This window comes from Tachypleus tridentatus, chromosome 6 (assembly GCF_004210375.1).
Source record: "Tachypleus tridentatus isolate NWPU-2018 chromosome 6, ASM421037v1, whole genome shotgun sequence".
NCBI classification, from domain to species: Eukaryota; Metazoa; Arthropoda; class Merostomata; order Xiphosura; family Limulidae; genus Tachypleus; species Tachypleus tridentatus.
The window spans coordinates 107,967,327-108,091,990 of NC_134830.1; the positions used below are offsets into that span (position 1 = coordinate 107,967,327).

At 32.6% G+C, this 124,664-nt stretch overlaps 3 protein-coding genes and 1 long non-coding RNA gene across 12 annotated transcripts in view; all 4 read right to left on the reverse strand.

Annotated features, from left to right (window-relative positions):
- Positions 1 to 8,029: 8,029 nt before the first annotated feature.
- LOC143253267 (uncharacterized) lies at positions 8,030 to 9,377 on the reverse strand. The gene has a single exon (XM_076506839.1). The coding sequence runs from the start codon at positions 9,056 to 9,058 to the stop codon at positions 8,228 to 8,230; it is 831 nt and encodes a 276-aa protein (XP_076362954.1). The 5' UTR covers positions 9,059 to 9,377; the 3' UTR covers positions 8,030 to 8,227.
- Positions 9,378 to 17,809: 8,432 nt separating this feature from the next.
- LOC143253268 (profilin-like) lies at positions 17,810 to 40,218 on the reverse strand. 2 transcript variants are annotated; one of them, XM_076506840.1, is made up of 5 exons: positions 39,979 to 40,204; positions 37,079 to 37,172; positions 27,366 to 27,540; positions 22,363 to 22,460; positions 17,810 to 18,624 (listed from the first exon to the last, which is right to left on the reverse strand). In XM_076506840.1, exons 1-4 carry the CDS (start codon positions 40,011 to 40,013, stop codon positions 22,363 to 22,365), a joined length of 402 nt encoding a protein of 133 aa, XP_076362955.1. In that variant the 5' UTR covers positions 40,014 to 40,204; the 3' UTR covers positions 17,810 to 18,624. The 2 variants fall into 2 exon arrangements, with proteins under 2 accessions (XP_076362955.1, XP_076362956.1); XM_076506841.1 differs by lacking the exon at positions 37,079 to 37,172 and having other exon boundaries at positions 39,979 to 40,218.
- A 5,489-nt stretch (positions 40,219 to 45,707) lies between these two features.
- Positions 45,708 to 80,287, reverse strand: TfIIFbeta (transcription factor TFIIFbeta). 7 transcript variants are annotated; one of them, XM_076506843.1, is made up of 10 exons: positions 80,170 to 80,206; positions 67,644 to 67,741; positions 67,335 to 67,405; positions 60,548 to 60,621; positions 60,038 to 60,192; positions 58,294 to 58,338; positions 54,323 to 54,404; positions 49,139 to 49,235; positions 48,684 to 48,827; positions 45,708 to 48,230 (listed from the first exon to the last, which is right to left on the reverse strand). In XM_076506843.1, exons 2-10 carry the CDS (start codon positions 67,678 to 67,680, stop codon positions 48,111 to 48,113), a joined length of 825 nt encoding a protein of 274 aa, XP_076362958.1. In that variant the 5' UTR covers positions 67,681 to 67,741; positions 80,170 to 80,206; the 3' UTR covers positions 45,708 to 48,110. The 7 variants fall into 7 exon arrangements, with proteins under 7 accessions (XP_076362958.1, XP_076362962.1, XP_076362959.1 ...); XM_076506847.1 differs by lacking the exons at positions 67,644 to 67,741; positions 80,170 to 80,206 and adding an exon at positions 80,269 to 80,287; XM_076506844.1 differs by lacking the exon at positions 67,644 to 67,741 and having other exon boundaries at positions 80,170 to 80,286.
- Positions 80,288 to 120,444: 40,157 nt separating this feature from the next.
- LOC143253270 (uncharacterized) overlaps positions 120,445 to 124,664 on the reverse strand; it is a 5,769-nt gene continuing 1,549 nt past the window's right edge. The window contains exons 2-4 of one of the 2 annotated variants that reach the window (XR_013029473.1): positions 123,813 to 124,234; positions 122,747 to 122,860; positions 120,445 to 120,728 (exon numbers count right to left, since the gene is read on the reverse strand). This is a non-coding gene — a long non-coding RNA (uncharacterized LOC143253270). The remainder of the gene's footprint in view (positions 120,729 to 122,746; positions 122,861 to 123,812; positions 124,235 to 124,664) is intronic. The other variant, XR_013029472.1, reaches the window with a different exon arrangement.

The window sequence follows — 124,664 nt, forward strand, 5'->3', positions numbered from 1 at the left end:
GCCTAAAAATCTTGCTTTACAACATAGTATAGACTCCTGCTTGAGTGGAAAGTAGTGTTGTCAAGTAAAAGCAAAAAGTGTAAATTTTTATGTTCAATGAGTACACTTTACGTTTAATTCAACATTTTGATTCTTAACAAAATAGCCAGATCCGTTGATAAAAACATAATCTTTATTTTATATAGATACTTAAAAAAAAATCCCGCGGCAGGTGTTTAGTTTTACAGGAAGATGAACTTCCCATCTAGGGTATTCAGGGATATTGTTATTCCCTTTCATCCCGCTTGCGTTAGAATTGTGATGTAAACATTGAGAACTTGGATTACGTTTTCAGTCTGGCTTGTTTTTGTTTAACTCTATATATACTGAAGTTTGAAGTGAGTGAAGTAGTTTCGGAGAAGAGCGAAAGTAGGAGTTCAGTCGATTAAAGGTGGCAGAGAGAAAGCGATCAAGGCCAATGACTGAAGTACGGAAAGAAGCAAGATACTCAAGCCCATGGGACTACTGAAGTCAACACTCCAATGTAGCAAATTTCTGAAGCCGGAATAGAATTTACATTGACTGACAAGGTAAACGTGAGTTTCATCAACAAAGCTTTAGCTAATACCAAAGTTGAGGTTCGTAATCAACAAGTCAATATCTGTTCAATCCTTTGGGATGTTTATTTTATTCTTCAAAATTATTTTGGGTTTGCTTTAATCCAGCTTAAGACGACTGGAATCTAGATTAAAGGAAATGCTAGTATGTGATTTTTTGGAAGACATATAAGCACCTCAAGCAAGAAACGGTTTCCCTGTATCTTACCACACTAAAATTAGATAAAACTATTCCCAAGCAACTGAATTTCAATTATTCTTGATGAGGAGAAACCCACTTGAAGTAGAAATGTATCTCAAGACGGCTGGTATGGGTATTAAAACTATCATTAAAATAACGTGAAGAACAACATTTCGACCTTTTTAAGTCATCTTCAGGTTAACAAAAAATTTCAATAACTTGGCAGTTTTCAAGTGGTTGGTAGTTAGTTTACATCCTCATCAGGAAGGTGATTGGTGTGAAGTTTGTTTTATTTAAAATAAGCGACACTGAAAAATGATGGTCTACCTCTTTATGAGGAGAGAGTGAGCAGAAAATAGGCTGGCTGAGTTACTCACAACTGAAAGGTTATTTGGACATGACCAAAAAATGAATATCTTACTCGATATGGCTTGTTACTGTTCCATCCATTTTGTGCTCAGGGAGTAATAAATATCACTAGGGTTCTTGCAGACCCACTGGAAAATGTGTAACTGGATGTGTATTGAGTAATCAAGCATGTCAAGTACAATTAGCAAGTCCAAGGAACCATCAAAAAACCATTAACATTATGTTTCATTCAATATCTATCTTTGTGTGAATATGGAGTTATTTTCCTAGTAGAAGATCAAAAGAACAGAATCATCAATCCAGAGAAAGATTAAAACTTTCATCCATCTTGCATTTTCGAAGTGCTTTTAGAGGCTCATATTTTGAAAATAACACCAAACAAGCTGTGGAAATACTAAATACACCAGCAAAAACATAAACATTAATTACTCAACTCATGTATAGTCTGGTTAAGGAAAAAAGTTATCAAGTGAGTAAAGAAAACTAAAGTCTGGAACTTCCTCGTTGAAAAGAAAATAGATAAAACAGGCAGTACTGGTATGTAGATATGTGTCAGAAATGAAAACAAGTAAAAAATTGGAGAAAATGTGGTTGTTTTTTATCATGCTTTTTAGAGAGCAGGTGAGATATCAGATTTGTTGAACCACAATGGAAGAAGTTGATGAAGACAATCAATATAGCGATAAGGAGAAGGAAGAAGGAGTACTGGAAAGGAAAACGTTAAACCACACACTCTCGTCACAAGTAAATAAAGCAGTGCTAAACGTGAACACATGTGTAAACCAAGAATTTGACAAAGCCTCTAGTCTTTTACATTCACTTTCTAAAGCATTATCTGAAGTAAAATCCATTCTGATTATTTACATTACGTTACTCTCATAACAAAATAAACTGGTTCACAAACAATAACCACACCAATCATTGGAAACGCCTAAAAACCATGACTGATGTCATTAACCATAATAATTCAAGTTTATAATAAGTGAGAGTACTAAAAGATGCTAATCGAAGAAGGAGATTACTTTGCATGCAATACATTTTATTAAAAGGCATACATTCGTTTCATACTTTTGGGAGACCTTACCAATAATATTAAAGCAGTTAAGCTAGTAAACATTGAAACAACAGGGGTGTAAAAGAAATCAGACACTCAGCAGTAGGCTATAAAATGGGCAAATGGGTAAACTATGTTTACCTGTCTTTCATAAAATATTCCATTGTGGAGATGCAACTTTTACTCGAGCTCTGTAAAAACATATAGAGACTTTTATCGTATCCTTAATTTGAGCAACAACATAAAGACAATTTTCAAGGAATGTGAAAAGAAGGCAAAATTTATTTTAAGAGGTTGTTCGAATAAACACTCGATGTTGCCACAACTGTAAGAATTGACTTCTGCAAGCCCTGTTTTATCACTAAATCCCAATATAGGCGAACAACTGCTATGTATGAAAATATAAAACCTATTTTAGAGTAAACATGGATGTAACAGAAGTGTGTGTAAACCTCTTGAATTTCCACGAGCACTTTGACAAATATTTCAAAGCCAGCGCTATCTTTATCCGTGTTATTTCATCTGTAGTGACTTTAAAATGCTGGAAAGAGATCAAGCTAGCCTTTGAGAAGTTCGACTAGATATTTGGAGGCAACGAAGTTAAAGATGAAATGAAATTCTTCACACGGAAGCAATATTAGAAGGGTCAAAAGAAGTAAACCAGACTAAACTCAGCACCATAATTGGTGCAGTGAACAAATGTAACCGTCCTTGTTTAGCATGATTTTTATCCTTGCAATTCACACGTAAGCCAGAAAGGATATTTTTAAAAGTTGAAAAAAACGCTAAATGACATATGAAGTACCATTATGGAAAAAAGACTGAAATCATTGATATTTCTTCAATTCCATAAGGAATAACCACCAAGTAACAACCAAGATAAAGAAAAATATACATCCAGGAATTGTAGAATAGATGCTATTCTGTGATTCTTTTTTGTCATGAAAATGTTGGAATATAGGTCATTGTTTATTTCCTTGTTTCAGTTAAACGTTAGATTAACTTTTTAAAAACCCAACAAATAAGCTTATTTCTACTTACACTACACATAGACTCAAATGGATGATGCAATCGATTTTTTGTTTGTTCATCCACTTTTGGTATCCACCCAAAATAGGACACTAGATCTGTCACTGATAGACAATTCATTTTAAAGGGGTCTAGTTACTAACACTAATAGCAGATGTTGTAGTCCTCCCTCCAAGAGTAACATTTTTATAGAGGTATAATCAACACTATCTCACAAATACTATGAGGGGTTTAGGCTTGGTCACTGACTTATATCTAAAGTAACTTTATTGCAGTTTTTAGTTTTGTTGGTTACTCGTTTACCCTAAGTCAGGCTTCATATTAGTACTTCAGTTTTTTTTCTCTCTTGCAACTTATTTATCATTTCGAATATTTTCACCACAGAACAGCTTCCAATGTGATAATAAGCATCTCTGTTATTCTCTGAGTCAGAGCAATGGAGCAGTTCAGACACAATGGAATTTTAGTCCTGAAGTTGAACGTCACTCAAAATGGTCAACAAAATTAAAAGATGAACCGTCCAAATTCAATATCAATAATTACCTCACTTGTTCCTGCATTTAGCCAGTCTAAACTATAAATTGTTTGAAAACTCCTTGAAATAGTCCATATCTTCATCAGGTTCACCCTTGGATGTCTAGGGGGATCTGTTTAATCTCACTCGCCTGACTCAAGCTAAGATGTCCTAAACATAAAGTGTAGTGATATACTCTTGACCTTTTCACTTAGAACTCTGTTAGGTACCTGCCCCTGGGAAACAGATTTACCAGTAGATCATCTACAGGCTCTGCACAATCTAAGTTTCTGAATAATATTTCTCCTTGGTAATGTACCTCCTGCCAAGAAAAGGATCATTACTACCACATCGATTATTTTCTTTACCAGTCAATGTCCTTTGTCTTATCTGCTGATGAAACAACTTAGGCTGAAGGATACTGTCTAGCAGCATTATTTCCAGTTTTTTGTCTAGTGTCTGGTGGAATTTATCAGAATAGTGGTTCAATTACTCTTGTTGTCATTTGTCCGAAAGTTTTGTATAGACTATTCTATTTGATCTCAAACTTGTCAGGTTACAAATTACTGTAATTTGTTGTATCCAGAAATTGATCTTTGAGGGAATAACTCAATAGATAATTCTGGTTACACGAGATTCAAGTACTTTTCTTCCTAAGTCTTTGTCTGCAACGAGAATGAAATTCCAGCACCCAGGACGGTCCTTCTATGAAATCAAATAATTATCGCTGACAACTATATACCCTTGGTAATTAACTGTTCTCCTACTAATAAGTCCAAATAAAAATATCTTCAACTTAATAATACAATATTTATTATATGTTTATTTATTTATTGTTAAGCAAAAAGCTAAACAATAGATTACTTGTACTGTGCACAACACGAATATAGAAACTCAGTTTTCAGTAATAAAATAAAAAATGATAGAAACAAATTACGAGCAAAGAGTTACTATTCCCCTGACTATGTGGTATTCTCAGCTTCATTGAATTTGCTTTAAGTGATTGAATAAAATCCACAACATAATAATCGGTTGCAATCTCAAAACATTGCATGGTTAAACTAATTTCTTTTTATTGTGACTTGGTCGTGAGATAGAAAGAGATTGGACACAACGTAACACACGGTTAAAATATAGAAATTTCAGTTCATAAAACAAAAAACATTATTAGTGTAAGACACAGAACAGCGCATTTATTGCAGATCGCAAATATGCGAAAATTTGTGTCAATCTGTCCCAGACTGAGAAAACATAGCATTATTTACATAGTTCTACAGCGATATTCTTCTTATAACGTGTATTCTACTTACACAACTGTTGGTCTTTCCAATACAGAAATAAAATAAGATTTATCCTCACGGTGTCACATGATCCACCAGTGGTAACAATATAGTGTATTTTACTTTACAGTAGTCTTTTCATGAAAAAGCGCAAACTGTTACAGTAACGACAGAAAGTGTTCGTACACCTGCGTCGTGAGTAGATTTATCCTGATAACTTAAAACGTATCACGATTAGAATAATGAAAGTATAGTATATTATAAATATTGTGCTAACACACATCTACCTAATTGTTATGTAAATTGAACGACAAATAAACTGTTTATAAACAAATAACCAAACATAGGAGGGGCAGAAAATGCTCGTGCGTCCACCTTAATGGTCAGTTGTGTAGCCTTTCAAGTGAATTACTTGGCGCAATCTCTCCTCATAGCCCTCCATGATCGTTTGACAGTACACGACTGGTATTTTCTTCCATTCTTCTTTACAGAAGGCCTCCAACTCTTGAACTTTTTCTGATGACGCTGATGAACCCTGGTCTTCAACTCGTGCCAAACGTTTTCAATAGGGTTGAGATCTGGTGACTGCGATGGTCACTCCAGAACGCTTATATGGTTCCTCTGCAACCAGGATTGCACGTATTTTGATGTGTGCTTAGGGTTATTGTCGTGCTGGAAGATTCAACGACGTCCAAGCCGCAAGTTCCAAACATCATTCTTGATATAAGTGCCTAAGTATCAACGTAGTCTTCTTTTTTCATGATTCCGTTGACGCGGTGAAGGCTGCCTACACCGGTAGAGTTGAAGGAACCCCATAGCATGATTGAGCTACCTCCGTGTTTAACTGTAGGGACAGTGTTCTTTGGAAGATTTCGTTCCCCCTTCTTACGGAAAATATAGCGAACATCAATGTGGCCGAAAAGCTCGATTTTAGTCTCGTATGACTAAAGTATACTCTTTCAATAGGTAAAGAGTTAATCTACATGCTCTCTTGCATACCTCAATTGTGCTTCTAAATGAACAGGCTTTAAATATGGAGTTCTACGAGGACGGCATGCTTTGAACCCAGAAGAGCATAACATGTTCGTAACTGTAGAGGTACTTACTTCAACCTCAATTCCCCTTACCAGTTTCTGTATGTCATTACGTGTTAAACGAGGGTTCCTACTAACTTCTCTGAGAATCTTCCTCTTGGTTCTCTCTAGAATTTTGATGTGGCGTCCGGAACGAGGGAGGTTAGCAGTTCATCCTGTAAGCTTAAATTTGGCAATTATGCTTTAAACAGACGATTTCGGCACATTAAGTTGTGTAGCAATACTAGAAAGAGACACACGAGACATTTTACAATAATTTGTTTTTTAAATCACTGGACAGTTGTTTCCTGTTCGCCATGATGACCAAGGAGATAATGACGGAGACAGCGCTAAATTGCCAGAAGTACATGTTTTGTTGGCTGAATTCCAATAATTATGAACCCAGTGTCTAGTTTTGGAATGGCATAATGTGGTTTATTCACCAAACTAAACAAAATTTTTACGGGAATATCAGTTTTTTCACACGTTCTGAAGTGTACGAACACTTTCTGCTCCTCCTATTTTTGGTTATTTGTTTATAAACAGTTTATTTGTTGTTTAATTTATATAAAAATTTATGTAGATGTGTGTTAGTATAGTTTTTATAATATACTATACTTCTAGTAACCTACTCGTGATGCTTTTTTAAGTTATGAGCAAAAGACCACTCGGGGCATAGGTGTACAAACACTTTCTGTCGTCACTGTACCATATGGGAATGATCTAAAACAAATGGTAACTTGGGCTAAAGAAACTTAGCCACTTTTATTCCCAGTGTTATACTTTTCAACCTACTCAAGAAGTTGATTTTACTAAATTAATGATATAAAAACACCATTCAAGAGAAAAAGTTAATTATTGAATATATTTTAAATACTAGAAATTTGTATCACTATTGTCATAAACGTTATTTTATGAAGCATTCATGTGTCTCAGTTTTAAGCTTAAATATTTATAATGTAAAGAATTCGGATTTTATGTGTTTGTTTATTTTTCTTTAGAATCAAACTACATTGGACTAACTGATGCATTAACATGGAAAATCCAATCCCGGATTTAAGCGTTCTAAGTCCGTAAACTTACCACTGTTTCACCGTAAGACTTTCAAGAGAGAGTTTAATCATGAATAGTAATCAAATAATTATTTTAGAAAAAATCTGTAACATCGAAAGAAGTTTTTCCCTTAATAATTTGCTGGTTGATTTATGTCTATATACATTCAAAAATTGATTACCAAAATCAATAGCTGTAAAAACGAAAGTTTCACGGTTTCAATATCAATAACCCTCACTGAACATATTTGCCTTTTCAGCCATAGTGGCATTATTATGTAATAGTCTATCCAATTATTTATTGATAAAAGAGTTGGTGGTGGGTGAAGTTAACTAACTGTCTTCCCTCTAGTCTGTCACTGTTAAATTAGGTTAGCGCAAATAGACCTCGAATAATTTCTCGAAAAATTCAGAACAAACCAAATTTTTAGTGCTGTTTTTGAATTATTATTTCTTTATGTATTTTTAGATCAAATTATTTAACGATAAACCATACTTTATTTACGATTAAATCAAACAAAAAACTGTCAAATAATATTAGTATGGAAAACAAAAGTACAATGGATTCTAACTTTCTGAAGATTTTCAGATTATACATCATATATTAATAGCTGTTAGAAATTAATAAATTAACTCTTTCTATAAAGCTTGTAATAATGAACTGAATTAAAAATATAATAAAGCAAAATTTTTATTTCTTGGAATTGATATCACATTTGTATGTGTTAAATGGTGGCAATGTTAGTAATGAGGTTTAGAATTAATAGCTTACTATATTCAAAGACTTATTACATTTACTAATGAAATTACACTGTGGACAATCTTGAAAATAACTCAATAATGGTATTGAAGTAGCAACAACACAAACCTTTGTCTTTACACTGGCAAGTCAGTTTATTGTTTACATGAAACGTAATGAATACGACTTTTGATACAAATTCCTTTTCTTGAGATATAGGATCTGCGAGTTGAAATAGTGTTATATTCTGTACCAAATCGTGATGTCTGACCGAAAATATTTATTTAAATCATAACGAAAGGAAAATGTTTAAATAAGAACACTTAGTATTGAAATCATATCAGCAATGAAAAGCGCATATTACAAACATCAATGAAAGAAAAAAGAAAAATAAAAAATATAAACCTTGTCTCGGAACACACTTTGATGTTATAACGTTATTCGCCCATTTCCCAAAAGAAGTGGGTGGAATTTCGACAACAATTTGGTCATTAGAGCCTAACTTTAAAGGCAAATTACAAGAAGTAACGTTCGAACAATTTTGTAAACTAGTTTCATAGTCGTAAACTGTTCGTTTTAATAAAAATTCGGCATACATCTCGTTAGGTAAGATGTCGAGAACAGAGTTGCTTAGAAAGAGAACGTAATAGTAATCTGACGACGTCACGTTAAAAGTAATAATATTTCTTGGATCGAAATCTTGGTGTAATTTGGCTGTGCGAGCACATCGATAACTGTACCTCAGCGGAACGTGTAATAAAGCATAATGACAAACGAAAGGGTCTGAAGTTTCGTTAGAGGCGACATCTTGGCTGCTCGATAGAGATGATGTCATATCGTCCGATTCTTCGTCTGACTCTTCACTCTCGGTATTATGACCTCGGGTTGAAGGGTGGAGATATTCATGAAGACAAAGGCGGAGACTGTGATGACCTCTCAGTATGGATAGCACCCCACCAGACAAGCGGGCACACACGGACACAGTGATAGAAGATCCCTTTAGTATATAAAACCTCCTGTATTTCCGGTCTCCAATCATCAGCTTCATATGATTAGACATGAACACATATCTTAAAATCCGCGGATTCACTGAAGGCTTTTTAGTGAATAAAAAAGCGTTGAACAAGGAGCTCGAACTTAAATATTGTTCCTTACACCAAACTGAAGACATTTTTCAGTTACTAACATGGCGTCTGATGATGTTGCATGCACGTGATGATCAGTGAACACGCAACGACGTAGTACTAAGGGAATAATGAAGAGAACTAAGGCCGAAAGGAAAGTTATGAGCACAATAATTATCTGTCTACGGGAGGTAAACATCGCGTGTACTTATAAATCTGTTCATCTATGTTAAGAAACAGCGTCAGTATATATTCCACAAGCACAGTTAACATATAAATTATTATAACGAAAAAGCTAAAATAACTAACGAATGTTTGATTAAGAGAAGAAAATCACGTGAGAAATGGTGATAGCTGAACCACTGATGTGTCACCAGGGTTATCAGTGATATATGATCCTAAAACAGTGGCTTAACTTTATAACTACAGCATTTGTCAACAAATGTATTACGCAATCTTTTTTTAAGATTTGTATAATTATCGAGCTAAAGTCGTGTGGGTTAGTAGCATGAAATACTTAACTTTATTGTTGTTTTTTATTTCGCGCAAAACGACTCGAGGGCTATCTGCGTTAACCGTCCCTAATTTAGCAGCGTAAGACTAGAGGGCCACCGCCAAGTCTTGGGCTACTCTTTTACCAACGAATAGTGGGGATTGACCGCACATTATAACGCCCCCACAACTGAAAGAGCAAGCAAGTTTGGTGTGACTGAAATTCGAACCTGCGACCCTCAAATTACGAGTCGAACGCCTTAATCCATCTGGCCATACCCAGCTTAAATATTATGATGACGAGAATCCCACTTGAAGTAAAAATGTATTCTAAAGACAGATGGTATGGCTATTAAAAACTTAAAAAATTTTAAACTTTATTGTAATTAAAGTTTTAAGACCCATATCAACCGTCTTTAGAATACGTGTGTTTTAAATAATTTGATTCCTCTATTCAACACATGTGGCCAAATTATTCAAACTTAAAACGTAATAAAAAAAGAAAAAGAAATGAATCCACAGTGGCACTGTGGTATGTCTGCAGAATTATACTGCTAGAAACCGGAGGTTGATACCTGTGGTAAGCAAATTACAGATAGCCCTTTGTGTAGCTTTGTGCTTGATAATAAAACAACGACAAAAAAGTAATGGCAACAAATTACAGTAAGTACAGTTACATCTTCAAATTAGTTTAGGTACCATGAAAGAATATAATAATTCTGTTTACTCTCTCAGCTGTCAAATATATTAACTTACATACAGCTTTACCTTTGACTCTCAAAATCAACACCATGGTAGCACTAGAGCTAATCTAGAGGTTTATAAGTAAGAGCACATGTAAATACAGATCATCAAATAGTATCGTTTTAAATTTTAGTAGTTGCGACAAAAATAGGCAAGAGTTTCAATTAAATCTATAAATCGAATTATAACCGTCGACAACATTCTATGTAGTTTAAATTATAGACATGTTATTAAAATAAGAAAATAGTTTTAAAAAAATTACAGAATGTCTTTTCTTTTTCAAGTAGCCCGGCATGGCCAGGTAGGTTAAGGCGTGCGATTCGTAATCTGAGGGTTGCAGGTTCGCATCCTCGTTGTACCAAACATGCTCGCCTATTCAGTTGTGGGGGCGTTATAATGTGACGGTCAATCCCACTATTCGTTGGTAAAAGAGTAGCCCAAGAGTTGGCGTTGGATGGTGATGACTAGCTGCCTTTCCTCTAGTCTTACATTGCTAAATTAGGGACGGCTAGCGCAGTTAGCCCTCGAGTAGCTTTGCACGAAATTCAAACCTATCTCCCTATAACATATCTGTAAATTATACATAGACATTAATAACTTGTACACACTTCTGAAAAATAGTTAGGGAAATAAATATTCGTTATTGGTGCAAAGCAAGTATTAGCATTGTTAAACACTATCTATTAGACACAAATAATTAATTACATTGATAACTCTGTTATCAAAACATAACAACTGTCTTTAGTAAATTTAATGAATATGGTAATGGTTAGATTAATGGCGATTGTATTCATTATCTGCTATTAATATGCTGCTGTTCCAAGAACTGCGTTTGTGAACTTCATCAGATGAATATTGAGAAGCTATCTGTATCTGACCCTGCAACCAATAGAACCCTTCTAAACAAGCCAAAGCTTGGTTCTATAACAAGGAAATCAATAACCACAAGCTCGGCATGGCCAGGTGGTTAAGGCACTCGACTCGTAATCAGAGGGTCGCGAGTTCGAATCTCCGTCACACCAAACACGCTCACCCTTTCGGTGGTTGGGGCGTTAAAATGTGAGGGTCAATTCCACTATTCTTTGGTAAAAAAGTAGCCCAAGAGTTGGCAGTGGATGGTGATGACTAGCTGCCTTTCCTCTAGCAGCTTACATTGCTAAACTGCGTGAAATTCAAACCAAACCAATAATCTGGATTCGTCTTTGGTCCAACCACTGCATGTTGAGGATGGTAAAGGTTATTTTATATTTCTTGTATAGCTCCAGGAGTAATATTCGTAATTTATCCTGTTGATAAGCTGGTAGACAATATTCTTTGTTGCAAAAAGTTTACTACTATCCAAATTCCTTTTACTGTATAAATTATACCTCAGTCTGTTGAAAACTGATGCACATTTTACCTAAAGAAGCAAAATGGATGTCAGTCAGACATCTATTTTGCTAAGACTGATATCAGGTATATCTTTTTCCAGTTGTTCAGGATGTTACAGCAATCTCACATACTTTGAAGTTACAGAAAGTCTTCTTTATTTGAATACCATACAGGCTACTACTTAAGTCATATCCAATTAAACTATGCAGTGCTGATAACAGTTAACTTACAACCTCTCCAGTGCCTTCGGTCCTTTGGTATTGTTAAAACAAAAACTTCTGTTTTCCAGTGCATGTATGAAACCAGATACCTGATACATCAGATATAATATAATCTATTGTCATATCAAGATGGGAATCTCAAACTGATTCTGCAAATTTGAACTTGTCTATTAACACAGCTACCAAAACCAAAGAACCAGGAATTTTCCAAAATGAGAATTTCTCACCATTTGTCATCACCTGATTTCCGTTAAAAGATCGTTAATGTATGCTTGGGAGTAACTATTGCTTTTAAAATGTTTTCCATTTCTAATTCCATTAAAAACTTACTTTAATTAGAATCTTCTTTAAAATCTATGTTACCACTACTTGATACAACAATTTGGCTGCAAATTTATTGGTCACTGTTGATTATTTTCAAAATATGCTTGTCTTTTGTCAAACTCATGCCAAAACTTGCAAAGACCTTAATGTGTATTTTACCGAGAGAGTCATTTACCAGCTTTGCTGAGACAAATTCATCCGTTGCAAACTTGCCTCTATTTCTAGCTAAAAGCAAAGAGTTTGTTTTGGAATTTCGCACAAAGCTACTCGAGGGCTATCTGTGCTAGCCGTCCCTAATTTAGCAGTGTAAGACTAGAGGGAAGGCAGCTAGTCATCACCACCCACCGCCAACTCTTTTACCAACGAATAGTGGGATTGACCGTCACATTATATGCCCCCACGGGTGGGAGGGCGAGCATGTTTAGCGCGACCCTCGGATTACGAGTCGCACGCCTTATGCACTTGGCCATGCCAGGCCTGAAAGCAGAGAGACAGAAATTTATTTGTGAAACTACTGTCCCAGTAATAGTATTTACTTGAGGTATGGTATTAAATTCCAATAGGTTAGCCATTTTCTTTGGGTGTAATCAGTAAATTCACCAACTTTTGTTGCATCTCGTTCAAAAGATCTTTATAAAATTCCATAACTTGAATTACTACATTCATGACGTTGAAAGTTGTTACTGTGGCAACCACTGTATAAGCAGTCGCTATCCACGTCTCTGATTTCTTTCATTTCAGAAACAAAATTCCCATTATTATCCCCTTTGTCTTGAAATGTTTATCGTCAGCATTATAAATGTAAAAACGGCTGGTATAGGTAGAGAAAGAACTATGTAGAGGAGCGAACAACGTTTCAACCTTCTTCAGTCATCGTCAGCTTCACAAAAAAAGAAAGGTAACTGGCCGATAGCTGACCACATGTTTGAAGGCGATTATGTAATTGAGTGTAGAGAACGTGCTTAGATGTTAGATATATTTATTAACCTAGGTATAAAGGTGGTCAGTTACCTTTCTTTCTTTGTGAAGCTGACGATGACCGAAGAAGGTCGAAACGTTGTTCACTTCTTTACAGTGCTTTCTCTACCCACAGCAGCCGTTTCTACATGTATATTTTTCTCTACAATTGGATTTTCTCGTCATCACGGATTATTGTCAGCATGTTCTGGTATCACACAGAACAAAACAATATGAAATAACTGGATGCTTGTGAAAAATGTAAACCACTTTCTACAACTTATTTATATACTGCAGATGCTGGAGATGGTGCAGCATATGTATTTACAGTGATTCTAAATTTCCATCCTCATCAATATTCCATTGATCTAAGCGCAAAGTGTAGAAACATCCTGTTTTCAAGTTCTTCACAATTGCATTTCAGAAGTAACACTGAATGTTTGAAAATGTGGTTTCCAATTTACATTGATAGCATTGAAATAACCATTATGATAAAATTCCCTGTCATAAGGCGTAAAATGCAGTTTCTAATTAAAACCGATCTTTCCATGTATAAAATAAAATAACAGCTATTCGTTTTTACTGCTAAGTTCAGTACCATACATTAGACTTACACACAACATATATTTTGGTTGTAAAGTATATTTTGCAGTGATAAACATTATGCAGTAAACGTGATAGCTTTGTTAAAATGTCAGAAAATATAGGCATTTTCTTGTTTGAAGCCTCAACAAAATCGAAATATTTTGTCAATAACTTTTATTGTTATCACAGATATCTTCCAGATCTTTCAGTTCAGAAACAAAATTCCCATTATTATCCCCTTTGTCTTGAAATGTTTATCGTCAGCATTATAAATGTAAAAACGGCTGGTATAGGTAGAGAAAGAACTATGTAGAGGAGCGAACAACGTTTCAACGTAAGTTGCCTACCAATACTATGGAGGAATTAAATTTGATTTTAAGAAAAGTTTGATAAGTATACTAATGATAAGGGCTGGCTTTACAATTTACTAAATTATAAGTTTTGTTTAAAAAATGTGACAGCTGAGATGGACCAATAAAGTCCCTTGTTGTTCCTAAACATTAATTTTAAATATAGAAGCAAAACTATGTTTGTTTCAAGTTAAGCATACAACTTCTATCAAGTGTCATAGCAGTAGACAACTTCCGTTAGCCAAGTAACATGACTTCCACCCGCAAAATGCTTTGCCAACTGCTAACGTATATTTAATATAAACACTATTGATTTAAAGTAACTTAGGTGTATTTCCTATCCTAATTGGTTGTAATTTCTGATGTTTATATGACTATACGGTTACAGCATGTATTGTCTCAATTTAACTTTGTTCTTTTAAATACTTGTCCAATGATATTTTACATCCTGCATATGTTCCTTTTATTGGAATCATTTGCTGTTATAACTTCTTTTTCTAACTGTTTGTAAAATTTTCTTACTTTTTGGCTTGTTAAAGTCTCATGTTCCATCTTGATTACTTCTGTACATTCTAATGAAAATAAGTTGCAGCTATTTTGTATAAATATTAGTTATTTTGCTAAAAGGCTTAAAAAACACTAATTTTGTCATAAAACTGTTCAAAACACAGTTAGCCACCTTATATCTATCTATATTTTCTAGTTGATTTAAAACCAAGAATAGTTCCACATCAGACCAACACTTTTACCATCTGGATACTCATCATTAACACCTAATCACAATCAAACTGGTGTCCAAAGGAAACGAATGAAACATCATATAGCTGGATGAGAGAAGAGAATCTGTCATAGTTAATCACTGTCACACGAAAAAACAAAGTTTTACCAATGTATTAAACTACCTTTAAAGTTTTCTTCCCAAACATCAGTGGCTAAAACACCTTCCAAAAGATAAATTGGTCAACATAGGAAACCTTTTTAATAACAAGGCACTAGCTATTCTATAAAATTGTACCAACATTATTATCTCTTGTTAAAAGGTTTCTATATTTTTACTAAATTGCCAACCTCATAACAAGAGAGAATAATACTGGTACAATTTTACAGAATGGCTAGTGCCCTGTTATTAAAAAGGTTGACCAATTAACTGTAAGTAATAATGCATTTAGTTGAAGGAAGACTGAAGTACTGCAACTGTACATTTTACTTAGTATGATTATATTGGGAGGGGGATTCTTTGTAAAAATGGAAAATATATAGGCTGTTTTTTTGCAGCTGTCCTAACCACCTTACTTTGAGACTTGTAACTTAAAAATTAACTCTTTCAATATGGACTCTTATCACTTTGACTAGCCATATAAACACCAGATAGTCACAAAATTATCCATATTATAGCTTGGTATTTATAAAATCTGGCAAACTTCTAGTGAACATTACAAGTATTTTGAATACTTGATCTTGCAATACAAGCTGAAAATTACTTGGCAAATGTACAGCTAAAATTATCAAACTGAGTGATGTAATGCACAAGATACTAAAGTATACATTACAGAGAAATGTTTTATTATTTTTCATTATCTCACCTATTAAGTTCTCTTTCACATTTTAGTTAATTTTATTACACAAAAAAATTATAACTCAAATTTGGCCTTGTTTGTTTGCTGTCAATTCTTAGCCGATTCTAAGCCTATTTTTTTCCTTTCTTTTATGACAACATTAGCACATTAAATAATTTTTATTCAAGTTTAGACTTAGGAACAATAAAACAACATGCATAAAGCAAACAACACTCTATAACTTAAAATGATAAAGATCTTAGTTGTTGCTGCTAGCTGTGAAGAGGATGCTGTTGATTTACAAAATGGTTTAAGCCATTTAGTAAGTTGTGCAAACCAACAACAAATGGGTTTCAATTATAATAAATGCAAGATAATGCATGTGGTTATCATAATTTGAATTATAACTTCAATGGTAATAACCTTAAGAGAGTCATGAAAGAAAGGGATCTTGGTATAAATGTTGATCATTCTTTTAAGCTATCCAAAGCAGTGTGCTGTTGCTAGTGGTATGACAAATAGAATTTTTGTTTGCATCTACAGAAATACCAAATACAAGTCTAAAAAAATTATATCATCATTGTATAAGGTCAATGGTTAGGCTACATTTGGAGTATTATGTTCAGTTTTGGGGGTCCTTACCTTAGAAAGGATAATGAATTGTTGGAAAGGATTCTGGGATGGAGAGTGTTGTCATACAAGGAGAGGTTATAATCCCTCAAATTATTTTCTCTTGAAGAAAAGAAAAAGGTAATCTGAGGTGTTTGAGATTGTAAAAAAAAAAACTGATAGCATTGATGCATCATCTTCTTTCATACTTAACAGTGAGAACAGTAGGACTACAGGACACAAGTTTAACATTTGGCAGGGCAGGAGTTATCTTCAGCTGAGACAATTTTCTAACAGGGTGGTTAGTTGGGCCTTTGGATGTTCTGGAGGCAGTAAATTTAAGAGAAAGCTTGATAAGTTCATGAATGATAAGGGCTAGCTTTAAGATTTTTTTAAAATTTATTTATTAATAGTTTTACTTTATTCTAGACAATGAAACAGTTGAAATGGACCAAAAGGTCCTATGTTGTCCCAAAACATACCAAAATTTATCTGGTTTTCTAATTAAAACATAAGTGCCTTAGATATTTGATCTGAGTTCATAAATAGCAAATCTCAGTCTGCAGTTGAAGCAATTAAAAATCTCTACTAAATTAAAATTGTCTTTTTATTTGTTATAAATGATGTAACAGCAAACATCATAGAGAATTACTAGCAATTTATGATATATGGACATGGCAAATAGGTGCAACTTTCCAGTTGATATCTCTGTAAACAAAGATGATGAAAACAATAAAAATTAGACATGTCTGAGTAAGTTCTATACTACAACAAATAATTTATGTTAAACTTAGGACATAAGAGAAAGAACTGATGAAAAAACAGAGAACAAGCAAGTCTGAATGAAGAAATAGCACATGTATTTATTTACATGTATATTTAGAACTATGAAATTAAAACCTACAGAAATTTAAAACTGATTTATTTACTACTCTGATGCCAATTTTATTTGTATAAATTGATACTGAAGAAGTTTAATTAAATTTTGAATACAACTCTGTAAAAACGTACACATTGACCTACTTGTAACAAGAGGGCTAAAATGAAAACTTTACATCCTTTTTTTGAGATTCTCCTCAACTTCTCAAATCTGTAACTCAGTTTGGAAAATGCAGATCCAACCAATTAAATGAGTGGGAACACAATCATAAACTCACTTTGAATTTCACAACTGACTAATTATAAGCTCAACTGCAACAGCTAATTGTGGTATGCACTATACTATCACTTTTAAGCCTAGTTTGCTTAAAAGTGGATTTTAGGATTTATGGGTGGTTTCACAATATATTATGACTAGTTATGATAAGTACTCATTTGAAGTGATAAAAGTTTACATATAAACACTCTTACACAAAATTTGACAGGACAAAGCATATGGAGAGAGGAAAGATGAAAATGCAACAAAATGTTTTGCCTTTAGAAAATAAAGTAAACTTTGCATTAATATCTTCCAGCTTTCTGTAGTGTCCGAAAATGTTTAAGGTTTTTTTTTTATACTAATAAGATCCTTGTGTATCTTATGTAAACATACAGAGAGCCACAAAATTAACTGAGTGTTAGGATGAGAAACTTGAGACAAATCACACAAATCAGGTGGAATGATTTAATTACTGACCCAGCTGATGGATTACATGTTACAAAACCTTGAACTTAAACCACTGGCACATTTCAACATTATGCATGATTGAAAAACATTCAAGCAAGCAGATGCTTCTATAATGGATGGTATCGATGTTTAAATCTCCCATAACTAATACTATTTTCCTCCAAATTAAATATAAGTATCAGTTATAATTGACAGAAATCATAAGAAAGTATATCACTACCTGTACTTCAGTATTCCTGTGAAAGTTGATCCACTACAACTTGTGCAATGGACTTCACTATATCTTTTAGGTAAACTTTAAGTAACATGATTTCTACCTTGAAAGAAGCATATATGTACAATGTAATAATTGGCATAAAACTACAGTAATTATAATCCTAAACCTATTTAGTATTTTGCCTTTCCCATATTTGCCAATGGAACACTTTACAGTAAATGTTCTGGTGCCTTAAATGATCAAAACAGACAAACAAGTATTCTTACACTTCCTTCAAACTTAATCCTTGTTTTATCAATGGTATCATGACTAGCTCACTAACCACTTTAATATATTTCTGGAACCGAGTTTGAAACTTACCTAAAGCAATGTAGCAAGTTTTGAAACAGAAAACTTGGTCAACATAAACAAAACACTCACTGAAATAAGGAATATAAATCACTAAATACTAAATTAATAGCTTAACAATTTTTTTATGAAATCAATGTTAATACAATGATTGTTCAAACATCAAAGCCCCTTTTGATAAAATAATCTTCTTGGGAAGTGGAAAGTCCATCTCAATCCAGCTGTTTTTAGACCTATTAAAATAGATAAAAATTCTTTATCGTAAGTTCTAATCAAAACTTTAACAAAACTCAACATCTAAACATATAACTATCTATTCACAAGTTTACTTCACCCATCTTATATCTTAACTTACTTAAAGTATCCAATATTAAGTACTTTATACCCATCTAACTGACCAAACTTAAATGTACAAATTTATGCACAGTAAGGGTCAATAAGTTTAAGTTTAAAAAGTTATTATACTATAAAATTATTTAGACTATTATTTTACTTCAATTTCAAACCAGTTAAAACTGTTTAAACATCTGACAGTACAGTTTCAAACACCTAATAAAAGGGGAAAAAATTCAGTGCTATTTAGAGATAATCCAACTAACACCCACTATTTAAAGATGTGGCCTATTTAAAGATTTAAATGTAGCCTCTGAATAAATGATGACATACAAATGCATACATTCTTCACAATATAGATGTCTTTTTTAAAGTTATTATATTACCTATTTAGTGTTTTTGTGTAGTAAAATGAGAAGGGAGGGGATGATGTTTTAGTACCAATACTTTTTACCAAATAATTCACTCTCAGACTGCTTAAAATAAACTTTTTCTCAGATTGGGTTTAATGAAGTGTGTGCCATATACCAACTTGGAGCACCAGGACCATAAAGAAAGATATGTAACAAGTCTTACTCCATACACAGTAGACAAAGTACTGCATTTTGTAAAAGGTGAAAATCCACACACCCAGTCAGTGGTAAAAGTTATTCAGTGATCCAAGAAATGGTATGCAATGTAATAAAACAAAGGTTACAAATTTTAAGTTATGTTATCCAAAACAAATGCAAGTATACAATACCTATTAAAACAAATTTCACGGTTTCCATCTGCTTTAACCATTACTTTTTATCAATAAGTATCAAAAAATGTAAGAATGGTGATATAAAAAGAAATGAAGCTTGTTATTCATACAAAGTTCCCAGCACTTAACCATTAAATTCAACACCAAAAAAATTTAAAAGAATATATATTCAGTTTTTATTAAATTATTTCAATTCATTCTGAACAGTTCATGAGGAACACTATTTCTTTATTAATCACACACACACACACACAGATAGACAGATACAAAAACAAAATGCAAAAGTATGCATTTATTTTAAGAATTAAAAAGTATTATACTAGTCATTCCTGCATTTACATTCCCAAAAATTTACAAGTCACAAAATGTCTGAAATACAAACAAACAGCATGATGACAACTTTTAGTTTTTTAGCTTAAGTTACACTTTTCAGTAAATTTACAGTTTATGATAAAATAAAATCACTTATTGACACAATAGAATATTGTGCTATCATACAACATACCTATACAAGAGTAAATACAAAGTTTCACTCATACTTATTAGCTACAATCACAGGCCTAATGACATTACACTTTAGTCTACTTTGTTGAGATAAATTTGTGAAATATCTTTCATATAATTAAAAATAATACAAATATATAACTATTACCTAACCATACCTCATTTATAAAGGCTATCCTGTACTCTTTTTAAAACTTACAAACAATCTTTCAGAAAGATCCCCTGCCCCTACTAACCTCAACAGTCATTTACTGACTTCAGACTTGCACATTTAATCCATGAAAAAGAAGAGCTCTATAGCAAACAGACTGATGTACCAAACAATACAAGCATTCGGATGTTACATTTCTCATTTTGTTAGCTTTCCAAGATTAGAAGTTGTAAAACATGAAAAGGAGTTAGTTCATATTTAGTTTTTTAAAAAGTACAACTTTAAAATTTCACTGTTTTCAAAGTATTTGGCTAGAAATACAGACACAAAAGATTACAGATTTGTTGCTTTGTTTCATTTGTTAGCAATGTTTTATCTCTTCAAGCAAAGTATTTCTATTCCCAAATAGAAAGTACAGTTGGAGGCAAGATCAAAATTATGGTTAACTTGGACTAACTGTCAAGACAAAAATTTCATGCAAGATAGCAATGAAAAAGATAAAAGTTTCTTTTCACTAAATATTCTCTTTTAATTTCAAGACCTATATTTCAGTTTCAATGCCTAAACATCATAGCACTTTACATATAAAAGCAAAAATACCTTACCATTCAACGTCTACACCTTTTACAGAACATTAAATTTACTACACTTTGTTTTTTAAAATTTATATTCACATACTCTATTTCCCTATACTGGTTTGTTAAACTTTGTACTTTTATTTTTCATTACTTAATTTGAAATACAATCTTAATACAAACAAACAGGCAATGACTTCCCACAGACACAGAAAACATCATGAACTATTTTTTTTTCCCACACAAATTGATAATGGTTAAATCAAAGTGTATACAAGTGTATAGGAATGTGTCACTGTTAAACTGCCACACTATAGCAACTGGCAATAGTAAAGTCTTTTTACAACTATAAATGGTTATTTTCCAATAATTGCATTTCAAACAAGAGAACCTGTTGAAAGTTTTTTCCCTTGATAAGCCCAAATGAAACAAATTTTCACATTAACAGAATCTTGATTCCACCAAGTTTAAAGCTTTGCACATAGGCATATTTCAATCATATCATTTAGTAACATTGCTGTTATAGGGCTGAAAACAAGAGAACAAAAAAGGAGGAACACAGTTTGGCAAAGTGTAATAATAAACTATTTACAAAAACATATTGAGAATAATAATAATACCAATGAGGAAATTAAACACCAAAGATAAGAGCATTGGTTACGAGATGTTTGGCAGGCACCAAATGCTTTTACTAAATACAGCTTCAGAGAATATATTATGTACAAGTTGACACACTAGTTCAAACAGTTTATCAATATAGTCTAAAATATTCAATGTTGTTGCATGTAGCTGAAATAACTGGCAGTCTTGTTTTCAATTTTAGTGCTATTTTTCTGGGAAATATTCAATTACAATAGCTTTTATTTCTCTTTGCCAAATGTTTAGTAGTTCATGCCACTTCATGCATGTCACTGATATCTAAATTTATAGTTTCTGTTTATTTCTAGTTAAGCACAAAGTTATACAATGGGTTATCTGTGTTCTGTCTATATGTATCAAAACCTGGTTTCTAGAATAACTTTTCAGAAATACTTCTGTGCTACTGGGAGGGGATATTTTGTTTATGGAAAAAACAAATTTAGAATTTGTTGCTAGTATCAAAACTCATTTTCTAATGTGCTTTTTTTTTTATGAACTTCATTAACAACAAAATTAATACACTAAATTGGATCTTTAGTTCAAGCTAATGCTTCAGTATAATTTAAAATACAATATCTGTAAGAGCAGAAAACATTAAAACAATCTGACTAGTGATTACTAAACATTTGATGTTTCATCTATCACAATTCACTCGTTGTGGCGACCTATTTTAATTATGAAGTGTATTGTATCTAACTGCCTAAGGCTTAAAAAGGTAGTCACACTATGTAAATGAGCCAATACTGTACATTCTGTGGTATCTTTGACTGTCACAAATAACAGCATTTCAGCTTTGTAAGAATTTCTATGGATATAACTCAACTTCTAGAAGCAAAATAATACAGAACTAAGAGAAACATGTCTATAAATTAACATACATTACAGTAATATTTCCTTCTCTATAGATATATGTCAACACTAGAAATCTTAAACATTTCCAAGTTTTTACATGTAGAAAAAAATAACATTTCCACAATTTTCTACATTATGTACTGAATCTCACAAAACTAACTATACAACTTACTTAATATCCTGCATATTTCAAATATTCCCCTAACTTTTCAACAACCACATTCAGAGTACCAGGTGGTTCACCATCAGCAGTGGCTGCTATAATTAAACCTACACATAAAAGAAAAACTGTAAGAAAACATTGGCTCAATAAAGAAAATTACTTCCTGCTACATACAATAACTTTTGCAAATGTTCTTTCACATTTCACTAAAAAATACAGGTACAAATTTAGAAACACTTGACAAACAGCTTAACACTTAAATTACCTACCTCTTTTTAAACTGTTCACACCAAAGAAAAACTACTTGTTCTAAAAAGTCAATACTGAAAACTGTTTTAATGAAACAACAATAACAAACTATACGGATATACTTTCCCAAAGACTGTAGTCTAAAACAATCATGTTAACACTATGCAGGATATTTTATAAAAACCACAAATTTCCTACACTCATTATTCCACAAAATATGCCAAATGTGAAAACAAAAAGATATTAACAAGTGGCTGTCATAAAGCATAAAATTTATTATAAAGTGTAACATTTACAAGTAACAATAAGCAAAACTGTGAATGAATTAGTTAACTATAATTACAGCTAGAGATACTAATTCCATAGCATTATATGTATGAAATGTTACAAATTGCACAACACTGATAAACAAGTACTGAGATGAGGTTTCAATAATGTAAAACTTGTATAAAATGTATCTGATATATTAAGCATCAGAATGGCAGCAAGTGAAAAAAGTTAACTATGGCAGTTTCTGATATCTGTACTTTGTATACCACTTTACAACAAATGTTTAAAGTACAGTAAGTAAATAAAAACTTTCTGTCTCTACTGATATTCAACAAAATACTTTTAAAACACTTTTGCAACTCAGAGAACATCTTCACTTCTCATAAATGCAAGTGCTTGAACAACTACATTTGATGGGGAATAGTTGTTTCAGTGCTTTGATCTATCCTACCATAACTTTATTCTATTTATTAAAATTAAAGCAGACTGTTTTAAAAACACAGTTTAGATCATGAAGGTTACTGAAATCATACATTAATGTAGTGAAAAGATTAAATAAAAAAATGAAAAATAAAACAATATATGCATAAATTACAAATAATTATCTAAGTTCTCAACAATGTTAAAAAATGTTACCCAACTGATATTCTGTAATATATACATGTAAAATAAATGGACATAACCACAACAACCAATACTGACAGCATAAAAAATTACAATGAGTGCTATGTCTTCATACAATACATTATATTAATTTCGTCTGGGACACAATTACCATAACTGAGAATTTTGTTATGATCATAATACAGTAAAATTAATTAAGCATTCTCAGTTATAGTTAAATAGGTAACAGAGAATAACTTAAGACAACCTATTCAAGTGTGAAGTTTGCAGTAAAGTTCAATTTATTTCAAACCTGTAAACAAACTGAAGTTAAAAAGACACTCACAGGGAATGTTTGCTAGATTATCAAATAAACTAGTAGAATGTTCAAAGACTTGTTTATATAAACATTTAAACATGTGATATTTCATTCAGTTAACCTTGTAGTTTGCAATATTAATAACCAAGTAAACTTTTTCTTCTTTTATTATTTTTAATACTGCACTATCACTAAACCCAAACAAGATAGGTAAAAGGCTATGCCTTCAAGTTTGTAAACTAACATTAAAAAAAAATTTTTAACTACTGTTTTATGAATGTCTATCAATAAGTTTGGTATTGTAGATTATAATTCAAAATTACTATTATACATTAGTTATTTTCTTAAATTAAAAGCATATAAAACAAATCCTAAATATCAATTTTTGTGTGTCGTGATACAGTGAATGCAGCATTGGTTCAATTTGGTTGGTTGTGATGTCTAAATAAAAACTCTATAGTTTCTTACAAATTAAATATTTAAATTACCAATACTGATAAGCTAGAATAAAAAAAAATATTTTATATTTTTTGCAATATTAATACTTTATTGCATCACTCATTATTCTGTGATAATGAGTGGCCTCATCCACCTCTTTCATTTTTTAAAATACTTGTTTATGTACATTTACTTTACCCAATAATGTGTGTATAATCAACTGAAAAATAAAAATATCTTACAAATAGTTTTTTCAGACTCTGCAAAGTATTTGCACAGGAAATCCTTTCTTTTTATGGTAGATTTCAAGTGGCAATAAGCACTAAAAGTTTATAAGGTTAGTCTGTAGTACAAAGCCCTAAGTAAGAGTTAAGATGCTTATAGCCCATTGATGTACTCATTACTAATTTTGAACTCTAGGACAAATCAAAGAACACAAACTCTGATGAACTTGAAAGTAACACAAAATAATTTACTTCCAATTATGTAAATTATTTCATTAGTATGCACATATTAATGAGCTCCAGACTATCTAAAAACAGAATATCTTAAAAACTAATAACAGTACCCAATTAAAATATACATCAATTTAAATCTTAAGAAAAACAGAAGCATGACCCTAAGACCACAAATACAAAACTATTAAACAAAAAATGTATTTATTTTCAACACCTTAACTCAACCCTCCAGTTACAGACTTCTTATAGTTAGTGTACTTTTATATATAATGCACATTTTGGTTTATTCCTGCAACTTAGTGATAACATTCAGTAAAGTCAATAAAAACTTGACAAAACTACAACTGCTTTTGTCTGTTAGATAGGAAAAAAGCTGTAATGGAGAAAATGTAATTAAAAATTAAGTCACCATCACTTCAGGTTTTCATCAGTAATTTAACAATTTTTCATCCTCAAAATTGATCTCATGTAGTATTATGTAGCCTAGTTCTGCTACATTTAAGGACTGGCTTGTCAATGTGTTAGTTTTCATAGAACATTTAGTTTTCTCTTATTTGCCATTGAAATTTCAGTACAGAATGAAAGGAAAATTCATCCAACTTTTTATACTATTTGTGAGTAAATAACACCTTATAGTAGAGATTTAACTTGCAAAAGACAAAGCAGTGGATGTAGTAGTCACAGAAGTATCACATGGAGTTGAACACTGGTCACTTGTAGCTTTGTTAGCTTCACCAGAAAGAAGTTAGAAAACAGTTTCAGCATTGTTATAGTCTTTTAAGATCAGCTACTTTATTATGCACTGAGTTTGTGTAACAAAAATTGAGAAAGTTACTAAAGAGGTTGTGTATTTATTGCCATGGCTTCCATTACTATGAGAATATTTTAAAATTTCAGTTCATGATGATTTTCAATGCCATTTTAGAGATAGGTAGGAGGAGCATTTTGACAAAATGTGCTGCAAAAACAGAATTAGAAACAAGCTAATATCTATTTTTCAAAAAAGGGTGAAAAAACAGGCTAGAAATACCTTAAGTTATCATACCAAAAACTTTCACTCAGTAGATGACAACTGTTGTTAATGTTAGCTCTTGTATTGTCAAACTGTTTCTTATCCAGTTATAATTATTTATAATAAAACTATGAAATTAAATTACTTTCAAAATGCACTAATCTCATATTTTCCTCAAGTAAAAAGTTCTGAATTAACAACTTCAAATATGTAAAGCAGAACCGATTAGTTTACTGAATGCTTCTCCCTTATTTGCTCTCAATCTAAATTAATATTACGAATACAATAATTATAAGATACCATGTGAATAATTTTACTTATTCAAGCTTTAAGCAGAATTTCTGATGCAAGTTGGCAAATCCACTTTCAAATATTGGAGCCAAACTTAATTATTCTGTGGCCAGAAAAAATTGTGAAACAAAAGCTCAGAAAGTGACTAACAGAAACTGCTCAAGTATCAAAATTAAAATTTCCTATAATTTATTCTTCTTTTCTCTGTATATAATAGACATTATCACAACATTTTTCTTTTAATTACATTCACTACAATATCTTACATTACACAACAGATATTCATTATTTATACCCAGCTATAGTTAAATGTATTAAGTAATAGCTGTAACTGATATGGTTATTCAGAGCATGAAATGCAAAGAGATGAATTGAGTTTTATAGCATGATATTGTGCAATATTAATGTAGGCTACAGTTGTAAATAATATATACAAAAGCATGAAATATACATAATGTAGCCTAGTTTGCATGTGTTCTTTTAATTCCTATCCGTTTCAATGGATTGATGTGCACATAGTAAAGAAACCTTAACTGTTCAGTGTTCTAAAAGAACAGCATAGGCTTACAATAATTCTAGCAAAGCATGTTCTTCATTTCACTTCACCTGAACAATTAGTCAACAGTTTATTTTCATTCAATTGGCTTTAAAAGTAAAAGTAGCAGAACAGAGCTTGGCACATAATGATAAGAAGAAAATAGAATTTGGCAGGGCTAGTCACAACAGAACAGGAATCTGTGAGCATTATCTTCCTGAACATGCAAACACTTGTATTTATTCTATCGCTTTCAAGTTATTTACTGACCAAAGTTTTCATTAATGGCATATTCAGATGTTTTATTTTTATCACACTTTATCAACTTTGTATTGTATTGTCTTTTGTCATTTACAATACCAAGTCACCCATTTTTGTCTATCTCTACCAGCTTATTGTAAAGAACGGAAGAAATTATTGTTCACAATAATGTAGAAGGATGTAATGTTACAAGCTACTCGAATCTCACAATGATTAACAAGTACATCTGAAAAAAAATTGTAAGTATTTAAAAAGTAATCTATCTTGACAAGGGAACTTGCCTGAAGACTATACAGTTTGAAACAATTATGCTACTGCTATGCAGGATGTTTGTTAACTATTTATTACAGCCTACTTATAACAATCATTTTTCCACACTGCATATTCATCCAGGATAAACACTAACACATGATTACTTGCAAAATTTATCTTTACTGATAGAAACTTTAAATAACCAAAACTTCACATATTTGAGGCAAATCAATGAAAACTAAAGTTATTTATGTTTGACAATGTCATTAATTTTAAGAAGTCTCCTGAAGACCTTTTAGTAGTATATCAAACTTGTACACCTACATGTACCAGTCTTTACAACACACAGTGCTGAGCCTTCTTTTCTTCCCCGCAATAGGTCTTCATCAGCACGTAAGCAAATATACCTTTGTCCCCCAAGGTGGATACCTTCTCCTTGGAATGTTTCAGGTTTGGTCTTCATTTGGTCAACAATTTTTTTTAACTCATTTTGTGTTACCTAGGTAAAAGAAATACACATTTTGAATTAATATGATGATATAAAATGCTTCATCAGGTTTTAACCACTAAATATTAGCAACCAATTTATAACTTTTTTTTCATAGATTTTGTCACTGTGTTAAATCTTAATAAATCTGGCTATAATTTTGCAAACACAGTAATGCAAAATGTACCAGAGCTATTGCTAGTTTATTTACAAGATGTGGTCAAGGATTCTGTTTCAGACAAAAATTATAGTTCCTCTTTTTCCAACAGATTTATTCTCTTTCTCAATACTCTTAAACAATAAATAAATAGATGTAGATATTTGTGATGACAAGAAACCCACCTGAAGTAAAAACGTATCTCAGGATGGCTGGTGTGGGTATTAACATACTTTTACTAGTAAAGAGGAGAACAGTGTTTTGACCTTTTTAGCTCATCATTCAGGTTGCAAACTCTCTCTTTGTTAACCTGATGATGACTGAAAAGGTTGAAATGTTCTCTGCATTACCAGCAAAAGTGTTAATACCCATACCAGTTGTCCTGAGATACAAATGTAGATATTACCAAATTAATCGAGAATACATATGAAAAAAGTTTCAATATTTATTAACTGATCCTCCCATTACTTTCATTCCCAGTTAAAAAACAATACAAGAGCTAATACAATTACAGCTTCAACCACAAAGGACAAGTCTGACCAGTTAGCTATCAGAAAGGTATTAACAAAAGATAAAGGAAGAAAACATCTTCCTAGCTACTATCCAGACTAAAATATTTTCCATGTTCTGTTCAGATTTTCTTCAACAATAAATACATTCAACAGTATAAGATCTTTTAGCAAGTTTAAAAAAATTAAAGTTCCAGATGTTGTTCAAACTGGTGACTGAAAACAACTTCAAATGCACCTCTACAGGAAAAAGCTAGTTTCCTTCTACAGATGTTTTAGCTTTTATTTTTATACAACTTTAATTATGAAAGAGCACACCTATTAAATTTTCAATGATTGGTGTAACATACATTATTTTACACTAAATGCTTCATGTTCAATCATATTCATTTGAGCTTGTTTTTGTTTTTTGTTAATTCTTAGCTTCATACAAAGAATAGTAAAATTAACAATTTTATCTCTTCACATTAATGATTTTTCAACTTGTTTAAATTTGCAAATAAGGCTTAAACCAGTTGGCTAGCATGAATTCCAAACTCATATGGCTACATTAAAACTGTGGGATTGAATGTATTTAAATTTGTAAGATATAAATTATGGTGATTGGTTGAATAAACATACAGTACCTTGTATAACTATCCATCCCCCTTACAAAGTTTCCCCATTTTGTTGCTGTCTGAGCTTGCAATCAAGAAACATTCAAATAAGACAATATTTCAAATCTACACAATCTGTTCCAAACTGAAAAAATAAAAAATGCTGATATTTTGTTAGCAAGTTAGATTTTCAAAGAAAATTAGAATATTCTTAGTTGCACAAGTATTCTACCCCTTTGATATGGCAATCCTGAATCAGTTTAGGTACAAAAGATAAAACTTTTGATTGTATTATTATCAAGATTAACCCATATATCAGACTACAGCCAACATTTAGAATATGTTTTAGAAAATGTACAGTAACATATAATAAGTACGAGTCTCTTGCTTGTGTGTAATCAAATTGGTTTAACTTGACTTCAGGATAAAGTCATCTGTTCAAACCACAACTCACAAATTGAAACAACAAACCAATCATGACAACCATGGAACTTTCTAATCAAGTTATGGATTAAGTTGTAGAGAAGGAAAAGGTTACCAGAAAATTTCAAAATTACTGATTATCCCTTTGAATACAGTGAAATCCATCATTATGAAGCAGTATACAGTACATGCCACTCAGCAACTATCTAGATCAGGTAGGTAGGTATTCAATGTTTATTGGCACAAAGCTACAAGGCTATCTGTGCCAGACAAGATGTGGTACAGTATAAGTATAGGGCAATTAAGGTAAAAAGTAAAATATGTAAAATTAGGAACTGCCAGGAAGACTAAAGCAAGAAGTACACCCTTACTGTCAGTTACCTGAAGTTAGCCTTTCCAGTCCTGGGTTCAGTTCAAAAGAAAAATAAAACCTAAAATGTGTAAAATTAAGATTGCCAGGAAGACTGAGGCATCAACATCAAATTTGCAGTCAGTCACCTGAAGTTAGCCTTTCCAGTCCTGGGTTCAAGTCAAAATAAAAATTGAAATGTGTAAATGAAATGCTAAAACATTATATAGTCCAATAAAAAATCTTAAATTAAGTGTAAAAGACCAATGGCTCTTAAAAATGTAAAAACATGAGTGAGATAGGCAGAATCAACTATAACATGGGCCAAAGTCAAGGGCAAACCTGCATTACAAATATCTTTAAAATGGTGTTGTCATTCTAGGTTGTAACGATGGCATGATAATAAAATGTGGATGATTGTGATCTGAGTGCCACATAGATAACACATTGGTGCAGCAGTACCAGATAAAAGGAAGTGGTGGGTTAAAAACTGTGACCAACACATAGCCTTGCCAAAACAACCCCCTCTCTTTGATCCTCACAGAAGAGCAAGAGGGCCAAAGACCGAGAGAAGGTTTGATTTGAAAAAGCTTGTTATTGTGTTGCTCATTCCAGATTGCCTGCCATCTGGTATACAGTCTGGATTTAATAACTGGACCATAGTCCATGTATGGAATGGGTACTGGGATGATAGATCCAGAACAGACAGACTTTGCTGCTCTGTCGACCAACTCATTCCCACAAATACCAACATGACCTGATATCCAAAAGAATTGGACAGAAAGAGATAAGAGAGAAAGATAGGCCAGTTTGTTTTCGATATTGATGAGAAGAGGGTGGTGACTATCATGGAATGACTCCAGGGCCAATAAACAGCTGAGTGAGTCCGTATATATTGCACAATTTGTATATTGCATTATTTCAATATGATTTAGGGCAAGAGAGATGGCATACAATTCGACAGTGAAAACAAACTGTAGGGATAGTCTGTGTGCCACAATCGAACTGTCATAAGCCATGGCAGAGCCCACTGAGTCACCCGATTTGGAACCATCTGTATATATAGGAAGGGATGGATCATATGAAAAATGTTCAGCAAAGAAAGAGCAATATTTCTAATTGGGTGTATCTGCTTTCCTCAGATGACTCAAAGATAGGTTACAACTAGGGACAGTAGTTTGCCATGGTGGAATAGGCTGATATGAAGAAACTGCAATGTCATTCAAGGATAAATCCAATTCTTCTAATTGTGCCTGGATACGAAGACTAAAAGAAAGAATGGCAGATTTTCTGTTATTAAAAAGTGTGGTCCATTGTGATTGGAAAACACAACTCTAGGTAGGATGTTGTGGTAAGGATCAAAGTTTGGAAGCATATATTAGAGATAGTTGCAAACAGCAAATATATAGAGGGGGCTCATGAGATTCCACATACAGACTTTGCATGGGAGAAGTACAAAAAGCTCCAATGCAAAACCAAAGCCCCAGGTGATGGACAGGATCCAACATTTTCAATGCTGAGGTTCTGGAAGAACCATAAACCACAGACCCATAGTCAAGTTTGGATCAAACGAGGGCACGATAAATTTTGAGCATGGAGTATCGATCTACTCCCCAAGAAGTAGAAGAGAGGACACGGAGAATGTTCAATGCTTTTAGACATTTGATACAAAGTTGCTTGATGTGCGATATAAAATTTAATTTACAATCAAATATAAGACCTAAGAACTTTGCCTCAGGGACGACAGGAAGTACAACATCATCAAGACAGAATTCTGGATCTGGGTGGATTCCCTGTTTGCGGCAGAAATGTGTACAAACTGTTTTAGAGAGTGAAAGTTTAAAACCATTTGCCATGGTCCACTTCAGTATCTGATTGATTGCAGTTTGTAGCTGCCCTTCAATAAACTTCATGTTTGATGACTTACATGAGATGTGAAAGTCATCAACAAAAAGACTGTTTGCAACTGCAGGGGGTAGCTGTTCACTGATGGCATTAATCTTTATAATGAAAAGTGTCACACTCATAATACAGCCCTGACAGACTCCAAGTTCCTGTGGGAAAAATATGAGAAAGTGTAGAGCCCACACGGAGTTGGAATCGGCATTTAAATAAGAATTGCTGGATTAAAAGGGGTAAGTTGCCACGCAATCCATACAAGTGAAGGTCTAGTAAGATGTCATATCTCCATGCTGTATTGTAAGCTTTTTCTAAAAAAAAAAAAAAAGTAACAAAATGTTGTCACCTTAAAAAGGCTCCTCCGATTGATGTTTCAAAGCAAATTAAGTGGTCTATCGTAGAGCATTGTCTTCAGAACCCACACTGAGTAGGTGAGAGGAGGTTGTTTGATTCAAGAAACCAAACGAGGCAGGCATTGATTATCCTCTCCAAGATCTTACTGAGACAACTTGTCAAAGCAATGGGACGGTAATTTGAAGGAATCGTTGGATACTTCCAAGATTTCAGAATAGGGACTATGATAGCTTGCCACCAAGCATCTGGATAGACATTTTCCTACCATATCCGATTAAAGACAGCTAGGAGAATAGTAAGAGAGTTCTGGGAGAGGTGGCATAACATCTCAATGTATATTAGCAGGTCCAACTGATGTATTGCCAGACTGATGAATAGCAAGTACGAGTTATAGAAATGGTCAGTTGAAAAGGAAAGAGGCAGATGCTCCACCTGTGTTTTAATGGCTAAAAAGGAAGGGGATAAGTTTGAAGAGCTAGATACATGAGAGAAGTGCCCAAGAGTATTGGCTCTGTGCATCTGCAACTTCATGGCCATCAGGTATTAAGATAGAGAGGGGGGCAGAAGTATATCTTCCACTCACCCTCTGGATCCCATCCCATATAACTTTAGTGCTGGTGGTTGAAGAAATGCTGGAGGTGTATTTTATCCAAGATTCCTTCTGGCTTTGACGTTTAACTTGCTGAGCTCGTGCACAGGCTTGCTGAAATGCAATGCAGTTTGAAAGTGTGAGGTATCTTCAGAATTTATCCCATGCATGTTTCCGAGTTTTTCATGTCATGGAACAGGCAGAATTCCACCAAGGGCAGGGATGTCATGGGGAACATGTCAAAGTTTTAGGGATGCATCGAGTAGCAGCTTGTATAATACTGTTGGTTACTGCTGCTATACAATCATCTATGGATGATTTATAAGATGGCAGGATCAAGTTCTGAGAGAGTAGTGAAAGAAGGCCAGTTGGCCTGGACCAACTTCCACGGAGGTACATGGGTCGTGTGGTACTGATCACGGCTAATCTCTCATAAGATGATGGGAAAATGATCACTACCTCGTGGATTGATGTCAACCTCCCAGGAAAAGTGAGTGAGTAGTGAAGGGGAACAGACAGAAAGATCTATAGCTGTAAATGACTTACTAGGTGCATGAAAATGTGTAAGAGCCAGTATTGAATAGAACCAGATTGTGGTTCCAGAGCATATGCTCTATGGCATGCCCTCTCATATCAATATGGAAGCCACCCCAGAGGGGATTACGCCCATTGAAATCTCCCAAGATTAAAAAGGGGGTTAGCAGTTGCTCAATGAGAGTATCAAGGTCTGACTGATTATAATGCATTTCAGGTGTAAGGTATAGAGAGCAAATAGTGATGGTACAACCCAAGGAGACACGGATGGCTACAGCCTCCAAGGGTGTGGTCAATGACGGGGACCAGGTGGGCACATGCTGATCAACCAGCAATGCAACTCCCCCATGTCCCTGTCCTACACATAACCTATCGTTCTGGTATAATGAATAGTGTCAGATAGTAACTGTATCTGTAGGCTGTAGAAATGTTTCCTGCAAAGAAAGACATATGGGATGATAAAAGTCAATCAGATCTTTGATGTCAGTCACATTCGATTAGAAACCTCAACAGTTCCATTGGATTAGTGTGACCATGTGTAATTATTTCAGAGGAGAAGACGGTAAAGAGTCCTTCTGCTAATGACGTTTTTTTTCTTTATTGGATGTGGGTCTATCGCCCTCTATGGATCCTGCTCCAGTTTGAATGGTCGGGTCTGAATTTTTCGGAACACGTACTAATGATTGAGGGTGCGGATGAGTGGTTTAATTTTTGGGGTATCAAGAGAGGGAGACCCCATGGAAACATCTTGATTTGAAGAAGGTGAAGTTCGGCAATGACTGGAAGGTGTGGTCAGGACAGAAATGGAAGGAGACACTAATTCGTAAATTGTGTTGATTTTGGGAAGTGTTTCATTAAGATTTGCTGATGAAGATTGTGTAGGGATAGGGTAAGGTCTGTTTGGACTCCTACTGTAGTAGTAGAACAGGTTACAGCAGCATAAGTTCTGGATGGAATAGGTAATAATAATTTTTGAGCCTCTGTGTAAGTGAGATTGTTAACTGTCTTGAGATGTTGTACTTCTTTTTCTTCTACCCATTTAGAGCAAAAGGTAAAATAAGAAGGATGCGTACCATTACAATTTATACAATGTTGTTCGAGTTGGCATTCGGTGGCATTATGGTCTTTGCCATCACAACAGGCACAGGTCAAGGAGCCACAGCAAGATTGTTTTGAATGACCAAATCGTTGACAATGGAAACATCGTACAGAATTTGGAATATAAGGTTGCACTTTATAATTCAGAAATCCTGCTTTTATTGTGGTGGGAGGATGTGGTACAGTAAATGTTAGTATTAGAACATTGTTGGTTCCAGAATTCCATCTTTTCGAGTGAAGTTTCAATGTACTGCTGTGACACCTTGGCTAGTGAGACCTGCGAAGATCCCAGATTCTGGGACGTTCCTTAAATCTCTTTCAACTACAACTCCTCTGGAAGTATTCAAAGTGGAATGAGAAGTAACTTCAATGGATGTGTCTCAGAAGGGCTTGTTGGCTCCCCTAAATTGGTAAAAAAGCTACATTCAGGAGACATCTTTGTCACAGCATTCCAAACTCCTCCTGATATCAAAGGAATGCAAAATTAGGAATCACAGGACAGATTCAAGTGGTGAGTTAGGCTGTACAGATTCATCAATGCGAGGTCGTTTTCCAGTAGTCGGGTTTTTCTCGATTGGGTTCAAGTTGCGTTAATTTTTTGTTTTAGGAGTATCAATAATAAATAGAAAATTTTTTGGTGCCCACTGACCCCACCCACCATGGAGCCCTACAAAGGGCTACACTACAGTGCCTTAAGTAGAGATCCCAGGGTTTCGTGAGCACTATAACCGAATGCCAGTGTCAGACACAATGTCCACAACACTCGTTGTGGACATCCTATGCTGATACTCAGTTGACCCTCCCCTAAATGGAATAGCCGATTGATCCTAGGGGCCACCCAAAGGCTGCCTGTCTACAGGAATTCAAGGCCAAAGTGGTGTGTTGGAGTTGGACCCCTCAACTACCAGGATTCTCTCCTCCCCTTCATGGGTTACCATGCATGGGAAACATGCAGGTGGATGTTTAGATCCCAGAGGAGGTAAACTGGAAGAACAGAACCTTCTCTGGGAGGTCCCATCACCATGTACAGGAATCCACATCAAGGGGTCTAGATCAAACGACCCCTTTAAAATAAACAGCCAATCAAACAAAAACTGGTTAAGAATGTCAACATGAAGCCAACAGCAACTTAGAAAGGTCTGCAAAGTTCTATATCTGAGATTAGAGACAGTGTTCATACATCAACAATATCCCAGTCCCTATACAAAGCTAGTCTGTACAGGCAAGTAAGCAAGAAAGAAGCCATTACTGAGCAATAATCATCTTAAATTTCACATGGAATATGTGATAAAACATGTAAATGATATTGCATACATGTGACAGAATGTCTGGTAGTCAGATGAGAAACAACTTGAGCTTGTTGGTTTATATTCAAAGCATTGCATCTGGTACAAGCCCAGTACAGCACATCACAACTGTCAAGCATAGTGGTGGTAGCATCATGCTATGAGACTGCTTTTCATTAGCAGGGACTGATACTTGTCAGGATTGAAGAAATAATGAATGACAAAGTACAGGTGAATCCTCCTGGAAAACTTGCTTGACTCAGCCATGAATCTAAAAGTGATTCGAAAATTCACATTTCAGCAGGACAATGATAAGAAGCACAAGGTCATACCACAATGGAGAGATTTTCAAAGAAGAAAATAAATGTCCTAGAGTGGCCCTGTCAAAGTCCCGACTTAAATCTAACAGAAAATTTATGGTGAGACTTAGTTATAGTCTGTCCACAATCTTTCAACAAATTTGTGAGAAGTGGAGAAATTTTGCCAGGAGGGATTGGCAAAAATCATACTATTTCATTGTACAAAGCTGGTAGAGACCTATCCAAAAACACAGCAGTACTTACTAAAAAAGAACTCCCATCAAGTACTGGCATAAAGGGTTGAATATTTATACAATCAAAAATTTTCAATTTATAAATTTTCAATAAAGGTTTTGCTGACACTCAACCTGATTCACACATAAGAATTAAATAAAAACATGTTAATTAAAAGAAGTTGCTTACATCACTTGTATTTCATCAAAATGTGACATTATTGGAAGAGGGTGAATATTTTGGAAGGTTATTGTAGTTTATAAAATATATATATAGCAAGCATTTACTTTTTACATCATTCTAAATATAAACATTTCTGCTCTGCCTAGGAATTCTGTTCTCACTCTCTCTCAGAGGAAAATAAAAAAAAAGATTTAGTTTTATGTAAATTATACAGATCTTTAAATTCACAATTAAATAAGTAAATTTATTTTCTAAACTGGAACTCCTTTCAGTTTCTGACTGATAAGAATTGTTCATAGTTTTATTATAACACTGAACTAATCAGCTTCATGCCATCCAGCACAGAATTTGTTCTTCAATATTCTAGACAGTGAGAACCAGTAGCAACAGTCTTGCTCTCTTTCACTTTAGCCAACAAGGCTTTTTAGTCATCTTGGAAAAAATAAATTTTAATTATAACACCACCAAATAAATGAAGTAAGAAACATTTTAACACCTTTACTTGTACTATTATCAAGGTTAACCCATATATTAGACTACAGCCAACATTTATAATATATTTTATATAATGTACAGTAACACTAGCAAGTAAAACCTACTATTACAGAAATTTTCAGTTTAACACATACAAATGCTGAAGCTTTGGAAGTTTCTCCATAAGAGAACACTAGTAGTAAAAACAAGGTTGGGATGCCATTTTAATAAAAAAGGAAATAATTTATTTCACTCAGTGTATTTGTTCAGCATATTTAGAAATTAAAAATACATTAAATGCTATTCAGTTTTAAAAAAGAGGCAATCACCACAAGATAAAAGTTCAAAATTTGGTGGTGGTTGTTTTTTCAGGAAGGTGTAATGGAGTACTAAAAAGTATGTTGTTTAGTACAAAACAGAAATGATCCCAAATTCTAGTAGGTAACATTATATGGGAATGTCTGTTATTTATTTCAACTTGGATTTATTTTCATAGAAATAACATTTAATATTTGAGAGAAATCAGTTTTTCCATTTAGTGCAATGTAGAAAATGTGTTTTCTTACAGCAAAGTCATGTGGTGCCATCTGCTGTGTCCACTGAGGGGAATCAAACCCCCTGATTTTAGCATTGTAAATCTGAAGACTTGACATTGTCCCACTGTAAGGTAGAAATATGTGAACAAGATAATAAAAACAAATCTATCATGCTCGACTTTTCAAATGAACATGGCTACTCTACTTCTCATCTTCACCACACTAAAGATAAACTACATAACAGCAATAAATGTCTGAACTTAGTTTTCCAAAAGCTCATTAGCTTAACCCGTATCATTAATAAAACCAACACCATAAGCAATTCAAAATTTCAAACTACATGCATCCAATCTAACTTCACCAAATGCATTCTTAGTGTGGGTAATAAAACTTTAATTTAAAAAACATACAGAATAACATTTTGACATTCTCAGGTCATCTTTAGGTTTAAAAAACTTTAAAGTTTTAATGCCCATACCAGCTGATTTAGAATACATTTTTACTTCAAGCAGATTTCTCATCATCATGAAATGAACTCCCTACTTCCACTGATCATCGATATATTCCTTTTACTCTTACATTTTGCCAATTCAACACAAATAACATTGTTTGACAACTTCCATGTCACACCACACAAAATACCACTGGTCATACGTTCCATAATAAACCTGTAGTTTCTTATAAAAAAAAAACACTGACCATTTTCCACAATGAACTTCGAAACAATATATAACTGTCATCTGCTACTTAAGTTGTCAGAGGAACAGAAGTAACACTTACCCTTACATTAACCATAGAACACCTGTTAGAGGCCCTAAATCAACGTGCTCTATTAATAGCCATTTCACCTGTACATCTAAATGTACATTGTCCCACTGTAAGGTAGAAATATGTGAACAAGATAATAAAAACAAAAACAGTAATAATTACTGTATTATTTGTAACAACTGTGACCAAGTGTTAGTAGGAGAAACCAGCTAAATGCTACATAGCATCTTGGTACTTCAAACGAATTGTTCATTCTCTTGAGCACTTTTAAGTACATCCCTTACATTATGCCCCTTCCTACACCAATAAAAAAAAAACACGACTAGAAAATAAGTAATTTCGGAATTTGGTTGCTTAAGTTCTTTCAATATTAATGAATGGTTTAGAGCTTGGTATTTTTTTTTTAAGCACACTTCTTTAATTATGTTAAAATGTTTTATTTCCTTCTTTGCTATGTATAATTGTTCTATATTACAAATACTTTTAATAATTATACTATATTGTTTAGTTTTTGTAGTTCTATCTCACATTACATTCTGTTTTCATATATTGTTTCATTTCAAAATGTTCCTGCAGATGACATTAATTGACAGGCTTGTTTCTGCTTTATAAAGCACTTGCATGAAACACTGCCAAGTAAATAAATTACTACTATAGATTTGAAAGGTGATTTTTATCTACAAGTCTATATTACTAAATTACATAACTTCCTGATTAGAAGGCTTGTAAAAATTGAATACATCCTCTCTTCTTCAGTTAAAAACTCATTCCAATCACAACATTGATTCCAATCTTTAAAACAACACAACTTTTGTGTACACAAACTTCTACCCTCTTTGTTTTATAATCTTAACAAAATTAATTTAAAATATTAAAACTCACAGCATATTAATCATTTGGCCACAATTCAGGAATACCAATAATTAATAACTCCTAATCAATGCAAATTACCTACACAATTATGTAAACTAAAAACTACAGCAGTTAGTAATACTGTCCTTTCTGACAATATTTTAAATAAATTCTAGTATTAGCATAAATACCTTGCAATTTGTTTGAACCCCTCGTTTTTAGTAAAATAATTTAATTTGTATTTTATATATTAAAATATCACAATGTCAAAAAAAAACTACCCTCATCTCTTAACATATTATTATTAGCCACAAATAATTCAGTCTCTTTCTCCAAGTATAATTTTTCCAATCTACTTATACAGGAAGACTGCCTCAATCAAACAGGGTTACCTAGTTTGAACATATCTTCAAAGTCAAGCCAACTAATATAATTTGAACAAATTCCTAAAATTTTCTGTTACTTAAGAATCTTTCATTCATACTTAAAATGTAATATAAATATAAAGACCTACACAGTATTTACTACAAGTTAAACTTTGTATTAGCCCTTTCTATTTAATAACCCTTCTAACCTTGCCATTACTAAAAACACTTTGCATCAGTATACACAACATAATTTGAATTTTTTCTTCTTCTTGCTACTAAACATGCATTTAATTTTATCAATTATAGCATTCTGAAATTTAGCACTTGGTATAAATTCTCAAACTGATATTGTGTGCTTCACAATAATTGAAGTATAAAAGAATCTACTGGAAACTTAATATGAAATTCTCTTACTACAGTTCAAATGCTTAATAACTTTGTATTTTCTCTTTCTTTCCCAGTACTAATATGAGTTTGTTTCTTTTTAATTATATTGTTACCTGTAATACCTTAAATAAAACCTAGCCCTACTGGGTCCACCAGTATAATGTCACTGTAAAGTTCACAGTTTTTGATTCATTTTATTTCCTGTAACTCCCAACATCAAGCCCTACATTCTTAGGATCAATTACCGACTAATTAGTTTTATGTCAACCAACGTTTAATTTATTTTTTGTTCATTGTTGAAACTTATTTCAAATGTATTTGATAATGATAAACTTATACAGAAATTTGTAGAGTAATTATATTAGCACGTACCCAAATTTAAAATAAAAACAGTGGATTTAATTTTTTCGTTAACAGTAACACTATCAGTATCACATTCCAACGTCAGAGTTCTAGAAATTTCCAGTCACTGTATTTCTCAATATATTTCAAACTTAGGCTTATATAACTTACTACTAGTAGTATACTTAGTGCCTAAGCCTTACGGTTACTCACTTGAACTCCATGTGAAGCCCATACTCCTCCATCATGTCCTGCGATTACAGCTAATCTACATTTAATTTGAGAGCAAATGTGGTTATCAACATAAGTTTGCCAGGACATTATGGTGATAATATCAGATACTTAATACTTATTTAAGAAATAAGTGCCTAACCTAGTTTCTTTGATGAGCCCTATTTTAGAACTTCACTTTCGCTTAAAACATATAGTTCCCTCTATTTTCGCCTTTCGTATCACTCCGCGTACTAACTTAGCTACTACAGTGTTGTCAAGCCCTTATTTCGCAAAAAATGAAAGATTGGACAGGAGGGTTTGTTATATTGAATGCGAACAATTGTTTCATTAGTAAGCAGGAAAGTGTTAACTGTAAAAAGTATTTGTAAATTTTTAAAGTAGTTGATATTTGAAATTTACTTCAAAATATATTTATCAAAATGAATATTGGTAAATCGCTAAATATAACACATAAACAAATATCCCTTTTCCAGTTCTATTGTGTCTGATCTGAAGGTTTTATACACTAAATATAGTCCCCCGTTGGTACACTGGTAAGTCTACAGATTTACACCCTTGTGCAAATTAATTGAAACAAATGGCCATTTTACAATATTTTCAGCATGGCGGCTGGTGTAGGCTCGTTTGACCCGCTGATTTCCTTTAATAGTCATTTTTTTTCACAAAGACGGCGTCATTAGTTGTGTTTTGCAGTACAGTCGATCTATTTATGGGATATATGACGAAATTTTGAGGAATATTATGTCATTCAAAATTGCGTTATAAGGGAAAGGAGACCAGTCAAAAAACAACTTCTTACCAACTCAATGAAGAAAAAACGGCATCAATGGACGCAAGAACAATGGAGGAAGGTGTTATTCAGTGACGAGACTCATTTCTTCGTACAGGGTCAAAGAAGTCTGCATGTTCGCAGATCTCCAGGTGAGAAACTTCGAGAATCTCACATCAATCAGTTCATAAAACATCCCTTGAAGAAGATGTTTTGGGGTTTTTTTCAGCTATTATGACGTCGGAGGCTTACATATCGTAGAAGGTATGATGCGAGGACCACAGTACATGGAAATTTTGCAGATAAGAGTCGTTTCAGAATTGAAAAAGAGATTTTTAGATGGATCTGGCGTTTTTCAGCAAGATCTGTCTCCATGCCACACATCGAACCTTGTGAAGAATTTTATGACTACAATGTGAATAAAGGTGCTGGACTGGCCTGGAAACTCTCCAGACTTAAATCCTATTGAAAATCTTTGGGCGATTTGTAAAGAAAGGCTTCGGGGAAAAGACTGTACTACGAAAGATAAGCTAATTGAGGCCACAATTGAGGTGTGGTACCGCAATCCAAAAATTAGTAAAGATTGCAGTCAACTCGTGAACTTGATGCCAAAGCGGATTAATGATCTTCTGAAAAATAAAGGCCGTCATACCATGTATTAATTTCTGAGTAATTTTTGGATTCTCTGAAATAAAACGCAAAAAATTGAAAAAAATCGTAATTTTCCGTCTTGTTTCAATTAATTTGCACAAGGGTGTACAACGCTAAGTTTAGAACTCTCTTGATTAATCTCGGTGAACTCAGCAGATAGCCCGATGTGGCTTTGTTATAAGAAAAATACACACACACTCAATAATATATACATATATATATCATATTAATTCAAGCATTTGTCACTTTCGCAAAAAAAAAGGCAAGTGGTTTATTTTTTATTAATTTCATTTGTGAGATTAATTTGTTCTTCGGTATCATAACTATGTTGGTATGATATATATTTGTGTTACTTTGTGCTAAAAACAAAATAAGTAAATACCAATAATAGGGTGTTAAATATTCAATCCAGAGTAACATTGTAGAAATTTCAAAATTACCCAAAACTGCACTTATTTTCAGTTGAACAAAGTAAAAACAAAAAGTGTTTATTTGTTGATGACTTAATGCAAGTACTCTGGAAGATATTTAAAAGACGATGAAAGCATTAATTTAATATGAATGTTCCAGTAAAATCAACAAAATAAAGTGGTTATGTTTCTCTTTCTTTAAGTGAGTGAAGAAAACTACATAATGGAATCGTTAAACTATTGAATAACCAAGGCTGGATGTTGCCGTCTGGTTAGCCTGCCGAGCAGTGAATCAGGAAGTCTACGATTCTCAGTCGAATATTGAAGACATAACTTTGTACACACATCTCTTTTGTAGCTATGTGCAACAGTATGATTTGACCTTTTATCTTATATTTTGCATGAAGTTATGTTCTGTTTGAAAATATCCAATCGAATATTCCTGCTTCACTTCAGTACAATAATTGATTACGTGAAATATTTTTCTAACTAGAAATATGTCAGTGATAGCATTTGTATGACTTTTTGTCTATGTGTAGTGTTATCCATTTATAAAATTTAAAATAAGTATGTAGTATTTACTTTGCTTACCTTATCTTGTCATTTACAAGTCAGTTAATTTCAAACAAACTTGGGAAAATTACAGTGATTTACTCCACTAGGTTTTCAGTTTCCATTTTATTAGTTAGTTTGTTTCTAAAAGTATAAATCTCATTTTTGAGGTACGTAATTAATGATGTTTTTTTGTTTTTTTTAGCGTGAAGCCACAGTGATTTATCTACGATTTGTTCACAGAAAGGAAATGAACATTGGATTTTATCTTTGTAAGTACGTAAAGTTACTGTTAACAAATACGAGAATTACATAGTATAAAACGATAGTAAACAATGCAATAGTGAAGATTTTTTGAGTCAAATTGTTTAGTGAATAAGCAATTCTAATGTTTAAAACCTTTGTCAAGTGCCAAACAAACTCTACATCAGCATTTTTAGAACTTTCTTTATTTGATTTATTTTACATTATCAAACTTTTTATCTTAACATATTATTATCCATTTTAGGTGAACAGTTGAAAACTAACATGCCATTTATAGAATCAACACCCATTCTGTTTCTTTGAATTTCGTACAAAGATACTCAAGGGTTATGTACATTCTAATGAAAATGGTTATAGTCATGTAATCTAGTGTTGTATTCACGGATATGGCCGATTTCCCGAGAATAATCAGATAGAATGTTTTGCAGTAACATCAGAATTCATCCATGAAATTTACAATGATTCTTTAACAGAGATAATTGGACTGAGTGTTCACTTTAGTATATAAGTAAATAATGTGGACTCGTTTTGAACAAACAAACAGAATCTTTATTTAAACAATAAAAAGAAGACTAACATATGAAACCACATATTTAATTAATCTAGAGATTAAATGCTCCAAAATATTTCAGAAAATAATAGGTCCGTGCTGTTGTTTGTTTTTAAAATTCGCGCAAAGCTATACAAGGGCTATCTGCGCTAGCTGTCCCTAATTTAGCAATGTAAGACTAGAGGGAAGGCAGCTAGTCATCATCACCCATCGCCAACTCTTGGGCTAATCTTTTACCAACAAATAGTGGGACTGACCGTCACATTACAACGTCCCAACGGCTAAAAGGGGCGAGCATATTTGGTGTAACAGGGACCATCCTGTTGTTGAGTAATGGACAACTGAACTCAGAAAGTGTGCTTTAATTCTGAATGTTAATTCGTTTTCTTTGTATAGTATATACTGTTACCTCGTGATTTCTGTTCTCTGATCAGCTTTTATCTCCAGTCAATTTCATTATTGACGAGTGTGTGTTTTTCTTATAGCAAAGCCACAAAAGGCTATCTGCTCAGCCCATCGAGGGGAATCGAACCCCTGATTTTAGCGTTGTAATCATTATTGACGAACCAAGGAAAATTCAGTATAAGCTAATTCAACCCAGATTCTACATACAATACTGAAATATTCCTGTTGGTAGAGGAGACTTTACCTAATAGAAACAGTTAAAGGGCGAAGCAAACATAACAAGACAATGGCAAAAACTACCTGAACCATGTGTTGTATGTCTATGTGGAAACCAAATAATCAGTAATTTTGAATACAAAAAAATTGATATTACTCTAGAAAGTAGAAAATGCGTGATATACCCTTATGTCATTCCAGCTTTCTTCATTATTTACAAATAAAAAACTTTTCACAGTAAACTTATTCATACAGTGGTCTCATTCATATGTTATCATTTTTAAATATAATGTCATGTTTCTATATGGAGCATTTACTCATAAAGATTTCTCTTTGTTTTAACATTTTCACGCAAATCTACAAAAGAGATACCTGTGAATAGCAGTCCTTAATTATGAAATTGATAGATTAAATGGAAGACAATCAGCAGTATATATCAGTAAAAGGAGTTATTCCTACTCGATCAAATAGTGGAATTTCGTTGTCATTCTTATAGTGCATCAGTAGCTCAATATTGTGAAACTTGTTTTTAGGGCAACGAATTTATTTGTATATGATTAATATTAACTGAAAAACTGTTTCCATCCATATATTCAAGTTTTCTTGCTAATTCTGTAGCAAAGAATGATGTCATTGTTGTCTACCTTTTAGCTAATATTAAATTATTTAAAAAACTTTTGTTTTCTTTATGATAAGTTTGAGCCTAGGAAACTGCTCAAGCAAAGCACACAATTTAGTACCACGTTCTATCATTGGACGTTTTTTTTTTTTTAGGATTATTACAAGCGAAAGCTAAGCAAGCACACAATAAGACCATCACCTAGATGTATGTACAAGGGCGTGCAGCACTAAAGGTAACTGAGAAAGCTCGCAGAAGAAGCCCCATTATATATATATGTCTTCATTATAGAGAAATCCGTATTCTATATGAAGAAAGCATTATTGATATTTACAATTCATGACAACGAGAAACCTACTTGAAGCAAAACTATATTCTAAAGACGGCTAGTATCATTGGTATGGGTATTAAAACGTTAATTAAAACGAATTACAGGAAAACATTAACCTGAAGGTGACCTAAGAAGGTCGAAACGTTATTCCGTACTTTATTTTAATTAAAGCTTTAATACCCATACAGCCGTCTTTAGAATACAGTATCTTACAATGTTCACTGAGTAGACATGAGTCACTCGCACATATTTTAATACTTTTACAAATTTCAAAATCAGTTTTATATATATTTTTTTCGTTGGACAAAACTAACTGAAAGTAGAGGAGTTGTGTAAAAAAGTATAAATTTTCTCAATATCTGCACCTTACAGAGATATGTTTCAGTTGTTTCTTAGACATTGTTGTTTCAAGATTTTTGCACCCTCAACTATGAAAAATATGTGATGATACTTTGTTATTTTGCTCGTTGCACCCTGTTTTAATATACGCTTTTCGCCAAATACCAAACCAGAAGTTAATGCCTAAAGGATCCGTGTTCTTACTTACATGACGATATTGATAGTAACCAAAGGGTCCTTTGTAGTCTATATATTTACAACACAAAACCTTGGTTGAAACATCATTCAAGCAGTATCAATGCTGTTATATATTTTGTATTGAAAACCTGTACAAGACCAGAAAAGAAATATTTAGAAAAAAAGTATTATAAATATTACTGTGATATATTATCGCACTAATTTACTGATTTCTACATGTATCACGATTCGTCTTTATGATGTCATGATCAATCCAATTATTCATTGGAAGAGTAACCTAACAGTTGGCAGTGAGAGGTGATGACTTGCTGCCGAATTAGGGGCAGAGCCCTCACATCCCTTTTCATAAAATCCTAAACAAACCAGTAACCAAGTACCTGAATGAAAGAAGATTTGTTGGTATCTTTATGTGTTACAACTGATTTATTTCATTGGATCTGCTACATCAAATATTACACTAAATGCTAAAAAAAATTAGATTAGGAGTAAAATTTTTTCAGTCATGATCAAAATGGTCATGGACAAAGAAAAATGAATACTGATGAAACCAAACTCAGGGAATATTAAATGGGCTATATAGGAGTGTAATTGTTTCTGCTATTCATGTTAGAACAAAAGTAAAGTACTCCAATAAAGAGTTCACTGGTTTATCTTAACAAATCATGCTTTGATGGGGTTGGCTTGACACTATTCCTCTTGTGTAAAGCAAATGTTCATGTTGATTTATTAATACTAGCTCCTGCATGAAACTTGTTTGTCTATGATTTCAAGTAGTGATGATTGGACATATTTCATTACTGCTTTTGTAGACATTATTGTAAAAGGGAACTATGAAAATGAGTAATATCAAAATACTTTTATATCATTCCAAAAACTTCTCATTAGATAATGACAGGAACACAGTATTTTCAAATGGTCATGAGAAGTAAGCTAAACAGAGCCTTCCTTGGCCATTTATATTAATAAAACTTACAAAAATTGTACACAAAATAACTTTACTCTTGTATGATGCAACATGTACTACCACTACTGTATTTTGTGTGGGAATTTGAATGGGGATATTGGCTTTACTTCCTCATAGCCTAGAAATTACTGCAAAGTTCATCTTGATGGTGGAGAATTCAAATTAAAGATATTGCAGGGAGTTCAAATCTATAATAAGAATTTTTGAAATAAAACAACAACAAAAAACCCATAAATAAATAGATACACTTCAACACTAACTGCAATAACAATTTGGTCATTGATTTTGCCAGACCTCTTTCATTTCTCAAACACTTAAAATACTTTTCTTCACCATCATGAACCTCATATCATGTGACTTTGCAAACTGATTTAAAATTTTTTCAAATACAAAATTTACAAAAAGCTTGAAAAATTTTAAAATGCAGTATCTCAAAACTACTTGGAACATATGTAAAAACAGGCCAATACAAATACATGATTACAGGACAAGTATGTACATGGAACTTACAAATTTTCAGTACTAACCACTGATAGAAAATTAGTTAAGATTACTACAACCTGCCAAAACAGAAAAAAATAAAAAAAGTTTAGGTTATAATTAAATTTATTTATTTATATTATGTTATTTATTATTGATTTGAAGTATCAGGAATAGAAATCAGTTCATTTGATAGTAAATTCAACACTTTTTTTTTTCAAGGAAGTGGCAGATCTTTCATCTCATTATGCATATAAAAATTAAAAATGTTTATACTTGTAGTTTGATTAATTCATTCATTTTTATATATTGCAAGACTGAAATATAAATTACTGATTCATGTTACCAGTTTACAAGAAATTTGATATCATACAGTTATATGCATTATTTGTTCTGCTATAACTGTTTTTCTCACTTTGAAACATTAAATTCACATTGTGACATTGCAGCAGCATAAAAACAGTGGTTAAAAAGCACATCTGATGGAAGATGTAGGATATTAACATGCCCATACAAAACTCAATCTCTGATATTTCAGGGTATTTACTGGTGCATGTTAGAAATGATAGTAAAACTGTGTAATTTCATTAACCCTCATTTGGAGCATGTGTACAAAAAACAGCTCCATCTTTTTCAATTTTTTCTTCTTTTATTAACTATGTTTAAGCAACAACTAATGTCTAGAGGTTCTGTAACAGGCAGAATCTCAAATGACTTCCTAACAATAACTTTTTTAAAATTTTTGATAAAGTTAGATAAACATAGGAGGACTGAAGGGTGGAAATTTATCAAAGTTTCAATTTTTTTAGATGTTGTAACAATAGAAGATATTTTCTTAATCTCAAATAATATGGTAATTAAAATGTGAAATTCAAAGATACTTCTGTGGCTAACAACAAATTATAATTACCTTGGCAAAAGTGACAATATCAAGACCATGGTTTCTACCCAAAAGAATTGTATTACAAAACACAGTGGTTTTTATCATACAACTTTTAGAACAAGGCTCATAAAAATATATCAGAGAAAATAAATATAGCACATGATTTATGGGAGCTTACTCCCAATTTCTGAAATACTTATGGTTTCTGTTAAAATCAAGTGATTTATATATTAAGAGCTACTGGATTTAAATTCCTATTTTTAATCATAATATTTTACAATTACCATAACAAGCTTGGAATTTTAAAATTTGAATGGATAATGTTTTATAAGCTGAAAGATGTTATGACAGTCTTAATTGTGAGGTTTTATTGGAATATTTGTTTCTTGGAATTCTTCATTCTTCCTCCTCATCCTCATCAAAATTAAGCATAACTTCAGTTAATTTCCTAAAACAGACTATTACAAGTATGAAAGTCTGTTATGATGCACTGTTTTTCTCTTTGTAATGTCTAAACTCAGGCTTCAGTTCCCACATGTTCTTATGAGGATTCTTGGCATTGTAATTACAAATCTCTTTCAAGATTTCTTTCAGATAAGGCTGTAAATATTTAAAAAATATATTACATTTAAAAACTAACCAAATCAAGTTAAAAATATCTCTGAAGCAAGGAGAAAAGATAACATAATTTCCACTCCTTTAAAAAATTTTCAAATTACATACAAAATAACATTTAAACAAATTTTGCATGTACATAAGATGTACATAAAATAATTTGAAAAAAAAACAATATTAAATATACTTTTTCACTTCAATACACAGTTCAAAGACAAAAATGAATAGCTTAGTATTTTATTAAGAAAATGAAAAATATATAGCACTTCAGCAAAATTTTGTTTCAAACTCACAATGTTAGTTAGTGAAAGCTAACATGTATAATTATCTACCAGCTACTTCCTTAATGTGTTCAAGCAACCAATATGAAATACCCTTATGATGTTTTTAAAGAAATTTAACAATCTTCAATTTATGATAAAAATGTACATATCTTACAATTGGTTGCCTTGTAATTTTTTCCAAATCTTTGAGATTGTAATATTGGTGTTTCTCAAATGCTGCAAAAAGCATATCCATAACTTTCTCTTTGTCTTCCCTGGATTTCTTGCCTTCAGCTTTTTTACGTTGTTCAAATTCTATCTGTTGTATTTATAAGATTTGGTTAGAATAGGAAATACCATTATATGGCAATATAACTAATTTTTTAATCATTATTTAAATAATTACTTATCTTTTTTGGATTAAATAACATTTATTACTAAATTATTTCCCTCGACTTGAATAAGTCCTTAAATGGTAAACATATTTAATTTGTATTTTCACAAACAGAATCACAACTTGTTTAAAGTGTATGCTTCTTAAAGATAAAAAAGTATTAAAAACTTACTAAACTTAAATGCTTTTTTAAATTTTATATGAAAGAGGGATGTAAAATTAAGTATCAAACTTACATTGTTTTTGTGATCAGACACAGGTTTAAAGTTTTGGACAATCTTTGCAATTTGCTTCACCGACCTTTGTGGCTGACTAGCCTGAAGGATTGACTGTCTGAAATATTTTGTAATCTAGATTTAATATTTGTGTTCCTAAATACAATAACTGAAAATATCACATCAAAACTTAGTCCAAATATGACTATATAGTCTACAACTTTTAATGCCAGTTTTAGAATAAAGTGTGTACCATACATCATAGAATAATAAATGAAATGTATCAATTATCCATGCAACTTCCTTCCCTACTTGCAAATTTACCTGTCTGAATCTCATGATCTAGGGTGTACTTGACAGTATTTAGGGAGAACTTCAAGTCTGCAGCAATTTGTCAGAGTCCAACCAGCACTATATAAAGCTTTTATGCTTTACTGACAATTCTCCACACTTTTTTGGGTCATGCCATGAAAAGAAAACTTAATATGTACGTTAAAAACAGTTTTTATTAAGGCTTATTTGTGGAGAAGTATTAAATTGATTTCTCCTAGCATGTACCAGTACCATTTGCCAGCTCCTTTCTATATAATTAAGATTCCACATGGGCACCACAACTGTTATTTCATACCCTAAATTTCATCAGTATGTTCATTCAAACAGAACCATTTTAACATACCCTTGATGCAAGTATATGGAAATTCTAAAGGATAAGTGAAGCATTACCATAGCATTGAAATTTACATTCTGAAATGGCATGGAAGAATTAGTCTCATAAAATGGAAAGAACAACAAAATATTTTCTTTTCCTAATACTTTTGCACAGTACTGTATATAATGCAACTACCTCAATAGCAGAGATAAGTAAAAAAATTACAAAGAATGGGCAATTTAAACTTATAGAATGTTACAAACATGTGTGAAGTCCTAACACAATAATCATGCAAACAAGCTACTGACTGTAAATAAAAGAAATGAAGCCAAGATTCTTTACAGTTCTGAGATGTGGCAAGCTGTTAAACTTTTATGTATATATAAAAAAAATACAGGAACACCAATTTTTTTTAGTTTATCTGATTAATGCATCAAATCCAGTTTAATTTTTGCAAAGCTTTAAGCATTTCAAGAATAACAGTTAAATGCATTACCTATGTTTAGGGTTAAAGAAAAGAGCATGGTATATAATACCCTAATGTTGCCTTAAAGCTTCACTTGGATAGTAACACTCAATTATTAAATTGATTAACATTTCTCAACTAGTCATATAATACTGTATGTATCACTCAGGTCAAACAAAGACTTAAGTAACATTTGTCGGTTGTATAACAGTGTCTATATTATTCTGAGTGAAAAAAATTCCTCGAGTAATATTTATCAGTTCATTGCACAACAGTATCTATCATTCAGATTGAAACAATGACTTAACTGTCTCACATTTTAAAGTCACATTCAAAATTTAATTAAACTACTTTATAAAAATGGCATACAAGCAAACTTGACATAAAAATGTAATTAACAAATTACATTTTAATATTATATAATATCTTCAATCCCATCCTAGTACAGGAAGTATACATTATAAATGTAAATTATTCATTACAATATTGTTATTACACAAACAAAGCACAAGTTTTAAAGCTTTAATCCAGTTTGGTTAGAGTTATAAAATACAAAATCAGACCTCTCTTGCCAATGCTTACCTCTCACATCCTCTCTTTCACAAATTGACAAGAATTATGTCTGATGTTTAAAACTATATTATTTATAACAAAGAGAAAGTCAAAGTTTTTATCCATAAATTAATTATTATATTACATTGTTTTTGTCCAGAGAATTCTCTATTTCATTTTCAGTTCACATCTTATTTCCATGGGAGCATATGGATGAGTTTAGCTGAATTTAAATTTAATAACTCTTGTCATATAGTTAGAAAGCCAGAAAAATTTACAATTACAGAACATTGTCTACTGTTTACATGCAACTATTGTGTTATTAGGTGAATTATTTAATCAAATAAAAAATTCAATGTACTAGTAACATAATCATAAAACACGGTTAAGTTTTATCACAATGACAGCAACAGAAAAAAAAAATTACCAAGATGTTATATTTCTTGAAATAATTGTTTATATTTTACTATAAAGAAATTAAAACTTAAAATTAGAAATTTAATAGATTAAATTAGCTAAGTAAAACAATAAAAATATTTTCATGAACAGCTTATGTATCATGTAATTCAAAACGGTAATGCGAGATATCCCTTCACCAAGTGATTTACAATTTGTATGGCAAGATTATTAGTTGGCCATGGTTCAAAGGGCAATAAAACAATAAAATGTAGGTAGAAATAGCTGTATACTGGTACTACTTTTGAGCTATTTAGGATAAATAAGTTTAGTTTTCCATTCCAAATTGAAGTCATTCTAGAAAAAACAGGGTAATTTAGATTTATTTCACATTTTTTGACAGTGGTTACAAGGTTGGTCAATTTGATTAACCTTGTATAGAGTTGAGGCAGAGGAAATAACAGATAAAATGTAAATATCCACTGAAAAATAATGTTTTAAATTAATTAAGGAGGTTTTAGAGATTATTCAAATGAAAATTTACAATTTTCAGATGCACAAATGAATTTGTAATCTTAACATGAAAATCATTTTGCAGTTCGAACAGTCAACATGTTGACTCCATATATTTATGATGCTTTAGCAAAAATACTTCATTAAAAGTTTTTCTTTTTTATCTGTAAAAGATTCGTTATACCTACTACAACCCTGCTACATTTTGTGAAGATACAGAAATCATGCTAAAAGATATAGTATGAAAACTCAAACTCACTTTGGAGTGAAGATTCAAGTCAGTTTAGAGTTAAGTAATATTTGTTGGTTGGATAACAGTGCCTTTTTCCATTCAGTAAAAGAACAATTTAAATAACATTTGTCAGTTGGTAGTATAACAGTGTCTTTATTATTTAGAGATGTTTTTTAACTTAAAACTCTTGATTTGTTATAGGAAACACACATATGCTCTTCAAGAATTATTAGGTATGTTAGGCAGAAACTTACTTACAGGTTTGAAATTTAAGATAATAAATGATATGTATAGGATATTTTTTTTTATAATACTGAAATGTATTAGGACATTAAAAATTATTTTTACACCACATGTCTGTTAGTATGTAAAAGTTGTTGAAATTAAAAGTTTATATAATGTATAAATTAAAAGAGTAAGAGGTTAGAATGAGCAAAATGTAAATATCATTATGATTATATTATTTGTAAAGATATTCATATCAGAAATGGGAAAGTAACCATGAAATATAAGTTTGAGTAACATGAGCAAGTGAAGTATTAGTCTCAACAGTAACTTTAGTTTTTGGCAAAATTATTTTGTACCTTATTCCTTAAGTCCTTCCTAAAGAGAGCTTGAAATATGATAAAGAATAATTACTTATCAATGTTAGGATATATAACTTTATATTCTAGATTTTGTGCTGTAATTTGAGAGTAAGGTTTATTTCATGTTAGTAAAATCAATGGTTTCTACTAAAAACAAAATCTGCTTATTATATGATTAACTTTATTTTGTCCTACTCTATTAATTGTGCTGTATTTTCAAAAGAAAAATCAAGTCTCTTTGAAATCAAGACTGTCTTTTAGGTATAGCAGATTAAGTTTCATCTTTAATTATTTGGGCTGATTAATGATTTATAATCAGTTATTATCTTAAGCTTAATTAATAATGAGAACATTACTTTGTGATGTTAACTGTTAAAGTAGGTGCAGATAAAAACAGCAGTACAAAACAAAAGTTTGTTTGTAGTTAACAAATATTACTCTTCACATGGATTATTCAAAACAAATATATGATATATTCATGAACAAATCTTTATTTAAGTTTATTAAAAATACTTCACTTAAAGTATGGATCTTTGTATGTGAAAGACTTAAAATGTTAACTGAAAGACTGCCAAATTTTTTAAAGATATATACCCTATATGAGAGTTTGTAGTATTAAATATATCAACTTTAAATGAATTTAAGTATGTCACATGGTTGGTCAAGCCCACATTGAGAGCGTTAACACAAAGCTACACATTGAGCTATTTGTGCTCTGCCCACCACAGGTATTGAAACCCAGTTTCTAATGTTGTAAATCTACAGACATACTGCTGTCCCAAGGGGAGGGGGGCATCTGACAAGTGATATGTAGTAGACTAAGAACCCATAAACTATTATTTTACATTCAGTACGTTGTTGTTCTACAATACTTTAATGATGCTTGTTAATAAATATACTCAAATGAAATACTGATATATTTAGATTAGCTGAAAATTAAGCAACAAAATACGTAGAATAAATTAACACTAGGATTAAAAAAAACTTGTAATTTGACAAAACATGCATGGTTAGCACAACATGCCTTGTTAAGTAGCTCTATATTAAAAAAAAACATTTTTTGAAGTTAACAGAAATATAGCTTTGATAATATACCATATTTGCTCAAATACAATGCACACCCAATTCTGAAAGGTTGAACTGAAGAAAATTTTTTTAAACATCATTTGTACAAAATGTATTGGGTACTTTCTAAATGCAGTACACAACCTGAAGACAAAAAGCAGAAGACTTTCGAAATGTCATCCTTTACGCTTGTGTTTCCACAACAGGCAGTTGCTGTTCATTCTACAAAGTTTCATCGTGAATACACTGCTTAAACAATTTATCAAAGAATAACTATTAATGTATTAAATATTTTTGGAAATTTATTACACAACAATTTTACAAAATTTAGTAAGAAGTTTATATGTGGTAATACACTAAGATAATCATTCACATTCACATAAATCTTCATCACTGCTAGAACTGTCACTACCATTGGATTTGCTTCCTTAAATCTTTGCTTCATTTTCTGATTACTACAACATGTCATGATCCATCCTATATATTGCATATGCAACATTTTTCGAAGAGTAGGAATTTCAATTTATACTTTTTATCAACACTTCCCCAATAAAGTCACTAACTTGAACATGCATGAATATAAATACACAGTTTTTCATGAGGGGAAAAAAGTGTGCATTATGTCTGGACATATATGGTAATATATAAATATATAATATGGAACACAAAATATGTTCTACACAACAGTAATGAATGTTATTAATAATTAGTTGACAGAATGTGAAAAAAGGTTTTAACAGCATACCTCTTTAGCTGCATGTATTTTTCATTAACAATTGGCCTGCATTCTCCTTTTTGAACCACATGTCCCTCTAATACAATTTTCCCTATGAAAATAATGCAAGAACATTTATCTATTATTTACAAAATCTATTAAATCATATCAAAACTCAGAAAGACAGCTGAACAAACTGTTAATGTGATAAAAAAGTTTGTGTTCATAGTATTTAACTGAAATTCTTATCTTTTATTAAATAGCAATATCACTATATTTCTAACCTGTTACAATATAACACTATTTATAGCAATATGACAAATTCAACTTTTCTACATTTCTTGTGAAAGTGAAATATCAATCTAATTAAAAATATGAAAAAAAAAATTAACGTGTTAGTAGCCATTATGACAAGAAAAAACAAAACAATTCATGTTTAATGTCTGTAGCCATTACGATTCTTCTCTCTATACATGTAGTAATTTTTCAATATGCAAATTCATATAGTTTATTACTTTTGTAGAGTAGGAATTTCAATTTACACTTCTGTATCTACACTTCCCCAGTAAAGTCACTAACTTGTATATTTAAATGTCTATTTCTGAAAACTACTGCTACAGAATACTAATGATGAATTGATTAAACAGCAAGGACACACTAAAAATCAATTTCTGAAACCCACTTATATAGTATCAATTTTTTGTAAACTACTGCTACAGTTTAGTAATATTCAACTAATTACACAGCAATAACACATTTAAATGCCAATTTCTGTAAACTACTGCCATACTTTACTTATGTAAATCATTGATATAGTTTATTTATACTTGATTACTTAACCCTCTCACCCTGGGTTTCCTTTAGTGAGCATGTTTTAGTATTTTACATTCAAGAATTTATTAAACTATTTTTTGTTTATATTATACAAATTAGTATAACATAAAATTTTAGCTAATAATCCATATTTAAATAGTATGCAAGATTTAAGTTCTTATTTCTATAAAGCAATATTTAAAAATATTCTGAATTTTTCCTAGTGTGAAACACATTTTCTCTATTTTATCAACCACCTCTCTAAAAAGTACAAAATTAAATGTCATTTACTCAATATAAAATTACCATTGCTCAGACAAACCATAATTTTTATAGTCTTCAATTTTGTTTGATTACAGAGCTATCAAATAGAAAACCAGTCCCCTCTTGCCAAACCCACCTGGTACATTCTCCCTTTATGGATTTGTTAATAGTTCTTTCTAACACTTAATTATTTGTTATCTATAACAAATAGAAAGCCAAGGTTTTCATCTATCAAATAATAATGCAACTTTACCCAGAGTACAACCTTCATTTCCATAGAAAAGTTATTGACTGACTTAAATTAATTTTTAGTGGCTCTTGTTGTACAGTAAGTAAGCTAAAAAAATTTGAGAATTAGGGAAAATTGTTTATTTTTTTGTATATTATTAGATTATGTTCTTTGGTCCACTATTTAATGGAATAAACATTTTGTGATGTTTTACTACCATCAATGTAAAAAGTAGGGTTAAGTGTCATCAACAATCAATAGCAAGAAAAAAGAAGATTGGGTAAGTACTTTATTTATTGTATTTCATGTTTATTTATTACTATAAAAGTAAATAAAATGTAAAAACATAGACCTTCTTAAGTGAGCTAAGATTAGATTAGGTAAAATAAATAATAAAAATGTTTCATGAAACATGCACACAAGTAGCTCATAGATAATGTAACTTGATAGCATAATTAAGAGCTGCACATTCACCAAGTGATTTACAACATAATAGCAGAGATAGTAGTTAGTCAGGTTTAAAGGGCATCCAAAGAGCAATAAAACAATAAAATGTAATTATATAGATGTATACTGTCTTGAGCTTTAATTTAATTAGGATAAACAAATGTAAATTCATGTTACAAGTTTAAGTCATTCTGGAAAAAAAAGAAGGGTAATTTAGATCTATTGGGTTTTTTTTTTTCATAATTATGAGGTCAGTCAAATTTACTGATCATGTTTTCACAGTTAGGGCAGAGAAAATAACGAATGAAATATATTTTACTGAAAAAAAAAACGTTTTAAGTATATTTAGGAGGTCTTATGGAATACACAAAAGAAATTTGAGATTTTTGAGATAAGGAAATGTATCTTTAATCTTAACATGAAAATTACTGTGCACATGGACTACTTAAAATAAATACTCCATATATTCATGGACAAATCTTTAATTTAATAAAAATAACTTTTTATGTGAAAGACTTAAAATGTTAACTGAAAGACTGCCATATTTTATAAAGATATACACAATATATTTTGAAAGTTAGAAACATTTAATCTATAGACTCTAAATGAGTAGAAAGAGGTCATGTGGTTGGTCAAATTGACTGAGCCACGTTGGGTTAAACAGCAAGAAAACATTTAAATGCCAATTTCTATAAGCTACTGTTGCAGTTCACCTTTATAAATACTGATACAGTTTATTTATATTCATTTCAGTTTGTGACAAGTACACACTTAAAACTGGTTTCTGTAAACAACTACTACAGTTTATTAATACTTGGTTCAGGTTACAATAAGTACAAGCAGGTAAAAAAATCTTGCCATTATTAGTTCAGGTTAAGTGGAATGTGACTATTAGAAACAAAGAAAAAAGCTTTTTGTTTAATATCCTGTTTACTGTGTACGAGGCTCCTGCATTTCAGTGGTTATTGTTGTTATACAATAACATAAAGATACAGAGAATAATTATCTTACTAGATTGACAATGGCTTGTCATGAATGAGAATAAAATTTGAAGTCGTAATTTACATACAAAAACTACAGTCATTGTTTAACCAAGCTCTATGTATCAGTGTATTGTTATTGTAACATTTAGTGTATGTGATATTCAATAACAAATATTTAGGTACTTGTGATATTTATGTTGCATACAGTGAGGGTATAGCAGTATTCTAAGTTGAATAATCTCTACATGCAAGTTTAATAACCATGAATTTAAGGTAAAGACAGGTTTCACATGGTGCTATATAAGAAGTAGAATTGAAGAAAATTGATTTGGTTGTTTTCATGAATACTGCAAATGTGTGTTGTTGTTTTTTTTTTTTATAGCAAAGCCGCATCAAGCTATCTGCTGAGCCCACCGAGGGGAATCAAACCTCTGATTTTAGCATTGTAAATCCATAGACTTACCATTGTACTTGCAGGGGGTTAATGCAAATGAAATCTATTTCATGAAATTTTCAGAATGCTTAGAACATTTTGAAATATCCCAATGGAAACCATAGAATGTTCATAATGATTTTAATGACAGGAAAAGTGGGTTTCATGCTATCATCATAACATTATAGACTTCACAATTTCAGAAAAACAACCACAAGTAAATTATTAAAATTGCTAGTGCCATATTCATGAACATAATTACACAAGTACAATCTGTCTAAAGCTAACTGTTTATAAACTACACGAGTAACTAGAGCTAGAAGTTTTATATTTCCAAAATAAGTATTTCTTAGCATTCCAATTATGAATAGCTACACAAAATATGAAGAGAACAAGCAAGAATTTATTGCTAAATGTATCTTATCATAAATATTGTACACCTTGGTTACTTAGAAAACTGTGTTGTACTGATTAGATTTTCAAGAAAATTTCAGGATGCTTAAAATATATTGAAATATCACAGTAATCAATAAAATAAAAATTTTTGGGCCAAGCTATTGAGGTGAATCTTTCAAAATTCACAAGGTAAGATTCTTACTTCATGATTTCCATGTTATTAGAAAAACACAAAACTGGAAGAAAAATAGACAAGAGAAAAAACGTTCTACTGATTTTGGTGATGTTATTAAAAACACTTTAAATTTTAATCTTCTTCTGTAAATACTTTAGGTATACCTCTCCTAAATATATTTCAGAGGACATACATGTATTATTTAATGGTATAATGTTTGTTCTCAGAAAGTTCACATTTTTTTATGTGAAATATTCTTACCATTACTTTCACCTTGTCCTAAGACTGATTCTCCAGAGTTGTCACCTGTCATTTTTGAAGAACTTTGAATTAATATTAGATGCAAATGATGTGTAAGAATAAATTACAAATACTGATGCTATATTTGACATAACAGAAACTTCTAATTCTAATAAAACTACAGAATAACTATGCAGATCTATCACTTATATTTAAATAGCAATGAACATAAAAGTGTCCAACTGAGCATTTAGCAAATATGATAAATTATCAAGGAGCTGATATGTATTACAAACTGGTTTGAATAACTTAAGGTTTTTCAAATTAAGTTCACTGGAAACAATTTTAATAAAAGGCATTAACATTTCTGTAAAGACATTTGGTGTTCTAACTTTACTATTGCAAGTTATAATCTAGTGAGCTAACTTTCAGTCAAGCAGACATCAAAATCATCACTGATCTCAAATGCAAAATTTAATGATATGAAAAAGCATAATGTGCAGTAACATTTTGGAATACTGTTATTGGAATACTTTTTGTATTACTTCTATTAAATTATCTATTGACTTTAATAGAACCAACATACATAAAAAAATATCAATATTCTTCCACCTGAAAGTACAATCTTTGAAAACTTCTCTCAATTTTTCCACTAAAACCAGTTAGAAATGGAGTTATCTATTTTTTTGGTAATAAAAGAGGGAATGTTCACGATCTACTATAAAGAACTGTATAGTCAATCAATCACCTTACGTCTAATCATTCCTATGGTCTATAACTACATAAATTAAAAGCATTCATCCTCTTGTTGCAATTCAGTTGACGTGCGGCAATTTTCAAGAGCAGATGGCACCTAAAGCAGCACTCTTTTGAAATGACTTATTTACAGGAATTTACTAGTAATACATCACATGGAACAATATACAAGACATTGCTGGTTGACTATTATTATGGAATTACAGTGAATTATAAGAATAAAAATTAGAATTATGGGAGCATTAAGTTATAGCAGTATGTATACCTAACCCCTCTCCAAAAAAAAACAAAAAATAGATCCATTACCACAAGAAGCACCTATTTAATTTTCACACCATCCAAGAAGTTTAAGTGCAAATAATAACACCATTTGTCTCTCCTTTATCACCTTTTTGTTTTTTGATATACTGTTTAAGATATAAAGAAGTTGTTAAATTTTGAAGGGCAGAAAAAAGTTAATACTTTATTAAATATTCTGAAATAACATTTATTGATAATTAAGGTTAATGAGATTCAGTATGGATTTAACAAAGGTGATGTGCTTTGGTTTTTGATTTCCAAAACTTACCAGAATAATAAGTTTTTTTTTATTTTAATTTAGGATTTTCTGTTCAGATTCAAACCTGAAATAAATCAGCTCTTAAATTAGAGGATTATTTTGCAAGCACAAAATTTTGTTTTTGAGAAGTTAGTTTAATAGTGATTAGCTATGTAAATATACTGAGCCAATTTTAATAAACATCTCAAAACTAAGATGTAAAACATTCCATTATTGTATAATGACAAGATTGTAAAGAAGCTATTAGAAATGCTCAATGCTGTAACGTGCCACTTGTTGAAAAAAACACGTTATTTTAACATGTGAAACACATTTTAAACCACATATGTTACATCTATGTTCACTGTTTCCTAAAAGTATGTAAAAGAAATAAAATCCAAGGTGGTCTCTATATGTGGCAAGCATGATACTCAAATTCTATCAAAAATTCCATTTTTTTATTAACCTTACCTCTGGGCTCAGAAAATACAGCTAACACTTGATTTGGTATTGTGGAAACTGCAAACTGATGGTCTCTTGGAATAACAGTTTTGTCTCCTGGATCCTTCATATTCACTAAGTCCTCTGCCAACTTGAAAGTGATCTCTGGTTTTCCACCAGAACCTCTGAATTACAAATAAATGTGTGTGTGTGTGGGTGTCTATATATATAAATCATTTCATTTTCCCTTTAAGAAAATGAAACACGAAATTTCACACATTTCAGTTACTTACTAATGAATGTTTCCTTTTCTGTTTGACGTTTGTAATAGAAAGTGCAATATTATGAACCTTAAAAGGAATTACAGCCACTTAATAAAGACACTAAAGCTTTTAGTTTTGCTCACTACATGTTGTATACATGAGATTTGAAGACCTGTTATAACCATGTTTGAATTTTAATACTATATAATATGAAAACTGTCCACAAATGTTTTGTATATGGTTCAAAGTTCAAGCATTTTATGGAATACGTGCTTACTTGGCAATTTTCAAGCGACCTACTTCAGTCAGTGAATCAGCTTTTTCCCACCTTGTTGAAATATATTTTGGTACCTAAAAAGATAAAGATTATTAATTTGACACACCTTACTGTATTTTCAATTTATAAAATACTATCATCCCATAGAACTGAAATTAATTTTTTTAAACCACTTTAACAGCAAAATTCTTTGTATTAAGAGTTCAATGATTAAGTTTTTTGTTTTTTTTAAATGAACAAGTCAATTATCTTACTGAACTTTCAAGGAGAAACTAAGTAAAACATTTTGAATAATACAGATATTACATTTAGGTTTCTCTATCATACTGATTCAATACACTTTTAATATGACACCCACTAAAGTCTTTATAATGTGACTGCATGTAGTACATCTGCCTTGGTAGATCTATTATTGCAGTAAAAATAGGTAAGATAAATCAATACACTTAAGATTTATTGTGATAAATTATCAGTAGAATTAGACCTGTTTTTAAAAGTAATTTGTAATTTGCCTGAGATGCCACAAATGCTTCAAGCCAAGAATCACCAGAACTATAACAATAAAGAACATACCTGTTGATTAATACAAGTTCTTTTTCATACAACCATGAATGTCCACTTAACACATTTGAAAAAAGAAATATATTAAAGTTACATGCACATTCAGCTTAATAACCAATGTGAAGTAACTAATGTACGAGATCTTACATAGTTTAAACTTCCAATGTGAAGCAACACATGAACCAAATATTACATAGTTTAAGCTTCTATTATTTGTCACTGATCATAAAAGATACACGTATTTAAGAATTGAAAAAAAACCACAAAATTTGTATTTTTAATACATACCCATTATAATTTTATTCTACATGAGACTTGAAGAATAATTTTTTCCACTCCATAATAACAAAAAACCCAACTGAAGTAAAAATGTATTCTACAGATGCCTGGTATAATTGTTAAAATTGATCTTCTTGGGGTATCTTCAAAAGATTTCCTAAGAATGTTGAAATGTTGTCCTGTACTTTAATTAATGTTTTAATACTAACACCAGTCATCTTTAGAATATAAATTTTTTTCCACTATTTTGACATTTTCTTAAATACTTAAGTAACACTTTATACCACTGCTTTGCTTTTGTCTAAGTATGTGTATTTATGGGAATAAGAAAAATGCTGTTTTCAGTATCTACTGGAAGTTGGTTAGTTGTGTGATTTAGTGTTTTATGACACAAAGCAGCTAGGTTATCTGCGCCAAACGTCAGGTAAAAATAAAGTAAATGTAGTAAAATTCATAAAAGGAAATGAAGGTAAAACAAAACAGCATTCAAAAACAAAAAAAGCATAAAACCAATGTTGACATCTAGTCTACAATATTAAGAGAGAAACCAGAGTAAGAGAAGTTGTAAAAGACTTTCTGTAGCATAATGGTAATTATCATAACCCGCCAGAAAGACTAACAGGTAAAGTACAAGAACCACCGTCAGTCACCTGAAGTTGCCCTTTCCAGTCCTGGTTCCGGGTTATGTGTCATTATGGCCAGTATCAAAAGATAAGTAATAAAAGTGTCAAAAGACATGCAGCAAAATTGTAATAATAACTCGCCAGGATGACTAATGGGTAGTTCAAACAGCAGCGTAAGTCATTTGAAGTTGGCCTTTCCAGTCCTGGTGTTGAGTTATTTAATGTCATGGCCATTTTCCAATTTTAAATTGAACTAGAGAAACTGTGATTCTTAAAAGGGAACCACAATTAAAAAGGTGTAAAGAATAAATATCAAACACTTAAATGACATTAAAAAACTTTATCAAGGTGGACAGTGTCACCGTCACCAATAACACTGTCTAATGTTTTGGACAAACATTGGGACAGGACATGTATAAAATAGTGCCGTCGTTGAGAGTTGTAATGATGGCATGAAAGTAAAATGTGGCTTACAGTGATCTGAGTGTTACACAAACTACACAAAGAAAATGATGAGTTAAAAAACTGTGACCAATGTGTAGTCTAGTTAGAACAACTTCCTCCTTCCGAACCTTACAGAAGCTAGACGGCCATTGTCCAATATAGGGTTTTATTTGGAAAAGCTTGTTGTCGTGTTGCTCACTCCAAGTTGACTACCAGCTTGCATGGAGCCGAGCCTTGAATACAGGACCATAGTCCATGTATGGCTAGGCACAGTGGTGATAGTGCCAAAGCGGATAGATTTAGCTACTGTGTCTACAAGCTCGTTCCCACAAATACCAAAAGAAAAACTGGATAGAAGCAGATGTTAATGAGAAATGGGCCAGTCAGTTTTGAATATCAGCGAGAACAGGGTGTGAGCCAACGTGAAGCGATTCCAGGGCCAGTAGAGAACTAAGCGAGTCAGTATAAATAGTGCAGTTAGAGTACTACTTAGCTTCAATATGATCCAGGGCAAGAGTTCAGAAGTGAGCACAGAAGCTGTAGAGGGGATTCTGTGCGCAACCACCGAACTGCAACAAACCATGGCAGAGCCCAGAGATTCACCTGATTTGGAACCATCCGTATAAATTGGAATGGAAAGATTGTTCGAAAGAGGTTCAGTAAATAAAAGATGGTACTTCCAATCGGGAGTATTTGCTATTCTCAGATGACTTAAAGAAAGGTCACATTTGGGGACTGTAATAAGCCATGGTGGGATGGGCTGACCAGTGGATTCTGCAATGTTATCCAAGGACAGACCCAATTCATCCTATTGTGCCTGGATGCGAAGACCAAAAGGAGCAATGGCAGATCGTCTGTTCTGAAAAAGTATGGCCCACCGAAGAAGGAAAACAAACCCCAGGTGGGATGCTTTGGTAAGGAATGAAGTTTTGAAGAATATAGTAAAGACAGTTGCAAACGGAGAAGGTGCAAAGAAGGTTCATGAGATTCTATGCATAAGCTATGAACTGGGGAGGTGCGGAAAGCCCCAGTGCAGAGTCGAAGTCCTTGTTGGCGAATGGGGTCCAGCATCTTTAAGGCCGAGGGTCTGGCAGAGCCATAGACCAGTGATCCATAGTCGAGTTTTGATCGAATAAGAGTACGATATATCTTTAACATGGAACATCGATCTGCTTCCCAAAAGGTGGTAGAGAGAACATGGAGGATGTTCAGTGCTCTTGTGCATTTGACCTGTAGCTGCTTTACATGTGGTATAAAGGTCAACTTACGGGCAAAGATAAGCCCCAAGAACTTGGTCTCAGGGAACACAGGCAGCAAAACTTCAACGATATATATACGAAGTTCAGGATCAGGGTGAATACCCCATTAGTGGCAAAAGTGCATGCAAACAGTTTTAGAGAGAAAGAAATTAAAGCCGTTTACTGTGGTCCACTTCAGTACATGATTGAGGGCAGATTGTAGTTGCCATTCAATATATCTCATGTTTGACGACTGACGCGAGATATGAAAGTCGTCGACATTGAGCCCGTTTCCAACAGTGAGAGGGAGTTGTTCAGTGATGGCATTAATCTTTATACTGAAAAGTGTAACACTCAAAATACAGCACTGAGGGACCCCAAGTTCCTGTAGAAAAGAATGGGAAAGTGTTGAACCCACACAAACTTGGAATCTCCTGTTCGTTAAAAATTTTTTAAATAAAAATGGGTAAATGGTGACATAACCCATATATATGGAGGTCTTGCAAAATGCCATACCTCCATGTTGTGTCATAAGCGTTCTCAATGTCAAAGAATATTGATACAAGATGTTGTCATTTGAGAAAGGCTTCTCTGATTGACGTTTCAAGTCTAATTAGGTGGTCCATGGTGGAGTGCTGTCGTTGGCACCCACACTGGGTGGGTGAGAGGAAGTTGTTTGATTCAAGGAACCAAACAAGATGAGCATTAACCATCCTCTCTATGGTCTTACAGAGACAGCTTGTCAAAGCAATTGGACGGTAGTTTGAAGGAATCTTGGGATCCTTCCCAGAATTAGAGAAAGGTAATATACTAGCCTGTCACCAAGCATTAGGAAAAACATTCTCCTGCCAGATCTGGTAAAAAGCAATGAGAAGAATATCAAGAGAAGCACGAGATAGATGGCACATCATGTCATAGTGTACATCATCTGGTCCAAATGATGTACTGCCAGACCGATGATGAGCCATTTTCAGTTCCACCAGTGTAGAGGGACAATTATAGTCAAAGAGACAGTCAGTTCGGAAGGAAAGAGGTGAACGCTCTGCCCGAGTCTTGATGGCCATGAAGGTGGAGGAACAAGCAGAAGTGCTAGATACTTGGCAAAAGCTTTCACTTACAGCATCGAAGATGCTCCAGACATCAGCTACTTCTTGGCCATCAGAGAGTAAGATCAAGAGGGGAGCAGAATTGTAGTGCCCACTGACCTTTTAAACCCTGTCCCATATGACCTTGGAACTGGTGTTAGAAGATTGTTGTGAACTTAATCCAAGATTCCTTCTGGCTTTGACGTCTCACCCATCTAGCATGTGCCGGGCCCTCTGGAAAGTGATGCGGTTTGAAAGTGTGGGATACCTACGGAAAGTATCCCAGGCCATTTTTGAGCCTTCCGTGCCATGTGGCAGGCAGGATTCCACCATGGACGAGGATACAGTGGAAAATGTGTCAAGATTTTAGGAATACACTGAGCAGCTGCTTGTATAATACAGTCAGTTACTGCTGCCACACAGTCATCTATTGATGGCTGACAGACAATGGCAGGATCGTGACATCGACCACGGCCAGCCTCTCTCAAAAGTATAGGAAAATAATCATTGCCTAGTAGATTATTGTCAACCCTCCATGAAAAATGGGAGAATAATGAAGGGGAGCAAACCGAGAGATCAATAGCAGTAAAGAACTAACTAGGTGCATGAAAATAAGTAGAATGACCAGTATTGAAAAGAGAGAGGTTGTGATCAGAGAGCATATGCTCTACAGACCGACCCCTCCTGTCAATAACAGCACTTCCCCAGAGGGGATGACATCCATTAAAGTCCCCCAGGATTAGAAAGAAAGATGGCAACTGTTCAACAAGAGCATCAAGGTCTGATTAATCATAAGTCTCTTCAGGTGACAGGTAGAGAGAAGAAACAGTGATGGTATGACCCAAGGAAACACAGATGGCTACGGCATTCAAGGGTGTGTTGAGTGACAATGACAATTGGGCACATGCTGATCAACCAACAGTGCCACCCCTCCATGTACTCATCCATCACACAGCCTGTCATTTCTGTAAAGAGAAAACTGTCGAAAGGTGACTATATCAGCAGGTTTAAGAAATGTTTCTTGTAAGAAAAGACATACAGGATGGTAGGAAGCAATCAGTGTTTTGATGTCATCCAGATTAGAACGTAAACTTAGTTCCATTGTATCAAGGTGGCCATTTTTAATGATGCATAGGCAAAGTGGCTGGAGAACCCTTCTGTTTACGACCATGTCTTTTTTATTTACTGTCCTTATTCAGAGGAGGTCTATCAACCTCCATGGATCCTGCCCTGGGTCGATTGGGCAGGTCTTTGTTGTTGGAAGGGGATTCCAGTGACTGAGGATGAGAACAAATGATTGTTTTGCATTTTGAGGTGGAAAAAAAAGATGTATCTGAAGAAATGCCTGTATTTGGAACCAAAGGATGTGGATCTTAGGGTTTGTTGGAATGTATGGGAGGAACAGAGATGGGTGTAGTAGTTGATTCATCAACTTTTTTAATTATGGAGGTCAAAAGGCTTTTCATTTGTTTTGAGAATAATTCTCTTGGAGGCACAGAGAGATGTGTCTGCACTTCCACTGTAGTTGTGGAATGAAATGCAGCAGCATATGTCCGAGATGAAGTGGCGGACAGTAATTTCCGAGCCTCAGAATAAGTAATGTTACGAGTCATTTTCAAATGCTGCACCTCTTTTTCCTCCAACCATTTATGACAAGAATTAAAGTAGGAAGGGTGAGAACCATTGGAGTTGACACAATGTGGGTCTGTGTCACACTCATAGGCATCATGGTCCTTGCTACCACAACGAGCACGTCAGAAAACCACGACATGACGTCTTTGGGCTGCCAAACCTCTGACACTGGAAACATCGGAGAGGGTTTACATGTTTACTGTTTTTTCATTATTTTATTTACATTTTTATTTGTAGGATCCATAGGAGAAAAAGAAAATTTCGGTGCCCACTGACCCCACCCACCATGGAGCCCTACGAGGGGATGCACTACAATGTCAAGCAAGGACACTGAGCAATGCCAGGGTTTCATGAGCACTATACCCAAACACCAGCATTAAACACAATGTCCACAACACCCCTTGAGAACTTCCAATACTGGTACTTGGTTGACTCTAGCCCAAGTGGACCAGCCAAAGGCTGCCTGTCTACAGGAATTAAAGGCCAAAGTGGTGTGTTAGGGTTGGGCCCCTCAACCACCAGGATCCTCTCCTCCCCTTCACGGGTTGCCACGCATGGCAAACACGTGGGTAAATATTTAGATCCCAGAGGAGGTAACCTGAAAGAACAGAACCTTCCCTGGGAGGTCCCTTCACCACCTACAGGAATACACACAGATGGGTCTACTGGAAGTATATTTTGTTTCAAAACAAATATAAATTTTACATTAAGTAATTAATATTTCTGCAAACTTGCATTGTTAATTACACCTTCCACAATTCTTGAATTTATATGCAAAAATCTTCAGTTAAAGTTATTAAAAAAATGTTGATATTTCTGTGCCAAAATCACTACTTTCCTAATATATGTAATCGATTATTCATATTTCTAAACATCTACAACTTCATGCACTTTAAGCAAGATGCTTAACCTTTCCAGCACTTACCTTTACAAGCCAGACACCTCTGGCAGCATTGGCACAATCAATCTCTTTCTCAACAATAGACATCTTCTTCTCTAAGGAAATGTAGTATTGAAAAGACAAAAACAGATAACCATTTCACAATTTGGGAATTTATAATCTCTCGTAACTTTTAACAAAATAATATTTTAATTCATGAATCTCATACTACAAAACTAGGGTATAATCTTACAGCTACAAAAATAGTAAATTTTTCAGTTATGTCAACCATCATTCACAACTTGTAAGATCCAGTACATTGGATCTTACAACTGACAGAAAAATATACTTAACTATCTCCACAAGATAATCCTTTCGTTTCTAGGATCATTTTAGTTGCTCTCCACTGAATCCTTTCCAATAAATCAACACCCTATTTTTTCAGATAAAAACTAAAAATGGAAGAAATTTATTCCAAGAGATGCCTTAAAAAGTAACTTATATAAAAATATTTTTTTTTTTACTTGCAACCAGAATGTCTAAAAATAAATCCTAAAATGTTATGAGCTTCACTATTACTAGCAATAATGCACTGCTTCAATCAAGTGACTTATTTGCCATTATGTCATCATCCTTTTTCCTTTAGTCACATTGATTACCAGTGACCAATATATTTGACCTTGATAATGATATCTCAAAAATATTACCTTGCGCTTACTATGATTAAATGTCACTTGCCAACTCTGTCCAAAGTTAACAACTGATCCAATTTTAATTGAACAAAGAGATACACCCATAAAATATTATAAAAATCTTTGTTCATAAGTTTATAAATAATTCATGTTTTTCCCAGATTTTGAAAATAAACAATACAGAATTCACTATTTTAAATAAACACATTTTACAGGTGATACCATTTCTTCATCTCGCCAAAAACTACTGCTCAGAATATATAATGGCATTCATCATGTCTTGAAACTACAGTTGTTCCCATGGAGCCAAAGGGTTTCCATATTGCTGGTGTGCTGTCAAAGGAAGGTTTAAGTTATTCATTAGTATGGACCTCAAGAAAATTGTTTATGGTGATCACTCCTAGCAGGTTTTCACTGGGGGGCCTGAGCAAGATCATTTACATGGCAACAATGGTTAAAGATAATTCAATTTTCAAAAATACCTTTTCTGCTATAACTGTTCATATTTATCATAAAAAGAATGAGTAATATATCAAATGAAAGATGAAAATATCCCCTAAAAGATGACACTATTATTATTTAAATTAGCTCATTTACAAGTTAATGACATATTATTATTATACAGTATAGGAATTACTTGTATTATTTCGGGTGTTGCTTTGTTCACAGCTTCTCAAAGTACTGCACAAGACTACAATTTCCATAGTAACCCCTAAACACATTTTCCCCCCAAAACTGTTAATATTTCAGATGACTTAATGTTCAAGTGCAGAAGTAATATATCAAATGAAACAGGAAAATATCATCTAAAATATAATAATATGAACATGAAGACAGTAGATAGACCAATGTGGCTTTGCTATAAGAAAACACACACAACATGAAGAAGTTCAATTACACTTTTCACTCCAGTTTTCACAACCCCAGGATTGGTTGGTGAAGATGGTACATTAGATTTGTGTTCTTCCACAAAATCTACTGTATACTGAAATTTTCTCATTGATCTCAGCATACATCAGGCCTGTAAGTGTCATTCTGACTAAACTTCACAGAAAGAACAAACATTTCCCTACCTGTGGACCAGATGCCTTTAGAGAATCAAGGTCAATAATAGCTGAAAGTGACCTTGCTTGTTTTCTGTCTGTCTGCATTTTGAAATACTTTCCGTTGTGGCTTTATCAACTGTTTGTTTTCTAGATTGGGTTTTAGTCAACTTTCTAGCACTGTCCATGTTATTATTGGGATGTTGGTTTGATTCTGGACATTACTGACTTATATAGTTCAGTGACTGTGTCATCAGTCTTCCACTGGTTGGATCATTATGGAACTTGTGGCATGAAAGGTTAATCCATCCTTTATGCCAGTTGATGTTATTGATAATAAAAATCATGTGAATTCCAGACCTCTCATTTGGGGGTAGATAGTTACCAGTTTCCTTGATGTTGTCAATAATACTGTTGAATATTGATGTCAGAAGTCGAAGTGTGCCATAGCTTACACAGTGGTCTTGATGATTCAATGTTGTTACCTATGCCTTACTTCATGTTTGATTGCACTGATCCATTGCCATTTCAGTACTAAAAGTAGGATTTTTATTCTACATACACTGTACAAAATTTGTTGTAACAGGCACAGGGCTTTAATGTTTATGTAAACAAATACAACTTGGTTCAAGTTTTTATTTTAAGCAGAGAGAAGTTGGCATGTGCATCAATACATATCCTCTCTTAAGAAAGAGGCTTCATTACATCAGAAGATAAATCTAACAATTCATCTAAAGTTTGTTCCTATGATGATTTACTGAACTTTACACTGTCCTTTAACAAGGGAGCTGTTTTTGTGATAACAGTAGTCATTGGTTTAAACTGCTTCTTCATTTAGGCATTACATTTTTGGTAACACCTTCTCATCAATTGTAAGTGAAGATAAACAATGTCTGATGAATACATTGTGCAAAAGAGAAACACAATATCACTCCCATTATGATTTGCTAAACAATTTTTTTAAGTGATGTAACTGGTAAGATTCCCAAACGTAGTAGTCTTGAAGTAGCGTTTGGTATCTATCTCTGATAATAAATAACAGGAGTATAGATGAGTTACTGAGTAGTGTTTCCATTACTTCCTCAATGGGTGTGTTGAAGCCCACATCACAAATATCACTTGGTTCATTTGATAAGACTGCCATATACCAGTTCATGTAAACTCTGTGATAGCATACATTCTTCGCAATCATACCTGATTAACTCCCTGAAGTTAACATTTTCCTAAACTGAATATGTATTTCCATTTATTTGTTTGGAGAATGTTAATTCCAAAATATACATACCTCCATTGACAATGTAGCAAGAACCCAACACTGAAAAACACATATAGGCCAGTGCAGGTATGATCCATACACTCATCTTCATTCCCTAACTAAGTGGGCAAGAAATATTCTACTTGCCCCTGGAAATATGGAGAGGGCACAGAACATGTCCTCAACCAAGGATGGGATCACTTCCATGAGCAATATATGAAACTAACACTGATTAAAGAAAATGGTTATGCATATCCAAATAACAGTGTAGTGTCAAATTTCAACTAGAATTACCATTAGGTTCCCATGGAGGCTGGTGATGCTCCTACCGACATCTTGGAAAACATCCAGAGACCCAAGTAAGAGGGCCCCCAACTTTACTCTCTTCTTCAAGAGTGAAAGAATGCACTTTGTGGTAAAGCCTCTGTTTGCTATACCAGTGATTGGAAACTACTTGTGGTAAAGTCTCTTGAGCTCAACTACTAAAGACTGGGGAGTTCTGAGGAACAGTTAGTCCTCTGAAAACTGTGCAAGAGGTTGACAAAGTTCTCTACATTTTTAAAAGCAAACAAACTCTGATTTATTGAACCTGAAGGTCAGCAGGGATGGGCAAGATCACTTTAGAAATAAAAGAGCTCCAGAAATAAAAATAAATGCAAGCAGTTAGATAAGAAAGTATTAGGAGTAATTCACATTCCAGCTCCCAAACTTCCAGAGGGCAATTCAACTGTTAGCTAATGACCTAGAGATATGATAAATCTGATGAGTTATGACATTCAAAAGATTCCTCTCCAGTAACAGAAACCCACTACAGGCCAGGTGAATCAATCTGAAAAGCCACCTTGTTAGGATAATGAGAGATAAGTCACAGGAAATTGAAAGATTCCGATGAATGAGCAATCAATTCCTAGTACCTCAAAATGAATTAGGAATCACATAACACCTGAAGGCCCTGACAGTACATAACAAATGATCATGATGAGAGCAGTCATAAAGGTGAGAAATGACTGGCAAATGGATTGGTGATAAGGATCTTTTCCCTTCCCTGGCTGCCAGATTCTTGGAAAGAAAACACCTGTCAGGATAAAGGAGAACAAATGTAAAATAATAGAGTCCAATGCACATGGATTACAAACAATTCCAACTGATGACATCCACAAACCAACAACAGTAGGTGAACAAAACTCCTCTGAAATACCCAAGTCATAAAACAGGATACAGTAAATACTTTAGAATAAAGAGGGGTTAAATTCCATTTAATGCATCTATTGTAAAGCAAGGAGGATTTAAAAACTGGTTGAGCCAAGACAATTCAATGATTGAATGTTAGGCTCCTGTCTTTTTGGGTGCAATGAATGAAATCCTAGAAAAATGGGATTGACTCTTTCTATTGCCCTTTTAACTAACAACTTTATTTTGGCCTGGGAATGAGATTCCACTCACTGTAGATCTGTTGGAGGTAAATGACAAATGGTTGTGCAGATGATAGTGGAGGTGATGTAAGCTGAATAATCAACTCTGAAGCCTGAACATGGAGTAATCACAAATCCCTGGTAAAAGAACTTCAGATGTCAAGAAAGTGAATTAATTATGCTACTATTTCTCCTCCACCCACAGGATAGTCACTGATGCTGTCGATCCTGTTGATGCTGAAGATCCTTGTGAGTAAGAATGGACTATATTAATGGAAACCAACAGGCCTGGAAATTGAAGGAGGGGGTTGGGAAACAAATTATCACCGATGCTGAAGGCAAAAATCCAATAATAATGAAGAAGAATGTAAGGCTGTATCAATTTGTGATTCAAACATCTCTGAAACTCTAGCAAACAACATGGGACAGAGAAACGGAGCTTCCTGTAATTCACTGAGAGCAGTAGATGGTAAAAGAACAATTTGTAACAAAATGACTCTATCCAATAAATCTCAGCAACAGCAAGGAAACCAAAGAAAGATCTTAAGAAGACAATCTGAACGAGGTAGACATCAGAAAAATTCCCAATTCATCCATAAATTGCTGAGGGAAACACTGACAGACTTCAGAAAAGTTGGATTAAAGATGAATATCTCAGGGTATTCAAAGTAAAGTAACCCAAGAAAGAGTGATCTATTTAAAGTTATCACAGGTTCCAATCTGGAACCCCACAGGTTCAAAAGGGGACCCCACCTGTTAAGAATCTAAATATATATCCCATGGTGGTGATAATCCAAAGCATGCTGTTTCAATAAATACCCTCAGTCCACATTTATGTCTCCATCTCACAATGTATCACATCATGGATAACTTTGACTGAGAGTGACTCCTCCACTGGCTGTTGACAAAAACCAGATAGCAGAGGTTGGCCTCCATAGTAAAAACAATAAATTAGGAAGGTACGATTTTTGTTGTTTTGTTTAAAGTAATTTATATGAAAATATAGCAATACCAATCATGTGTGAAGTTGCACTGCAAACTATGAATAATCACAACATTTGTGTTTATAAAAACCTGTGTCAAATGTTTTGTCAAAAAAAAGTGATTATATGAATTAGGCATTTATATATGGTACCGAGATAGAGGGCACACTAAAGTTGGTGGAGAATTTCCCAAGGGAATTCAAGTGGGGTAAAAAAGACTGGAACAAGCATGTCCAATGCTTAGATGGGCAATGAAAGGAAAATCTGGAGACTGAGAAAGTTATATTTTTAGCAAAAGCACATATAGTTTGAAATGCTTTGGTGTGGTGTAATAAATCTTCATCACCAAGTTCTCTAGCTGTTTTCTGTAAAAACTGTCTCTACCAATGAGATGGGTTCCTTCCCATGAACATCCTAAACTTCACACTAAATTACACTGTTTCTTACTATCATATTTTGGAACCACAGAATGACATGTTTGTTTGGATGTTTGATTCTCATAATCTGTGTCTTTCTGTGAGACTTGTGTATCCTGTCTCTTTCTCTCTATCTGTTCCTAAGTTATCTTCAACAAATAACTGTTGCTACAATTTGGATATCATACTGATTTTTTATCTACTACAAATGAGTCTTCTGAATTATTTATCCATTCGAAGGTATTGTCTTGTATGGCATTTGTTGCAGTTATGGGTGTGCATAATGCCTTATGCATAATACTGTATAGTATTCCAGATTGCTTCTGACATATGATACACTGGAGGTGTAGTTTTTTTTCTTGTTTGCCAGATGTGCTAGGATACACAGCTGTGAGAGATCCAGAATTTTATTCCTCCATCATCACAGGTCTAAATACACAACAATCCAGAAACAATGACAATATTGCTTCATAACATATATTTAAACACTTAAATTTAAAACATGTAAACACTGAGATGATACTTTCAAAAATTCATATTCACTGTGGTCTTATCATTATCCTGGAGTTGGTAACTTTATTATATCTCATGAACTTCAAAGTAGATACTGCTTTATCAAGGATTTCTAATCTAATTTAATGCATTTAAAATTACTGTAGACAATTTGGTATCCTGAATTCCTCCTCATAGTTATTGGTTGTGCAAGAAAAATTATCACAAGTAATCTGAAGTGATGGATGTAATGACCAGAGATGATAACATACTCATAATAGCATGATTAAGACAATAGACGGTTATTATTCTTGGAGTTTATTTATGGGATATTTGTGCTGACATAACACTCAAAGTGAATAAGCAACATATTTATACAAATATACCAATACTATGACTAATTTGTCACTTAATGGTGACAGTATTTTGAAAAGTTATCAACAGACCCTCAAAACAATATATGCTATGCCTATACTATATAAAAAGTGTGAATATTTACTTTCTAACAAGTCCTCAAAAATTAAATAGCAGTGAAGAATTTTAACTAGGATTAAAATTTTGATGAAAATTTGCACATTAATGAGATGTCATGAATATGCAAGTGGGCTAATTTAAATATTAAGCATATCTTTTAGAAGATGTTTTCATTTTTCATTTGTTATATTACTCATAATTTTATGATAAATATGAATAGAGTTGTAGCAGAAAAGGTAATTTTAAACAATTATCTACTTTTATCCATAGTTGCTATGAAAATGCCCCTGTCCAATCACCCTGTGTAAATCTGCAAGGGATGGCCACCCTAAAACATCATCTTGAGGTAAATACTAAAAAAAAAAAACAGCACAACCATATATATAATAAATAATTTGCTACTCCATTCTATCTAATTATAGATATTTCAGCATCACATAATGTACATTACTGAAGAAATTGCTAGTTTTAAAATGCCTACTTTTGTTTTTGATGATACAAGTAAATTACATGTCTAATAATTATTGCAAAATTATTTATCACGCTTATCTTTAATGTTTTTATCTTTACCTTTTGCCAGGACCTACATGCAATTAAATATACATCACACAGTAATAAGGATGTACACTTTGTTTACAAGTGTTGCAAAATGGAGTTTGAAACTAGTGTGCATTAGAGTTTGTGATTTTAAGTACAAATTGTGGAAAATGAAAAAAAGAGTTTAGGAAAACTTGAATTTCTGGAAGGGTTGCTGTAGAAAAACAGAGATTTTGGGAAGGTAAAAAGGCAGATAGCTCCAGGCAGTATGTTTCATGAAGTAACATGTTTTAACCATTATCTAGTGAAGAAGGGGAGCTGAAGCAAAAATGGTAACAGCATGGATAGAAAGGGATGGCAGTGCAAAATTTAACATCATAGTTCTAGGCAATTCTTTAATAAGAATAATTTGTCAAATAAGTAAGGAGAAGAGAATAACATTATGCTAACCAAGATAACAGGTGAAGGACATAACTGACAGAGCAAGCAAAGCAGATAGTTTTTCTTGTGCACATATAAGTTAATAATGTATACAACTGGTAGGTCAAAGAATCTAGTTAATATAAACATAGACTTGATAAAGACATTTAAAGAAAAGAATCATATTACTAGTCATATCCTAGTGTGCATACTTTCATAAATAAATGGATAAACTGCCTTTGTGTATGTTCTGATTCAAGAATAGCATTACTGATCATACTGAAACTTTGCAAAATGACATTTAAGCAAAATATGACTTTTAATCTAAAATGTTTATGGTAATCAAATTAACTGATTAAATTATTAAGGCAAATCTATAAAAATTATATACATCCAGCATATTACTCTCAAAATATTAACCTGTTGACTGCCAAGTATTTCAGCTGCTACAATACAACTCGAATGCTTCTTCATTTTGTAACTTTTTCATGATGCCATTTTGGATCGAAAGTGAAACAATTTGTAAGTAGGTCAAATGCATGTATGGTGCTGACATCTAGCGTTGAAGTTGGGTATTATTGAAAACGAATTAACTTGTCCGTGGTACTGTGTTACCAATCGGCTTGGACGAGTTATCTTGTCTACTGCACTGAACAGGTTAAAGTCCTTCGTTCTGACATCTGCTCTGAATTCATCTGTTTTATTTATATTTCTAGCATTACAATAGTAACAATTAGCTTACCTTTAAAAACTATTTAAGCACTTTGTTTCTACACTAAGCTCTTCCCTATATTTTATTTGAACATAGTCCTCAGAACTGTATCCCTAAACCTGGCCTTACAGCCAGAAGTGTAGTAGAATGGGCACCAAGCACCTGTACAATTTTTTTTATCTGAAACACCATTGCCACCACTATTTCAAATGAATCCCACCTTACATAGTTATTTACTAAGTTGTAAATTCTAATTATAGACACAGGATACATCACACAAAGAATGAGACTTGCTGATAAAAAATTCAAAATATTCATAGTTGTATTACACCTGTGCCATCACAATATATACTCATCTGAGTTAAGGAACTAGCAAAGATATGAACATTACGGACACACATTCATCACGGATGGTGATACTATACAAGTTGGTTGGTTAGTTTGGTGTTTTATGGTGCAAAGCAACTAGGCTAAATGCAAAAACATCTGGTAGAAATTTAAAATAATTAAAATTCATAAAAGGAAATTAAGGTAAAACAAAACAAGGTTTAATTTTTGAATTAAAAACATGAATAGCATTAAATCCAATTTTTACATCTAGGCTACAGTGGTAAGAGAAAAACTACAGTAACACAAATTGTAAAAGACTTTCTGTAGCATAATTGTAATTATCATAACTCACCAAGAAGACTAACAGCTAAGTTCAAAAACTACTGTTAGTCACCTGAAGTTGGCCTTTCCAGTTCTGGTTTTGAGTTATTTGATGTTATGGTCATTTTCAGAAAGTAAAGTAACACAAGTTTTAAAAGACATGTAGCAAAATTTTAATTATTATAATTCATCAGGATGGCTAACAGGTAGTTCAACAAGAAGTGTCAGTCACCTGAAGTTGGCTTTTCCAGTCCTGGTTTTGAGGTTTTTGAAATTACAGCCATTTTCTCATTTCAAATCAAGCTAGTACTTTGATTCTTAAAAGGGAATCACATAAAAAGAAGTCTGATGTATAAATTAAAAACTTAAATGGCATTAAAAAGATTAATGACCTTTAAAAAACTAAAAACATTTCCAAGGTGGACAGTGCCACCATAGCCAATAACACTGTTTCATTATGGATAAACTTTAAAAATACTATATAAGAGTATTAGACCAATCAACTGCCGAAAGTTAAATTTTTCATTTTGTTCTTGAATAATGTTGCTCATCACATCAAATAAAAACAGTTACTAAGTTAACTTTTACTAAAAGTACATTATTTTGTTCTGGTATGATCCTTGGACTTCGACACAATGAAAACACAAACATATTAGCCCTAAACAATTAATAATGATTATCTTGATCTCAAGAGCATACTGTTGTTTAACAATAATAGTTTCAAAACTACAGGTAAAGCTATTAATCCAATTCTATCACGCACTACATGTATATTTGACCTTGTGTCTCTATTATTTCCTGTCCCTAGTATCGTTTTTTGTTTGACCAACAGTGAACTCTCCTAATATATTACTCAGACAGGTATTATAGATTATTATGTAACAGGATGTATTTAGTTATTCTGTGATGCAAATTAATTGTTTCTTTAGATATTCACGGATAACAAATGCTGCCCTATTTTCAAAAAGAAGAATTACTAAATCAAATGGAATTATGAGATTTTCCCCAAAATTTCCGTAAAATGAAATTCACTGATGATTCCTGGTCTGGAAACACAAAATTCTCTGACTTTTTCCAGTTTCTCTAACTCTTTGGAACCATGATTAAAGGACATTTGCATAAAATGTTAGGGAGAATAAGGGTTCATTTAGGTTGTTATATAATATAAACTACCACTACTACAAAAAAGAAAAACAAACCATAAAATAACAACATCTGGAGGCAACTTATTTTAAACACCATACACCCTATCAGTAAAAATAGAACGGTCTTAGGTGAAGACAACTCCTACCCTACCAAAATTTATATTTGTGTTCCCTAGTCCTGTAGTATGAAAGCAACAATGCATAAACACTATCAATTTGTTTTATATTAAACACTCCAATTACATTCACATCAACCATGTGACCCAAACTATAACTTAAATGCATGACCTTGCATTTATCATAATTAAAAAGTCAATTTCTAATTATTTGTTCAGCATACAAATTGATCCAAGTCATTCTAAAATGCCACAGTACAACTAGAAGTATTGATTATAATGTTATGAGCAATATCCTTAATGGAAATTAAAAAGGCAAAGGAACTTCACTGGCCCCATTTTGAATGAACTCCATTTGTATCAACATTTCACTTTCACCCATCCTGAAATAACAATTAACTAGTCATGATTTACACAGCTAATCTCCTGCATAGCACATTATTATGAGCATTTTCAAAATAAAAAGTCAATAGAGCTACTAAGCACAAGATTTATTGCCTCTGGGCTTATTCTCACTAACATGCACATTGTTAAAACAAATACAGTTGAAACTCTTTAGTCCAGCACCACTGGGACTTGACAAGTATCCCATTACAAAAAATGCCAGACCACAGAACTTGCCCCTGAAGAACCCATTATGTAAACATATGTTTTATCCCTAGGCTTGTCAGATTATTCTACATACGTATCAATATGTCATAAAGAGCAAATTAAACCTTAAAACAGCACTAGCATCAACTCTTGGAAGACATAATGTAAGTTTAAAACACAGGCAAAATATAAGTGGATAACCAAAACACTCTACTTTAAGTGTAAACAAACCTGGTACCTTGGTTCTGCTAACAGCATCATCCTGGTGGCCAATTTGCAAACTAATAGCAGCAGATTCAAAATGTGCTGAACCTCAGGAGTTGCTGGACTAAAGTTTCAACTGTATTAAGATTTTGGCCAAGTTAGCACCTTTCCATAATGCATTGTGATTGGTTGTATGACTAGCTCTTGTTCAAATTCAGCATCACTTGACCAAGGATATGCACCACTTTGTTTCACTGAAACAATTATCTAGAGTGACATGTCTCCAGCACTCCTACAAGGAGACTAGCCTTTGACACTTGCAGGACTTTTCCCACATGCTTTAAAAGTTTACTTTTCCAAAATTTTCACAAAAACAGATTCCCAAAGGTTGGTAACTCTAGGGTAAACGAGTCCATACTGTTTTCGTTAAATACATTAGAAGCAACATGTACAAAAACATTTAATATGTAAGGCAATATTTCCCTTTTATGAATTTAACACTCCTTTATGGTATTATATACTAAATCATTTAAGATTTTATTTATCACTGTCTAGAATTTTTTCTGCTAAAACAGTAACACTAATAACACTATAAAATAATTTCTAAGGCAACATTAATGACTTCCTTTAAAAGTCACAATTACATTAGTAACTCTCACCACTTGGGCATTTGCCAATCTAATGACTTATCAAAACTGAGAAAGAAGCTTACATATCTAATTTCCTTCAAATCACCAATCTCTTCATTAACCATCATATGATTTATAATGAAATATAAAAAAAAACTACTTGTAAACTTCAATGCTATCCTTACATACCAACCATTTAGAAAAATTAAAATTTTATTTGTGAAAAAGTTATTGATTCCCCTTTATAAACTATTATAAGACACTGGCCTTCATTAATGCCAAAGGTAACCAATTCCATAAGTTAAGCTCCTTTTTAGGAAAATAAATGTCTTAACTGAAGGTTAACTTATTTCTTCAAATCTTAAATTTATGCTTTCTCTCCATGGCGTCTTGTGGATATAGTACAATAAACCAGACTCCTGGGTGATCTTGTCAATTTTAGTTAAATCATCTATTACCCTTCTTTTCTCAAAAGCAGTTAGGTTAAAATATCTAGGCCTATCCATGTTGGCCAACTCTTCTTTCTTAAAATAATCTCGGTAGCCCTACACTGAACCCTTTGAAATTAGTCAATATCTTTTCTAAGATAAAAAGAACAAAACTGTACACAACATTTCATGTAACTGGTATAAAGAGATAGTTGTATGTTTTGACTTGTAACTTGATCAATTCTAATTTTCCGTAAAATGATAAGACTCAAGAATATAGAAAACAATAACAAAAACCTAGCCCTTTCAGTCTTCGACAAACTCTTGCCGTTAATGCTGTTTTACTTTCAAGTTTTAGTTTATTTTCAATTTTAACGTTATGTACTGATTACGCTAGTTTTAAAATATTGTTGTTACAAGGTTTACGGCACTAACTACACTTATAGGAAGTGTCAGCATCCCACTATGTGCTTTGATTCTGCTCTTCGTTAGTTCTTATCCAAATTAAGAAAAAAAAAAAACGGGCAATACAAGACGTAGTATCACTGTTCAAATCATACACTAATTTTAATACTCTACAACAGTTTACAACTTTACAAGTTACAAATATATCTATTATTAAATTACTCTAGAATTTTGTTCTCAAAAATATATACGCATGAAACGTACATTATAATTACCTTCAATTATTTCAACGTTCCTTTAAACTTAAGAAAAATTACAATTATGTTACAAAAATTTAAGTTTAACCCTCAGTTAAAATCTTACAATGAACTCACATTGTCAAGATAAGCCGCAGCGCTTGTTTCGGCGATAAATACTATTATTAATTATACCAGAAATTATTTATAAAAACCCATATATTTTTGAATAAAAAGGTAAAATAAATATTTCTATTTAAAAATACACGGATTTGATCATATATGAAAAATTTCGTTGATTCAAAAATATTTCTTAGAATCAAGAGAAATTTACTACTGCAATTCTGTCGGTGCTCAACGATACGGCGTACCGTGACTTATTTTATAAGGAGGTACTAATACCAGGAGTTATTTGACTTGCTTTGTCGTTTTTATACATTTACAATTAATTATTTCTTTAAAAAACAGGTCTACTTCATGCAGATACATATCTTATATTTGTTTCGAGAATTTCAATCCTAATAAGTAGTATATCTTTTGTTTATTCCCTCCATTCGTCTTTAGATGGATATGTTTGTTTGTTTTGGAATTTCGCACAAAGCTACTCGAGGGCTATCTGTGCTAGCCGTCCCTAATTTAGCAGTGTAAGACTAGAGGGAAGGCAGCTAGTCATCACCACCCACCGCCAAATCTTGGGCTACTCTTTTACCAACGAATAGTGGGATTGACCGTCACATTGTATGCCCCCACGGATTACGAGTCGCACGCCTTACGCGCTTGGCCATGCCAGGCCAGATGGATATGAGAATATGCAGTCGTTATTTGTTCCGTGTTTCTACATTTATGAAAATTATTGGGTGAAGCTTATGAGATTAAATAATATAATTATAATGTTTAGGACAAGCATATCTTTATCCCCTTTAATTCATTAATAATGTTTAAAACATGTTTGAAGCTCTAAAAAAGTCAAATAATATTCTGTTTCAAGTGCCATTTTTACCAATAAAATGTTAAAATAAAAACATAAAAAATCTCACACGTATTATAAAATGCTAAAAGATATACAATAACTATTTTATACAGTTATGTTAATAAACATTAGGAAAATGTGAAAGTGCAAAGATTGATTTTTGTTTGAAGAATTGGGATTGGCTTACTCTTTTAAGGAAGCTAATAGTAAAGACATACAATTTACATGCACATTTTCATAGGATAGATGATAAACTCATGGCTGTCATGAATAGAGTAAAGTTGATAAGTAAAAAGAAATGTAAGCTGCGGGAAATGGTAGCAGAATTTCGAAGGGAATTTAGAGTTTTACGTTTGTTTGTTTTAGAACTAAGAACAAAGCTAAAAATAGATTACGTGTGCTTTACCCACTACAGGGATCGAAAGCCGCTTTATAGCGGTGGGAGTCCATAGACATACTGTTGTGCAACTGGGGGAGGTGTTGGAGATGGATGATATAGTAAGTAACAATAGCTTTCAGGAAGTTAGGAACGGAGGTAATATAGATAAGTCAGGGGAGCTAATTGATAAAACAAAGTATTGACAGAAGCATTTAAAGAAGAGGGTCGTAATAATTTAGTTCTGTCAGTAATACTGCTAAGACTTGATTAAGGGAACGAAATTGTAAGTAGGTCACTATGACTGAATACTAGGCTTAGATAACGTGTAAGATGACGAGCAGATCGGATGGGTGGATTTGTAGGAGCAATCCAATTGGAAAAGGGAACTTTTTAGAATGAAAGGTTTACTTTTAAATAAGATAGGTATTATTTTGTTCACAACTATTGTGAGGGACAAGTTAATGAAGAAAATACATAGAAAATTATAAAGTAAGAATGAACAAAGTACATAAGTAGGTTAACGGTAGATTAACGGTTAGTATTGCAATGCTACCATAGAATTATGAGAAATAAATATATGACTTACTTTAGAGTACTAGTGGGAAAGGGGATTTTGTTTTAAAACAAATAATTGAAACCTGGTTAAATATGAAAACCTTTGATGATAAGAATTTTTTTGTAAGTGCAGGATTACAGGTTATTGATAGAAGTACTAAAAAGAGGGGAAGAATGGCTTTATATGTAAACTATGACTTACACATTATTCAATTTGAGGATATCAAGGCTAATAAGAATGAAGTGGATTTTTTTTGTTTCTATTAGTGGATATAAGGGGAGAAGGCCTTCAGTTGAATATTTTTACAAACCACCAAATGAAACTGATGAAATTAATGGGAATAACGAGGAACTGTACAGTGAATTTGTTTGTATTTTTTGTTTGAAGTTAAGCACAAAGCTATACAATGTGTTATCTCTGCTTTGCCCACCATGGGTACTGAAACCAGGTTTCTAGCCTTATAAGTCCTCAGGCATACCGTTGTGCCATCTGTAGGCACTGCACAGTGAGATAAAGAAATCACCTGTTAATGAGGTCATACTTATAAGGTGTAAAATTTGGAAACTGATAAAGTCAGAATATGAAAGAGACAGGTTTTTAGAAACTGTCCAGAAAGATTTTTTCATCATTTAGTAACGGAACGTATTACGAATAACGCTATTTTAAATTTATTGTTAATTTCTAATACAGAAAAGGTTGATAGATTACAAAATATCTGGATGAAAGTGACCATTACTCAATTAAGTTTGTTTTTCTGCATACGGAGATCAGGAATAATAAGGTTTTGGCTTCAAATTTTAGAAAAATATAGTTTGAAAGGACAAGACAAGAACTACCTATTGTGAATTAGGCAACTGAATTAGATGGAAAAGTTGATAAAATGTGGAAATTTTGAAAAATGCGTTTTTAAATATTCAAGACAGGCATATTCCTTATCGGCAAAGAAAATGGCTGCAAGAAAAAAAGTTGGCTCACAAAGGTTATAAAGAATAAAAGTGAGGAATATCATTATGAATTTAAGAAACTTAAGTTTACTTCCATAATCGAAGGCTTAGAAAACTGTAAAATATCAAGAGAGTCGGTCAAATGGTTAAACAAGAAATCGAAAATGCTATATGAAATAAGATGGGATGAAACTTTAAAAGCTAAGTTAGGATTTCTGTAAATGATGAATGATACTGGAAGGTTAATATTTGATTATATTCAAGTTTATTTTTTCTTAGAAATATTTAAGTTATTTTCATCTTCCTGAACAGCTTTTTAATGTAAACAAAATCTAGGAAGATGATCACATTAACTTTTGACTTGTTAATTAAAAACTGGGAAGTTTAAAGACTGACAAAACTCCCGAAACAGATAATATTTCCTCAAAGATTTCGAAAGAAGTAAAAATTGAATATGTAAGCCGGTTAATATTATTTATTGCCAAATCAATGGATGTTACCTAATACAATTTCTCTTTTTATGAAAGAAGGTGATAAACATAATTCCAATAATTACAGTTCTAATAGCAGTGTAAAAAAGGTTTTTGCATTGACATTAACAATGTTTAAATTTTTGCTGATTAGTCAGTATGGTTTTACTAGGAGAAAATCTTGCCTTACTAATCTTTTAACATTTGTTGAGGACGTTATTACTTATCTAGATGAGAGAACGAGTGTGTATATGGTGTAAATGGACTTTAGGAAAGCATCTCATGAGGTTACACGCATATTTGCTTGTTTAAAAACGTTACCTATGTAGGTGTAAGTGTGGATGTTGTTCTGTAGATAGAAAATTGGTTGGATGAAAGAAAGCAGCGTGTTGTTATAAATGAACTTCAGTTAAACTGGATTGGTATCACAAATTGGATGCCTCAGAGACAAGTGTTAGGATCTTTACTTTTTTTATTTACATCAATGAATTTAATATGTTGATGATGTCAAGTGTTTGGATATTGCTAGCTATGAAAGGGCATTTCATTGCTTTGCATTTGAATTTTTTTTCTTCAAATAAATAACAGATGTTTTTAATTATGCCTTTATGAATTATATAAGAAAATGCATGCGAGATATCATAATTTAAATATTAAGTATAATTTAGATGGAAATAATTTTGAAGTGTTAAATTAGACTTTTTAAATATAGATTGTCATCCACACTGTTTTCATCTTCACAGAAGGCCAATTAGACTTTGTAAGAAGACTTTAATAGTATAGTGTTAATATAGTGACAGATCACAGATGATATTTTAAACACCTATGTATATGTATTTGATTCACAGCATATTATGACCATTTAGCAGTGTAATACTACCAAAGGGATTATGTAACAACCCTTTCTCTTTTATAAAGCGAGATTGTCAGACAATATAGAGCGACACAGTATCTTCAAGAAAATAGTCTTCAGTGCTTTCATTGAAAAAGAAACATCAGTACATTCAATGATATTGAAAGAACAATTTATTGCCATTTGAAGTAAAATTTAAGTTATTGTTGTGAAAGATAATCCTCTGATTCAAAAAGTAATTGTAATAAAACTATGTATCTCTTTCGATATTATTAAGAAGATAATAAACAATGATTTGAAACTGACGAGGTTGCATAAACTTCTGGATACATTTTGAAGTAAGCGATTGGCTCTAATGAAAAATATGGCCGAAGAAACTGGAATCACAACAGTCTATTCGACCACATATCTGTCAAGTCCCTTGATGTAACTCTAATGATCTTTTGTGTCTTTGATCTGCTTGATAGTATTCTTGGAACTCAAAGATCATGCATAATTATGAAATTTTGTCAAAACCTAGGTCTAATATTGATCTTTCCGTCCTTTGGAGAGGTTCATTATAATAAAAATTGAGAATTTTGGTGATGGTGTTTAATCATGACAATTAGGCTAAACAGTCAACAATGGAGGAAGCTGCTACAAGGGCACGCAGTACATCGAACATTGTTTTTATAAAGCGTGGTTGATCTTTAGTATACTGTTTTCTGAAACTATCATCAGAGACAAAAACAAGTAAAATCTAACTACACTAATAAATGCACTTTAAAATAGATGAAAAAATAAATTGCATCTCACCATGTGGAAATACCATTTTTTATGATAGAGGGTTGGGTGATGAAAATAAAATTTGACTAGAGCTTTTGCTTATATATTTCACAGTAATTAGACATAAAGACTACAAATCAAAAGCAAATCAATGGTCTGTCTTTGCTAGTCACTGCTCAAGAGGCATTTTTGCAGTATAAATACTTATCAGCAGGGCTGAACCTATAGCATTCGAAACCTCACTTAAAATTTAATATATATATATATATACATATCTTAAGAAATTCGATGCATACATGTTAATCCTTTTACATTTTATGAAGGCATAAGACGCTTTGAAATAACCATGCTAATTCTTTATGATGGATAACGACGAAAATGACAATAGGTGTTGGTCTTGATGAACGTAAATTTTAAAATTGTTGAATCACCAACCTTTCTGAAAAGTCTATGATAAAATTGTGTTACCTTATAAAATCCTAATGTTTTTAAGTGATTTGCAAATTTCATAGTTGTACGCTTGATACGTGTTATTTCGTAATTAGATAGGAAAGTTAGATTATTTAAATTTCTTAAGGAAAAAATCACATTAAACTCATTGAAACGTAAAGATTCGAGTATCAAATTCTGATACAACGTTACTCTGAGATTTAAATAATCATTAAATTAATAGACACATAAAAGATTAGTATAATGTTTAAATGAATATTTTGCTGTTTTTCGAATAAACGTACTGTTGTGATTTGAAATTGTTTTTTAGGTTTTCCTTTTCATTCTAAAAACCATCAATAATTTGACTGGAAAAAACGTTTGTTGCAATTGTTCTACAGGTTCTAAATCTATTTTAATGAACATTTAGTTTAGATCTCTACTACAACATTTACAAGAGGCACTCTTTTTTTCAACCGCAACAATATCTTATTTTAGTTAAATAAAGTTAAAAGATCCATAAAGTGGTAAGCTAAAAATATTTTGTGGAACAAAGTATAATTGTTTAAGAGATAATATTTAGAGTAAAGACAATTCTGGATATTATTTTGTATTTCAGAATATTTTAATAAGGATATTTTACAGTTTCTTCTAATAGTTAATTTACTTTGGCTTTCACAATGATATTTTATGACATTATTATTTTTTTCATTCAGTACCTGTTTCTTTTTCCAAACTTTTATCACTGGTTTTTCACTACAGCTTCTAGTTCCTATTTTCCAAAGAGTAGTACAAATCATGCTTTCATTAATTTTTTTTTTTAAATGTTGTTGGCACGTATACAAAAATTACCAGATTAATTAAGAATGGTGTGTTTTATACTACCTACCATTTTTATCTATCAATTTTTATTGTTTTACCATCTTTTCCTTACCTAATTTGTTCTGTGAATAACATTTGATATTAAGCAAAGCTTCTTTTATTGCTATCTTTAATTCACAAAGTTTTGCTAACCTTACATAAAACGAATATTTAATTTGGACACACATAAAGGAAGAGGATAAACTACTAGCAAGAAGGCGAAAGTGTTTGTGTTTTCTTACAGCAAAGCCACATCAACCTATCTGCTGATTTAGGGTAATCGAACCCCTGACTGTAGCGTTGTAAATCCCTAGATTTACCGTTGTACTAGCGGGTGACAACAGAAGTTAAAATCTTGAAGTTTATTTATTTCAGATGCGTACACAAAATCTTAAAACATATAATAAATTATTCTTGGATCCAAAGTTCTGTTTTTATTTTTGTTGGTTGTACACCCTTCCCCCAGTGGCATAGTGATATGTCGCTAGAAACCGGATTTCGATATCCGTGGGGGGTAGGGCACAAATAGCCTATTGTGTAAAGTTGCGCTTAACTTCAAACAAATCGTTTGTACAAAATAAATAAACTGAACTAATGTTTTGTAAATTTTCATTGTATGAAATAATTTGCCACACACGTATACAAAGTAGACTAATTTTAATTTCAAATTGCAACTGCAATTATTCTGAAGTTATTGCTAATAACTTTTACCGGTCTTTGTTTCAAATTTATTTTTACAGATGTATTTACCGGCTCCATAAAATTTTCTTTTCTAACTGCACATGATATATACGATGAAAAAAACATGTGGAATACAGGTCGTAACATTAGTATTGTTTGTTTGTTTGTTTTTTTAATTTCGCATAAAAGCTATTCGAGGGCTATCTGTGTTAGCTGTCCCTAATTAGCAGTGTAATACTAGAGGGAAGGCAGCTAGTCATCACCGCCAACTCTTGGGCTACTCTTTTACCAACGAATAGTGGGATTGAGCGTCACATTATAACGTCCCCACGGCTGAAAGGGCGTGCATGTTTGGCGCGACGGGAATGCAAACTCGCGACCTCAGATTAGGAGTTGCACGCCTTAACACGCTTGGCCATGCTGGGCCGCGTAACATTAGTAAAATGAATTTAAGTGATTAACATGTTTGTTTCAAAATTATAAAGTTAAGTTAATACAATGACTTAATAAGAGTATAATAATATTATTATCAACATTACGAGAACTTTAATTTATCCGTCTTGTCAGTCAAAATGCTAATGCGAGTGCTTTTGGACTCTAATTTTTCAACGGGACTCCTCGGGGATCTCATTGTCTTTTTAGACTAATTATTTATGTAATAGCTGCTTGTGGGTCGACGACTTGGTTGGTTATCGGGAGGCACTAATAACACGAGTTAGGTAAAGCAGTGAACAGAATTTCCGTAAAATAATTGCAAATAATATTGCTAAATATATATGTGCGGCGTTTTGAGTTGTAATTTACTCAACACGTTGAACATGTATTTACATAAGTGTTGAAGAATACATAACACTGATACAGTACTAATCTATTTTACAGAATTATTAAGTAGGTAAGTTGTTTAAAGCTTTAAAAAGAGATATGAAGCCAAATCTATTATTCTACTTCCTGAAACCGATATAACAAAGTGAGGATCTGTGAATCAAATGTTAAATTAGGCTTAATACTTATAATTAGTTCTACTAATTACTCTTGGGGTCTCTTGTACATTTTAAAAAGAAAATTTAGATGTTTCACCAAATTTGTTTTTGTTAGTTATTTACACTGATTGATGTGACAGGAATGTGTGTATTTTTTTATAGCAAACCCACATTGTGCTATCTGCTGTGTCCACCGAGGAGAATTGAACCCCTGATTTTAGGGTTGTAAATTCTATAACTTACTACTGTCCCAGCAGGGACGATGTAATAGGGAAAAAAAATTCAGTATCACACAGCATTTGTACCTGACCAGTAATTCACAAAGAAATCGGTAATGTGAGAGTTAACTCTTTCTTTCAATACCTGTGATACCTTATTGATGCAACAGTCCTTTGAAACATAACAACGAAAACTTTAATGTATTAAGAAGTTTCTCGTAACATATAGTGATTAGTTCAGCATGCAAGTTATTAAATTTTTATGCAGTTTTTTGGGTCTGTTATGAGCTACTGTATTCTTCCCTAGCAATGTTATGATGTAAAGTACATTTAATTTCATTAAAACACATTTTAAAATGATATGCAACTTTGGCTGTTACTGTACATCTCAGATGATAAGCCTGGCGGCGAATGTGTTAAAATAAATTGTTTTTGATCAAGCATAAAAAAAACTAGTTACAGAGTTATCTACCTCTTGTGCAATATACTTGCTTAAAAAAATACAGATCTATGAAACAATGTACTCTGTTTTGCTTCTCCAGGAACAAGTCTTAATGTCTATACAAACATGAATACTGTTATGCAACGGTGGATTTGAATATCAGTAACCACCCGCCTTTCAGACACTTGTCATACCGGATTTTCTCTGGAGGAAACGGAATCTTAACCGCGTCTTTACCAGAAAAATAATACCAAGGAACATTAAAAAGAATATCTCACCTTTAGGTAAATGACCAACAAGTTAACTGTTGAAAATTGCCAATCGTAAAAATACAGACGAAAATATTTAGTTGTTAATTTTAATCGCCACTAATGGTTTTACGCAACCAAATATAAATTTCGCTAGTGAAGAGCTTGAGTGGACTAAAATTTTAAAAGTTTAATTGAAACGTAGTAAAATGAAATTGGTATAGACTATTTTGATTCTCACAGCACTGCAGATCATGAGCTAAAGACCCAACATGTTTGCTATTTTGATCTGTATTAAAATAACTGCAATTTTCTAACCGTAACAAAAGTATTGCTTTGTTAATAAATTTGAAAGTTAAATATTTTTGTTAATTCTAAAGTAAATGGTTGAAAACAAACATTTTTTGGGTTATTTTAAGTTGAAGAGCTGTTATGTTTCACATTTCTAAGTGTTAATGTTTTGTAACAATTTAGATATGTTGACTTATTTAACAAACTATTTAATTCTCTCAAGGAATGTTTGTAAGTTTTATGAGAATTTGTGATTAAAATTTTTTGCCCGTGAACAGAGATCTTGTAATAAAGGGTGTTCGGAAGGTCACTGTGCAGTTTTGTATATTAATAAATAAATAAGCGTACAGTGACTTTCTGAACACCCTGTATTTTATGAACAGACATTTTTGTTTCATTTAAAAAAATGCTCGAAATAGAATGCTTTATCAAAAGCAAAATTTCTGTTGGTTATCAAATAATATCAATGAAAGATCCACCTGACTATAAGAAGTAAAGTCAATAATTGGTGAAAGAAACACAGTCGTGAATTTTATACAAATCTGAATTTTCACAGTTCAGAGCACACGAAATATTGAGGATTTATTTATTTAGTTTCATCCGATAGTTACTTTCTTATTGACTATAAAAATTACAAATTGTGAGTTGTAATTATTTAAATATTGCATTAGAAATGTATATATACATTTTAGAATATTAAAATAAAATTCCTATATCACTGAAACTCCTGCTGCTCAAATGTAAATCTAAATTTAAAATGTAGGTGTAAGATTCTACATGCGAACATTGCACGTAGAAGTTTAAAATATATATTTATGAATATGCAGAACAGACTAATTAATTAATGTGTCTGATAAAATCGCGTGTAGATTGTGCAACTGCTCTGAGATTTATTCGTGAAGTGTTTTCAAGGCTAGTGTATCAAAAAACCTTAAATAAACAGTATTTAGGTGTGGTTTGTTTTGAATTTCGCGCAAAGCTACACGAGGAGTATCTACGCTAGCCGTTCCTAATTTATCAGTGTAAGACTAGAGGAAACGTAGCTAGTCATCACCACCCACCGCCAACTCTTGGGCTACTCTTTTACCAACGAATAGTCACATTTTAACGCACCTATGGCTGAAAGGGCAGTTCTTAAGAATCATAACTATAATTTTACTGTTCTCTACTACTATTGTGCTATAGTAAGATATTTATTTTCTCAAGTCACATGGCATTCACAGCCGATATAAATTTGATGTGGAATGGCATATATTAAAACTACATTTTAATAGTGTTTGGTTGTATCTAGGAAGTATGTATCAATTATACATAGCTTTGAGAAGTTAATAGTACCATCTTAGGATATTCCTTGAATTTCGATCCAAAGTCTGTGGAATATGATGGAAATACCTGATAAATGTAACGTGGGTCGTTAAATCAGAACAATTTAATAAACAGTTTATTATTCTCGCTTTTGGAAAAGATGTGTGAAAGGATTTTCTTTCCGACGCAAGTATTTATACACTCAGGCCCATAGATATTTCTTCATACCAGGGATGTATAGTTTCCAATACTTAAGTACATTGAAAAGCAAAGGAATATAGATCAACTTGATGCAATTGAGAACATACAAAAAACAAAAGACCTTCCGCAACTCGTACACCAGTTTAGTCTGCAAAACGGCGTCTTGTGGCAAGTGAGAATTCACGAACACAGAGGTCAGAGGCAAAAACAATTCATATGCTCTACACAACAGCATTCAACATAACTTACTAAGGCTTTTTTCTGGACGCAAGGTTAACAGTGTACACATTCACAAAAATAAGTATTTCAATCACACATACCCTTAAACCGTGCATATCACAAACAGCTGGTGAACAAAACAAGCATTTAGGTTATTCCAAACGAAGACATGCCATTTATGTCTTCAGACGCAAGGTCTATGGATTTTTGTGCATTGGAAATGTTGAAACGGGTGCGGGAAAATCGTCATTCTTGCATGCTAGATGGATTTTGGAAAGCTAACAAGTAGAGGTTACATGCTTTGGACATAACAGTTTTGCGATGAAGCCTCTTGCAACGCAAACTATGCTGGAGGGATATTGTCAATAAACACGATTGCCGGCCAGAAAAGAAATGTAGGTGACGCTATAGACTGAAACAAGGTGGTGAGGTTCCAAACTTGTTTTAATATAACCTACTCAATCTCTGTATTGTTATAACAGTATTAATAGCTTGACATTTTGACTGCTGTTCTGTAGAGTGTTTAGCATGCAAATTAAAATACCTTTAACTGTTTACGATAAGGATTTGTCATCGATTTAACATATCATTTTAGAGATCTAGTTTTGTGTTTTTTGTATGTATAGAAATAACTGATGGCAGAAGAAGTATTTAACACCAGTTAACAACTACCATGAGTTGTACGCACTTTCAACATTTCTTTTTTACTTTTCTTAGTTTTTTGTGTAATTTTTGAAATTCCCGACGAAACTGTAAGAAATAAAACAGTTTTATGTAGGTAATACTTGATTTCATTAAATGCCACTTGTCTAAGATAACAAGCCTGTAGTACGAAATTACAGAAATATTCTTTCTACAGAAGACTATTTCAATTTGCTCGTTCTAGGAATTCAAACAAAAGCTGTTGTACAATGAATACATTTTTGTATCCTAACAATATGCCCTACAGAAACATAAGAAAAAATCTGTTTGAATTATTAGCAAGAAGTATGTAAACTGGTGTGGTTTAAATAAAATCATTTATTGATTGACTTGACCATTACAACGAAACCTAGTTTAATCTTAATGCATCCCTTTATTCTAAGAAGGCAACACTTGTGACTTCAGGTTTTATTATTCTATTCGCAGTATCTTTATTTTAAACGGGTAATATCTGTTATCGATATCTTAATCTTTACTGTTCGTAATTACGTTTATACATATATTGAAATGAAATTATAACATTTTGGCGTATTTTGAAAGTAAATTATTTAAATTGATTAGAGTGATGCATTCCTTCATGTATTCTTATGTAATTTAACAGAAAATATTCACGGAGGCATTTGATTAGGATTTCATGACTTATTTAATCCAAGTTTATGAATAGTCTGCTTTTGAGATTATATTTATGATAATCTTACGAAACAGAAATGTTTAATTTACATTCGTGTCTTAATAACATTACTGAACAAGACACTTAGGTTTATTAAACATTGTCCCTACTCTATTATAAGATGACAAAGATTTTAGGATATTTAGAAATGTAGTTTGGTTATTCAGTTATTCTAGCCTTAAGACTCGGCGTGGTCCAGGGTAGTCATTATCTATAAGGCATAGTACCCATGTTAAGGGGTATTATGGAAAGCTGCAATGAGTGTAAAAGGTTATCTAGGCATGATGGTGTATAGGAGTAGATTTGCAGGGTCTTTGAACTAAATATTACATTAGACAGTGGGTTTATGACCCTTTTTAAGATCATGGGGCGCAATTTTTGAAACTACACGTTTTTTTGACTGCAATACAAAAGAGACTAGGATGGTTCAATTGCAAAAATACAAGTGGCAGGATCGAAAATATTTAACTAGTATGCTCATAATTTTAGCTGCAAAGGCGTTAGAATGTTACATTTTATCCCATTCCACTATTCATTGTTGAAAAGTAGCCGAAGAACTAGTGGTGAATAGTGTTGACTAACTATCTATCACTCAGTATTAGGTTAGCTATCACGGACAGCCCTCTAGTAATTTTGTGAACTTGCAACACTAAAATAAGCAGTCTCGAGAGGGGGTCTTATTTATATGATTTAGTTTCCATATCTATTGAGTAACAAAGGACAGTAGAACGCACTCAGACACAAGAGGTTTTTTGGATCGAACTCAAATCTGACATCAGGTAGTATGTTCATAGACCCTTTAGAGATCAATATTTGCCATGTTTGAAACCACATGTGTTTAAATATCATACCAGAAGTCTTTGTTTAACATTATGATGTAAAAAAAAAACAGTAGTTAAGGAAATGTCTAAAGAGTATTTTGTTAGCATGCCAAGACAACAATCACTGAACTTGTTTCGAAATAATATCGTATGTAAACATTTTCTAGTGGATATAAGCCACACAAAAATACTGTGTTTTTTATTTAAATACTTTCTTTTGCTGATCTTAAGTAAAACCAAACATTTGCAATCAATAGTTACAATAGCTGATGAATCACAAAAACAAGCGTGTTCTAAATAAACTCACCATTCTTGTGCAATGTAAGGTGTATACATGAGATAAAAAGCTTTATTTAGTTGTCTATGCTAAACCGATACTTAACACACAATTTTCGAACTATAATATTCATAAACGTTACTCCTGATTTGCTTTGAAACACATACATAGTTGCGAACGTTTCTTTGCATAAAACTTCCTAACATAGTACACACATTTTATTGACCTGGTGTTTATAAAAAGTATGTATTTGTTTAATTTTGCTAGTGTTCGTTTTGATTTGATATTTAAGGTGAACGCTAAAATCGTTTTAGAATATTCCGACACAATAACGGTGTATTTAGATGGAGCAGAATCAACTCTAAACAGAAGTTGTATTCTTGTCACTGAAATTGGAAGCATTTCTTTTTTCTGTAAGGAATTATATGCTCTAGTTGTTTCAGTTTTCCGTAATTGAAGTTGCTGATGAATTAGGATGGCATAGTGTATGGTTTGGGTGAACACGTTTACAGTTTTAGAAGAAAGAGTTGTTTTTTTTTCTCTAGCTTATGAAAGCAAAATGGTAATAAAGAAAAGAATATCCGTGTTCGCCCCAAAGTAGATAAATGACCTAATTTATCTTTCTAGTGTCAAGGTAAAATTTACCTTAAGCCGAGATTATTTGTTTATTTAAACTATAAAAGAATAGCGAGCGTGTTTTGTGTGCGTGTTTTCCTTATAGCGAAGCCATATCGGGCTATCTGCTGAGCCCACCGAGGGGAATCGAACACCTGATTGTAGCGTTATAAATGCGGAGACATACCGCTGTACTAGCGGGGGGCAAAAGAATAGCATTATGCGATCCAACTTCATTAAGCCTATATGTATACATATGGAACACTGATTCAAAAACTTTAGATAAGTGCCTTGTAGTATATATAAGCCATTTACTCCAGATAATTTGCTTTTCATATAGATAAAGTTTTGGAATGTCACTATTAAAACACTTTCACACTTGTAGCGGTGGTAGCAGGTTGTCTCCAGATCGTACTTACTGAAGATGTTAGAGGAAATATAAATGTAGAGAGACAAACCGATACAACTAATCTTATGGGGAACACATTTTTAACTTTCATCATCATTCCAACGATTTTATTGTTAGCGCTAAGTCTTATTGGACTTGTCTTTGGTAACTTTTGTAGACCAGGAGGGTTTGAAGGATATGATGTACCGTTTTTCCAGCGAATAAAAGGTCAGAGCACAACGTATTTTCTATCACAGTCCCTCGCCAGTTTATAGAGCTTATGGCTAAAGTCGATGATGTGTTACAAACAACTTCGAACCAATGCATCACTGAACACTAAATGTGTGCTAAAAACACAAAAGAAGTGGAAAAATGTAAGTATAGTCTTAAGTTGAAGAACTTATTGATATCAAGAATACATGGATATATTGATTTAAAGAGCTTAATGATATCAAATATATATATATATAACTATCATACGTATTATTTATTTGTTTGTGTGGAATTAAGCACAAAGCTAAATAATGGGCCATCTATTCTTTGCCAACCATGGGTACCAACACCCGGTTTTTAGCGTTGGGAGTCTGCAGACATACAGCTGTGCTACTAGGGAGCATACGTATTGAAATCCAATAATCCTAGATATAAACGTGTTGTAGATATAATGCAACATTGTAATTAGAAATCATAATTTGTGTTTTGAAAATTTAAATTTTTCCTTATTAATTTTATTATTTAACTTAATTATAACAGTTAAACTTTTTTTTTGTTTTTATATAAAATAAACCAGTAAACGTTTTGAACAGAAAAACAATAGAACAGATGGCAAAAACTCTGTTAAGTTTTAGTTCTCTTACTTAACGACTTACACTAATAAAAAAAATGGTATTATTTCACAACTGGTGGCTCAGCGGTAAGCCTGTAGCTTATAAACTTGAAACTGGAGCTCAATACCGACATTGGGAAGAAACAGATGGTCCAGGTATTGGTTTGTACTTATTAACATAACGACAATTTTTAATAATAAAATTTTTATCCATTTTATTACGTTAAACAAATTAACGTCTTAGATTTTCATCTTTTATATAATTTGTTAAAGGTTTGTTGTTTAACAATGTCTAAAGCTCATGTGTCAAAGATGTAGAAGTGTGATTTATGTTCTCATGAATAAAATATTATTTTGTTCAATAGTGTTGAGTCATTAATATGGACACTACGTTACCATTTATAACTATGTTTGTTTGTTTTGAATTTCGCGCAAAGCTACTCGAAGGCTATTTGCGCTAGTCGTCCCTAATTTAGCAGTGTAAGACTAGAGAGAAGGCAGCTAGTCATCACTACCCACCGCCAACACTTGGGCTACTCTTTTACCAACGAATTGTGGGATTGACCGAAACATTATAACGCTCCCACGGTCGAACCAGCAAACTTCGGATTACGAGTCGAACGCCTTAACACGCTTGGCCATGCCGGGCCATACCATTTATAAGAACTGCAATATCTGATAACTTGATCAAAACTGGTAATGGGTACTTTAGAAATAATCGTCAAAAGTTTTATTTGAGTAAATAGATGAAAGTGATATATTTAGTTGCTATTCGACAATAGGATACTCAATAAAAACTGGCATAGATCAATATAAAGCTACATTAGTGACCACTAGGATAAAGTATTGGTATTAAATGTTGGATGATTGAGAGTATTCATTAACTAACGTCTGGTGAATTGTTTTAACTTTCATTGCAGGTGGCCATACTCTTGGTGCGTTACTCAATAGATTACATAGGAAAAATAAAACTAATTCACAAACTGCTGAAGTGTTTGTTTATTTTGTTCTAATTAGACAAATAACTACAGTGTATGCGAAATATAACAGAGAAATAGATGACTGTAGACAACGTATATAAGTCTGCAAATAATATTCATAGTTGCTATTTAAAATGAAGTATTTTCTCTTGCTCTTTAACTAAAACTACAGTAACTTGGCTCATAATTAGGAACAATCTATCTTTATACATTTGACTTTAAGTGTGCTTACCGTATCGTAGCCAGGGTTTGTTAACGTAAGTCTAAAATATTAATTCTACTACAGACCTGTCAGTATTTTTTTATAAATATATATATGTAGACTTTGTCGTCAAGTGTTATAAGAACAATGTGTTCAAGGTTGAACAAAATGATCCATAATTTTTAGGCCTGTGTGTAACATGTTTTTACACCAAAAAATTCAAATACACTTTTCACTCTCGGCATACTGAAACTTTAACATTTGAAATATTAAGACAAATCATCAAGAACATCTTAAGATAAACAGTTTCTCTAAAACGTATTTAGACGAATGTTAGCAGCAGTTACAAAAATGATCGAAAAAAAAAACCTTTCGATTGTACGGATTGTTTGTTAATAAACATAAAGCTACACAATGGGATATATGTGCCGCGCCCATTACGTGTATCGAAATTTTGTTTCTATGGATGTGAATCCTCAAATATACTATTTAGCCAACGTAGGGTTCTATGTTTGGAAATTAATTCGTCACAAAGTACACAGATAATAAATAATGCTGGGTGATACAGCAAAAAAACATAAATTACTTGAGCTCAGTAGATGCTATTTTTACCTAAAAAGGACATTATTTTATGAGGACAAGATAAAAAATTATGGACAGGTGGTGGGGCGCTCGACTCGTAATCTGTGGGTCACGAATTCAAACTCCTGTCACGCCAAACATACTCGCCCTTTGAAACGTGTGGGCATTATACAGTTACGATCAATCCCATTGTTAGCGTTTTAAAATTGCAAACCTTAGGCTTTAATACTTATGTAAACTCTAAATACTAAAGTTAATGATGGGCAAGATAACTATTAATTTTTGCCTTTTATTATAAATGAAGGTTTAATAAGTTTTGATAGAAAGTCGTAACTACTTTTTAATTTTTATCTATAAACACAGAAGAAATTAATAAAACGAAACTGAACTATAATTAATACGATTATTTTGTATATTATTGTCGTCCCTGCGTTATCATAGCGAATGTTTAAATGACTATATAATTACAGTTTATGATTTGTTGTTGTTGTTTTGAATTAAGCATAAAGCTGCACAATGAGCTATCTGCGCTCTGCCCACCACGGGTATCAAAACTCGGTTTTTAGAGTTGTAAGTTGGAAGACTACAGCTATGATCTTAACTGAACTGTCTATTGTCTTCAGTATCAGCCACTGTTGGCATTGCTGTTTGTCTTCGAGGAAATTATTGGCGTTTGTCACACCTACAAGACTGTAATGAAAAAAAAAGAAGGAGATACTTGATATTCAATATTGGTTATGAAAATATTCGTATATTTAACAAATAAGGTTGAAAAATTATTTATTCACTGAAGTCTTAAATAAAACTTACTTCAAATACTATTCGTGGATGAAAATATTATACTAAGACTATCACTTTAAAAGTATATATGGCGTAACCGATAAGAACTCTGAGGTAGTTAAAACTGAATTAAAAGTGGACAAGTTTACGATAAGAACATCTTAATTATAAAACTATATAAAAGTTACAATTATCTTTTACTGAGTTCTCTAATAGAACGATACGCCGAGTCCAACTACGAAAAAAGAGGGCAGTGCTTGAGCCATCACCAAATTGCCGAGTTGAAAGAACTGCTTCTGTGCTTTTTGTCATTTTCATCGCCTCAAGCAGGAACGAGATGAATTAGAAGTAAAAATATAATACAAGGGAGAAGTAACATATCTAAGGAAAATACACCATCGAATAACTAGTTATTATAAAATGTAACTATCAAAAGAAATCAAACTGTCATTTGATGATCCAACTCTATAGAATTAAGATAAATAAAGGTTAATTACTTATTTTTGATGAATGCTATAACATGAAAATAGTTGAAGATTAGAATTGAAACTCTCTTCATGTGGTCAGTGTTCTTAACACTTCTTTTAATAAGAAATTTTTGATAAATTCAAAATTATCTTAAGTCGAAATTTCTACAATATTGTTTAGAGACGATAAACCTGATCTGGTTGTTTATAACACACCATATATATACATATATATAAGTCGAGTTTTAAGAAAAAACAATATTTACAACTCTTGTGAACGGATTCTTAACAACACATTTGGTAAACTTCTTGGATTGGTGTCATACATTTATAAAATAATGACTTTTAAAGTTTAATAGCAAAACTGTCTTCATCGACTGCAGTGAAGTCCTTTGGTTATTACGATGAAAACAACATTAGTAGGTACGTAGCCAGTTTAGAGATTAGTAGTGTACAATCTAGATTATACGTGATAATGAGTATTGAAATTAGAAGTTATCTCATCTATTTTTGGAAACTTTGACTGTTTGTTTAATGGAACTCTTGCCACACTAGAAAATATTGTCAGTTTTCAGTTTATATAGCTTGAAGCTGGTATTATTTCACCTTGATCATATAATGTGCATGACTGTTTACGTTTCTGATGGACTAACAGCAGAAAAACCACACCTTCAATGTTTAATTTAATGTAAAGTTACCCAAGCTTCTAGGCGGACTGAGAAAAAAAGACACTCACGTGACGATTTTCTCTAACGCCCAGTATTTCTTAAAAAATATCGTACCAGTGGATTAATTTAGGGTAGGTTCATATTTGAAAGCCTTTTTTTTTGTCATTAGGCAAAGGTTATGTTTTAAATGTTATTTAACAGAAAGATGAAAAAAAGTTGTTGTGGTGATTTGACAGTGTGACTTATAACTCCGAACAACAATGGAGTTAACGGCTTTGTAACAAACGTCAGCTTAGTGACATAGAAATAAAAATGTGTGATAGTATGTGCAAGAAGATAACCAAACAAGAGTGAAAGAACACGAGGCAGTGATAGATTTATACGTTGTACATGCATATATAGGCCTGGCATGGCCTAGCGCGTAAGGCGTGCGACTCGTAATCCGACGGGCGCGGGTTCGCGCCCGCGTCGCGCCAAACAGGCTCACCCTATAATGTGACGGTCAATCCCACTATTCGTTGGTACAAGAGTAGCCCAAGAGTTGGCGGTGGGTGGCGATGACTAGCTGCCTTCCCTCTAGTCTTACACTGCTAAACTAGGGAGGGCTCGGTGCAGTGGGGTAACAACCTACTCACTTAAATACCTCTTGAAGAATCCGCAAGCGCTTGCGGCCCTATGTTCCTTGATGGAATATAATGGTGATAACTAACTAACATACATATATTAAAATCCTTATTGCTTTGTCATTAAACCAAGAAATCTCACCTGGTTCCGGTATAGTTTCATTTCTCTTAAATCTTGTTTTGATTTTGGTTTTATTATTGCGTACTAAAATTGCTACCAATGTATTATTTCAAGCTTAATAGCAAATTTCTTGTAGACAAAACCAGAAACTTCTCTTTAGAGCATAAGTTTAGGCTAGTCTTCTAAGATCTAACCTCTCAAGTGTCAGTTTATTTGATTTGCATGAGTTCAAACTTTGACAAAGCATCATGTAAAATCATTCTTACCCTACATTTAACTCTTCTACCTTCAAAATTTTATTCTAAATTTTATATTTTTTCTTTCTGCGATGTTTTCTGTAGAATAATATGTTAAAAATCAGTGATGTCGAGAAACCCACTTGTTGAGAAATTTATATGCAAAAACGGCTCGTTTGGGTTGAGAAAATATTTTACATAGAAGAGCGAACAACGTTTCGACCTTCTTCGGTCATCGTCAGGTTCACAAAGAAAGAGGTAACTGACCGGAAGCTGACCATATGTTTGAAAGGGGTTGTGTAACTGTGTGTCGAAATGTAGAGGGCGGTATTAGATGTTTGAATATATAATTTTATTTATTTTATTATATTAATATAGGTATAAAGGTGTTCCTTTATATTGGTTTATTTTGGGTTTAAGTTGTTGTATAAGTAAGGCTTCTTTGATTTTGCGTTTGTTTATGTTTGTTTCTTTATTTAGTATTTGAGTGTTTTCTATGGTTATGTTGTGTTTATTTGACTTGCAGTGTTCGAAAACGTGTGAAGGTGACTTTTTATGTTCTTTGAATCTGGTTTCCATTTTCCTACTTGTTTCTCCAATATAGAAGTCGTGGCAGTTATCACATTGTATTTTATAAATAATGTTGGTGTTGTGTTTGTCAGTGTAGTTTTACATAGTATAGACCTCAGTTTTGTGCCTGGTTTTGAATAAATTTGGTATTAACTGGAATGTCATATTTTGTTACTAATTTTGCCAAATGTTGGTTATTTGTTTGCTGATGTCAGGAATATATGGTATACAGCAGTATATGGTTTCGTGGTTTTTGATTCGTGAGCTGTATTTACTTTAGTTGGTGGTTGATTTTGCTTTTTTTGTCTAGGTGTGTGCGTATAATGTTTTCTACGGTTTGTGGAGGAAACTTATTGATGTTGATGAAGTATTGTTTTATTTTGTCTAATTCATCGTTAATTTTATCTGGTGAGCATAGTTTTATGGCTGTGTTTATTTGGTTTCTTAGTATGTTGAGTTTTTGTTTTGTTTCATGTGCTGAGTCCCAAGGAATGTATAGTCCAGTATGGGTGATTTTTCGGTGGATTTCTGTTTTGAATTGTGTGTCAGTTCTTGTAATTTTGAGGTTAAGAAATGATATTTGATTGCTTTCTTCCTGTTCACATGTGAAGTTAATGTTGGGATGTATAGAGTTAATGTGATTGAAAAAATTAAGTATGTGTTCTGTAGATTTGAATCCCGCAACCGTGTCATCTACACATCTGTACCAGTATAGTGGTGGATGTAATGCTGTGTTAATTGCTTGTGTTTCAACTTGTGTCATAAAAATATTGGCTAGAACTGGTGATACTGGGTTGCCCATGCTTAGGCCATTTGTTTGTATATAGTTTTGGTTGTTGAACATGAAGTTGGTCTTTATCGTGGTGAATTCTATGAGGGTTGCTAACTGGTTACTGGGAATTTCTATAGTTGGGTTAGGGTCTCGGATATAGAGTTCTAAGGCTATCTTGCAGGCTTCAGTGGTTGGAACTTCTGTAAAGAGGGATATAACATCGAAACTGGCCATTAAAAACTACACTGACAAACACAACACCAACATTATTTATAAAATACAATGTGATAACTGCCACGACTTCTATATTGGAGAAACAAGTAGGAAAATGGAAACCAGATTCAAAGAACATAAAAAGTCACCTTCACACGTTTTCGAACACTGCAAGTCAAATAAACACAACATAACCATAGAAAACACTCAAATACTAAATAAAGAAACAAACATAAACAAACGCAAAATCAAAGAAGCCTTACTTATACAACAACTTAAACCCAAAATAAACCAATATAAAGGAACACCTTTATACCTATATTAATATAATAAAATAAATAAAATTATATATTCAAACATCTAATACCGCCCTCTACATTTCGACACACAGTTACACAACCCCTTTCAAACATATGGTCAGCTTCCGGTCAGTTACTTCTTTCTTTGTGAACCTGACGATGACCGAAGAAGGTCGAAACGTTGTTCGCTCTTCTATGTAAAATATTTTCTTAACCCAAACGAGCCGTTTTTGCATATAAATATGTTAAAAAGTTAATAATTGGTTTTAAGAATTTAACAAGTTCATATATTTTCATAGTTCATTGATTTCAACAACGAACGTCTAAGTTTACGAAATTGAAATACTATATACTCCCCAAGGAAGTCATTTGATACCATACTTATCAAAGTAGATGAAAATGAATTTTCATTATTTATCCAATTGAAGTAATGACAATTATTCTTTTGTTATTCATATTTCTGTGTTTTGATAACTTTCGTTCAAAAGTATTAGATAAAAGAAAAGTATTGTAGAATAGTTAAATACTACGTATCTCTGTTGTTTGTTTTGTTTTTTTACAGCAAACGTTGGTCAGAAGTTATAGAAGTGGACATCTTGTCCAGGAAACATGAACGAAGAAAACGAAACAACTGAATTCATAATGAGGTTTCACTGAATCTGGTTTCTGTTTATAAACTAACACTTACCATCAACAAGCATACATTTCTACGTCTTTTTTGTGGTCTAGCATGCAATTGAACAAGTTCGCGTTTCTTAAATAAACTCTTTGATTCACTTGAAAATGACGAATGAGACAAGATACTGGGAAACCACTTTGATAGCGTGAGAGATCATTAGATAGTTGATTTACCTAGAAAAAAGTGAGAAAGGAATTGATAGAATTTTGTAACAGTGGATTAAATTTGTCACAGTTATAATATTACAAGTTCTGAGTATTCTTTTATATTTTCTGCAGCATAATCACTATAAGATCCTTAAGGTGTTATATGTTGATACTATATTCTTAACAAATAATACAACATAAATAGAACTCTGCTGCCAACTTTTAACTTTTCATCTCCCAAGATAGTTGTTGATAAAGGGTGTTTTTACGTCACAAAATTATTATCAAACAACTATTTAAATGTAGATTAGTTACAACACTAATAAATAGACTCCAACGCAATTTTTGTATTTAGTGTGGACACGAGTTTTCTTTCTTTCTATACAATGTGGTATGAAAAGAATCCTTTCAATAGATCTTACATTCATTGAAACATTTTTGCGAGTTATATTTTATTCAAGAGATTTTTTTCTTAAGGAAATCTATGTACAAATACTTTCAGGAAAATATCTCTGTTAATACTGTGTCAGAAACGAATTATCTACAGTAAATATATGTGATAAACGGTTCTATAGAAAGTGCTCATACACAGGTCTCTTTATGTTATCTATTATTACAACATATAAGATAAAACCTTCACATTTTATACATTTTTTATGTTTTAATATGTTATATGGTCTTTAGTTAAACTGTTAGTGAGAGCCATGTGGATAAATGCATGAAATGCGTTTTTAGTAAGTTGAGGGCGTGTTGCTGTTTAGTTCTGTAGTAAGTGATTGCTCTGTGCACAGTTAAATTGTTTTGTTTTTTTTTTGTAAAATGTTTATTCGAATCTAATTGTAGTCACGAGAGATGTACTATCCCATTCATGTGCCATTTGAATTTTAAAAACATGCAAATTGTTAATGTAGATATTATCCTCTTTAAAATTAGAATACATATGTATAGAATATTAATACTCAACAACCAAATAAAATCAAATGGAAGGAGGAGCTGCGTGTAAAAAAGCAAATCCAAACCTCTGACTAATGATACTTTCTAATAAACAAAATATAAGTCCAAACAAAAATTGAAAAAATCTGCACAAATTAAACGGCTATAATGTAGGATATAAAATGTGCCCTAACTTTTGTAGATGACTGCGGAAGTAGGACCCACATTGCGGTGAGGATACAGTGTCTATCAGTCTATACATATATTTACCTTTAATATCGCTGGTGCCTTGTCTGATGGCAATGTCTGATATAAAAACAAAGGGTATCATTCTCGAAAGGCAACACTCCGATGACACTCCAAAATGGTAGAAATATCTCACCTTTCCAGCAACAGCTTTTCAAGCGCAAATAAGAAACGAGTCATGAAAAATAAACAAAAAAACAATTGAATGAGATGTAATATCCAAGTGGTTAAACCTAAAATGTTCTAGAGTTTAATTAAGTCGCGATTCAGTATTATGGTAATAGCCTTTTATTGTAAAAAATCCATAAACTATATTTATCGCAATATAATTATATGTCTATATAGCGCTATATTATATACGTAAATATATATAGAAGATTGTTTCCTTCCTAAGCACGAAGCTACACAATTTTCTCTATGTGTTATACCTACTATGAGTGTCGCAACCTCGTTTTTAGGGTTAGAGGCGTACATACTTACCGCCGAGCCACTGTTGAGGAGGCACGTTGATAATTGGTTTGGTTTGAATTTCGTGCAAAGCTACACAAGGGCTATCTGTGCTAGCCGTCCATAATATAGCAGTGTAAAACTAGAAGGATGGCAGCTAATCATCACTACTCACCGCCAACTCTTAGGCTAATCTTTTATTAACGAATAGTTAGATTGATCGTCTCATTATAACGCCCCCACGGCTGAAAGGACGAGCATGTTTGGTGTGAAGAGGATTAGAAACCGCGATCCTCAGATTACGAGTCGAGTGCCTTAACCACCTGGCCATGCCGGGCATGTTGATAATACTATTCTTGAATTTATCACACATAGTTAATTCAGCCGTCTTCTGCACCTGTGTATAAATATTGCGTGTGTGTGTGTGTTTTTTAAGAATCGCCTATTATGTGTATTATTCAGCTCATATTCGTCAAAACATTGAATTTGTTTCTGTTTATTGTTGAAAACATTTTTATTACATTTTTAGTAGTATCGATTTTTCCCCAGATGAAAATATCTTCTTATCTAACGATGATCAACAAAGTAATACAAGGTCACCTATAATTTACCTAACATGAACATTAGCGTAATATTTGGTACTTTCAGGCAATAATTAATAGTGTTGGAAACTGAAATAAAACATTAACTATACATGTCATGCGCAAAACACCTCTGTGAAATTGCTCCTTTGAATTATATGTACATCCTGCTTTATAGAGAAATCGAAGCAAAGTCGGTATACCACATTTACAATGGTTTTTGCCAATGTACAAACTCACCTACTCAGATATACTTAAATATATACAATATATATACTGGTTAGTAAGTTAAGTACAAACCTACACAATGGGCTATCTGTGTTCCGCCCACCACGGTTAACGAAAACCAGTTTCTAGCGGTGTGAGTGCGTAGACATACCGCTGTGTTACTGGGAGCCATATATATGTGTATAACAGCAGATTTGTATGCATTTGTTAGGGTATGGACGTGGTCTAGTGGTTAGCTTAAACGGACGGAGAGCCCAAAGCTTCATGTACCGTGACCGTTGCCGTAAAAATGTGCTCTGGCTTTGGGGTTGTTGGTTCACTATAAGCGTAACAGTCAAATACCACTATCTGCTCAGCGTAATTCATATGTTAGCAGTAAGTGCTGTGTTGCCTTCCTTCTAGTTTATCAGTTTAAAATTAGGCACAGCTACGCGTATATAGCTCTTCTTTGCGCGAACTTCTGAGACAGAAACAAACAAAAGGTGTTTATTAGATAAAAAAATGTTAAATCACAGATAACAGTGAAACAGAACTGCATCTCTGCAGGCAAACGGAAACATCTGACAACTGCATATAGAATAAATTATGTCAAGTGTGACGTCACACAGAGTTATTAGCACTCTAAGTGGCGAACCTTAGAAGTGCGTTCCCCCTGACCTCCTTGTATATATACACTAAACACTGCTAATATATATTACCTTTTGGAAGACATAATACACCTGCATATCATTCCTCAACTTAAGAGTGAGAGCAAGTAATAATATGTATTAATATGTCAACCCATTATGTCTGCCATATTCTATATTAAACTTTAACGTACGAATGGCTAGGTACTTTTCATGTGAAACGATGAGGTTTCTTAAGTCTTGAAATGTAGATTTAAAGTCAAATATTGTTTGATAAAGGTTATGCTTTACCGTTAGCTTCCTATAGCTATAACCTATTTGATTTTTTCTCAGTTACGAATATATACACAATTCATACATACAATGCTTGGATAAAGAAATGATTATAAAGTTGTCATAAATGATGTTTAAAGGTTTCAATAGAAAGATATATATATATATATTTTAACACTCTATTGAATTTAAAATGATATATAGGGTTACAAAAGTCTTTATTTCTTTTTCATACAACTTATCTCTCAATATATTTACAGTGACGTAAGAAGAAAGTAATTAGGTCCCTAATTTTCAGACTTTCCCAATAAAAATGCATCAAACTGAGGGAAATTACTTTCAGAAAAAGCAGGAGAACATATAAAACTTAATCTAGAACCCTAGAGTTTCCGGCTATAATAGACCTGTTTGCGACTCACATTCTCTCGCTTCGCTCGAGCACATAAACCTGGGTCCCATACTTTTAATTTGCTTTCTACACATCAGATTTATTTAAGTTACAACAATCAATTATTTACACTACAGGTGTAAAACAAAACTTTTCTTTAATAAGGTACAAGAGTATAAAATACTGGAACTGTACTACCTATTTCATGATGGAATTTTGAAATAGCGGCGAAAAATTTAGATGTATAATTAATAGTTTTCAAGTTATATATTTATACTGTTTTAAACACAAGTCAGTTTGATTGAGCATTTACTATAAATAGCGCCACGTTTTCTTATCTTTTTAGGAATGTACTTTTGTGGAAGGTATCCTATATCTTAGATTAAACGTTGGACTAGTTTTTCGAACGAATTACTCAAGTGATTATCGTAATTTATAATAATTATCATGAATATTATTTATTGTGTTGTAAAATGTAGTCTGTAAAAAGTCACACAGTTTGATCAGTTAAGGTGCTATTTTATTAAGTTATACGACACTTCAATGATCCTTTTTCTACTGTTATTAATTTGTTAGTTATTTAAATGAAAAATAACACACACACACATATATAAAAGAAATCTAAACTAATATATAAGTAAGTCTTGAATGAAGGTTATTCTGCTAATATTTCTGAGTTTCTTAAAGCAATGCAGCTTGAGTTCTTTACTTAGACATGATTTATATAGCAAATGGTGATTCAAGTTAATGGTTTTCAACTGTATGAAACTAGGACAATTTGTGTTAAGTAATGTATTGTTATATTTCAGCGTCGTTCTACCTTGTACTTTCAGTAGCCTACTTATTACCAAACATAAATGTAAATAAACAATAGGAAAATAAAATACAAGAGCAACAATTGTGTCATACAAGTTTCACATTTAAACACGAGTTACTCTTAGTAAGTTATGAGTCCGATAGAAATGTTAAAAATATGATAGAATGTATATTAAATTTGTCACTGTGTGGTCATTTAGATTTTTTATGCCTTCTTTACTGGTGTTTACTTTGCAGCATGATTAAGTGATTATACACCATTGTGTCACATAATTCACATTTACACTGTTTTATTGCTTTACTAATATATGCTTCTAAATTCAGAGGTTTGAGGCTTAGTTATTATCAGAATTTGTATTTATGGTAATACAACGAAGGGTTTCTGCCGATTTTCCCTAATAGAGGTCAGGTGATATGATGGTTAGGGTGCTGTACTCGTAATTTGCGGGTCTCGGATTCGAGTCTCCCGTCACTGAACATGCTCGCACTTTTTGCTGTGAGGGTATTCTAATGTTACGGTCAATTCCATTATTCGTTGCAAGAGTAGCCCAAAAACTGGCGGTGGGTGGTGTTGAATAGCTGCCTTCCCTCTAGTCTTACACTGCTAATTTGGAGACGGCTAGCCTTAGATAGCCCTCGAGTAGCTTTGCGAAAAATTCAAACACAGCTTTCCCTATGTTTGAACTACTAAATATAGGGAAGATAGCCAGAAAGCAGAACAACACCCATCATCCACACCAAGGGATTTACTACGCACCCACAACTTAAATTACGCGAAATATTTTGTGGTATTGGATGAATGCAAAACTGGTTCTTCATTTCCAAAATGCAGAGCTTTATAACCGGACCAAACTGCGCTTTATACAGTTGTTGAAGGCCTGTTATTGTAACTTATATAAATATATTTCAAAATTATTTTACGTTTTTTAAACAAACTCCTATATTAAAACTAGGATTTGCAAGTTACACAATGAAAAAAAGTCTTAAACAATTGTGTGAATAGAAAATAGTCTATTTTATTTCCGATTTTTATAAACATATTTGTATAAAGGTTACAATGTGATAACTATACCACATTATTGTCATTACCTTCATTAAAGTTGCTCAAGCCTCTGTACAGATATCTTACCAATTTAGAGTTTAGAAATCATTTCAAGTGTCTCGCGATTTATTGATTGAATGTTGATAATTGGATATCCATTCTACATAACAATGAGTTAACTCTTTAGTGAGCAAATTTTTCAACATTTCTTAGATATTTTTTGTCATGATTTCCATCTCATATGTACACTTTGAATATATAATTAACCTGATAAAATGTATAATTTGGATAGTCACTAGTCACATGTAAATAAAGCCATATCTTAGTCAAAGATTCAAAGTTGATGAAGTACTAGTTGTTAAAAGCAATACACTGCAGGCCAAAATCTTAAGGCCAATGAACATAAAGAAAAAATATGCATTTTGCATTGTTAGACTCAACCACTTATTTGAATAGAGCCTCGAAAGATGAAAATAAGAAAAGAGAAAATAAAAATAAAAAACTTCTTTAGCATTTAATAGGGAAAATGTGAACACTATGAAATTAACCTAAATACTAGCTGGTCAAAAGTGTAAGACCATACTGAACCGAAGCGTTAATCGGTAAATATGTAACGACATTTAGTCATTTGTGTTCAAGTATGGGCGTTGTAAACATCTCCCACTGACATTTCTTGTGTTACATTGGGTAAAAACATAGCAAAGGCGAAAAGGTTGGCAGAGTTTGAACGTGGCAGAATTGTCGAGCTGCAAAAGCAAGGTCTGTCTCAACGTGCCATTGCTGGTGAGATTGGGCGTAGTAAAACTGCTGTTGTAAATTTCTTAAAAGACCCTGAGGGATACGGAACGAGATTTTCAAGTGGTCGGTCCAAGAAAATTTCACCAGCGTTGAGCAGAAGGATTCGACGGGTTGTCCGGCAAGACACCAGCCATTTGTCGAACCAGATTAAGGCCCTTACGGACGCAGAATGCAGCTCAAGAACAATAAGACGGCATCTACGAGAGAAAGGTGTTAAAAACCGTAAACGTCTTCAAAGGCCACACCACGAAACAGCTCGGTTAAACTTCGCTAAGAAGCATCAAACATGGGACGTAGAAAAGTGACGAAGTTTTTGTTCCCTGATGAGAAAAAAATTAAACTGGATGGTCCAAATGGCTTCCAACGTTACTGCCACGATAAGGATATCCCACCAGAGACATTATTTTTTATAGGACACAGTGGAGGAGGTTCCATCATGATCTGGGGTACTTTCTCCTTCGATGGAACAATGGAGCTTCAGGTTATACAGGGGCGTCAAACAGCAGCTGGCTACATTGGCATGTTGGAGAAAGCATCTTTATTGACTGAATGCCCTCGTTTGTGTGAAAATTACTGGATCTTTCAGCAGGATAATGCTGCAATCCACAATGCCCGCAGGACAAAGGACTTTTTCATGGCGAATAACATGATTCTTTTGGACCACCCAGCAAGTTCACCCGAACTGAATCCCATTGAAAACGTCTGGGAGTGAATGGCAAGGGAATTCTATATAAATAGACGTCAATTCCAAACAGTGCATGTTCTTTGTGAAGCCATCTCCACCACTTGGAATAACATTCCAGCCAGCCTTCTGCAAACGCTTATATCGACCATGCCAAAGTGAATGTTTGAAGTCATTCGCAATGACGGCCATGCAACTCACTACTGAGAACTCTTGTTGGGCATTTCATATCCTGTCTAGGGCTTATTTTTGGTATGGTATTAAACTTTTGACCAGCTAGTATTTAGGCTAATTTCATAGCGTTCACATTTTCCCTATTAAATGCTATAAAAGTTTTTTTTATTTCCCCTTTTATTATTTTAATCTTTCGAAACTCTACTCAAATAAGTGGTTGAGTCTAACAACGCAAAATGCATATTTTTTCTTTATGCTCATTGGTCTTAAGAATTTGGTTAACAGTGTATTTCATAATTCGAATATTCCACTCCAAAAATTTACAGAACGCTATCTGTGCACACTCAGCGGTTGATTATCTATGTAGCTACTTCCAATTCATTAATGATCCAGAAATTAACCTAGTCTATGACTACTAAAGAATAAAACAAGTTTGTTTGTTTGTTTTGGAATTTCGCACAAAGCTACTCGAGGGCTATCTGTGCTAGCCGTCCCTAATTTAGCAGTGTAAGACTAGAGGGAAGGCAGCTAGTCATCACCACCCACCCCCAACTCTTGGGCTACTTTTTTACCAACGAATAGTGGGATTAACCGTCACATTATACACCTCCACGGCTGAGAGGGCGAGCATGTTTAGCGCGACGCGGGCACGAACCCGCGACCCTCGGATTTCGAGTCGCACGCCTTACGCGCTAGGCCATGCCAGAGGAAAAACAAACAAACAAACAAACAAAGAATAATCAGTGATGACGAGAAACCCACTTGTTGAGAAATTTATATGCAAAAACGGCTCGTTTGGGCTGAGAAAACACTTTTACATAGAAGAGCTCTTCTATGTAAAAGTGTTTTCTCAGCCCAAACGAGCCGTTTTTGCATATAAACAAACAAAGACACCAAGAAGTTATACACGTAACTACTGCCAACTTCTTACTGATCAAAACTAGCTCAAGGCTACTAACGAAAACATTCTAAGAACTTAGATTCATAACTACTGCTAGTTCATTAATGGTCAAATATTAAACTAGCTTAGGCCTACTAAAGAATTTCAACTTTCTAAATCGAACAGCCATAATGAAAGTTTTTAATCGCTAATTAACTTGTAGTTCACGCTGCTGACGTGTTTATACAATATTACCTATACAAAAAATTAACTGTAACAATTAATAAGTGTAGTTCATTTTTAAAAATATAAACAGGTTACAGATAAATTATTGGTCTACTAAAATCTTTGTCAACATGTTTCACTGAACCTTATTCATCACGAAGTAGTGGAACATCATAGATCCGAAATATTGCAACTTCGTCAACATAAATCACCGAAACTTCGTTAACACTGTGATGCACTTAAACTTCGTCAATTAACGCGTTACACTTGAACTCTGTTAACATGAAATACTAAGAATTTTTTAGTTCATTTCTCAGCCTAACAGATTTACTATAACTAATATTTTACGACGAAATATAGCCCTTATGGTCACAATACCACAATATTTATTTATACAAGAAGCAGAATCAGGCTTCATGTCTCAGCAGTCTTTTTAAGTTCGAAGCATTTCCTAACACTCAATGCACAAAGGTATAGGCTTACAATTAGCTTCAACACAAATATATAGTAAACGCGTTTAAAACATTTAAGCACTGCCCTCATTACATATTTGGAAAAATTAATATAACATATTGGCAATTTGAGATTAAACCATACTTGGGAGAAGGGGGGAATTGTTTCGTTAACGATTTTATTGATAAAGTCATTAATAAAGGTAAACGAATGGTTATCTTGTTGCAACAAACCATTACTGCTCATTATTTCTTCCTCAAATGAAACCAAATGATAACACATTTGAAGGTGAGTAAGATATGGCTAAGAAAGTTCCTAGATCGACACTATCAAAATGCGCATAATTTCCAGAAAATATAAGCTAGTGTTTACGTATATATATGAATTTTTTATATTCACTTGTAAGTTTAATATTTCTACTTTTATAGTTTGTTATGTATCACAGTTAAAAATAGTTTAAAATTGAATTAAACTGTGAGTTAAATTTAGAAGTTAATTAAATATCGATATGTATCCAGTTTATGATACTTTCCAACAAAATTGATACAACCGTTTCTTCTTTTTGTTTTTAAAAATAATATAAAATATTTTAATACACAAACAATAATACAATTTACAATAACTGTTATTACAAACAAGAATTTATATACAAAAATGCTTACACTCTTACAAACAATACTTTCATCTGATCTGGAAATGGATGTGTTATCGAAGGTTCACGATGAAGATGAGTGCGTGGGTTTTTCGTATAGCAAAGCCACAAAGGGCTATCTGCTCAGCCCATCGAGGGGAATCGAACCCCTGATTTTAGCGTTGTAAATGCGGAGACATACCGCTGTACTAGCGGAGAGCATGAAGATGATCTAGGAAGGTCGAAATGTTGTTCTCTCCTTTTCGATATAAGTGTTAATACTCATACCAACCGTTCTGAGATACATTTTTATTTCAAGTGGGTTTCTCATCAACAAGAAGTCCATCATATTCGCCCGTTCAAGACTGACTGATTAAAATTAATTTATAACCTTAAGTTTGAATTATTATACGTACTTTTGAATAAATTTAAAATTAATTTTACACTATCTTGAATAAGAATCTCGCTATTACGAGGTTAGACAACGCTGCATGTCGATGAAAATATGAATAACAATAATAGGATTGTATTATATTTTCTGCTACGAGCTTACATTGAATTTGTTGATAAATATACCAAAAGAGAGAATAGGAAGTTAGTAACCAAGAAAACATTAAATAAATAAAAACACCAACTTTCCAACGTGACGCTTCCCTATAGAATAAAATGTTACAATTTCTAGATTTTCTCAATGTGATTTATTTCACGGTTGCTTTGTAGAGTAGGGCATGCAGGCGATGCCTTATGGATTCAATCTACTTATTCGATGTAACTGAATAACTTGAACAATGTTTTCCTCACATGTTTACTGAGTTGAAAAGATTAAATTTTTACACGAAATCCTTTAGTCTAATATTGTAAGGCAACAAATGTAAGCTGATAGTTTGTTTTGTCTCCCGCTAGTACAGCGATAAGTCTACGGATTTACAACCCTAAAATTAGAGGTTCAATTCTCTTCGGTGGAATCAGCAGATAGCTCGATGTGGCTTTGCTATAAGAAAAACACCTACATATATTTTACACAAAAAATAATGAGGATTCTGTAAAATAATTTATGAGTTTTAATTTTAAATTTACCGATGGTAAACCAACATTTCAGATGTGTATGATTAGACAGTCAAAGATTGAGAATCATGTATTTCAAGCAATGCACCTTGAACTTATCACATAAGCTAGTATAAAGTCAAGCACGTTAAAATTGTTAAAGATGTAATATAGAATGGTGGCATAGACTTAATAACTCAGTCGTAAACAGTAAAAACTGTTAAGCTGTCAAAAGAGAAGAAGCATTGGTTTCCAAAGAGACAGAACATATATGAGTTGAGTGTTACTTGCGAAAAATTATCTGTTGCAGTATTGTTACTTATAAGTCGTTAATAATTAGCATGCTAGTAAATGAATCCACATGGGCATGTATGAGTGAGGGATACTCCAACTACAGTATCCATATTGATACTTTGAGTGCAATACCTAAAACTTTAGACCAAATCAAAGAGTCATTCGAGAAGTATCAGTTTGTTAGAATAGGATACCAGAATGGTTCAATAAATCATTTGTGCAAAGTAAAGAAGACGCATGTAATTTCAACTTTGAATTGAGAGATTTGATCAATTACAACTATAATTCCATGTAAACTTTGTTAAAACCACACTTAAATTCTAACTGAGACAGTTTTACAGAAAGATATAAAAGGAGTCACATCGATAACGAAAATCAAAATTTTCAATTTCGCAAAGGTAGCAAGCAGACTTGGAACAATTTCCTCTTTCAGTATGATGAATGGATAACAATGAAGCAGCAAATTTATTTGTAAACTTTTACTCGAATTCTAACTACTGGTAATTAAAAAAACTTGTATGGAAATGCATGTTCTTTTAAACATTTATTAAAGATGGAACTTATGAAGCAATAATGATAAGAATTACGGTATTATAAATCTGAATACGTTCACTAGTCAATTAAAAACAATAAGTTAGCTATTGCCAATTCTTGATAACGAGGAACTCACTTTTAAGATAATAATAAAAGTGTTGAGATGATTTGACTGGGTAATGGAGAAACTGAGGATGACAAAATTTTGTTGAAACGTCCTACATTTTAAGCGTACTCTTCCCTCTCGTGATTCTACATAGATGGTGATTTACTGTGGCTGAAAGACAAAGTTAAAAAATATGTTTTTGTAACAAGTTTTGACAATATACGAGAGAGTGGTAAAACTGAGAGGGAATGAAAAACGAGAAAGTACATCAGTTTTTCTGTTACCCAGTCAAGTTGCCTCAAAACTTTTGCTACCAATTCATTAGTAATACAAAAATTACTTAGTTTAGACGTACTATGAGAAAGTTATCTACATAGATACTACCGATTTATTAGTGATGAAAATATTAAACTATCTTAGACCGTCTAAAAAAACACCAAGTAGATGGCGAGGTAAATTAACTACCGACAATTTATTGCGATCAAAATATTAACTAAACTTGTTTAGGCCTACTAAAAAACTTCAACTTTCTAAATCGAACAATCACAATGAAATTTTTATCGCTAGGGAACTGCTGGCGCTTTTATACAATATTTAGTATATACACAAGTAACTACAACAATTAATAAAAGTGTAATTCAGCCTTGAAAACTCAAAGCAGAATTTAGATTATAGGATACATATCTCATCCTCGACAAATGATTTGGATACGATTACTGGGAAATTTATTTGGGTCATGTAGACCAATACCAGAATGCACTGACAGTTTTATAATAAAAGAAGTTTACCAAAGAACATATACAAATTTATTATACGATGGTCAGTAATCTGAGAAAGAAAAAAGACTTACTACTTTCCAATTCAGGTACGAACAATATATAATTATCAATAATTCGGAAATTGTTCCCATGCTCTTTTCCATAAATGCTCATTTTGAAATTCATGTTATTTTTGTTATGTTTTAATGAAAGTATTACACAAACATTAATAATTAATGCAAAATTTTATCATTTTAAAGTTAGAATGCATCACAAACCTTAAACTACTCATTAAGATAAATATATACTTTACAAAAGCGTGGATCAAAAAATCACAATATTATGCAAGAGTTTCCGAATCCACCTAAAGTGGTGTACTTTTCAAAAGTTCTTAAAATGTATCGTCTATCATTTATTTCGTTTCCTTCTCTTGATTTTACAAAGAAGGTAATTTATTGTAGCTGAAAGACAAAATTAAGATATGTTTTGTAACATGTTGGATAAATTATAACACGTTTCGTTAGCAAGATAGTGGTAAAAGATACAGAGCTGTTTGTTTGTTTGAAGTTAAGCACAAAGCATCACACTGAACTACCTGTGTTTTGCTCACCTCGGGCATCGAAACGCGCATTCTATCCTTGTAAGCCTGTAGACATATGTGCCAATAGGGGGCAAACCGAGAGGAAATGAAAAAAACGAGAAATTGCATAAAGCCTGGTAATTCAAAAGTTAACTGATAAACAGAGAAACTTACCTTGTTTACGTATTATTTTCTATTTTTATTTAGAATATAATTAAAGTTCTCTAAGGTCAATATGAATATTATTATGAAATACATTAATTTTATCAGATGTTTTGAAATTAGTAGATATCATAGATTATTCTCTTTTGTGCTGAAGTTTAAAGGGAAATTTTCATATTTATTTAAATAATTGTTTAAGTCATTTAATCGTTATATAAATCTGAAGTTTAGAAAATCCAGAAGTATAAAAACATCATGATGTCAATACGAATCAGTTTAAATGTTTTTGACAGAAATAATTTTTCTTTCACATACTATAAGTGTATTTGATATATCCAAGAAATAAATAAGCCCAGTATAAAAACCGACAAATCACCTTTTTCCATTGCTTTTCGTTTATTCTATTTTTTATTAATCAATTTTTGTTTAATTAACTTATTTAAGGAACTAGATTTGTGTATTTGTTATTAAGCACAAGTTACACAACGGGTTGCGTCCGCTATTGAGCCATTAGGGATGAAATAGATAAAAAAACAAACTCAAAAAGGTTAAATAAGAAAAAAAAATGTCCATAAAAATGTTTAGTAAGCAGAGTTAACAGTATATAATGTAACGGATTTACTAAAGTATACTTATTCTAATATCTATATCTCCGATTTATTATGTTACATTTCGTAACGTATTGGGATTTCAAACATTCGAAAATTTTAATTTTAATTTGGAAATTAATTGAATGTCAATGAGTAACAAATTTCTGATATTTGCCGACAAGATTGATACACACAATTTTCTTTATAACATGGATATATCTGAATATACAAACAACAGTGCAATTTATAATAACGGTTATTACGAATAGTTATTACAAATAATGGTTTATATAAAACAGTTTTACCAACTTACAATATTTACTGATTCTTCTATCTTTCTGAAACTGGATATTTTATCGACGGTTTGCTACGAATGAATAATTCAATGTTGATATCGGTACAATTCACTTAACGGGTAAGGTTTCTTTTGCTACTCACACGTGAGTTTTCCACTGAAGTTATGCGATGTCTTCTTAGAAATATTAACGTTCGAAGTTAATTCATTGAATTTGAAAGGTTTATAATGTTCAAAAAATCTATAAACGTTGCCGGTCAAATATCTGTAATTTTCCGATTAATAAGCGTTTATCACAATTATAGCTTCGGAGGTGTATAGTATACTGACTGTAGCAGACCAACAATATATTAAACCGTCTCCCCGTGTGCTGTGATTAATAAATTTTAAGGCGAGGTCCTAAAAAGTTCAGTTTGACCAACCATACTAGTATTTACATAGATATGTGTAAATTATTGATTCTCACTGTCGAAAATCTAAAAAAAACTTAGAGAACAGGTGGGACTTTTGCAATGCATATTTACATTTCTGAATATATATTAAACTGAAACAATATAGATAGTAAAATAAATACATAATTGTAAATCCGTTACTCGTTATTGGTTCCTTAAGTTGGTGGATTAGTAATAACACTCCTAAAATACTCCACAAAAATCAAAGTAACGATTCCAGTAACAGCAACATGAAAACAAATTTTAATTTCGGCTATTCTTATTGAACAACTTCTAGGGAATTCGAGTAAAATTAAAATGATCCTCTCTGTAGATGTTTATACAGTTTGAGCATACTCTTTAGTTAAGTAAAGATGAAAATGTGATCTTATTTTCCAAATTAATGATGATTTAACATATTGTGATATATTTTTATATAACTAGCTGATTTTGAAACTTAATTTATTTTCTCTGTCTCATCCAAAACCATGTTGATGAAAATAATAGTTGCCCAATATTTCAACTGATTGGTCATTTTTTTCTCAGTGAAAGATTATGCAAGACTTTACGTATATTAACAGGAAAGATAATTTAATTTCACGTTTACTGATATTAAAGCTTAATTAATACAAAGTTTATCTCAGTTATTCAATACGAGCTGGAATTCCGTTAGCAATTCGTGAATATTTTAATATTTAAAGACTACTGAAACCAATCACAACATATTTAATTGCGTTTTTCAACAAATAATATAAAATAATAATGATTAAGTTGGCGAGTGATAGGAATATTTATTTTCATTCATCATGATACACAAACAATTTGGTGTATGCGTACATATATAGTTGAATATTTCAATCAACATCTGTTTTATACAAATTTATAGAATCTTTGTTACTATCTTCAAGTTTTAACTGTGTCCCACATACTTGCTTAAGAATCACTCACCTCCTCAAGACCAGCAATAGTTATCAAAACATGGGACAAATATATGTTAAAAGTAAAAGAAAAACAAACACCAGAATAAAACTAAAAGACTAAAACAAAGTGTTCCGCTATATTTTATTTCGTACAAGATTAGTGAAACAACTCGAAAAATATTCAAAACATTCCAAAATTGCTAAAAAACAAAGTCCGAAGTTGAAATATTTATATATAAAACAGTATTTGATTCAAAACATTGTTTTGGATGAAAACAAAACAGTAAAGCTTGTAAAATTAAACTATGGATTAACAAACTGCTCAAAAAATTCTGTACAAAATTGGACTGGATACACATAGACGATGGATACGAAGATCCATAAAAAGAAAAAATACAGCTAACCCTTCTTTTATTGTGCACTTGAATTTATGGCACAAGGATACGCTTCTTAAAGGAATTGATAGATATTATTATTCAACTTGTGCAATGTTTAATATATTATTTGCTAATATGAACATGTAGCTACAAAGTACATGGTTTGTCTTTTGTATGATATGGTTACACACTTTATAACCATTTAAAAAGTTTAAATTGTATTTTTAGCGCAAGCAACGCAATAAGCTATCTGCACTCTCTCCACAACAGTGAAATCAAACCCCGGACTTGAGCGTTAAAATTCAATAGTCTTACCATTGATTCACTGTGGGACGGTCCAAAATATAGATAATGACATATTTTATGGTATTAGATTTATTTTGCGAACCGTGACATTATTGTTAATATTATTTTTCTGTGAAAATGGAAAGTATCATATTATATTTTATTCTTGTTTTTGTTCATAATCCGTGAACTATTTTCACGAAAATTTTTTTTAAAAAAAGCAAAAATATACTCAGAGTATATATGAACATTTCTCTTTTTATATTCATCCCATATTGCTACGTTTGACTCAAATGGTTAAAGTCTCCTACAATATGATAATACAAAAACATATTGCCTAAAATGAGTTCTAAGGGCAAGACTGTGATTTCGGCTAGATCTTATTTTACAAAATCATCGGATATAAGTTTAACTGAAAAACAGTATGGTCTACCACTGAATAAGACACCTTTTTTACCTCTTATAAAGCCTATGTCTCACCGAGCCCAGACTATCTCAGTAAAAAGTGAGTCTACTAAATTCTTGAAAAAGTCTTAAAAATGACTAATGACAGATGGTTGTACAAATATTTTTATTCTGCATTTTGTATTGATATTTGTTACTATTGCTTTACATTCACTTCAGAAATTTGCTGAAGACAAAATGCTTGTATTCCGAAATGTCAAATCAATATGTTGTTATTCGTCACTCCTTTAATTTCGATGTTCATCAATATCAGAAGTCATTACGAGTAGACACACAATAAATGCTGTACACTTTAATATAATATAAAGGCCTATTGAAATATTACCGTTGCCTAATGTACAGTTATTTGTTACTTGTTCATTTCTAAATTTGCGAACGGCTTGATTAATCTGTCAATTATTGATGAATCTTTGTAGAATGGATGGCAATTGCCTGTTGTGGAGACACAAGTTTCGAAAGTTTTCCGCTTTCATCTTCAAGTCAGGGTGTGTGTAGGTGTTGATGGTCTTTTATATTGTCCTGGTGGATTGTGGAGAGCGTTTTATGAACTGACCTGAAGTCGAAAGGCGGAAGATTTTCGAAACGTCGTTTTCTACACTTGTGTCTCCACAACAGGCAGTTGCCGTCCATTCTACAAAGTTTTGGCATGAATACTCTGATAACAATGTATCAAAAAATACCGTCAATTATTGTTTGGTATTTTCTGTATACAGCGAAATAGGTGGTGAACTAGTACAATAACAGAGCTTTAAATTGTTTTTTTTGCACATGAAACAATCCTTTATGAACATACAACACTAACAAACGCTCAGATATTGGGGATCAATTACATACTAAAATCTTCATTTAACTTAATTTTGATATAGTATTTTAAAAGACACATGGTTAACTCAATAACACAGCAATCAAAGGAATAAAATAATGACACAACACTTTTATTACCTCACTATTTATTCCAGGAAGCAATGATAATTATTTTCCTCAAAGTTTTCTCAACATAAAAAAAACATGAATATAATTAAAACAATACAAACATTTCATAATAATTTTCTTCTCGGTGCCTCAGTGGTAAATGCAATGGCTTATAACGCTACAAATAGAGTTTAGATACCCACGGTGAGTACAGTACAGAAAGTCCTTTGTGAATCTGTGTGCTTAACACCAAAAATAAAATCATATCGTCAAAGTAAATGAAAAAGTAATCAGTAAGATAAAACATACTTACAACGTAGAAATCCAGATTTTGATTCCTCGCAGTGGACAAAATGCAGATAGTCCAAAATATATTTGTATGAAACAATCATACAAACATTGAATACTTGTGGAATAAAACTTTCAAAACGACAGAATGTTTCTTCAAATAGTTTATCGTTTGTTTTTAATGCATGTATGATGATGCTATTACTTTAGTTAAGCCTGCAAAACTTTTGATTTTCATGAATGTTACTGAACAGTTAGGATGGTTTTAGAAAATCACAAAAAAAATTTATTTTTTACTAACGTTTTTTATTCTTTTGAAATTGATAGCCTATTATAATTATAATACAATATACTATTTTTCTGGAATAAAGTCTAAAAGTAACTGGTTTTAAAATGAACACTTTTACTTTATTTTTTGCTGAAATATAAACAGTATCTAGTACCACATATTAACGCAGATAAAAAACAATGTGCCAGCATTTTAGCTATGTAAATAAACAAATAAATAAATATCACTATCACACAGATTATCAGTCCTTCACTTTTTTCCTTCCGAACTGAATGCTCATCTGCTTCAATATCAAAAAGTTTTATTTTCTGTTCTGTGCAAAACATCCTTTTACAGGGTTGTTAAATTTCGAAACATTCGACTGACTTCAGCTACGATAAAGGTTCCTGGTAAGAGCTGTTTAAAGAACAAGAATTGATAACTGTTAATTTTAAATAAATAAATAAATATGTCCTACTTACAGTAAAGTTTAAACTTTGAATAAGTAGGTATTTGAAGAAGTTTATTTTTATTTGTTTTGAATTGTTCTTTATTTTATTAATATTTTTATATTGATATCAGCATTTTCTTCTTTTCTTCCTAACTCTTGGATAAAGAACTTATTAGGTGTATGGAAAGGTGAGAAAAGCCATGCAAATCACCAGCGCTGGCCTTCCCTAATTTTGAAATGGTGGACTAGTAGGAAGACAACTATTAACATCCCGGCTGTCAATATTTGGTTTACTCTTATCTGAGTAAATAGTGAGATTTGACCACGGTTTTTCGCATATAGCCCTCATGTACCTTTGAGTGAAAAACACACAGACAAAGAAATTGAAGCCACGATTTCACTTTTAGCAATTTGGCATTTAATTTTTTTTTAAATATTTTTTCATAGATAAAAGAACCACAACAAAACTATTGTTTTATTCATAACAGGGGTGCAGGTTGCCTCGTGGGAGAACTCTGGCTTTTAGAGCTGGCGATTACGGGTTCAATGTTTGCGCCACCTAAAAGTATTTCCGCTATAAGTACTTTATAAAAGTGACAGTCAAATTTTTATCGTGGATGGTGGATAGTAAGATGTCGCTGACTCGCTGCTTTCCCTCTTGTTAGTAGCTCAAAATTAAGGACGAAGGAAGAGAGTCTTAATAGCTTTGTCTTAAAAATAAAATACAAATTCGTAATCTTACTATAACTACGCTTGTCAGTACTCAATATAAGCATGTGCAGTAAGAATTTTACCGAATAAAAACGGCGCAGTCGTATTATGCACTTGATAAGTTTGTTTTTTTGAATTTCGCACAAAGCTACTCGAGGGCTATCTGTGCTAGCCGTCCTTAATTTAGTAGTGTAAGACTAGAGGGAAGGCAGCTAGTCATCACCACCCACCGCCAACTGTTGGGCTACTCTTTTACCAACGAATAGTGGGATTGACCGTCACATTATAACGGTTGAAAGGGCGAGCATGTTTGACGCGACGGGGATGCAAACCCGCGACCCTCAGATTATGAGTCGCACGCCTTAACACGCTTGGCCATGCCGAGCCCATTTGATAAGAACTACCCTACTGGGACAGAAAGCTGCAAAGTTAGTGAACAAGTCACTAAAACTGCCATCTAAATGAATGAATAAAAAAGAAGGCGGATGTAAACATACGTACCTAACCATTTTGTACAGAAACATTAAAGGTTTAAGGTTTTCAGGAATGACTGACATTACGTCGAAGAACAACATAACTTTTTCTATTGATAACATTAAGTATAGTAATGTCCTAACAAAACTGAAGTAAAAATCGTTCATAGGTTAAAGTGTTAGTTTATCTCTTTATCTAATATAGGCCGTCCTGTATAAAGCCATAACTAAAGATACGCTTATGACAAGTAAACTTGTATATTTCAGTGGCTATGATTAAAGAAGAAATCTTATACTTAAAGAAGTACTGTTGCAATGAAGATAAATTTTGATCGTAAACGTTCTGCTGGTCTCTGGTAGTAGAAGTAAATGCATATTAGTAAGGTTCAAGTGATAATTATCGATATATTTTCACATAAAATACACGAGCTACCTTTCAGAGCTCAAAAGCCTTTTGTAATTCGCATACATCTCAACGTAATTTAAGCTCCTTCATTGTCCCCAACTACTTCTAGATATTCCAAAAGGGTCCGTACTCGAAAACAAACCCTGTGAGAACAGTCGCTCATAGTACATGAATATGTGTGTCATTTTTAATTCCACTATTTTGTGTATCTTTTCTTCATCGGGATTCGATCAGCGTTTTGCACCAGAGAGGGTCGAGTTCAGCCTTTAACCTAGCTTGTGAAAGGGGATATAAATACACTTTCAAACATGACGTCCCCGAGATCTTGAGGGGGCTTATGGTAAGAACATAAAATACGATGCGAGATTATGATTCAAAAACCTGAAAAACTTACTCTTAGAACCTCTTCATGCTTGCATGACCTTCCGAATGCGTTGTAGTACCCCTTGATACCCCATACAGATAAACCCACTCAGAGTTCTCCTACTCGGTTCTTCTGGCCCCATCGCTGGGGAGAAATTCCCAGACAAACAAAAAAATTTACAAACACACAACATGAATTAATGTAAGGTATCAAATACCCCGCTGAGGAGTAAAAACGATTTAAACCTAATTTTATCTTCTTATCAAAGACCTACTTAATTTCTTACAATTATTTAATTTTATACTTCATTATTAATAATAATTACACTTGGGCTATTTGCACTATAGCTGTAGCTTCTAGTAAACAGTGTAAACTTTCGTAAACATACCTCTGATTCTATAAAAAAGTGAGGATGAAGCCGGTATAGTTAATCCTCTATTGGTTTTGTTCATAATGATTGCAGTAAAAGATACTAACATTCGTTTTAATTTCTCTTAAACATTCTAATTAATTTTGACTTATTTTGAAAACACAACAACAGGTAACTTGGATTAAGTTTTTTAGTTAGTGCAATTACATAAGATGTTGTTGGGGACAGATTGCCGTTGCATTTGTTTGATCTGTTCGGTTGTCTCTTTGTGATTTAAAATTACAGGGACGGCGCCACGCTACGTGTATTACAGAACTACAGTTGTTTTGTAACAGGGTTCCATAACTGTGTGGTGTCAAAAATCTAGTTTGATCATAACCATAACATTCAATAATAATTGGTATCTAAACCAGAAAATGAAAAAAAATATTGTAATTCAACACTAAATTAACTGTATAAAAAAGTAACTGTATAATTGTTTAATTTACAACTCAGTTGATGTCTTTTTTTCAAACAAGCAAATATTAAGTTGTTTCATTTGTCTTCGTAATATTTTGTTTGGTACCAACTGTATGGCAGCCGTTGCCTAACCCTGTATAAAAGTGTATATGAACACATGTTTTTTGTAAGATTTGAGTGTCGCTAAAGACTAATGCTATTAAAATGTCAATCTTAATATATGAAATTCCAGCATGTTTCTGATCATGTTTTTTTTTCAAACAGTACCTATTATTTGTTGTCATCAAACTTTTCCAAAGCCTTTTGTACAGTGTTTAGTGTTCTTGTCAAATGTTCGCTCCAGTTAACATTCTCATATGGTGATCTTTTACGCCTTCCTGCTCCACTTATACCTAGTGATGTTCCCACAACGCCAAGGAGGTTAGGCAAGATAGAAATGAAAGTAAATAATCCTAATATTAAGAGGATAGGAAGAGCTAGACTTCCTAAGAGATCCAGTCCACCGCCTCCAAATCCTAATCTAGGACTGATATCTTGGGTAACTTTAGCTAGGTTCATTACTTTTAATTCTCTCTCGTCTCGTGTTTTAAGACTGTTAACCTTGATTTCCTTCGTTGCACAAAGACTTGAAAATAACACTACGGTGAGGACAATACTCCGGGTGGACCAATGAGCCATTATTGAGAACTCTGTAAGAAGACACGAATGGTTAGGAAAAAATATTAATTACAACTAAAAATGCAGCTAAAATTGTGAGTGGACAAGGTATCTATTTATACAAGTCAGACAAATGTTTAATTATCATTTTTTTATTTATATTTTATTTGAGTCAGACTGAAAGTTAGAAATTGATATATTTGTTACATTGTTTGAAAGATTCAGATGTTTAGTTACAAAATATTTCAATAACATTAAGAACTAAGTGTATTTTCAGAAGAGATTGTATAGAATCTTAAAATATTTGTGTAAGTCTTATGTTGACAATGTGGAATTAGTGATTAATTTGATTTACATACCCGATTAAAATTTCACATTAGGAGTTAGAAATAATGATTGTTGAAAGTGTTGTTGGAAAATTTTGTATCGTTGGAATTTAGCACTTAGTACAACAAAAAATAA

What these genes read in the sequence shown, in the direction of transcription:
- LOC143253267 (XM_076506839.1), bottom strand. Translation starts at nt 9,058, where the DNA reads ATGTCTTCAGTTTGGTGTAAGGAACAATATTTAAGTTCGAGCTCCTTG.
- TfIIFbeta (XM_076506842.1), bottom strand. Translation starts at nt 76,660, where the DNA reads ATGGCTGTAATTTCAAAAACCTCAAAACCAGGACTGGAAAAGCCAACT. An exon ending in TGTATTTTCTGAGCCCAGAG is followed by an intron (nt 58,339 to 60,037) that starts GTAAGGTTAATA and finishes CAAAAATGACAG; the next exon opens with GTGACAACTCTGGAGAATCA. An exon ending in AAATACATGCAGCTAAAGAG is followed by an intron (nt 49,236 to 54,322) that starts GTATGCTGTTAA and finishes AAAATATTTCAG; the next exon opens with ACAGTCAATCCTTCAGGCTA.
- LOC143253268 (XM_076506840.1), bottom strand. Translation starts at nt 40,013, where the DNA reads ATGATGGAGGAGTATGGGCTTCACATGGAGTTCAA. An exon ending in TGGCACCACATGACTTTGCT is followed by an intron (nt 27,541 to 37,078) that starts GTAAGAAAACAC and finishes TCTTTTACCTAG; the next exon opens with GTAACACAAAATGAGTTAAA. An exon ending in TGTTGTAAAGACTGGTACAT is followed by an intron (nt 22,461 to 27,365) that starts GTAGGTGTACAA and finishes TTTTATGTGTAG; the next exon opens with GTTTAATTATAGCAGCCACT.